This window comes from Tachypleus tridentatus, chromosome 1 (assembly GCF_004210375.1).
Source record: "Tachypleus tridentatus isolate NWPU-2018 chromosome 1, ASM421037v1, whole genome shotgun sequence".
NCBI lineage: Eukaryota > Metazoa > Arthropoda > Merostomata > Xiphosura > Limulidae > Tachypleus > Tachypleus tridentatus.
This window is the reverse complement of record NC_134825.1, coordinates 15,159,105-15,303,283: the sequence shown is the minus strand read 5'-3', so window position 1 is coordinate 15,303,283 and position 144,179 is coordinate 15,159,105. Positions and strand designations below refer to the sequence as shown.

Here is a 144,179-nt window from a genome sequence, read left to right as displayed (position 1 = left end):
TAGTACTTAGAAACACCAAAGGGTTAGTAAATAAGATTCTGATGCATTACATAGTACTTAGAAACACCAAAGGGTTTGTAAATAAGATTCTTATGCATTACATAGTACTTAGAAACACCAAAGGGTTAGTAACTAAGATTCTTATGCATTACATAGTACTTAGAAACACCAAAGGGTTAGTAAATAAGATTCTTATGCATTACATAGTACTTAGAAACACCAAAGGGTTAGTAAATAAGATTCTTATGCATTACATAGTACTTAGAAACACCAATGGGTTAGTAAATAAGATGCTTATGCATTACATAGTACTTAGAAACACCAAAGGGTTAGTAAATAAGATTCTTATGCATTACATAGTACTTAGAAACACCAAGGGTTAGTAAATAAGATTCTTATGCATTACATAGTACTTAGAAATACCAAAGGGTTAGTAAATAAGATTCTTATGCATTACATAGTACTTAGAAGAATTAAAAGGGTTAGTAAATAAGATTCTTATGCATTACATAGTACTTAGAAACACCAAAGGGTTAGTAAATGAGATTCTTATGCATTACATAGTACTTAGAAACACCAAAGGGTTAGTAAATAAGATGCTTATGCATTACATAGTACTTAGAAGCACCAATGGGTTGGTAAATAAGATTCTTATGCATTACATAGTACTTAGAAGCACCAAAGGGTTAGTAAATAAGATTCTTATGCATTACATAGTACTTAGAAACACCAAAGGGTTAGTAAATAAGATTCTTATGCATTACATAGTACTTAGAAACACCAAAGGGTTAGTACATAAGATTCTTATGCATTACATAGTACTTAGAAACACCAAAGGGTTAGTAAATAAGATGCTTATGCATTACATAGTACTTAGAAGCATCAAAGGGTTAGTAAATAAGATTCTTATGCATTACATAGTACTTAGAAGCACCAAAGGGTTAGTAAATAAGATTCTTATGCATTACATAGTACTTAGAAGCACCATAGTAAATCTGAGAGTACGTCAGCCAGGCTAGAACTGTGGAGCCCGGGACTGGTGATTACTACTTCGTGTATAAAGAGGTGAGTTTATCAGGTTGTGTGAATAGAAAACCAAGGACTGGTAGATACTATTCTTGATATAAAGAGTTGAGACTATCAGGATATGTGAACAGAAAACCCATAATTCTAGGTACAAGTAATTGAGATTATTAGCGTTTGTGAATAGAAACCTAGGACTGGTACAAACTGGGTACAAAGAGTCGATATTATCAGGATGTATGAACAGGATACTCAGGACTAATAGTGACTGCTCTGAGTATATAGAGTCGACATTTTCAAAATGTGTGAACAGAAAGCCCAGGATTGGTAGAGACTACTCTTGGTATAAAGAGCTGAGATTATCAGTGTGTGTGAACAGGAAACCTGTGACTGGTAGAAACGACTTTGGGTATAAAGATTCGGGATTATAAGGTTGTCTGAATAGAGAACCCAGAACTGCTAGGGATTACTCTGGGTATAAAGAGCTGAGATTATCAGTGTGTGTGAACAGGAAACCTATGACTGGTAGAAACGACTTTGGGTATAAAGATTCGGGATTACAAGGTTGTCCGAATAGAGAACCCAGAACTGCTAGGGACTACTCTGGGTATAAAGAACTGAGATTATCAGGTTGTATGAATAGAAAACCCATGAGTGGTAGTGGCTACTATAAGTATAAATAGGTGAGAGTATCAAATCATGTGAACAGAAGACCCATAACTGGTTGCAACTAGTATTCTTGGCATAGAGAAAGATAATATTATAGATATTGGTCTCACCATAAACAGGACTGAAAAAAAAACTATTGGTTTGACGTGAGACCCGAAGATTATTAAGGTATGAAAATATCGAACTTAGGACTGGTAGTTTATTATTGGTCAGAACATAATTCAAGAATACTCTTCCAAAATAAGGATGATATATCCAATTTTGTGAATGACTATTAGATTTGATATAAAAGAGAGAGGGCTATCAGGATGTGTATACGGACTGGGAGTAACTACAAGTTAGTATATATATATATAAAAGAGTGTTTGGAAGTAAGAATATTAAACCCATAACTGAAAAGGACTAGTGATATGATATAAGGAACGAATGATATCACTAAGTAAGAACATTAAACCCATTTACAACTGGTCGCAAATCATAAGAATAAAATTGAAAAAGAGTGGATTCTTATCTATAAGAAGATTAATATCAAAGCATTATTTGTATCTGTAGCTGTCGTACTCATCCTTCTAATGCCCCCTAGTGGCAAAGTGGTATGTCTGCAGAGTAATGCTACTAGAAACTGGGTTTCGATACTTGTGGTGGACAGAGTATGGATAGCTTTTTATGTAAATTTTGTGCATAGTAACAAAACAAACAAACAAATGCTTCTAATGCACTGCAAGTTTACACTAATGCCATTGTAGTTCCATACTTTTATGACACTACTCCATATATAACAAAGGAAATATGACACTACGCTAGATATGACAAAAGAATTATGATTCTAGGTGTGGTGAATGAATTCTGATTCTACGTGTAACAAAGTAATTGTAGTGCTAGATCTAACAAACGATTTATGATTGTGAGTTTGAAAAATATTTATAACAGTAGATGTTACAAAAGAATCATAACTTTAAATATAACAAAGAAACTACGAATATAAATATGACAATGGTGTTGGGATACTAAGTGTGTTAAAGGCACTATGACTCCAGATGTGACTAAGGAAATATGACTAGATGTGGCAAAGGAACTATGAATCTGGATATGATGAAATAATTGTGACTCTAAATATGACAAAGAAACTAGATGTAATGAAGGTATCACGACACTGGATATAACAAAGGAATCATAATACTAGATATGGTAAAAGAATCATGACACTACATATAAAAAAGAATCATAACATTAAATAAGACAAAGGTAATATGACTGGACATAACGATGGAATCATGACACTAGACATGACAAAGGAATCGTCATCCGCTGGGACAGCGGTAGTTTTACGGATTTACAACTCTAAAATCAAGGGTTCGTTTCCTCTAGGTGCACACAGCAGATAACTCGATGTATCTTTGCTATAAGAAAAATATAAAGACAAAGGAATCATGACACTAAATATTAACAAGAAACAATGACTGTAAATATGACAAAGGTATCATGACACAATGTGTGATAAAGTATTCATGACTAGATATAACAAAGAAATAAAAACTCAAGATATAACAAGGGAATCACGAATCTAGATATAAGAAGTGAATCATGACACTAGTATATGGTCTACGCAGTTCATTCTCGCACCGTGATGACTGCGAAAAGTGTTATTGAATCCTGGTACTCAAAGTGCTAATGGCAATGATACTGTTAATGTTACTGATACAACACTACAACCATAACACTAACCAACAATGCCATCACAGAAATTTCTTTATTTGTTGCATCATTGTTTGTAGCCTCGATATTCTAATCAAACAATGTCATCATAGAAATTTCTTTATTTGTTGCATCATTGTTTGTAGCCTCGATATTCTAATCAAACAATGTCATCACAGAAATTTCTTTATTTGTTGCATCATTGTTTGTAGCCTCGATATTTTAATCAAACAATGTCAGCACAGAAATTTCTTTATTTGTTGCATCATTGTTTGTAGCCTCGATATTCTAATCAAACAATGTCATAATAGAAATTGCTTCATAGATTGTAACATCGTTTGCAAAAAAATTATTTAATAGTTAAATCACAAATAAAACTCTTCGGTTTCACAAATAAGTTGTTCAAATAGTGAGTTGTTGAAGACAGTGTAAGGTTCAGTATATGGAAGAAACTTCTCAAAGTTTATGTAGAAGAAGGACCACGCAGATTGCTTCTGTAAGAAACATTATGTAGAAGAAGGACCACGCAGATTGCTTCTGTAAGAAACATTATGTAGAAGAAGGACCACGCAGATTGCTTCTGTAAGAAACATTATGTAAAAGAAGGACCACGCAGATTGCTTCTGTAAGAAACATTATGTGGAAGAAAGACCACGCAGATTGCTTCTGTAAGAAACATTATGTAGAAGAAGGACCACGCAGTTTGCTTCTGTAAGAAACATTATGTAGAAGAAGGACCACGCAGTTTGCTTCTGTAAGAAACATTATGTGGAAGAAGGACCACGCAGATTGCTTCTGTAAGAAACATTATGTAGAAGAAGGACCACGCAGTTTGCTTCTGTAAGTATCATTATGTAGAAGAAGGGCCACGGAGCTGGTTGTGTAAGAATCACTATGTAGAAGAAGGGCCACGGAGCTGGTTGTGTAAGAATCATTATGTAGAAGAAGGACCACGCAGATTGCTTCTGCAAGAAACATTATGTAGAAGAAGGATCACGCGGAACAAACAGTTTTCTGTATGAACATCTTAATTCCTGTGATCGCACTTTTGAAAACTCTATTTCAACTAGTAGAATGTGCTGAGTATGATAACCTACTTTTACAGAGTTGAATTAGAAAAAAGAAAAAAATCTGTTGGATGACCAAACTTGTGACTATTTATCCATTTGGATACATTTTAGAGTTAAGAAAGGATGTAAGGTTTCCGAGCTTGTTAACACTGAACAACAATCTTTTTGAAAAGTTTTGCTTCCTGAAAAGTTTTTGCTGATTGTGATAGGTACCTGGTAGGTATGCACAAATATAGTTTTGGTTTTGCTTCATCACGTAGGAAGTCTGAGAAATAGACAGTTAACAGTTTATAGGCAATAATGTATTTAACTGCGTTTATGTTTCTAATACGCTATTAAGTTCAACATAATTAAAAGTGTTTTGCTCCTGATTTTCGTTTGTATTCAATATCCGGTGCCTCACGTTGCAGTGTCCAACAGTAGTCAGCAAGCATTGACGAATTCCAGTTGCCCTGATATCATTTTTCCATTGCAGCAATGTCCTGGTGAAAACTGCAGATTTCGATGAAACGGTATGTGATGGGCAAATTTGGATGTGACTTTCGTGATCAGTAGTGAAAAACATATAAGGAACACCAAACAGTGTTCAAGAAGCAAAAACATTGTTGTGCTGTGTAATTTCATCACGATAAAAAAATTCTTAGAGAAATTTCTTCTTATTTATCAATTAATCTGTTTTTGTTCGCTTTTTTTTCATTGCATAACCTTTCAGACCAATTTTATGTTTCATTACGTAACCTGTTGAACAAAAATTGACTTTATTCAAACCGATATGAGTTTAAATTCCACGGTTCTGACAATCGGTTTTACTTTTATTTATTACGTTTCACTTGCCACCAATCTTTCACTTAAAAACGAAACATCTAACAAAAGTGAAAAATAATTACTCTTCATTGCTACGTTTGTTGAAAGAATCATAGAAGTGTCTAATCGGGATAAATTCCAACAGTAGTTACCTTCTCTAACCTGTAACATTAAATTTCCAACAGTAAATTACACCATACAACATTATGTTTAATAGTGATGGAAGCTAAAATACCATAAACAGGGCCAAACTGCAAAACACTCTTTCTTCAGACTGTTGTTCTCCTGTGGGGACAATGATAAATATTCAGAATTGGAATCCAATAATCAAACCTTTGAGTCCTCTCGGTGGGCACAACAAGTAACTCAATGTGGCTTTATTATAAAAAAAAACGAAACAAAAATCATATACTCTTCAGATTATGTGAATGTCTTATGTTCACACTCGCACTCAATAAATCATTACTAAAAACATTAATATGGTACAAAATGAACCTATACTCATCAGACTGTGAATGTCTTATGTTTACATTACCACTCAATACATCATTACTAGAAACATTAATATAGTACAAAATGAACCTATACTCTTCAGACTGTGAATGTCTTAGGTTTACATTACCACTCAATACATTATTACTAGAAACGTTAATATTGTACAAAATGAACCTATACTATTCAAATTGTGAATTCTTACGCTTACATTACCACTCAATACATCACTCTAGAAACGTTAATATTGTACAAAATGAACCTATACTCTTCAGACTGTGAATGTCTTATGTTTACATTACCACTCAATACATCACACTAGAAACATTAATATTGTTCAAAATGAACCTATACTCTTCAGACTGTGAATGTCTTATGTTTACATTACCACTCAATACATCACACTAGAAACATTAATATTGTTCAAAATGAACCTATACTCTTCAGACTGTGAATGTCTTAGGTTTACATTACCACTCAATACATTATTACTAGAAACGTTAATATTGTACAAAATGAACGTATACTCTTCAGACTGTGAATGTCTTAGGTTTACATTACCACTCAATACATTATTACTAGAAACGTTAATATTGTACAAAATGAACCTATACTCTTCAGACTGTGAATGTCTTATGTTTACATTACCACTCAATACATCACACTAGAAACATTAATATTGTTCAAAATGAACCTATGCTCTTCAGACTGTGAATGTCTTAGGTTTACATTACCACTCAATACATTATTACTAGAAACGTTAATATTGTACAAAATGAACCTATACTCTTCAGACTGTGAATGTCTTAGGTTTACATTACCACTCAATACATCACACTAGAAACGTTAATATTGTACAAAATGAACCTATACTTTTCAGACTGTGAATGTCTTAGGTTTACATTACCACTCAATACATCACACTAGAAACATTAATATTGTACAAAATGAACCTATACTCTTCAGACTGTGAATGTCTTATGTTTACATTACCACTCAATACATTATTACTAGAAACGTTAATATTGTACAAAATGAACCTATACTCTTCAGACTGTGAATGTCTTATGTTTACATTACCACTCAATACATTATTACTAGAAACGTTAATATTGTACAAAATGAACCTATACTCTTCAGACTGTGAATGTCTTATGTTTACATTACCACTCAATACATTATTACTAGAAACGTTAATATTGTACAAAATGAACCTATACTCTTCAGACTGTGAATGTCTTATGTTTACATTACCACTCAATACATCACACTATAAACATTAATATTGTACAAAATGAACCTATACTCTTCAGACTGTGAATGTCTTATGTTTACATTACCACTCAATACATCACACTATAAACATTAATATTGTACAAAATGAACCTATACTCTTCAGACTGTGAATGTCTTATGTTTACATTACCACTCAATACATTATTACTAGAAACGTTAATATTGTACAAAATGAACCTATACTCTTCAGACTGTGAATGTCTTATGTTTACATTACCACTCAATACATCACTCTAGAAACATTAATATTGTACAAAATGAACCTATACTCTTCAGACTGTGAATGTCTTATGTTTACATTACCACTCAATACATCACACTAGAAACATTAATATTGTACAAAATGAACCTATACTCTTCAGACTGTGAATGTCTTATGTTTACATTACCACTCAATACATTATTACTAGAAACGTTAATATTGTACAAAATGAACCTGTACTCTTCAGACTGTGAATGTCTTATGTTTACATTACCACTCAATACATCACTCTAGAAACATTAATATTGTACAAAATGAACCTATACTCTTCAGACTGTGAATGTCTTATGTTTACATTACCACTCAATACATTATTACTAGAAACGTTAATATTGTACAAAATGAACCTATACTCTTCAGACTGTGAATGTCTTATGTTTACATTACCACTCAATACATCACACTAGAAACATTAATATTGTACAAAATGAACCTATACTCTTCAGACTGTGAATGTCTTATGTTTACATTACCACTCAATACATTATTACTAGAAACGTTAATATTGTACAAAATGAACCTATACTCTTCAGACTGTGAATGTCTTAGGTTTACATTACCACTCAATACATTATTACTAGAAACGTTAATATTGTACAAAATGAACCTATACTCTTCAGACTGTGAATGTCTTATGTTTACATTACCACTCAATACATCACACTAGAAACATTAATATTGTACAAAATGAACCTATACTCTTCAGACTGTGAATGTCTTATGTTTACATTACCACTCAATACATCACTCTAGAAACGTTAATATTGTACAAAATGAACCTATACTCTTCAGACTGTGAATGTCTTATGTTTACATTACCACTCAATACATCACACTAGAAACATTAATATTGTACAAAATGAATCTATGCTCTTCAGACTGTGAATGTCTTAGGTTTACATTACCACTCAATACATCGTTACTAGAAACATTAATATTGTTCAAAATGAACCTATACTCTTCAGACTGTGAATGTCTTAGGTTTACATTACCACTCAATACATTATTACTAGAAACGTTAATATTGTACAAAATGAACGTATACTCTTCAGACTGTGAATGTCTTATGTTTTTATTCCCATTCAATACGTCATCACTAAAAATATTATTATAGTAAAACATCAATTAACCTGTGAAGTAAAGAAAACAATTTTTAATCAATCATTGAGTCGTTTAACATCAACTGGGGTTAATAAATAAAAATATCATATAGAGATTAGTTATACAATTGTTTGAGGGGATAGACGAAGTTACTAACAATATATTATTTTTTTATAAAAAAAATTCCTCTGGTACCTTCATACTTCGTCAAATATTTAGAAAAGAATATTTTAAATCTTTACATATAAAAATGTAACACAAGCAGATAAATCAGCCGATAAATTTGTTTTCATTTGCAAAAAAAAAAAAAAAAAAAAATCTATGCTGTTAAACTTTCTGAGAAACTATGTTACAATCTTAAAATCTAACAACCAGCAAGTAATTCTGTTTATATTTAAAGTTAAAGTCAGTGTAAATAACATTAAAAAACAAAATAATAATAGAACCCACAGTTTATACAACTATCGACATAAGTATAATAGTGCTGTCTGTGAAATTGCTTCGCAAAGCGTGGATGGATCTTCACCAACATTGGTATGAAGGTTCATCAGGTCCATACGAGAGTACATATGCAGATTTTTAGTTTTGTTGTTTTTATTATAATTTTTTGTGGTTTTTACTCTTACCTCACCGTCTGTGGATGAATATTTATCAAATTTAACAGGAAGGTTTATCTCCATATGGAGATACATACAAACTTATGGTTTCACATTTTGCGTTTTTCAGTTTTATTACCTTTTTAACCTTTTTTTTTGCTTTTTTTTAAATTTAGCATATCACATAAGCAGTTGTTCATGTCCTAAAATAACCTTTTAGTAATTATTTATTAACCATGAATTTAAGAAACTTCCTTCTAGACGACGAGTACTCCACCTAGTTAAAAATAATGTAATTCCCAAATTACTCTGGGTTCCTAAACTTTATAGGCTACCCTATAAATACATATCATAGCTACAGGCAGAAAATCTATTTCTAAAGATAAGTAAAGGTATTAAGTTCATGAAATATTTGACAAAATATTTTAGAACTTCAAAAGGACAGGTATTAATTCACACATAATTATTGAAACAAAAATAAAGTGATATCTGTTACTTAAGTAGTGAGAAACTTAAGATTGTTATTAATACGTTTTGCAATAACCTATTTAAATTAATGGTTTGCATAGATGGAACTAAATGTTTCCTTTATAACACTTATAAAAATTATCACTGTTTTATGTTTAATGAGTTCATAGAAACCATAGCAAGACATTTAAACAGACATAGGCTATAGTAAGAGCTTGTAACATCAATCAGCAAGCAACAGATTTGTTTCATTTTTAACTTGAATATCATTACAGCTCATAACTTTTCAAAAAATATTACCATGAGTCTTTACAAGTTTGCAATCATGTGACCAACATAGCAGTATTAAGCTTACCAAGTTTCTACAACTATAAATGAATCAAAGTACCTCGACTTAAGTAACTCGATTACTAATCATACATTTTCTTTCAACGTTTGCAATAAATCAGAAGATTTTAACCGTAAAAATATAGCTAATTAAATTTGTTTTTTTATTAAGGATCTACTTTTAAAGATAAGAATGCAATGTTTTATCAACTAGGTATCTTATGAGGTTAAGCCAGCATAGAAGACTTAAGTTGGTCTTAAATACATCTATTAAGCTTACAATGCAAAACGATCTCTGTGATAAAACTATAATAAAAAACAATAGTATAAATTAAAAGTAAGTACATTTTATATAATTTATAGTATAATCAATACCGTAAACTAGAGGAACAATAAACAATACAACTTACTAAGAGAACACACATTTATCTGTTACATTTCATCAGGTTTACTGGAATCTGTTGTCATTTAAAATATTTTAGAGATAGCTCAAATACTAACACATAAATTCTTAGTTACAAGCTTTTTTCAACGTATTACAGATCGCTTTTTTGTGGTAAGAATAATTTATTTTTAACTAAAATATAAAACAACAACATTACACGTTTCAATCATTCTTCAATAAAGATATTAAGTAAATTTATTACTAAGTGTATTATATATAACTTTCTTTATCGTTGTCTTTCATTATCTTACCTAAATCTAGAGATTCTGCTTCTCAGTTATCTCTTTTAGTCACTTCTAACAAAAGTTACGTTGAATCAATTATTTTGTACACTATGGTTGCTGATTCAATTTAAATAACATTATTAACATGCTCAATACAAAATATAAATAGTTCTTTCATTCTAGAAATATGTACCCCAATATAAGCCTAAGCATTTAACCTTTCACACTCATTTTTTCAGCCAACTCCGTCAAAGATTGTGTTAGCTCACACGTTAACCACGGTGTGATCTTAGATTCTACATAGATAATATAGCCAATTCCATCAAAAGCTACATTGGTCACACGTTTACCACGGTGTGCTCTTTGATTCTACATAGATAATACAACCAACTCCATCAAAAGTTACAGTGGTCACAGCTAGTCATCACCTCCCACTGCCAAATCTTGGGCTACTCATCAACCAACGAATAGTGGGAGTAACTATCATATTATAACAACCCCACGGCCGAAAGGGCGAATATGTTTGACGTGACGTGGATTCGAACCCTCAAACCTCAGATTATGAGTCGAACGCTTTAACCCACCTGGCCGAGATAAGATAAACTGAATAATTAGGAAATATTACATATCAAAGTACTGATTTTTTAAAAACACACACACACGAAACTTCACTAGATTTAATTTGTTCAGATATTTCTGTGGTCTAAGCTGTCACACTTAAACAGATATATAAAATGGTAGAATCTCTTTTGTCCCATTTGTTGGAAAAAGTGTGAATTACAAGCTAATGCCCATATACAATTTAGGTCAGTGATGGCGAACCTATGGCACGCGAAAACATTTTGCTGGCAGGCGTCATGTAGTGTCGTCTCTTGATTCTTTAAACCACAACGCTAACTTATGACAAATAAATATATATATATAATGATTATTATTATTGCCAAATGCAGCAGCAAATTATTTTTTTCCAACCTGAGAGCAGTGGTTTGGTTTGATTTGAATTTCGCGCAAAGCTACATGAGGGCAATCTGTGCTAGCCGTCTCTAATTTTGCATTGTAAGACTAGAGGGAATGCAGCCAGTCATTTCCACCCACTGCCAACTCTTGGGCTACTCTTTTACTAACGAATAGTGGGATTTACTATCACATTATAACGTTTCCATGACTGAAAGGGCGAGCAACTTTGGTGGGACGAGAATTCAAACCCGTGACCCTCGGATTCCGAGTCGAGTGCCTTAACCACTTGACCAAGCCGGGCTCTGGGAGCAGTGAGAAATGTCCGAAGGAGACGTCTCATACCCTTTTGGCGCCAGCTTTGCGGTTGGGGAAACATGCGTCATCGGATGACACGTTTTGAATTCCTCGCGGACCTTGTGTACATATCAGTATTTGAGTAAAAATACAAATAAACTGTTGGTATTGGCTTCGCTCTGCTTATATTTTTATTGTTTCAGAGTGAATACTGGATATTTAGTGGTAATAACGGTAAGCATGCATTTATGCTTTCGCAGTTAATATATGAATTGTATTGTTAAAATTATGTTACTTGGCATGGCATGCGTATATTTTTGATCAGTTAGTTAATTATAGATTTATTTTTATATCAATGATAATAAGTTAATTGGTAAGATATTTTTAAATTGTATTTACCCTTTTCAGTTTGTTAGAATGTCAGCTCAACCAGCAAAGAAACAGAAACGTTTTAATGGAATGAGCAGCTGCAGAGATGTTCAAGAATCTTGTATTGAAAGATTTGTCATGATCAAAAAGGGTGATAAAGTATTATGTATCTTATGTTCCAAGACAGCGATGCGCAGGACTTCTTCTGTAAAGCGTCATTATGAAACTGTTCATAAATGGTTTTGTAATAAGAGTGAGCAAGAACAAAAAGAACACATTTCTCGAGAAGTCAGCAACAACGACATGCAGTCAAATGTTTTGATAAAATTTGTTTCAGTTAGTTCCAACTTAGTTGCTGCTAGTTTTGATATTTCAAAGATTATTGCTCAACGTGGAAACCACTTAGTGATGTGAAGTGTATTAAAGAATCATGAATAGAATGTGTTCCTTCTTTTTTTTTTGGCAGTTTTCCAGGTAAATGGAGAAATATCCAGCATACTAAGAAATTACCAGTGAGTTGAAACACAGTGAAAGGTAGTATACTAAAGATGGAAACAAACATAGCAGAACAGTTAACATAAAATATTGGTTCATGTAAATTCCTTTCTATTTGTCTTGATAAGAGCACTGATGTTACACCATCAGCTAGGCTAGCCATTATTGCTTGATTTTGTAGGTGAGAAATCTGCGAAGAACTGGTTAACTTGGAAATGTTACCTGAACATACCACAAGGACTTAAATATGTAAGGAAGTAGTAAACGAATTATCCAATCAACAAGTTGATCTTTCACAAGTAGTTTCTACGCAAACTGATGGTGCACCGAGCATGATTGGTAAAGAAGCAGGTTTTGTAAATCTGTTTGCAAGATATGTTGGACATCCACTGGAAGGCTTTCATTGTATTACACATGAGGAGGTTCTGTGTGCAAAAGCTGGCCTTAAAGAGATTTAAAAAGTGATGGAAATTGTAACCAAGGTGATCAATTTTACTTCTACACATGCTTTAAAAAAGACAATATCAGAATTTACTGAGAGAGACGAATTCGGTGTATAGAGGACTACTCATGTCGTCGTCGTCGTGGCGATCCCTCGAGGTCGAAGATGATGGTCCCCACGTTTATACATGGGTCCTGAGATGGCTAATGAAGCCAATCCTCGCTGCACAGGTCTTCTGGCAGTAAGGGCAGGTCAGTTCAGCGGGAAGGAGAGGTTTCAGTAGTAGCTGGCGTTGTTTCCTCTTCTCTCGCTTCTCTTGAGAGTGTTGTCTTCTTGATGACTCAAAGAATTTTGCTCCTTGATGAATAAGGGATCTCCAGGAAAAACTTGTTAAACTTGGAAGACGCCTGTGCGTGAGTTGATTTAACATGTGAATGATGTTACACACCAACAAACACACGGTCCTTGACAGTCAACAAGTTGAATCCAATGGCAAGAAAACCAAGACGATTGGAACTTAATGAACTGCTGACTACTTATGTACGACAATGTTCGTTAGATAAGTACAGGTTTTGTCCTTAAACAATTTGTTGAGTGTTTGGATGAAATTCTTCTGTTTCTGATAAATGAAAATTCTTCCTGTCAAGAATTATCTGATGTGTGAATTTGTAAACCGATGTATTTTACAGATGTTTCCTCACATTTAAATGACTTAAACATCAAATCCTAAGGATCTGGCAAAATATTTGATGCTATGTTTGATAATATAAAAGCTTTAGAAATCAAACTGAAAATTTTTGAACGTAATGTTTACAATAGCACTTTTAGATTTTTTTCCAAACCTAAAGAACACACATGACAGATCTTAAAATTTATGAGAAAATATACATTCAGAGCTTGCAAATACAATTTTCAAGAATCATTATTTCAATTTTTAAACAATTTTCTTTAAGATTTAATAAGTTCAGGTTATTCAAAGAAACTTCAAAATTCATAAAAGATGCAGACAGTGTAACGTCAGACAAATTGAATTTCAAAATGTTGTAGTGGATTGACTTAGGTAATTTTAAGACGCAATTAACTGATTTACAAAACAGCTCAATTTGGAGGCAAAAAATTGTCGACTTAAGAGCTGAACTAGAAAATACTGAAAGATATCAATTAGTGACTGGAATAACACGGAAAATTGAAGAAAATGAAGTTCTGGAATTCTGTTCCTGAAACTTTTGACTGTCTGAAAAATGTCACAATGGCAGTATTAACAGTACTTTTATCAACATATTTATGCGAATCGTTATTTTCAGTGATGAAAATGTAAAGTGTAAATATGTGAATAAACCTGTTGATATCTAGCTCTCAAAACAACCAAATACAAGCCTGATATAAAATATGTTATCGTTGGTGCAGCGGCAAAAGTCTCACTGAGAGTAAAATATGCTTATTTTCCTTCCCTTGTTTTTTTATTTTTTTATGTTACATAATACGAACCAAAGCTTATCATTTCACAAAATGCTTTCTGTTAATAGTAAAACAATGAATAAAAGTAAACAAGAGGACACCTTTTTCCTTAAAAAAGTCCATTATTATTGTTACTAATTCATTAATTTATTTCTTGTGAATTACTATAGTTATTGATAACATGTAACTCCTAAAGTTGTTTCATTTAAAATAATGCAGAATAATTATAAACGATAATCTGCTGCTAAACATTACCATGGACATACGAGAAAACATTTGATTATACCCAGTTTACGCACGTACTCTGAAAAAGATTCACAATTTCTGGATTAGGTTGTTTCTTTCATGCTGTTAACGGGAACTATAATTAGTGCTATTAGCATATTTATATACTTTAATTCTAAATCGAAATAAAATGTAAATAACGAATTACGAAGTTTTAAGAAATGTATTTAGTGTTAGCATAATGATTTTAATTTTATGCAACAACATGTTATGGTACCCACAATAAAAACATTTACGTTTATGTATACTTTCTGTAAAGGTTTGGCCTGAATGAAGTTAACGACGAAGGTTTCAAGCCATTTCTGTTAGTGATTAGAAAAAAATGTATCAACTGTCATTTCACCCAGTGGATTGCCTATCGCTACGCCATCTATTAGTTCAACTTAGTTGTTTTTGAATAGGAAATGTGAATTTTCGGTTGTAAAGTTCAGCATATTTTTAATTTGAGCTGCTAAAAGGCTACTCAGCGAACCTTACTATGAAAAATTTCAGATTTACAAATATCTATGGTTTCATATAAAGGTATATTGGTAAAGATAGAGATATTGTCAAATTTAGTCATAAATAGGCTTACCATAATTTCCAAGCCTCAAACAGGGACAGTTTTCAATTTTTATTATAGGTACCAGTGTTGGTATAATAAAAAAGTGCTTTCATAACCTGACTTCCCTTAAGCTTTAATGCTGCCACAAAAAAGGGATACTGGTAGTTTATATTTAACATTTATTTAAATTCAGCAAGACAAGGAACATCAAAATTTCATAAGTTTTTCACTGAACACTTTTTTGTGACTATTCATATTTTTCACTTGAATGAAATTTCTTCAAAAAATATTTATTAGTTTTTATTTTTTCAAAGAACTCACTGCAACGCAAGTCAATATTAAGTTAACAATACAACAGTCCTTTTACTGCTGATTCATTCATTATACCTCTTTCTTGAGACCAAATGCTATTCGTCACTGAAAATACTCTTTCAACAAGGGCAGAAGTGCATGGTAAAGAACAAATGTACTCCATAACTTGTCTGAGATTAGGCACAAAGATTCTTTTGTCTTTGAAGTGGTTGAAAATTTCTACCCCTTTCTCTTCACAACCTGTTTTTTTTTTCTGCTTTCCCCTCGTCACATTTTGATGACCACAATGATTTAACAAGAACAACTTCATCAACATTGATTACAACATTTCCAAGCGTTTCATTAATTTTTTCAGCAGCTTCTTCTATGTCAGGCCACACAAAAACACTGTTTTTTATCTAAACAAAGTATTCCACACCACTAAAACTGCTTTCTCACAGCTCAATATGAGACAGACAGCAATAATAAAAACTGATAAATTCCTTCCTAATCAAGTCTACCTGGCATCCTCCCTCTTCCTATAGCACACTGAGTTTTTTTGCACCAAGGGGAATAAAGTTATTATCTCATCTTTCTTTCAGGTTGATTTTCAGCTTATTAAGTTCTACAACAATATCACTTGCAGTTGCTTTTGTTTTCCTCATGGCCAAAATCACTTTGTTTAACAAGCCTAGTTCTCCATGAACAAACCATAGATACATTTCTCCATATTTACTCACAAAAAATATTTTTATCAACAATGGACACTGTTCTTGATAACAAAAATATGACTTCAGTCCTTCATAAATCTGGAGAATTCTCTCAACAGCTGGTAACAAAAACAGAAATCGCGTATTTCCTTATTGCAGAACCTTCTTGTGTTCAATTTCTACAAACTCACAGAATTCTTTTAGGTGTGTAACACGTACAGTGTAAATATAGAAATACTTGTAAATTTTGACCACCATGCTTTCCACTTCAATAAGAAGGATATCAACTGCAGTTTGGAGACAGTTATGTATAATATGAGCACAACAACCAACACCCACAATATTTCTGCCAAGTTCTTTCTTCACTCGACTATATACATTGTTTATTCCCTTTCTCTTTATACCTCCAAAATTTGTATTACAGTTGTCACCACAACAAGCAACACTTTTTTTTTGATAAATTATGTTTGTTTGTTTTTTTTAAAGTGGACATCAAGCAATTAGTCAAAATTCCTCATGGCACTCCAGGAACCGACTGAAAGTCTAAACGTTTTACTTTCACTTCCTTTTACTAGCTTTTGACATTATGACTGAGATTAATTTCTAAAATAAAAGTACGAAAATAATACTGCATGTACCGTATGACTAATACAAGAAATACTGTAATAAATAAATAAAGTACAAACACTTGCTCAAAGAAAGCTTTGCATATGCTGCAGCTCGCCGTTTGTGCAGCTGCTGTTGCGCGTTTATCTCAAATACCAGCCCACTGATGAATCATTATGCTTCTACAGGTACCGTATCAGCTGTCTATGGATTTCGTCTGATGTAATACCTTTGAAAATTAGCATGATGCAGCACTATGGCTCCCTGTATCCATCAAATAATAAAATGAAAACTTAAAAATTACTTTTTGTCAACACCGAGTCTGTGCAGATTTTAAAATTTTCCGTTTAACCTTTTGGAGTTTATGTCTTTTCATCAAAAACCGGGACGTTCCGAGACAATTCAGTGTTAACCAGATCAAATTAGTAAACCGGACGGGACACCTGGACAGACCCCTTAAACCGGGACATATGATAAGCCTAGCCACAAAGTATGTTTGTTTGTTTTAAGGGGGACCAGATGACTGAATTCGTGTGCAATCTAGAAAAAAATCAGGAGTGGTGAATTCTTTGGTAGTAAATGTGCTTAAGGCTAAGATATTTGGTCAGAGACGTGCTTTCTTGATGAACTTTAGGAAACCATCTAAAATACTATGGTTGGGCAAAACGGGATCCTGTAGCGTGTAATGAGGCAGCGGTATTGGTGTTTTTTAAGTTTTATCAAGTATCTTTGGATTTTTTTTCCATCATGTTAGATGGTAATTGATAAAGTGTTTTTATTAAGGAGTTTATATTTGGTAGAGTTGTCAAGAATCACCCGCATTTTACTCAAGTAGTCACTTTTGTTAAGAATAACAAAGACATTGCCTTTGTCTGGCCGTGTAACAAATAGATGGCTTAGCGATTGACTACCCGTTGGGTCCAATGTAAGCTGGTGTATTTCTTTCGCATCACGATTAGAAATTGTTCGTTCCCTGTCCCGCTGCTTTCAGACCTATGTTTTAGATAACGTAGGTAGACGACACTTTTATTATTTTTCACAATAAGGATCACTGCTCTAAATCTTAAAAACAGTTATTTTGGAAACTTGTCGCAGAACTACTTCTGTTAATAAAGGCAAGATGTTAGAGAATCAACAATGAAAGGTTTATATTGATACATGTATTAATAAAAACAATATATTGTAAAACCAATAATATTAACAGTTCCTATGGAATATATCTCAAAACTACATATATACCAATAAAATAGCCTGCGTATGTGTCAGTCAGCGCCGTAACTCCAAGAGAAAACACCTAAGAGAAATTCAACTTTTCACGCATACTTAGAGATTTTTTGTTTTTTGTTTATTTTTTCGCACAAAGCTACTTAAGGGCTATCTGTGCTAGCCGTCCCTAATTTAGTAGTGTAAGACTAGAGGAAAGACAGCTAGTCATCACCACCCACCGCCAACTCTTGGGCTACTCTTTAACCAACGAATAGTGGGATTGACCGTAACATTATAACGCCCCTAGGGCTGAAAGGGCGAGCATGTTTGGCGCGACGGGGATGCAAACCCGTGACCCTCAGATTACGAGTCGCACGCCTTAACACGCTTGGCTATGACGGGCCCATACTGAGAGAATCCTGAAAGTGTGCACCGAGGTATTATTTTTTCTTCAAAAGTTTCAACCAATTTGTAGTCTATAATTTTGCCCTGTAACCTATAAGTCATAAAAAGAAAAAATTATAGGCTGTCATTTTTTGCTTAGTACAACTCATTAGGTTTTATAATAACAAGTTTGAAAAAAACTAAACACTGATAAAAGTGTTAGAATTCATATTTTTGGCGGAAGTGATTATTTTTAAATATTCATTCGTTTGTACTTTTAATTTTTAAGTTATTATTTGTAAGTTTATTACAAATAAATTTTTACTAATCATTGGGACAAAAATGGTTTCTTTTTTATTATAGGGACCTCAGATTCTGCAATTATCACACAGTGCACAGATATTTCCTGATCAAAGCATATCAGAACTGTTCAAAACTAATCTCACATTCATGTTTCTCAATATTCACTTTTTTCAATATCAAATACCTGCACATTATGTTTTGTAGAGAAACTTCCAACAGTGAGGCTAATTTCAAAGTTCCTGATACTTAAACTTTATTTCTTCTTATTGTTAACATAAATCAATCATTTCTCTTCATCTCCGGATGTGATTTCTCTGCAATTTATTTTGCACTATATTTCATAATTAAAAGATTTTGACCAGATCACTCAGTAAGTTATGGTGGTAACGACCCTATTGGTGGAAATGACTTAGAAAGTATTTTAAACAACAACTATTGTAATTATTGAGTGATGTAAGCTTAATATAACACAATGTTTTGGTACAACAATGGACATATTTGCTCATTCTGCAAAATGAACTATAACTATTAAGTACATTATTTTTTATCTCAAAGCAAACTATTTATCATCCATAAAGTTCTTAAGGTTTCTCTTTAAATTCATATAAACTTACTCCCCCTTGTGGTAGAATAAAAAGATAAAGGAAACAAGGCATTAAATAAGTAACTAGAATTGAATTGGAACTCGGAAGAAAGTAGGAATCTCATAGAGTTTATCAAATTATTATTGAAGTGTCATTTCAAGGCTTTTTCTACTGGTGCATCCTTAAAAACGTCACATATCTGGAAACTTGATTTAGTTAAATAGGTTATGGTGAATCCCTATGAAATGCATTAATTATAAACTTTAAAAAGTTCTGCAACATAAGCAGAATAATATAATGTAGAAATATCAGAGACTAAATAAATCAGAAAAAGTGCTCTTGGTACATTTATAATATGATGGCATTCATGCGATTCCTTTGGCCTCGTGGTGATGAGTTCAGTCGCAGTGTACGAGGTACTAGCTTATAATAAACAAAATAAATACATCTGCTCGCTCGTTCCGTATACTGAGGAATGGGTCTGATCAAATAAACCAGTGAATGGGCGTGAGCTTCTCAATCTACAGTACTGTGTGATAAAATCTGAAAAGTGTGAATGTTATAGGGTGTGCCAATATGAGGTGAGCCTCGTGGGAAGCTTCATTATTTAGGCTAGAAGACAAGCTACACTCTTTTCAAGGAATTTATAACACATATTGAAAATTTAATAATTTAATAAGTGGTGCAGTATTATGGTGCACATCCACACTGACGATATACTTACAGAATATCAACAAAAATGAATGAAAGAGGCATACAATCATGCCACCTTGCATGAAACAGTGCATGCATAAGTGGAATTTCTTTAGTTGAAAGTGTAGGAATGGGCATGGTGTAATAAAACTTCCTCTTTACAACCTCAGAAGTGAGTGTGTTCAACTTTCATCTATCTATCTATATAACTAATGTACAAAATCCTTCATACATTGGTTTTATCACTAAAGTATAAAGTTACAATTTAATAGACAGCACGTACAGCACACCAGAGAAATTGTCGGAAAGATCCAAAGTAAGCTCTGTTGGTTGGTGGATGTTATAGCAGTCATCAGGTTGCTGACCTTCATGTACCTGTTGTGGTGTTGGCCTGAATGATAAGTGCTTCTAATAATGCTGTATAACAGTAGCATACAGATATTTCTGTAACAAGTAACCAAGCACACAACATATAAAGTTGACCATTCTTCCTTTCTATTAATAGTATGTATGGGAGTACATTTCCAACTGTATTAGCATTGGGAAGCCCTGCTGGCTTACTGAAAACCCCATTAATTGTACCATAGTTATTGAAGTATATGGTACAGTGGAAGCTATAAAGTGACATACCAATGCAAGTTTGATGCTTTGGGACTTTATGGGCTCTAAAAGCTGCTTCAGAGAAGCTGGGACCACAATTTTACTTGCTAGTGCAGCCGGCCTGTTTCTTTGTTCCAGCATGTGACTTAATGTGACCAACTCAAAACTCTGAAACTGTCTCTATGGGAAATGAGTTTCCTGTAGTCCCGTGTAGAGCCACGTGAGTTCATTTCTAATCTTCCAACAAATTTGTCGATGGACATCACATTAAGATTTTTGAGAGACGTGTTATAAAATGCTTTCCAATATGATCTCTTAGATAGTCTGCATAATTTTAAAATTTCGATTTTGATCCTCGTCTTCAAGCTTTGAACTCAGCTTTATTGATCACTTGGTTCTCTACAGATTCGAGAAAAAGAATACTTGTATTACAAACATTAACTTACTTTCTCTGACCAGTGAACAAATTAAATTTTGCTCAATGTTCCCTGACAGCATTGGTTAGCTCTTCAGTTTTAGTTGACATAATAATTGGTCTACAAAGGATATCCCAGTTTCAACTGCCTTAACCCAGACTTAATGTACAATAATTAAATACCTTTTCAGGGAGAATACATCATTTATCACTATAGTAAAGAGCTGAAGCAACTAGAACAAGAATAATTTTAGGAACCACATGCTGCTAACATAACAAAGTAAAAACTAAATAATCAATACATTTGAAAATGAATGTGTTACTACAGGAAGTTGGAGACTACATAACAACTATATATCATAGTACAGCACTTCATCATTGCATTTTGTAGTGTTTTCAGCTAACAGACATACAGCCATGTGAAAAAGGTAGGACACGCAATGAAAGCCTGTGTATTTTTGTAACATTTTTGGATATATAGATATTTAATCTAAATTTTAACAATACTGAGAGATTATAGGAATATAACTAAACAATCAAAACTGAAGAAAATATTTTTCAAGATCTTCTCTAAATGTAATTCTACAAAAATGCATATTCTGAGGAAAAGGATAGGACACCCCCACATTTATTCCCACTTAAAATGGCTCAACTCACACACAGGTGTATCACACCAGGTGCACATGATTAGAAGATTGTTACACAGCATTTCGAATGAGGCTTGCCCTATTTAAACCTCAGACATTTAGTTTGGTGTGCTCCTGACTGTTGAAGTGAGAGTGAGCACTATGGTGAGAGCAAAAGAGCTGTCTGAGGTCTTCAGAAAAAAAATTGTAGGAGCTTATGAGTCTGGTAAGGGATTTAAAAAGATCCCAAAATATTTTGAAATCAGTCATTCCACTGTCCGGAAAATAGTCAACAAGTATAAAGGGCTTTCAAAACAACTGCCAACATATCCAGGTCTGGTCGTCCAAGCAAGTTTACCCGAGAGCAGACCGCAAGATGCTAAAAGACGTCTCCAAACAGCCTAACATGTCATCACGGAACCTACAGCAGGCTCTGGCTACTGTTGATGTGAAAGTGCATGTCTCTATAATCAGAAAGAGACTGCACAAGTTTAACTTGCATGGGAGGTGTGCAAGGAAGAAATCTTTGCTCTCTAAGAGAAACATCAAGGCCAGACTAAAGTTTCCTAGAGAGAATGTAGATAAAGATCAGGACTTTCGGAATAATGTTCTTTGGACAGATGAGTCCAAAATTGAATTATTTGGACACCAGAACAGAGGACATGTTTGGCGTTAACCAAATACAGCATTCCAGGAAAAGAACCTCATACCAACTGTGAAGCACGGAGGTGGAAGTGTCATGGTTTGAGGCTGCTTTGTTGCAGCAGGATCTGGACAGCTCCCAATCATAGAATCCACCATGAATTCTACTGTGTATCAGAGGGTGCTTGAGGATCATGTGAGACCATCTGTACGAAAATTAAAGCTGAAGCAGGACTGGACCCTGCAACACGACAATGACCCAAAACATACCAGTAAATCCACTAAGGACTAGCTGAAAACTAAGAAATGGAGAGTCCTTGAATGGCCGAGTCAAAGTCCAGATCTTAATCCCATTGAGATGCCATGGGTTGACTTGAAACGGGCTGTACATGCAAGTACCCCTCAAACATCTCACAGCTGAAAGAATTCTGCATTGAGAGGTTGGGCAAACTTTCTTCAGACCGATGTCAGAAACTGGTAGATGGCTACAAGAAGCGTCTCACTGCAGTTATTTCAGCCAAAGGGGGTAACACTAACTATTAGGGGGTAGGGTGTCCTAACATTTTCCTCAGTTAGAATATGCATTTTTGTAGAATTACATTTACAGAAGATCTTGAAAAATTTTTTCTTCAGTTTTAATTGTTTGGTTATATTTCTATAATCTCTCAGTACTGTTAAAATTGAGATTAAATATCTATATATCCAAAAATGTTACACAAATACACAGGCTTTCACAGGGTGTCCTAACTTTTTGACATGACTGTAGTTTAAAACATTGTAAATCTCTCTCATAGTGCGTTGTAATGTTAGGACTGATCCAGGGAACCTTGAGATGTTTAGGTCACTAACTTCTGCCATAACCTTTCTCCTGTGCCCTATGCTTCTGCAAAAGGGTGAAACAACTTCAGTTTGTTTTAGGGTCACCTGTGATTGTCATTCAGACATCCTTTACCCTCTTAGTTTTGAGGACGGATCAGTCTTACTATTATTGGTGAAAACTCTGGATTCAGGCGAGTGCTTTTCCTGCTGCGACTGTGTTAACGGGATAGACAAAAGCACTTTGTGTTTTGTTCCTTCTTTTAATAACATAGGAAATTTTCAACAGCTGTTAATTGTGCAAGTATGAGAAATTTTCGCATAACACACTGCAAAGATTATTATTAAGCTATTTTTCTTTTAATTATCTATTGTTATGTGTTCTTCATCTGAAGTAACACTTCTCATCTTCTCAATGTGAATATAGTTGTAAAAATAACCGTTGTACTTGAAGTTAAATAGTAGTCTTTTCTTCTAGCAGTTGGATGATAGTTTGATATTATGACCTCTCTTAGATTTCATTTGTGATGAATAATCAATCCTGTTGATGTTCCTAGTTGTTCTGAATAAGTCTGACGTTAATGAGCTAAGTAAATAACGTGACATTTATTCAATCTGAAACAGGATCTCAACATAACATGATTTCATTTCAATTAGTCAGTCTACAAAATCATGGGATGAATTCAAACTAAACTTTTCATTCATTAGAACTGTTGGTTCTGATAAACAAAGAACGTTTTGAATGTGTTTTTTTGAATAAATATTGTTTATTGTTATTTCATATTTATGTTCAGTTTATCTTTAGTTCTCATGAGCTAAGTCAGCTAGAGAACAGAGTTATTTTATGAATCCAATCCTCTCACTCTTAGGGAAAATTAATGTTATCTGAAAATACCACACCGTTATAGCTTCCTGTTGGACTAGAATGTTAACACGAAAAAAGAAGCATATTGAAAATAACTTTTGCAATAATAATCCTGATGATAGCATCAAACTTTGTATTTATTAATTAGTTTGAGGTATTCATGTACACTGATATACGACCAAAAATTAATATATGCAAAACAGGCTATAACTTGATGAGGTAGTGGTGTATCTGGAGCAACAGACGAAAGTTCTGCAAAATGACGACAAAACAATAGTGATAACAGGTGGAAAACAGGTGAGGTCTCTTATTCGTTATGAAATAAATAAAAATGTTTGAAACTGAAATTTTAGAGTGGATACAAAGAGATATCTAGTTGGTTTGTTTCTTGCATTCAGCAATTCAGTTTCTAGATGTTTTATACTGGAATTGACTTCCTCATATACATTTGTTGTAGTTTTTCCGATCTTATTATGATTATTAACTTTCTTTACTTCCCTGGCCTTTTTGCTCTCATTTAGAAAATTTTAAAATGCCGATATACTTTATTATAATAACACACTCTTAAGTTTTCTCTTATTCTATTTCTTTCTAATAGTACCGTTTTTTGACATTGTAACACAATCGCCAGGTGGTAGTAAGCTATAATACAAAAGTACCAAGGAGTGGTGCCAGGGAGGGGATATTTGAAAGTTGGGGACGTGTCGTAAGTTATCGTAGAAGTATTATATGAGGTGAGTATAGTGTTTTTTACGCATAACTAGCGATTGGGCAGAGCGGGTATTTTTGAGATATCTTTATGTGTTTTTCAACATTTCTATACATTACATTTAATGGTTAAATTTGTGTTTTAATGAACGTTATATGTTTATTTATTGCATTGTAGAAGAAGTACTAGTATTAATAACAGCAATATTTAAATACAGTTTTAAATTTAATATTCAGTAATTTCACCTTGAAAGTTTAAGTAAATAAACAAACTTGGAATGAATATGTGGAGATATAATTAAATGAAAAATTTAATTGAAAAATACTAGTTAATTGTTGCGTCTTGTTTTAAAAGGTTATATTTTGTTGAATATGGAAAGTTTGTAATCTGATTTTAATTCTTTTCTTGTGTAATTTAAGTGACAGAAATTTGTATATATAATTAAATGTTAATGACAACGCTAAAACATTTGTCGTAAGATGCTTAGCTTTGAAAATCTCAGCAAAGAGTTTGGTGTTATACTATATAAAATTTTTAATTTTAATAGAATTACTGGTGATTTGGTAGATCTGAGACCTGAGAAATTACGTGCGACAGGTTACCAAGCAAGGAGATAGGAACTGCTAATACCGTAGGATATAGAAGAGATGAGTGGCGTTTGATAATTGAGTTGTTTTTTTATGGTGAGAATGTACTCTCATTGAATTTAATGATGCTATATTTTGAATAATTAATACCTTATATAAATCGTTTTATTGTGAATATGACATAGTGTACAAATTTTGAAGTTAGAATGAATTAGTACAAGTGTTGTTCAATTTTTTTTTGTACATTATTTTTCATTATTTCTCATGAAATTGATTCCCCCACAATAAACGTGTAATGTGCTGTCCTCCACTATTACTAATGTCAGCTCATTCCACAAGTCATTCATGCTGTTATGAAAAGAAAATTGTTTTAACTATATCTTTAATCCATCCATATAACATAATATTTGCATCTCAGAAATCATTCTAGTTGTCCTCATTTGAACCATTTTCAGTATGTTCGTATCAAATCTTACATCAGCACTTCACACAGTATTCCAAGTGAGATGTAACTGCAGTGGTTTGAATAGATTGTTTGTAATTAAGCACAAAGCTACAAAATGAGCGCCCTCCGCTTGTACAGCGGTATGTCTCCGGATTTGCAATGCTAAAATCAGGGGTTCGATTCGGTGGGCTGAGAAATTGTCCTCCAAGTTGGGGGTTGTGCAGTAGGCTAACTACCTGCTCACTTAAAAACCAGCCTGTTACAGAAACCGCAGAGTTTGCGGCCCTCTGTTCCTTAAGGAATTCAGGGGCTTAATTATTATTATTATTACAAAATGAGCTATCTGTACTTGAATAGATAAAGAAATACTTTTTTGATATATATTCACATACACCCTAAAATTTGACTTTGCTCCTAGCAACAGAACACTGTTTTTTATGGCTTGAGTGACCTATTCACCACTACATCACAATCCTTGTCTTAGTCACTACTTGGCTCCCAATACGCATTAAACTGTGGGATTCAAGTTTTTCATAACCTAAGTATGTTATCTTGCAACTTATGATAATTAAATTCACTGACCAATTGTTTGTTTAATTTTCAAATTGATCCAAGCCATTCTATGGTACCTCAATATTGTAAATGCAAATAGAAAAAAGCAAAGGCACTACCACTTACCCATGATATAGTCTACTAGTAACATATAGTAATATATCTAATTCTGAACTTGCATTATTGACATGTGAACTGCTCTGTTTTATTATAAAACAAACAAGATTCATTCTGAAGTCTGAGTTGAACCTTATGTTTGTTTTCTCAAACTTAAAGTTAATAAATGTTACATTCTCTTGTATACTGTTTTATCACAGTACTTGATACATACATTTTGAGTAAATAGCACACCAAGATTTAACTCTGGGGGTAGCACTAAGTAGGTCACTTGGACTGAATGCTAGACAAGAAAAACTGGTTTGATTTATAAGATAAGTTCTGTAGAAAAAGGAACTTTTTGGATATGATGGTTTATACATTGGTTGTTTGTAAATGCTATTTATTCAACTGTAAGGCAACTTTTAACTAGGATCTGACAGTTGACAGAGCCAGAATAATGAAGAAAAATTAAAATTTTAAAAGGTATAGTGTGAAAACAAGGTACATCCATGGAAGATAAAATGTTATTTTACCTGCAACATCAGCACTGATCTGGGAGATATGTATCTCTGTTATGTGGTGTGAAGCTGGTGTTTGTGCTGTAAGTTGTTGAAGTTTTGTGTTATTTGGATCTAACACTGCAACAACTTCAGCTTTACTCTTATTAACAAAGTCACCATTAGAATATGGGGATTTAGCATGAGCAATATTCCATGATATAACAAAACTAGCTTCATTCGTTTTATCAAGTTTCTTACTGAACATTGTCAGCAGTGTCTGCTGGCTATTTAATGATGATTTTAACACTGTTAACTTTTTTTTTTATAATTCTGATATAGGTGGATAATCAGTCAAAAAGTTTGATTTGTTTTATAGTGGTGTTTCAAGTTACTGGCTTTGTAATGACTGAGTAACATGTTGCAGATAAGACACAACAGTGAATGCAAAATCTTTCTCCCACTCTCGCTTAAAATTTGTGTTTTCATCATCTTACTTTCGCTTCTTACAATTTGATGATGCCATCTTCCTTCATAAAGTTTTCACAGACACATCTAAAAATAAAAGTGAAAAGAAACAATAAACTCCAACACAACCAATCTCTACAGTGCCCAGTAACTGCTAACTTCACTTCTTATAATGTAACCACAATCACACAATTGCAAGCCATGCTCACTAAAACCAACATTTTCAGTACTGGCTTGTATGATTACTGATTCTCCATTACAATTTCTCTGTAATCCTTGCTGATTCAAAATTTCTTTAATCCCTCACTCAAATCTAGCAATAAAATTAGGATTTACATTCTTAAATATATTTACTCACCATAACATTAAAGTTCTGATTTAATCCAGTGGACTCTGTCTATACCCAGTAAATAATTATAAAACATTTTTTTTATTTACCTTTTATATTAATTGTGATGCAAAAAGGAACTTGGCCAACATATTTCCGTGAGCTGCATATCATACGTCAAAGAGCCATATGTGGCTTGCGAGCTGCAGTTTGGCCACCCCTGCTCTTTATCCACTAATAAAAACACAAATGGATTCAATCTCTATGCTGGATATAACTTGCACCTTGCATATAAAGCCACTCTTCCAACTCCTTCTTTAGTGCTCTATTCTTATTATAGAGCCTGTAACTCTGTATTTCACAGACATTTCTGTATCAAAATTTACATTTCATTGTTTCAGTTATTCCCATTATACTAACTCTTGGTGTGGATTCCTGTACGTGGCAAGGGGACCTCCCAAGGAAGGTTCTGTTCCTTCAGTTTACTTCCTGTGGGATCTAAACATACACCAATGTGTTTGCCATGCATGGCAACCCATGAAGGGGAGGAGAGGATCCTGGTGGTTGAGGGGTCCAACCCTAACACACCAATTTGGGCTTAAATTCCTGTAGACAGGCAGCCTTGGGGTGGCCCCCTTGGGTCAATTGGCTGGTCCACTCGGACTAGGGTCAACCAAGTACCAGTATTGGATGTTCTCAACAAGTGTTGTGGACATTGTATCTGATGTTGGTGTTTGGGTATAGTGCTCATAAAACCCTGGCATTACTGCATTGTCCTTGTTTGACATTGTAGTGCATCCCTTCTTAGGCCTCCATGGTGGGTGGGGTCAGAGGACACCAAAATTTCCCTTTCTTTATTATGGATACTCCAATTAAAAATCTTAATAAAATAGTGAAAAAAGTCTACAGGTAAAATACCACATCTTGAAGATTCTGAGCAGCAATCCTCACCATCTGTACCACCTGTTGTACCTTATTTTTTTATACCGCATTTACTTTCAGACAAACCTTTAGGGCAAATAGGCAAATATCTCCAGTTTTCATTCAGAAGGGACTAGAGGGACTTGCTGGCTCTCCCAAGTCAGTAAAGAAGCTTTGATCTGGTGACATATTGGTGGTAACAACCACATCTCAACACAGTGTACTCTTGCTTTCAAAGGCAATTGGGGATATACCTATTGAGGTTACACCTCATGCTACTTTGAATTTATCATGAGGGGTTGATTTTGAGAGGGATTTGAAGAACATCCCAGAGTCACAGATTCTCGTAGGTTTCTCCACTCAAGGAGTTTCCACATTTAGGGGTATATCCACTCGCAAAGATGGAATTATGGTGCCGACCAATGTCCTTATTCTCACATTTATGTCACCATGTCCACCTGCCATCATCAAGGCAGGTTATCTTAATTGCAGAGTATGGCTATACATTCCAAACCCTCCCCTATGTTTCCAGTGTCAACAGTTCGGTCACTTGAAGACTTCATGTCATGGTTCCTTGATGTGTACTCGTTTCAGTGGCAAGAACCATGATGCCTACAAGTGTGAAACAGACCCTCATTGCATGAATTTCAATGGCTCTCACCCATCCTACTTTCGTTCTTGCCCTAAATGGTTGGAAGAAAATGAGGTGCAGCATTTGAAAACATTTCATAATATTACTTATCCTGAGGCTCAAAAATTGCTGTCCACCACCTCATCTTGGACGTATGCTGCTGCACTTCGTTCCATAAATACAGTGGAAGTGCAACAGATCTCTCTGTGCCTCCAGAAGAATCATTCTCCAAACAAATGAAAAGCCTTTAGACCTGCATGGTTGAAAAAGTTGATTAATCAATTTCAACGCCTATCTCTGTCCCTTACATACGTTCCAACAAATCACAAGATTTGCATCCTTTGGTTCCAGGTGCAAGCATTTCCTTGGATACATCTTCTTCTCTCACCCTGAAATGCAAAACAATCATTTGTTCATGTCCTCAGTCACTGGAATCCCCTTCCAACAGCAAAGACCTGCCCAATCTACCCAGGGCAGGATTCATGGAGGTTGATAGATCTCCCTTAAATAAGGACAGTAAGGAAAAAAAGACGTGGTCGTAAACAGAAGGGTTCTCCACCAAATTTGCCTACATGCAAATAAAAATGGCCACCCTGATACAATGGAACTAAGGAGGTTTACATTCTAATCTGGACGACATTAAAACACTGATTGCTTCCTTCCATCCTGTATGTCTTTCCTTACAGGAAACATTTCTGACACCTGCTGATACAGTCGCCGTTTAGCGGTTTTCTTTGTTCAGAAATGATGGGCTGTGTGATGGGCGAGTGCATGGAGGGGTAACACTGTTGGTTAATCAGCATGTGCTCACCTTGTCTTTGCCACTTGACACACCCTTAGAGGCTGTAGCCATCTGTGTTTCCTTGGGTCATACCTTCACTGTTTTTTCTCTCTGCCTATTGCCTGGAGAAACATATGATCAATCAGATCTTGATGCTCTCATTGAACAGTTGCTGTCTCCCTTTTTCATCCTGGAGGACTTTAATGGATGTAATCCCCTCTGGGGAAGTACTGATATTGATGGAGGAGATTGCTGTGTAGAGAGTATCTTCTTTGATCACAACCTTTCTCTTTTCAATACTAGTTTTATATTTATTTTCATGCACCTAGTCAGTCTTTTACTGCTATTAATCTCAGTTTGCTTCCCTTCATTATTCTCCCATTTTTCATGGAGGATTGACAATAACCCATGAGGCATTGATCATTTTACTATAATCTTGAGAAAGACTGGCTGTGGTCGATGCCATACAACTTACGTGCCTTGGTGGAAGCTGGATCAGGTAAACTGTCCCTCTTTCATTGCTCTTGCAGAACTTGATCCTGCCATCAGTAGGTGACTGTGTGGCAGCAGTAACTGACTTTATTATATAAGTAGATGCTCAATGTATTCCTAAAACCTCGACATATTTTCTACTATATCCTCGTCCATGGTGGAATCCTGTCTGCCACAGGGCATGGAAGGCTCAAAAATGGGCCTGGGATACTTTCCTTAGATATCCCACACCCTTGAACCACATTGGTTTCCAGTGGGCCTGTGTACATGCTCGGTGGGTAAGACATCAAAGCCAGAAGGAATCTTGGATTAAGTTTACAACCAGCATCTCTTCTACCACTGGTTCCATAGTCACATGGGACAAGATTTGAAAGGTCATTGGGCAATTTAATTCTGTCCCCCTTTCGATATTGCTCTCTGGTGGCCAGGAAGTAGCTGATAGCCTGAAGTGGACTATATCAAATGGCTTTAACTTTCTCTTTATCTCTACTCCTCGATGTGGATTCCTGTACGTGGTGAGGGGACCTCCCAGAGAAGGTTCTGTTCTTACAGTTTACCTCCTCTGGGATCTGAACATCCACCTGCATGTTTGCTGTGTGTGGTAACTCGTGAAGGGGAAGAGAGAATCCTGGTGGTTGAGGGGTCCAACTCCAACACACCACTTTGGTCTTGAATTCCTGTAAATGGGCAGTCTTGGGGTGGCCCCCCAGGATCAATTGGCCAGTCTATTTGGGCCAGGGTCAACTGAGTACCAGCATAGGACGTCCAAAATGAGTCTTGTGGACATTTTATCTGACACTGGTGTTTGGGTATAGTACCTGCAAAACCCTGGTGTTGTTGCAGTGCTTTTAAGATACCGTAGTGCATTCCCTTGTAGGGCTCCATGGTTGGTGGGGTCAATGGGCACCGAAACATTTTCTATTTATAAAAGATACTTCTAAAACAAATAAAATAACACAACTTGAAACCATCGAGAAAAACTCAACTACTGGAAAACGACCACACATTGATGAATCTCTACAGCCTGACTCGCCATTTGAATCTGTCCCGAGATTCCTAATTTTGCATTCCTTAAGTGACAAACCTCTAGGGCAGATGTCCCCCATTTTTTATTCAGAAAGACATAGAAGGGCTTGCTGGCTCCTCTAAATCGGTAAAAAAGCTACGTTTGGGAGACTTCATCACAGCATTTCAAATTCCTAGTGACATCAAAGGCCTTTGGGGACATACCTATTGAAGTTACTCCTAATTCCACTTTGAATACTTCCAGAGGAGTCATAGTTGAAAGAGATTTAAGGACTGTCCTCAAATCAGAAAACCTCACAGGTCTTACCAGCCAAGGTGTGTCACAGCAGTACACTGAATATTCACTTGAAAAGATGGAATTCTGGAGCCAACAAATGTTCTAATACTAACATTAACAGTACCACGTCCTCCCAGCACAATAAAAGCAGGATATCTGAATTGTAAGGTGTGACCTGATATTCAAAATCCTGCACGATGTTTCCATTGTTAATGATTTGGTCATTCAAAACAATTTTGCCGTGGTTCCTTGACCTGTGCCTGTTGTGGTGGTAAAGACCATAATGCCACAAAATGCCAACTTGAACCACATTGTATAAACTGTAATGGTACGCATCCTTCTTATTTTACCTCTTGCTCTAAATGGGTAGAAGAAAAAGAAGTACAACTTCTCAAGACAGTTGACAATCTCACTTATACAGAGGCTCGAAAATTATTACCTATTCTGTCCAGAACTTGTGCTGCTGTAACCCATTCTACTACTACAGTAGGAATCCAAACAGACCTTACCCTATCCCCTACACAATCTCCACCAGCAAATCTTAATGAAACACTTCCCAAAATCAAGACAGTTCACGAATCAGTCTCTCCTTCCATCTCTGTCCTGACCACACCTTCCAGTCATTGCCAAACTTTACCTTCTTCAAGTCAAGATGTTTCCATGGGTTCTTCTTCTCTTGATACCCCAAAAATTAAACAAATCACTCGTCAGCACCATCAATCATTATTACGTGTACCGATAAATTCAGACCTGACTATTCAAGCTAAAGTAGGATCCATAGAGGGTGATAGACCCACATACAATAAAGAAAAAAAAAATGCAGTCGTAAACAGAAGGAGTGTTTTCTGTGTTCTCCTCTGAAATAATTGCACATAGCCACACTAATCCAATGGAACTGTTGAGGTTTCCAATCAAATGCGACCGACATCAAAAATCTGATTGACTTTTATCATCCCATATGTCTTTCTTTGCAGGAAACATTTCTGCAGCCTCCAGACACAGTTACTATCTGACACTATACGTTATACCGGAATGACAGGGTATGTGTAGGATGGGGACATGGAATTGCATTGCTGGTTGATCAGTATATGCCCACCTGGTCCCTGTCATTGACCACAACCTTGGAGGCTGTACCCATCTGCATCTCCTTGGATTGTACCTTGTACCATCACTATTTGCTCTTTATACCTTACACCTGAAATGCATTATAATCAATCAGACCTTGATACCCTCATTGAGCAACTGCCAATCCCTTTTTAAATCTTGGGAGATTTCAGTGGGCATAATTCCCTCTGGGGTGGCTCCCGTATTGATGTGAGAGGGCATGCCATAGAGCATATGCTCCTGAACCACAATGTGGCTCTATTCAATACTGGCTCTTACACATATTTTCATGCACCCAGTCAGTCATTTACAGCTATAAATCTTTGTCTGTTCCCCTTTGCAACTCACTCACTTTTCCTGGGAGGTTAACATCAATCCATGAGGTAGTGATAATTTCCCATCATCTTACGAGTGATTGGCTGTGATCAGTACCACCCGACCCATGTACCTCTGTGGAAGTTGATCCAGGCCAACTGGCCTCGGAACTTGATCCTACCATCTTATGTAAAATCCATAGATGATTGTATAGCAGCAGTAACCAACAATGTTATACAAGCTGCTACTCGATGCACCTATAAAACCTCGGCATGTTCCCCATGGCATCCCAACCCTTGGTGGAATTCTGCCTGTTGTATAACACAAAAAACTCGGAAACTTGCTTGGGATAAATTTCGAAGATACCCCACGCTCTCAAACTGCATTGCATTTCAACAAGCCCATGCACACGCTCAGCAATTTAGAAGGTATCTTGGATTAAATACACCTCCAGCATTTTTTCAACCACCAGCACAAAAGTTATATGGGATAAGATCTGGAGGGTGATTGGAAGATATACTTCTGCCCCTCCTCTCTATGTTAATATCCAATAGCCATGAAGTTGCAGATGCACAGAGCATTGCCAATACTCTTGGGGACTTCTTCTCTCATGTACCTAACTCTTCGAACTTATCCCCTTTTTTTTTAACCATTAAAATGCAGGTGGAGCATCTGCCTCTTTCCTTTTCAACTAACCATTCCTGTGACTACAATTGCCCTCTTACACTGATGGAACTCAGACTTGCAATTCATCGGTCTAACAATACATCAGTCAGACCTGATAATATACATTGAGATGTTATGCCACCTTTCCTGGAATTCTCTTACTATTCTCCTGTCTTTATTTGTATATGGCAGGAAAATGTCTATCCAGATGTTTGGTGACAAGCTATCATACTCCCTATTCTGAAACCTGGGAAGGATCCAACAATTCCTTTAAATTACCATTCAATTACTTTCACAAGTTGTCTCAGTAAGATCTTAAAGAGGATAATCAGTGCCTGCCTCGTTTGGTTTCTTGAATCAAATAACCTCCTCTCACCTGCTCAGTGTGAGTTTTGAAGACAATGATCTATGATAGACCACTTAATTTGCTTTGAAACATCAAGCAGAGAAGGCTTTTTGAGGTGACAACATCTTGTTACTGTTTTTTTTTAATTTAAAAAAAACTTATGATACAACATGGAGGTATGGCATCTTACGAGACCTTCGCTCGTATGGATTGCTTGGCAACTTTCCTCTTTTCATCATGGAATTCTTAATGAAGTGCAGATTCTAAGTCTGTGTGGGCTCAACACTTTCTCATTTTTTCCTATAGGAACTTGAAGTTCCTCAGGGCTGTATTCTGAGTGTCATATTTTTCATTATAAAGATTAATGCCATCAGTGAACAGCTACAGTTTCAAACGGTCTTTTTGTTGATGACTTTCATATCTCATGTCAGTCATCAATTGAGGTTTATTGAACAGCAGCTACAAACTGCAATCACTCAGATACTGAAGTGGACCATGGCAAATGGTTTTAAACTTTCACTCTCTAAAACCGTTTGTATACATTTCTGTCACAAACAGGGAATCCACCTGGATCTAGCACTCCATCTTGATGTTGCACTTCCTGTCTTCCCTGAGGCAAAGTTTACAATCAAATATAAGAATATTTGATTGTAAATTAAATTTTATATCACATATCAAGCAACTTTGTATCAAATGTCTAACAGCATTGAACATTCTCTGTGTCTTCTCTTCTACTTTTTGTGGAGCAGATCGATACTCAATGCTCTCTTACTTTAAAGAGGGCATTGAATTTTTGGAAAACGTTCAGAGGAGGGCAACTAGAATGGTGCCCAGAATGGAGGGATTGTTGCATGAGGATAGGTTAAGATAGATAAACTTTTGAAAAAAGTAGAGCTAGAGGGCATTTGATTAAGGTATTTAAGATTGTGAAGAGAATTGGTAATGTTAATGTGTCTTTTGCTTAATAATGAGAATGGTAGAGATAAGAACATAAATATATTCTTTGTCAGAGTTGGAGACATCTTCATCTTCAAAAGCTTCATTTGTCCAACATTGTTGGCCTTTGGAACAGGTTCTTTTCAAATGTGGTAGATGCAGTATTTGAATGGAAAAAAAACTTTGAATTTTCTATTTAATTTACTGGATAGATTCATTGTTTCCTTGACTGCTTTGTTATATGTAATGTGTGAAATATTTTTAGCCCATTTAGTAGAAAACATCTGACCAAAAAATAGTGCCATATGTGTTGTATCTGAAAAGTATCTCATTACTCTGAGTACAAAAACGTCTGTTCTTGCACGTAATATTAGTAAATCCTATAACCCTATTCAGTACAAAATTTGACTGAAAAGCAGTACCATGTTTAAACTAAGTTTCAAGAAACTTACATAAGACTAGACTGTGCAGACAATTGGATGATTGCTCAAAATTTAACCACTTGTGGAAGAAATTCCCACTGGAGTATAGTTAGGTGAGTTGATGTGATTGACTGCCTTTAATCAGTGATTATATTAAGTAGTGTCACATGAACTAATTAATTGTAATTAGTGTTTCAATTGTTACTGTTTTCAGTTATTATAACATAGAATTAATGAACATCTTGATTAAATCTATTTTTGTCAGGTAATCAAGTAATGAAAAGTTGTTTCTGTTTATTACTAGTGTTTGAATTTTTTTGGAATCGATTCCCATTGTTGCCAAATTTGCTTGTCCTAATTTTGTTGTGGCAAAGTTAGGATGGCTAACAGCTTCTGTAACTAATTGTGAACAGCTGACTAGAGGGTAGGCTAGGGGCTGACAGTACTTGGTGTTTTTATAGTTTGAAGAAGTTAATGGAGTTGCTGAGAAACTGATCATAAACTTGCACAGTTCTTTCCATGACTGATTTTGTTTGTTTCAAACTGATCTTTCTCAGTTACTGAAGTGAAGATCATTACTGTTGATCCAGAAATCATCTTAATGAATTTCATATTTTATCCCTTGTGTTAGCAATGGTAAAAAAATCTTAGAATTTAGTTATTTTGTTTTGTTCAGTTGCTGTTTTGATTATTTTTTTATTCATCATAGGGACTATGTAATAAACTGTGATATGGAAAATAAGGAAAAACATCCGCAAATGCTGGTTGGAAAATATATTCAAGTTACAGGTGTTGTTGCTGCATATTGGTGAGTTAGTATTACAAATAATAGTTTTTATTTGTATTGTTATAATAAATTAATTTTTAAATAATTTAGTCCAATTTAACATTTTTTTTTGTAAAAGCAGAGGTTAGGAGTTTCATTGTTCAAATTTTATGGCAAGATTTAATTCTACTGTAAGATCTTAAGTGTAATTATCTTATCATACATCGAGTTTTTCTGGCAGTTTTACTTCTAGAAAATTCTTCATGCTGTGCCCTTTTTTTCCAGTTTTTATGTTCTTCTATAATAGAACATTTCAAGGATATTCCTTTAGCATTTTTATAATTCTGTGAATGTTGTACAAAAATGTCTCCTTAAAGTTTCTAAAGCCATCTTGTTATTTGGCCAGCTACATTCATCAACCATTTAAGTGTTACTTGTTTTTTCTGATGTATATACTTTAGTCCATTAAAGAAGTGATAGTAATAACTCGTATCTCAAATGATAGTTAGTAGCTTGTTCACAGTTATACAATACATCTTTTATTAGTATTCATTGTCTTGCTATGGTAAACAATTTCATATTTTTTCAAATGTTGTACTTATGACAAAACTGTTCCCATAGAAAAATTACTGATATTTTTATATATTAGGAGTGGATTTTCAAGAACTGTGTATACCAACATAGGAGTAGTGGATAATTCATTAAGTGTTTTGGAGTGTTTGTTTGATTTTTCCATAACTTTTGTTTAGCAGATGAGCCCCAGTAGATAGTAATTTTACAAAATAGTAATGGTAGTAGCTCAGATAAAAAAATTATCTTACTTCATAAAAGTTGTGTGGTAGTGTGTAATTCTGAATACATTCAGTTGTGGTTGGTTTTGTAGATCCTCCCTAATCATGTGTCCCAAGAAATTCACCTGTTGACCAACAGTTTACACTTGTTGGGATTTAGATTAAAATTCTCTTTTGAAAACCATTTTAAAAATTTTCTTATTCCACTGTAAGTATTTATCAAAAGCCATCTTATGTGTGATATCATCAATGTAAACCATAGAAAATTCTATACATTATATTGTAACAAAATCCGTTTCTACAGTAAATGATTGTTTTATCAACTTGCACTTACCAGTGACTTTTATTCAGGTCCAATGCTAAAAACAAGTTTGACCTGAATTAAACATCTGAACTAGTCTAGCTGTGACTTTGTTGATATCTTGTATGACATCTCCACCTTCTGGTAGTCAATACAAAATCTTGTAGGTCTGTCATTCTTCACTAGATGGTGGTGCCCAAGGAGATTAACACATGATATTGTTACTGCCTCTTCCTTTGTGGTTTCTATATCTTTGGAGCCTCAGCTTATTTATTAAATGAGAATCATCTGACCAGTGTACGTATTGAAGAAGGTATCTTGTCATTCTCTGAATAAGTCCTGTAATCTTTGGTGTTCCAGTGTAAAGATTTTACAGCTCTTGTATGTCATCAACAGTTTTCACATGTTGCTGTTTCTTTCAGAATTAGCTGAGATTTTATGATTTGTTGTGTATGGATAAGCTGTGAAGTCACATGGTATTGCAGAAGGAAGTTCTGTATTTGATGTAGTCCAGGAACTGGCAAGAAGACATCTATTTCTTACAGAGGCAATAATTTGTAAGGCAGAAACCATCTTACAGTGAAGTAGAAGAATTTTAAAATTAGCTTATACTTTAGGAGACTGTAGATATTTGTACATGAAAGGTCTAGGTAAAGTTGACAAATTTGAAGTGTGCAATCCTGTGGCAAAAATATTTTTTAGAAGAGTAGATGGATGTACATGAAGTAATACTGTGTTTGATACGAACAAGACGTCATAAAATGTATAGAACAGTATTGAAGTGTCAAGGCTGATTCTATTACGATCAATGGTACTGTTACCATATTTCCAGTTGGAATTATAACTTTAGGGTGGCTAGTGTCATAAAGTGACCTTCCAAAATTTTGTTGGGAAGTTAAAGATGCTTCCATTTCTTAGGCTTGTATAACTTGGTGGTACAACATAGCAATGAATCTTTAAAGTGTATTAAGCTAGTACATAGTGCACGAAAAAATGTTCATTCTTTCAAATTCAGTGTAGAAGAACCGATAGTTGGGTAATGTTGCATGCTTATCATGTTATTGCAGCATGTAAAATGCAGAAGATCATTCTGGAATCTTCAGTTACTGATGTTGTACTCTGTGCTGTCTACCTTTACCAAGAAGATGAAAAATTTTTGATTTTATAAGTGTTCTTTGTGTGAAGTTAAACAATTTGCATGTGAACTTGTAATTTGTGTGGGTGTAGAGCTTGTTCATATTCTACCAACTTTTCTTGACATGAACAATATGATAATTTCAGCAGAATACTCTTGCTGCTATTGGATGCTGTTCATTTTGCAGATGTGTAGTAATGGATAGCTACAAAAACATCTAGAACTGAAAATGTCTTGTGATCATTATAATATGTTACTACTAGCATAATGTGAACTTCATTTACTTTTGTGTATATCTGTTGAATTGTTTCATCTTATCTACTCTAATTGTAGTAAGTATTTTGGGTAATGCTACACTGTATTATACTCTTCAAGAACTTTAATTCAACAGTTAACCATGTAACTTATTTTTTGTGTATATATGGTTACTATAGTAATGGTTGTAAGATGGACACACTGATAAAGTTTCTGACTACTGGGACATCATGGGATCAGTTTTTCTAATTACTTTATCACTTGTTAACAAAACCAACAAAAGTATTTCTGGTGCTTGTTTCCAATTAGGACATGCATCTGGCTCTCTGACTATATTACATATGGCAGTTTTATGACAAAGTAATAATATTTGTTAGATACTTGTTAGATTTATATCTATTTGAACACTATATTCCCTGTGGCATAGCAGTGTTTCTCATATACTTTGAAATTGCACTTGGGATTTGTATATGGTTTCAAGACTTTTAGATATATGTGCCTTTTTGAAGTTTAATGCAAGTATTATGATAGTTTACATAGCAGGAATGTTAAATTTTGTTGTTTTTGGAAGCAACAGTTTGTTGCAAGTTTATTACAAACTGTTTGTGAATAATTTGTTGTATAGTTTAATAGCTGTGAATTAGTGATTTTTATATTTATTGCATTGTGTTAATAGAACTTTCTGAGTTCTTGTTTTAATTGAATATTATTGCATTATAATTTCTAGTGGCATATGTGGAACATTCTAGCCCTTTTGTTGGAGTATAAATACATTTTATAAATTTAGTTGAATGGTTACACTTAGATTGTGGGATTGTGAGTTTTAGCCATAAAAATAGTCTAGTGGTGAGTTGTAAGGTGAAATTATCAGACTGTATAATTATAACAGTAGTGAATAATAACTTGTGAAATTTTATTCTGAAGAACTGAATCAACCTTTGTCAACTTTGAAAGAGTAAGAATTATTTAAAGCTCTGGATACGACTGTGAGAACTAAGTGTTACAAACACTTGTGTGTATTTTGACTAGTGGATTGTGTGCTGTTTGTTAAAATTTATTGCCAACAAGTTAAACATTTAATATAAAGAATTTGGCCTATACATAAAACCTGACAATTATTTTATAACATAGTAAAAAATCTTGAAGTTAAACAAACTGGTAACTGTTTCTGTGACTATATAGCATAATTAATGATGTTTGTTTTGTTTAGTATTTGAAATTCCAACCGGGACTTGTATCTCGCTTCATGACTATATTTTATATGTCGTAGGTCATAATGTGTGTTGGATACTTGAAATACTACCTGGGATTTGTATCTGGCTCCATGACTATATTGCATATGGCAGAGGATATAGTCTTTGAGTTTGGAAATTTGCCTTAGTTTCCTACTTGCTTCTATTAAAGCTGTTTGAATTTAGGTTTAGTTTAACAAAACGTTTGTAAAATGTAAATAGCAGGAATAAACAATAATGAAATAAAATTACATTAATTTAAGGGAAAGCTATCAGGAAAAATGCACTCCATCATGTAAAGTTGCATTTCTTCAATGAATTTTTTTTTTAATTTTTTTATTTAATCCATGCAATATTTTCACATTCATTGGTCATAATGAAAGGAATATAAATGGATCATGCATTCCTGATCAGCAAAGTTAAATTTCTTGGGGTATTTGGTAATGGAATATTTCATTCCCCATGTAGTACTAGGTTTAAAATTGTAATCACAAAGGACTTTTTTTTTAAACATGATACTATCAGTTAGTGTTATGTATGAACTTAAATGAGCTCTATTTTTATTGGTGTTATTTGATTCTGCCATTAATTCCTTTTTATTACATTATCTTACTTTTCATTCATTTTATTTCTTTATACTCTGATTTTGTTACATCAAGGTACTATGCTCTTGGTTTAAATTGCCAATGAAATGCTTAGTCTTGAGTAGATATTACCCAGAACTTTATATTGATTAACATCTCACGTATGTTACATTTACATTTCTCCGAGTGTGAATGCTAGTTAGGCTTAACTGGTTTGTGAACTGAACCTCTATGAGGAGTATTGTGTACTTTATGTGATTTAAGCACTGATTAACACAATATAAGCAATATTTAAAGCCTCGGAATAATTTATATCTCTATCTATTTGTAGGTTTAAGAAGGTCATCACATTTTTTTTTTATTTTTTTTTCTTACAGGGTGATTTCTATGTCCTTTGTGTTTCTAAATAGATACTTGCTGAGTGGCTCAGAATTTAAGGTAAGCCATACTTTGCTCCTTTTAATCACTGGTAAAATTTCTGTTCTCTAACTGAAATATGTATTTATGTAGTTTAAAACCAATATTTAAAACAGACATTAATGTATCACCAGTTTAACATTTTACGTCAATAGCTAATTTTCAGACTTAATAACAGTAAAGATTTGTGTTTTAGGCATAAGTAAAATTTTAAAATTGGAATTAGTTACTTAAAGAATGCTAATGGCAAGTTTATTGTTGGAAATTGTGCTGACAGTTTTTTAAATGTTTTTATTGGATTTGCAGATAATGTTTGCACCATTCCTACCCTTACCACTCTTTAACGAATGTGGAAATTAAACTGCATAGACATTCATCCCTTGAAAGCAAATACAAAACAAATAAAGCTTCAGAACCAGATATTTTTTTTCTCTATGGTTTTAGATGAGATCAAAGATCAAACTTCCTTTTTTCAATCTTGAAGCATCAGTAGTAAATAAGTGCCTGAGAGTTGCAGAGCTCCTAATGTTACACCAACTTTTGTAGAAGTGTGGGGGGGGGGGGGGGGGGGGAACTAGTAAGGTCTGTAGTTTCCATAATAAACCACTTAGTTTCATGTCTGTAGGGTGAAAAATTTAGTGTGATTTAAAAGTAGTTTTACAAAATAATTTGAAATATCGTATCACAAAAGAAATATGACATGGATTCACTGTAGAGATATCTTGTCTTACCAATGTGTTAACTTGATTAGAGGATATCACTTGTACTTTCGACTCTGGATATATTGTGGAGTTTGTATTCATAGATTTTCAGAATGCTTTGTTGGTTTGTGACCAAGTAGATTAACTAAGAAAATCATATTGGAAAGGGTTGGGAAATGACTAGTTAATAGAATTGTAAGGTGGTTGGAAAGAAGAAAACAAAGAGGGGTATTATTAATAGTTTGTTTAGGAATCTTCACTTGCAATCTGCAGGTTTTAGGTTCAAATCCCCATCACTAAATATGCTTGCCCTTTCAGCCCTGGAGGCTTTATAATATGATAGTCAATCCTACTATTCATTGGTAAAAGAGTAGCCCAAGAGTTGGGAGTGGATGGTGGACAGCCCTTGGGTAGCTTTGCTTGAAATTCTAAGAACAACTTAATGCACTCCAGTGAAACTGGACACTTATTATTAGTGAAATACCTCAATGGTCAGTGCTTAGGACTTCATTTTTGTTACTTATGTTACTTGTTCTGATAGTGTCATCATTAGTATATTGGTAAAGTTATATTTATGTAATGTTGGGGTATTACATAACATGGATCATTGAGTAAGTTACAGGAAAATTCAATTGGGTCATCATGATTTTGGATCAGACATTTAATATAGAATTTATATACTCATTCTATAGTGAAACTGATGAAATGATATTGAAATCATAGTGAATAATTCACTAAAGCCGTCTAAACAGTATTCAATTACTAGTTGTAAAGCTAATAGAAATTTAGGTTGCATTTATTTACAAATCAGAAAAAAATTGTAATGTTTTTACATGAATCACTAGTTAGACCTTTGAGAATATACTGTTAGAGTTGTAATTTCCTTATTAAAAACAAAGCATGTTGATATATTGGAAAGGGTTCAGAGGATAACTACTAGGATTATTCTGTAAATGAAATGGTTACCTTACAGGAATAACTAAACATCACTTAGCTTATTATCTTTTAAGTAAAGTGTGGTTTTATTGAAGAATGCCCAGGAGATTGATAAGGAAACGGTTTCTGACATCTTTTTGCTACATTCTGAAAATGATAGAACAAGAGAACACAAGATTTTGAAAAGAAAGGCTAAGTTCCAATTTAGACATCTTTATTTTTCTAATGGATTGATTGGTTTATAGTATAATGTGGCAACAGTAGAGGCTGAAACATTACAAGAATTTATTTGGGAAGTTGATTTTCTGTAAAATAAAAAGTAAAAACTTGAACCCACTCTTTCTTAAACCATTTGATCCTTCATGGCTGTTTCACACCTAATTTTATGTAAATAATTTCATTCATGACTACAAAAAATTTTTAGCAATCACGTTAATAGCTCCTATGAATTTTTAGTTGGAGATGTTTAAATTATTAGTATAGATACAAGTTCAGTACCAGCTCCTACTCATTTCAGTATAATAATCTGAGCTGTATGTAATTACAATTTCAAGTTCCACAAATAAATGAGCCAAATAGCTTTTGTTGTCTCAAATATTAGCAAACATGCTGACATATTTACAATAAAACCAAGAAATTGAAAAATTTGTAACAAAACCTAGTTCTTTATTATAGCAGTTTATTAACAGAATGTAAATCAGTGATGTCGAGAAAATCCACTTGTAGAGAATTATATATGCAAAAACAGCTCGTTTGGGTTGTTTGCTCTTCTATGTAAAATATTTTCTCAACCCAAATGAGCCGTTTTTCCATATATAATAAAATGTAAAATGCAATGACTTACTGTCATTGGACAGGAAGAAAATTTTGCAAAGACCTGTCTTGCTTCTTTCTCTTGCTGTCTCAATGTATGGACATAATTGTTATACAATTTCTTTATTTACCTAATCTAATAACCACTGATCAAATTTAATAACATGCGTGATAAATTCTTTGTTTGGGAAATGGTAGTTATTAGCCTGTGGGTTTTTTTCTTTTGAGTACATTGAAATTGAGTGAATCTAAAGGTTTTGTTTTGGTGTACTATCACATTTGTTGCATTTTTTTTTTTTTTTAGAGGATCTGATTAAGCATTTCTCTGTCATTAGATTATTTAACTAATATGATTTCAGTGCTGTCTCAGACTTCATCATCCAAAATTTAACATATTTTAAATTCTTTGGCTTTTCACCAGCAACTGGTTAATGCTTTTTTGTTAACTCCATTTTTTGGTTTTTTATATGGAACTTCTCTCCTCTCATAAGATTAGCCATTCTTGTTCATTGCTGTCTTCTATATGCAAACTTTTGTTTATGCATGCTACGAACTGGAATCATTTTGATTCCACTGCATCTCTTGTAAGTCCTCATGTTGCCTCTCTACCAGTAAGAACATAACACACTTAAGTGATGCATGTGACTCCCTCTTTGCACTTCTACTGAATTGTCACTTCTCTTTTGGCAGATAGTGTTTTTTGTTATTTTTTACTGTTTTATGTTTATACTTAGCATACTTGCAAAGTGTTCATCATTTATTATAACTTCCAAGTTTTCTAGAGTTTGGAAATTGCTGTCATTTATCTCAGCTGTGACAAATTTGCCATTATATATTTTAATATCATTCTTTGTGTAAGTTAAATTTATATTTAAAAATGCACGTAACTTGTACTTTTGTGTGTGTATTGCAAATTTTCCACTAAATTTATAGAAGATTCTTGAGTGTAAGAATCAAACTATAATTGTGATTAATGCTTATTAATTGGGAAACTACAGATATTTGACTATGAACATGTATAGGTTTTCAACATTACAAACTGTTTAACTTCAGCAGATTAACATTGGTTGTTAGTATTTTTATAAAGATGTTGTATAACTTTGGCTGTGAAAGACTCATGATCAGTGAAGAGCTTGCTTGTGAATTATGCCTATATCAACTTAGAATTAATTTGTTTGTTGTGAACCTTTTATAAGATATTAAGGAATTTCTGGATCAGGTAGAAGACTCAATATTATCTGTATGTTTGTGAAACTTTTGTATATAAATTGTAATAACTGCTATTATAAATTGTGATATTTGTATGTTAAAATATATTTATATTGAGAAAGAAAACTTTTTATATCAGTGTTGTTGGCAAACATCTCTACATTTTATTAACTTCCAAATTTAAATTGCAGTTTAACTTGGTTTCTGGCTATTTGAAATTGTAACATGTAACTTAATAAATTGGAGGCTCATTCAAGATAAATTACAATACATAACGCAGCTTATTTCAGTTCCATTTTGAAGCTGCTGCTGCTTTGTGGTTCATACCTTTGACTAACACTATCTCATAGGCCACAAGTGCAGGCAATCTGGAATTAATTTTTATCAGTGTTTTTTCTCCACGAGATTGAATGTTAAAGTCGGCCTTTTTATTTGGTTCTTGCCCACAATTCTTCTGTAGATGCCAACTCTGTTTATTTGGATTGAGATCTTGATAGCCCTTTTCCACCACCAGATTTCAACTGTATGATTCTTTGTTTCCAATGCAGAAAGTCTGTTCTTACATTCCTTCTTGATTAGTCATCCTCTCTGATTGCCTACCATTTAATCTGGGATATTCATGTAATCTTTTATTCCCTCACTTTATCTTTGTTTGCTTCACTTTCTTTGTTTCATGTGCCATCTTCTTTCAAGCATAGTTCCTTCTTATCTACCTCTATGTAAATTAGAAGTTGGATTTATTTCCTGTCATGTTTCTCATACTTTTTCCCACTCTCCGTCTCTTCTTCTTCATCTGGAGCTTTTATTCCTTCTCAAGACATCAGTAGCTAATGGAGTTAAGTTGTTTTGCCTCATTCCCTTCCTTTCATTCACTATTTTTATCCTCATCCCAATCCAGATTGACTCCTACGTAAGGTCTGTGTTCTCTGTTGGTCTGTTCCCCATATGACTTCTTTTCATGGTCAGCTTTTGATTCTAATTGCTTACTCTCCTTTGTTGTCTTCTTCTCAGACTTGGTTCCAGGTGTCTTCTCATCAGGTTCAACATCCTTACCTTTATCCTGACATCACATCTTTGTCAGCCATTAGGTGAACTCCAACATTAGGGCATGAGAACTACGCCTAATATGCATGTCTCTTCTTATTGATACCTTATTGAAGTTTCTTCCTTGTTGAGTTTTCTTCTACCACGTGTGACCATTTTTCACACTTCAAATGTATCTCAGAATGGCTGATGTGGGTATTTAACATTTTTACTCATAAGCAGAGAACAACATTTCGATCTTTCGAGGTCATTTTCAGATTAACAAAGAGTTTGAGACTGACTTACCTACCTTTCACTCCCTTTGTTTTTTCTGTCGGTAATTTGAATCTTATCCCTTACCTTCTAGTCTTTTTTCATTTGATCTGGAAAGTTTTCCTTCAAAGGTTACACTCTTTCGGTATATTATTCCTTTACTGTTATGTATGTTTAGCCTTTACTTGACCCTATCCCCTGAGACATTTTTTCTAGAAAATACTAAAATCTGGGTCATTGGATGTTTTCTTCATTCATCTACCCTTTCCTTTCTGTCCTGGAGAGTCATTATGACCCACATCATTTCAATTGTTATATATTCTATTATCTCATTCCTTGTTTGATTTCTACCCATGAGCATTTTCTGTAAGTAATTCAACACATTAATGTCACATTACTTTACACCACAGGGAAGTTTCATTTTTTCAGCTACGATTTTCAATGTCTCTGATTGTGAGTTCTTTATTCTCAGACTCCTTTTTCAACATTCATATATGTATATATAATTGGCATTACTTCACAATAAGCACTTACCCAAAATTCTCATCAAGAAGGTAACTATAAAGCTGTTAAGCCCATCTGGCTTAGCCCAGTGTCTGCTGTTTGGATGGTGTTTTATACAAGATTACTTTGTTCTTCTATATGTTATCTCAACTTGACAAAAACAAAACTCAATGGCACAAGGTGTGGTTTGCACTTGCTGTCTTTAATTCATCAACCCATTTCATTGTCTGTCAGTGTAGGATCTAATTTCTGATGACTGTGGTTCAGGAACCTCATTTAGGAAATAGAACTGGATTGTTACCTGGTAATGTAGAACAGGATTACCTGCTCAATTATAAATTGAGCCATTCCCTGTGCCTCGATCTAGCCAGATGATCTTGGGTTCACCTCAGGACAAAGTGCAAGATGCTGCTTCTTGCATCTGTTTCTTGCAATGCTTCACATATTACTCCAGTATAGAATGGCCTGATTTATAGTTCTTTAGCCGTGCTACACACTCGTGCTCAGGTGTCTGTTCGTGTGGCAATGAATAAATAAACAACCTGAAATTCTAACCACCTGAACCACATATTAATACATAGTTAAAGTTTCTCTTCCTTTTACCATACCATATTAGTTGGATAAAGAGATATGTAGTCTTCTACTGGGCAAATCTCCCACCTCATGGATGTCACATTTTCCCTTTCTGATACTTTTTTATTAATGAATACTAGCTCTTGATAGTGCAGAGAGGTGAATAGAATGTCTGGTTTAGCATTTCCTTCAATGAAAATATATTTGAGATTGATACCTCTTTGATACCACATCCCACCCTTTCTCCCCACTTGTAATGCAATCCATCAAGAATGACCGTGTATTCACGTGCCAGTGTTCATTTATGGATTATATGCGTTACCCTCCTATTGGTGGAGGGAAATGATCTAATGATTACATCGTAGGCTGATTCAGTACACATTGACGTATGTAGGGGTGCAAACTTAGTTTAAAGTTTGTGGCACAGACAAAAATTTGTATTAAAGTGTATGCAAGGTAATAATACTTTTGTGGTGAATACAGGTATTTATCTAAAATACATTTTCAGATAAGGAAAGTGTTAACTTAGAGCAAGTTGGTACAACTTGTGTAGGATTCTCCTTTTTGTTTTTTTCCATTATCAGTTTTATGTGATTTAATGCTTATCTGTACAATGCTCCATTTGATTTGCTTTTCAGATTTTAGAGTTGTAAAAATTTAAAGTAGTTTTAGAAGAAATATTTTGTTAACTTGTTTATAAAATATTTTCTTTGTGTTTCAGCTTGATGTTCCTGTTTTTGTGACATTTTACCAGTGTTTGGTAACAGTAGGTCTGTGTTTACTCCTAAGTGGGTTATCTCGTGTTATTCCATTCCCCAACATAAAAGTTAAACTTGCTATTATGAAAGAGGTACGTTTCTCAACAATATAAATCAATTATGTTACAGCAAGTTCACTGAAAGTGATTTTAAGTTGGTCAATGAAAGAATAATTTGTTCCTTTGTATTTTATTTCCTGTTGTTTTCCTGTATAATAATCTAATGATATGAAAAAAAGCAAGAACAAATATGATTATTGTAGTGGAACATGTAAACTTTCCAAGGTGAATATATCGAAAGTCCTGTTGCATGTAGTGGAATGTGTAAACCCTCCATTGTGCTTTTTTTCTATTGATTAATGCACTATCAGCAGGCCAATAATGAAACATTTTTATACCTTCCTGGTATTTTCAGTTATATTCAGGAAATTTTCATGTTGAAGAAAGTTTGCATGTAAGGAATAACAAACTTGCATTATGAGAAATAAATATGATCAGAAAGAATGTTTTTACACCTGTAAGTACTTCATGAATATGAAATAATAATAATAATGTAAGGAGATTACACAGACTTGATGTTTAAATACTTGTAATCATTCTTTTTTTATGTACTAAACACTTCCTTGTATCCAGTATTATAATCTTCCTACTTGTAGAGTGGTTGTTGTGAAGATTTTTGAAATTGGTTTAACAACATAAAAGATTGATAATTTCAGGTTTTCCCTCTGTCCATAGTGTTTGTGGGTATGATCACATTCAACAACTTATGCTTGAAGGACGTGGGAGTACCGTTTTATTATATTGGACGGTCATTAAGTACAGTATTTAATGTTGTGAGTTGATATGTTTCCTCAATTTATAGATGCTAATCTTGCTGCACATAAAATATGAACTCTGGTATATTATTCTTTTCTGGTTTTTTTCATTCATCTGTTTAAAAATTATGATCTGATAAAACTAATGGAATGTGTTATAATATTTATTTGTAATATTTGTTTGTAATTTCCTAAATCAAATATTTTTCTCGAGTTACTCTACTTTTGAAAGTTTGGTTTGTGTGTGTGTTTCCTATAGAATTATAAGAACTATTCACTATTCTTTTCATCATGTTACTTTGTCTTAAGGTGTTTTTCTTACGAAATGTCTTACTATCTCGTTCTCAATAAAATTTACCATTTAATAATAAAGTTGAACTATGTAAGCACATTTTGTCTCCAGTAAACATTTAGCTTTATGATGTACTGTTTTTCTGATTTGGAAACTACTTGTCAAGTTAAACATAATCATAAATGATTATTACAAAATAAATTGTTAAATGTTTGAAAGAAATTATTTCATATTATGAACCTTTCATGTATGGAGTAGTGTGTCTCTTTTCAAATAATTTAAATAGTTGAAAGCTGTATATCTGTAGAATTGTAACAAATATTATTTCTTTTTTTCTCTTCAGATTTTCACGTACTACATGTTGCAAGTGAAAACTTCACCAAAAGCAGTCATCTGTTGTATTGTTATTGTTAGCGGGTTTTGTATTGGGGTTGATCAAGAAAACAGTGCAGGTACTGTACAACAATTTTGATACAAAATTAGTTTTTGTTTTCAAAAATTCAAGCTGAGTTTTATTTTCAGTGCAACTTTTTTGTTCTTAGATCAGTGAACAATAAAGCCATTTTAAAAAAGAAAACTTGTAATCAGAGGGTTGCGGGTTCCAATCCCTATCACTGAACATGTTTGCCCTTTCAGCTATGGGAGTGTTGTAGTCACTTTCTTTAGTAAGAGAAAGTTAGGTGGGTAGTGCTGACTAGCTAGATCAGGGGTCACCAAACTTTTTTCACAGGGGGCTAGATTACTTGGAGAATGAGAAGCTCGGGCTGCACGATCGTTATGTTCAATACTCATAAGCTAGAAAGAAAGCTTTCTGTAAAAGACTTAACACTAAGTTTAGGATGCCACATTAGCCATGTGGGAGTAGCATGCAATACACACACACAATAAAAAAAAAAAAAGAAATAAACCAAAATTTTTATTTACCAAAAGGTTACGAAAGAAGGTGACATTAACAAAAACAGTTGTCACATTGTGCGTAGTGAGTACATATCTGAATTTTACTAAGCTGCAAAAAAGTTAGTGAGATTTATTAAATTGGCATTTGGCTTTCAAAATATCTTCAATGTTTGGTTTTGAATTGCTGCATCCAATCATTGGAATTGCTTTCAAATGTTCATCAGTCAACTTTGATCGATGTACCAACTTCACATACTTCATTTTTTGAAAATGTTTGTTCACAGACATAAGTTGTTCCGAACACTGATGCCATACCAGATGCGAACTGCTTTAGCTTTGGAAAATCATCTTCAGGTATGCAGCTGTAAAATTCAATAAGTTGTCCCTCTCTGTGTTTTGCTTTCAACAAGTCATTTCCTTGCAAATCGATGACCTCCAGCTGAAGTTCCACTGGCACGTCATCAATGACACAATCAAAAGGATTCTGAAAAAGGAGAATGTCACTTTCGATTCTGTCGAGATCCAAATATCTCTCTAAAAGTGCTTATTTAAATCGCCAATAATCTTTTTCTGAAACTCTAGGTTGACATCTTCTGTGATTCCAGCATGAAACTGATTGAAACACTGAAAATGAGAGAAGTTTCCTTCTTCTAAATGTGCTTCTAACAATGACAGCTTTCTCCAAAATCCTTTAATGATTCTATAGAGATCACAGACAAGGTTATTCTTTTCCTGAAGTTTCAAGTTCAATTTATTTATGTGGGATGTGATGTCAGCCAAAACTTACAACTTTGACAACCAGGTTGGATCCGACAGAAGTGGATCGGCTCTATATTTCTCGTTAAGAAATATCTCTTTCTCTTCTCAGCTTATAAAAACGAGACAAGACTTCACCGCAATTAAGCCACCTCATTGCCATGTGATAAGGCAAGTCACAGAAATCCCGAATCAATTTCTTCAAGAAAAGCCTTGAATTGGTCATTGATTAAGTGCATGACCCCCAAATGAAGTTCACTGCAGAAATGACTGGTTTCAGTTTGCAAGAAATATCTAAGTATTTTCCACAAAGTGCTTGCTGATGTATGATGCAGTGTATGAACAGAGTGCTTGGGAGTTGATCTTCCAACTGTTTCCTGATCACCTCCACCAGACCCTTCTTTACTCCAGCCATGTTTTTTCCTCCAAATGTTACACCTCTAAGCTGATTCCATTGAGGGTTATAGTCTTGCAAAGTTTTATGCACTTCCATGAAAATGTCTTCTTCAGTTGTTTTTCCATGCATGCTGTAAACTGATGCCAACTCTTCCGTGATCTGAAAGTCCAAATTAACTCCACGAGTGAACACGAGAAGTTGTGATGTACTCGAGAGATCAGTAGACTCATCCAGTGCCAGAGAATGCCATAGGAAGTTTCTAGTTTTTTGGCGTATCTGTAATGCGATGTTTTCTCCAAGTTCTTCTGCTGTCCGTACAACTGAAGTTGCTGAAAGGCTGATACTTTGAAAGAAATTGGCTTTTTCAGGACACAGCTCATTTGCTGTTTCCATCATAAACTCTTTGAAGTTGCCATCAGTAAAAGGTTTTCCTCGCTCTGCCATCCTATGCACTTGTAACTTGTACAAGTGACAGATTTATTTTCAGCAAACTTTTTCATGAAGAGATTTTTTTGAGATTCAAAAACACGTTTCATGGATTCAAATTTCTCAGAACGGAACTTTCCTGAAAATTTTAAATATGTTTATAGATGTTTTGTTTCACAGTGACGTCGAAGATTGTACTCTTTTAAAACGGTAACACTTTTAGAGCATATCACACAAGTAGTTTTCTGGTTTTTTTGTTTCCACAAAGAAGTACTTTTCTCCCCATTCTTCATTGAAAGCATGACACTCAGAGTCCACTTTTCTTCTTTTAAAAGCAGCCATAACGATGGGTGAAAAAAAACAAAACAAAAACGGGATTTGAAAATGAAAATCACAGAATGCTGTGAGAAAAGTGTTTTACTGGTCCAAGAACGCACAAACAAAATTGAAATGTACATTTGCCATGGCACTTACCTAAGAATGAGTTATGAAAAGCGCATAACCCGACTACTAAGAGAAATGAGCTTGCTGAAGCGGTAACTCTAGGCCGCTGAATTTAAAAGATGAGTCGATAGGACGAGGGTTAAGTCTGTACTTGTTTTCGAATTCCTATTGCTTTCATAGATACGTGCCTCTATGAATAAACGGGCAGCAAGGACGAAAGAAGAATTTTCCTATTGGTTAAAAATGCGCGTGACAGCCTTGTTTCTTTTTATCATAACGTCTTGTGTTTGCCAGCTTAAGGCGACCATCGGTGTGATTTATTTTGATATGACAGTCAGACATTTGATGAAATGTCACTTTTTGTTTCCAAGCGGCTAGCTGTGGTGGGCCTGACAAAATGACCTCGAGGGCCATGGTTTGGTGACCCCTGAGCTAGATCATCACTACTAAATTAGGGATGGCTAGGATCGATAGTCCTTGATCAACCTTGTATAAAATTCAGAACAAACTAAATCATCTTCTTCATTTAAGATGTTTTCTCTTGACCTTCCACGTTAAATACTTGACTCTACTCAAGTATAAAAATGCTCTTTATACATATACATGTAATGGTTATCTAGTAATACATTCAATAACAGTTTTGAAACAGAAGAACTAAACTTCAATCATTTGGCATTGGAAAAATTGAGTTTAAGTGTTAAAACAGTAACAACTTACTCACCAAGAGTTGAAATGCATGTATCTAGCTTTGAATTGACTCTCTTGTTAAGTAAAAAACAAGCTTAAAACTTTAGATTCAAGTGTGTATATGTATTAATGTTGAAAAATCAGAAATGTGATTCCATAAAGGACAGAGGGAGGTAAATATTTAGTCAATAGTTGATGTTTTTTCATTCTGAGTGTTAATTTTATCTTTGGTATAATATTATTTTGTAAGGTTCAGCCCATTCCTCATAGAACTGGTATTTTTTATTGTTCAAATAAATATCGTGAGGGAGTGAACAATTGAAAACAAACTGTCTTTGAGCCACTAATGTCATGCATACTGATGTCCTACTCTACCATTTATAAGAGATGACCTTTTAAATTGTTCACTTTTATTGCATAAATTGATAGTGTAAAATGAAATGTAAATTTAATGTTCTATGATACATATCATTTCTATCAATATTCATGCATACTTCATGTTATGTTTACTACATATAAACATTCCTTCACGTAACTTGCATGTAAAACCTGGAAAGTAAGGTTTTATGTTTTTTGTAATGAATAACTTTCATGTATTTCATACATAATTTAACATGATTTATGTTCATATTACATTTCTCTTCTTTTAACAGGTAATGTATCTGTGATGGGGATCATATATGGAATCTTAGCCAGTATATGTGTATCTCTAAATTCTATTTATACCAAGAAGATTTTACCGAAGGTTGGTGGGAACATTTGGATCTTGACATTTTACAGCAATCTGAATGCTCTCTTCCTGTTCCTTCCAATAATTCTTTTTACAGGAGAGTTATCTGTACTTCTGAGATACAGACATCTCCTCAAACCTATGTTCTGGACTCTTATGAGTGTTGGTGGAGTTTTTGGTTTTGCAATAGGATATGTGACAGGACTACAAATCAAGGTAAAGGGATGGACAATAATATGCAGACTGAAATTGTAATTTGTAATTATACATGAATCTAAAAAATATGTATCAGTATAACTAAACATTTTAGTTTACAGAATAATTGCAATACTACAAGTTACATACTGGTAAATTAATTTTTAATTATACAAGACAGTCATAAAACTACAAAACTCAGCATTTATGTAGGCCTTGAAAATCATGGAAAATTTTGGAAACAAATTCTAGGGCCTGTAAAGGTTTGGAAAAATAAGAATTTACCTTAGGGTTTTGGAAAAGTAATAGAAAAATAACTTTCTCCTGTCAGTATTTTCCATAATTTGTTTATTTGATGATTATATTATATAACATCTGATGGAGATGATCTTCCAAGCTAGCCTTTCATGTTTTCTGTTGTAATAAGTATGTGTGCTTGTATGAATGTAACTTAAATTATTTCAACATTAGAGAGTTGAATGTGGTTACCAACATCTGAGCCTCTCCATTTGAACAGTTGTGTAATAATGATGCATCCAGTTGTTTTTTTCTGTCATTATTTTTGTGTTCTTTAATACTAACTTGAATGTTTATTTGCATAAAATATGCTGGTAAAATGTATATTTAACAGTACATGACTTCTGATTAAGGAGTACAAGAAATGGCTTATTTCAGATGCAAATTGCCAAGAAGCTTCTTGTAATGTGTGCTATAAAACGTTCAACATTGGTAGTATGGGTGTGAGTCTGTGGTGATTAACCATGTAAAGGGGGGGGAAAAAACGAGGCTAATGTGCAGCACAAATTGTACTTGTCAACAGCAGCCATTCTGATTATACACATTTTGATAGCCTGAGAACATCAACAATGAGGTATATTATTGAGACAAATCAATGTAACATTGTATTTCAACATGTAAATAAATATTTATTTTAAATTTAACATTATAGAGAAAGAGCTGAAATTCTTGATATTTAAATCTAATACAATTCAATAAAGCTGCATAAATTTGTAGTTAGTTTTTGGATGGTTCCCTTCTTTTCCTCTAGGTGTCAGCACCTCATTATACAATTTATTCATTACTCCAGGCAGACTAAATTAAAATGTATGAAAAGACGAATGGAAAGCTGCGGTTTTGTGGATTCTGAAGATCATTGTTAGGTGGCATATTTACAAAAGCTGTCAAAAACATGTTTTAAAAAGATGTTCACAGATTGTAAAATCACATCTAAGTTCTTTTGTGGAGAGGGAGAAAATGTGTATGTAGCTTGTTTTCAATTGACTCCATGTATCAAAGGTTTGGGAAGGATAACTTTCTTCTCTTGTACAATGAATCTTTATGAGTGGTTAAAACCAAAAGAATGGGCCTGATGTGTACTTTGACTTGGGAAAAAAAATTTTGATGACTAATTTCTTGATTCTGTTTCTTAGTCAAACTCTGTCTAATAACCTGTTAAACCATTTCTTACAGCTCACTAAAAGGTTTTAATTTTTATCATTTGCAAATAGGGATGGACAGTCCAGATGTTAAATGTCATTCCATGAGATATTGGAATCAGTGTTAAAACTTGCATATTTTGACCCATCTCAATCCAGCATTAGGTCTTGCGATCTCCATATTGTCCATGTGGTTTTTTGTAGTTCTGTCAGTGCTTCTGAGTGGGATTTGCAAACAAAGTAAATTGCTGTACTACCTTGCAAAGATTTTCCAGTCAGATGGGAAGACTTTGAGAAAAGTACTGGGGCTCATATGTATGTACTGAGATTTTGTCCTACCCAGTGGGTAGAGAATGCAGTTGTTACAGAAGAGCAGTTAAACTTATTCTGATCTTCCAAATGTACATCAAAACAGCTGAAGCCATATTAAATTCATACATGGTACCAAAAATTTAAGTATTAAGTACTGTGAATTCTGCAACAAATGATATCCTTTCCATAATATTTTATGTTTTGACATCTGAAAAACTCTAAATTTCTGATGACTTATCAAGCTTGACCACCTTGTACTGACTTTTGTCAGCTGTGATCTTGAATCTATGATCAGAAACCTTCTAAATTAAAACATGGCATTCTGTCTAGGAAAGAAACTATTTAATTTGTTGAGACATGATCTGAGTAATATGGGAAATATCAAATTGGCTACATAAGGCAATATCAATATTTGTGCAACCGAAAACATGAAAGTATTGAGTGCCATGGAGAAGGCACCTTTTAAGATATACAGTTGCTATTTGCAATGAGTGTTTGTCCCTTTTGATCTGTTTAATTAATATATTTTTAATAAACTGTACATTGAATTACTTGTTTACTCATAATGTTGCCTGTTTTTCTTGGATGATGTGATGGGGTAGTAAGGCTTGTTTTTTGGTGTGTACTGTCCACTCTAGCCAACTTGAAACATGACAACTTGACAGTACTTTAGTTATTACTAATTTACATATTGTTGCCATTTTGATTCTGTTTTTGTTAAATCAAAAGTTTTCTTTTTTCTCCCTTATCACTTTATAACCAGTAACTACCAGGTGTAAGCCTATGACCAAATGTCTTCAACTTGGTTTATGTTTTTGATTTTCAGATGAAAACATAGTTTCATGTTTTGTTTTATTTAAATATGCAAGTTGTATCTTTCAACAGTCTTCTGTAGTCTAGTCCTAAAGGTAAAAGAGGGAAGACTTTCATAATGTTGTTTTCTAAACTTGTTTTTTTCCAAAATAGCCAGTTTTTGCCCATTTCAATGTACTCAGCATGAATACTTTGCTCAAACAATCTATAAAAGAATAGTTCTCTAGTTATTTATGTTCACATTTTATAAATTGTTTTCTAACAGGTTACCTCTCCTCTCACCCACAACATCAGTGGTACTGCAAAGGCTTGTGCACAAACACTGCTTGCTGTAATATGGTTCCAAGAAGTTAAATCAACTCTCTGGTGGGTTAGCAATGCTGTTGTACTAGTTGGATCAAGTGCCTACACTCGTATTAAACAAGTAGAGATGCAGAAGGCATACGTGGCTGCATCAATTTACAAAGATGGGAAATCTGTTAAATCAACATTGGTTTAAGGGTTTTCTATTTTAAAATGAGATTACATGTCTGTTCAAAATCTCAAACTTTTAAGGTTATTCTAAACTCCATTACTCAGTATTTGCTTTAGCACAAAATATATTTTTTCTCGTTTTATTGAGTGTGCACAATATTTACTAATTAGATATTTTAAAATAGGTTAATTAATTTTTGAAAAATCAGTTAAATTTCTTTATGTAAACAAACATTATTTCGGTAATATCACTTGTTGAAATAAATTCAAATTTTAATTTATTATTTAAGTTAGTTTTACATAAGGTATGAAAATTTTCACCAAGCAGTAAAATTTTACCTTTTTCATATTTTTCAAATTCTTTTTTTCTGTATGCTTTGACATTAGATATGTCCCATAATTCTCTCCTTTATTAACATTAGATAAGATATCCTATAATTCTGTTCTTTATTCATTGACATGTAGATCAGAAGTTATTTAGTTTTCTCCTAGGTTTTTAAGAATATCTTTATAGAAGGGATGTTAAACATTTTTTAGGACTAAGTGCCAAAATGCTTGACAAATGTCAGAAAACTTCCAGTCTGTTGCATACTATTATTGTATGTTGACTATCACAAATTACATTATCTTTTGCTAGTACAATACAATTTTAATATTAGGTTGGAATTAGTCATTAAGAAAGTTATGAAAACAGCATTTGCTTTCATCATTAAGTCTATTTTTTAAATCAGATACACCACAAACTTTCAGAGGCATAGGTACATGAAAACATTGTTATATTTACCACCTAAAGTTTTTCAGTGTATCAAACATTACTGGTGTGCTGTTTAAAGCTTTAGTACATTTATTTTATCTTGGCAGTGGTTTTAGTTTCAAATCTCACAAGCTTAGTAGGGGATTGGGAAACAACAGGGGGTGCTCAGAAACTTTTGTTTCTCTTCACCTCCAACACAAGGTAAAAAAGATTTAAATCAACAAACTATACTTGTAAGCATCAGGATGGATAAGGTATTTAAGCTTAGTGAGGTGAGAATGGTTTTAAAACTAATTCTTAACATAATTACTCAGTAATACAAACAGTTGGAAAAAGCCATGAAGATCAGACTGGTCATGGAGACAGAATTTACCTTGATTTGTGCTTTGAGTAAGTAATTTCGATATTTTGGAAACTTGTTGGCTGCATGTGCCTTACTTACACAAGAAAAGTCGTTGAAAACAGACAGAGTAGGCTTTGGCAAAATGAGTAAGGAGAAACTTGCACAAAATTTTGATAAAATGTTTGTGTGCTACTCAGCAAAGTTATGAGTGAGTGTAAGGGAAGAATCTAGTGATTAGCCTAATGCTTAGAGTGAGATAAAGTCAAAAACTGATAACACAGTAGGAAAAGTTCAAAGTTAACATTCCATACATAATGAAATAATATTAAGATTGAAGCATAACAGATGCAGTCCTTCTCAGGGTCTGGGATTGGTTGATCCAATTGCTGAGAAATTCAATGTGCAAAAAAACAGGAGTTAAATATACCTTACCAGTGCCCTTACCTGAAAATAAGATAGTGTATTAGAACATATAAAACAATAGATAAAAGTATATATTGGATTAATGAAGAAGAATGGTTAAGAAGAGTGAGTACATTTTGAGGTGTTTGTTCAGGGGAAGGGGGGAATTTTTGATCTATTAGGCTCGGGTGGACATGATTTGTGTGAAATCTTGCATTTGTGCATTTCTAACTTGTATGTGTTTCTAGCAGCAAGAAGAGTGTTTGAAAAAGCACTCTTTAAGAAGGGGGCTTTGGCCATAGAGTGTAGGTATTCCAGGGAAGTGTAATTGGGGGAGTCTGCATGCTGATTTTAGCACGTTGTTTTGGAGGTTCTAAATGTGTTTGTATTGATACTTGATCATGTTGCAGATTACAGCATTGCTGTATTCAAATTGTAGATTTTAGTGATCATTTTAGCTGAGCTGCCTTTGTTAATGCCTTCAATGCATCTTAGATAATTTATTGTACAACTAGCTATCATAATAATTTATTTAAGTGTTTATGCCTAGATAAGTTGGAAGTAAAAGTTACATCTAGGAATTTAACAGTGTGTGAAGTTTCATGAAGTGTTGTTCAACCATAGTATAAGGTTTTTGCATTTCTTTTTGTATTTATTGATACTTTTACAAAATGTAGTTGCTTGCAATTTTTCAGGGTTGAAGGCAACATGCCATTTATTGCATTACTTAGCAACTGTGTTTAATGAAATTTGGATGATGGAAGTGGCTATATGTGGATTTCTGGCCATGTTTCATTAGCACATCATTAGCAAACTGGGAGGTGAGTGTGTGTGGAATGGTATGTTATTTACAAAATATTGCAGAGTGTTTGGATTAAAGTAAACTTTGTTGGACTCTAACACTTAACATGAACGGGAGGGACAATGTTTCATTAAGTTTGACTTTTGATGTATAGTTGCTAAGGAAGCTTAATAACCAGTGAATGATTTTGGTTAGAATGCTAACACTGTGATTTGAACTTTGGGTCATCATGCCAAAGTGACTCAAATGCTTGTGGAACATCTAGGAAGGTTGTGACTATTGTTTGCTTACTGTTAAATTCTTTCTAAACTGATTCAGTAGATCAAACTAGGCAATCGGTTGCTTTGAAGATTCTGCCTGCCTGCATTTTGATTGCTATTTAAAATTTTATCACAAGAAAAATTTAGTTGGTTGGTTATACACTCTTAAGTTTCTTAATGTTGATTAACCTAATGGGCCTATAATTTGTTAGGGTTACTTTGGTCATTGTCTTTCTTGAGGATAACTTTGGTGGTTGTGGATTTCCTGTTGTTGTCTGAGTTGTGTCCAGATATTAGTGACAGCTTATAGATTGCAACTAGGTGATTTAAGGTGAGGTCTTTGAACATGATGTTATTGATGCAGTCTTCACATGCTTTGCATTTGATTTTCTTTAGATTAAGCTTTGCATTTGATTTTCTTTAGATTAAGCTTTGCATTTGATTTTCTTCAGATTAAGTTTCATTTTAGAAAGATAAATGGTACAAGTGATTGTGGATTGTAACTGAGAATGTTGGGGTAAAAGTGATGGGGTTGTTGGATATATAGTTATTTAGGTTTGTTTGACTCAAACAAGATAAGTTTTGGTGTTACAAAGGTTGCTTTGAAATACTGGGGAAAATATCTTGTTTGCTTGTTATCTGTTGATGCAGTTATGTTATTGTACTTTATGAAAGTAATACTGTTATTGGATTGGTTGTTAGTTATAGGTTTGGATTTTTGCCAGAAATGCATTGAATTTTGGTGAGAATTATCTAGTGATTTGCAGAATCTATTACAGTTATCGTTTTGCTGATTTTGTATTAAATTTGTGATTTTATTGTTGCTTTTGTTGATTGGGTTTCAAGTTTGATGTTACAGGTTTGGATAAACTTTAAGTTGTCTTCTGATTATTATAAGCTGATGAATTTCTGGGGGTGAGTTTCTATGCATTAGTGTCTGGGTTATGGACTTTGCTGGGGATGGTTTCATTTATTGTTTCTTTCATGGCATTAGTTTGATGGCATAATTATAAATTACCATTTGACTATTGCCTCAGATTTTAAGGTAATTGATGAATAATATTGCTATTTAGTTTAGCCCATCAGCTTGAGTGTAGTCATAGAATTGTGATTGTGGGCCAGGAACATCTCTTGAGGTCTGTTGTTGTAAATTTATCTAGTGGTGTATGTCATAGGCAATTATTTTTACTTCCTTGAGAGAGATATCAAAGGGTATACTGTGGATCACCAAGTCCATACCAGGAAGACAGTTTCTAGCAACATGAATAGATAACTTAGTACCTTTTTGAAGGCTGTGATAGACTAGGGTTTTAAGATGGTAGCATATCCTTTGGACTCCCTCCCATGTGGAAGGTGTTGGAGGTGTGTGAAGATGGTTGTTGGAAATAATCGATGTGGTTCCTTCATAATTGTAGGTTGGCGAATATCAAGAGGTATACTTCCTTCCGCAGTAGCTAGTGTCATTTTGGAAACAACGTCTAGTGTGATGGAATCTGTTGGGTTAGACATTAAGGGAAGAGCTCTTGGATTAGTAATCAGGGTTGATAAATTTAAATTGACAAGTTGGGCTGGAAGAGGAATGGTGGTTTTCTTGTCATTACTGAACATAAGTGTTGTGGTTGTTTTGGCTGATGAGTTAGATCAGTGGTTCTTTACCTTGTTGGAGGTACTGAACCCCAGAAGTTTCGTACTTGCATTCACTGAACCCTTCGTAATTGGAAAAATAAAATGATTTTTTCAAATTCAAAACATATGTAGATATTTTATTAGTGCACAAAATGAACCATGTATCAGTTGCACACAGTATCACTGTATTCAAAGAAAAAAACATGAATTTCACATACACAAAAAAAAATATGAATATTTACTGTAAATCAATGTGACTTTTGTTGTTGCCTTTCAGAGACAAGTTCAGAAATGTGCAGTTTCACCTTGGCATGTGCCACTCTCGTATCACTTTGCAACAAAATCTGTTTGTTTTCTTCGTTTTTAGGTCTACCATCCTCAAAGGATTGCTCACAAAAATACATTGTAACAAATGGTATGAGTATCTCAAGGGCGTTCTTAGCAATAAGAGGGTATGCTACGATTTAGTGACACCAAAATGTTGAGAGCATTGTTCTGAAAAGTTGCTGTTGAACCTAGCTTTGCTGAAGTTCAATGATTTCGTCAAGGTATTCATCATTGACATCTACTGTCGCAACACGAAACGTGAATGGCTGTTTCACCCATGCTGGATATGACTCTCTGGGGGGGGGTGTGTGTGTGTGTGTGTGTGTTGACTTCCATCGAACCCCTGGGGTTTGATTGAACCCAGGTTAAGAACCACTGCAGTTAGATGGTGTTTAGTTCTCATCTTCACTTGATGAGGATAGGTCCAAGCATTCCTTATTGCTCAACAACTATCAGTCAGCAGCCTCGGCTAACAATTGAAATTGATTCTTAGTTGAGAGAGGTTCATCTGAGAATTGTGTGGCTGTATTTTGGGTCTTCATTATGTCACAAGTCTATGTTATTTGACTTCATGTGAGAGAGTTCTACAATCAGTGAGAAAGCAAGATTTGGATCTTGCAGATTGTAATTTTAACCAGCACTTGTTTTAACATGTAAAGTACATGAGACTTATTTTAAATGTTGATTGTCCTGATAACGACTGCTTTTGATCAAGATTTTGTTGAGGTTGGACATATGAGAAAATCCATCTATCCATTCAGTTCAGGATCTCAAAAAAAGATTAAGGTTTGGTAATCTCATCCTCAATATTTACATTTGGTGTAAATGTGGACAAACCTTGTCATTCCATTTCTTCAAATAAACGAATGTTTTTTTTTTCAAAATCATCTCAATGACTTTGAAGTTACGAAAAATATTTTATGGAATGGCTATGCAGACCCTATCAATATATTTCAATTCAAAGGCTACAATGTAATTGATCATGATGTAAATAGTTTTTTGTGAATTTTGTAGTTTAACATTTAACACCTTCAAGTGAGTACAGAAATCAATAAAAAAACATCAAACAAGTAAGTCACTATGTATCATTTAATTCCAGGAAGAATTGACTTTATCTTCCATAAACAGTCTTATTTCTTTGAGATATTTGACAAATTAGTTGAGCACATAGCCATAACTATGCAAACGGATACTGTCGTATATTAACAAACCACCATTCATCAAGTTAAGCTAGGAAGTGACTGAAGCTGCCTTTTATTTAATGCATGAGAAGCAATAAAGTTTACAATCTCTGTGGCAAATTTTAATTACATCTTCAAGGCATTGTAAGTCAGATTTTGCACACAGTGCTTCTTGATGTATAATGCAGTTCAATGGGATAACCAGTATGTTTTGTATATCATATTAGGAATCCAGCTTCTGTGCTAAGTGTGATCAGATTGCCATCAGCTATAAGAAACTATTCTGGAAAGATCTGCTTGAGGATTAGAAAACTGGGAAATGACAGCATTCTAACTATCTTTCACACTTGTAGTTCCAATCCAATCTGTCATTGCAATGGTTCAGGTTTTTAAATGCCACAGATTGGGAATGGAGCTTGAGAGGCAAATCAGGAGCATTCAGTCTCTTCAACTTCACACATGTTCAGAGGTTAGATGTATGTTAGGAAACAAGGGTGAGTCCTGGTTACTTTGGATGTGAAATCTGGGAGTCAGGAATTGCTGGCAAAAAAGCTTGGAGTCATTGCTTGTGGTGCAGCTACACTTTCTCTTGTGCTTCAGACTTCTGGTGGTGAAAACGATGGTTGAGCAGAGATTCAGGCTGAGGCAAATCAAGTATTAGGTGGGGAGGCAGTAAAGAGAAAGCAGTGAGAGAATGAAGAGAAAGGAAGGGAAAAACTTAGAGTAATAGAGTGGGAAGGAAGGTGAGTAAAGAGAAGAGAAGTGGGGAAGAAAGAGGTCCTTTTAGGGCCAAGGTGCTGGGGATCTATAATTCCAATAGCAAGAAATTTAGTTGTGGGAGAAACTGGAGTGCCCAGAGAAAAACCATTTTTACTGGATGGACACCAAATAATCTACCTGCCTCATGCTCAAACCTTAAATGTTAAAAGTTGTTACCACTTGTTAAATAAGGTAGTACTAATTGGTATGGTTAATGATCCGGTTTAATGGTGGTGTATATTTGGCCCAGGACTGAAGAGTGTCATCTGGTTGAGATGTTTGAGTATTTTTGTGTTTGGCTTTGGTGTATTAGCAATCTGCTAATTTAATGAATTGGTCTTGTATTGGTAGGAGATCAGTTAGTGTTTCAAGGTATGCTGGTGGGGTGTAGTTGGGCAGCCAAAAAGCAATCTTGGTTGTGTGGTTCTGGAGATTTTGTAGTAATGAGTATTGGTATTTGGACATGTTACATGTGGCTGCATTACTATATTCGAAAAGAGGTTTAATGAAAGATTGGTATATAGTGAGGATTTTTGATGAGCATCCCTTGTTAGGGCCACTGATATATTTTATGAAGAATATTCTATTACTTGCTTTATTAATGATGTTTTGGAAGTGTTGGATCCAGGTTAGGTTCTGAGAAAAGGTAAGACCAAGGAATTTGATGCTTTTGTGAAGTGAATATCATTGTTATTGAAGCTTAGTTTTCAGATTTTCCAGTACTTATTGACATTTCGGTGGAAGGCTATGGCTTGGGTCTTGGTGGGGTTCAAGGCGACATGCCACTTATGTCACAAATGGGTGACAGAATCTAGTGTTGTCTGGACCCTGTTAGGTGCTGTGTGGGGGCTACAGGAGGTGTTCCATATTACTGTATCTTCAGCATACTGGGAAATGAGGATATAATTGAGGGAAGGGTATGTCATTAATATAGATGCTGTATAGCACTGGGCTAAGCCTTGGGGCACACCAGCACTTAAACTGAATCGATTATAAGAGGAGCTATGAATTATCACTATGGCCATATGGTTAGAGATGAAACTGGAGAACCATCAGACTAGGCTTGGTGGGAGGTGTATGGCCTAGGTTTTGTATTGGACGCCATTGTGCCAGACTGAGTCAAATGCTTTTTGGACATACAAAAAGGTGGCAATATAGTTTTGTTTGCAGTTGAGCCCTTGGGAAATGGTTCAATGAGATGGACTAAATGATTGGTTGTTTCTTTTCCTTCTGTTTACATTTTGGTTGTTACTTATTAATTTGTTGCACTAGAGAAAATTGTTCATTCTGTTGGTGATGGCTATTTCCATTAGTTTACTGAGGGTATTTAGTAGACTGATTGGTTTGTAATTGCAAGGAGTAGTTAGATTTTGTTGTTTTTTTTGGTATAACCTTAATTACTGTAGATTTTCAAACATTTGGGTAATATTCTGAGAACAAGGAGAGGATAAATATAGGTGGTTGAAGTTTGCATCAGAGGTTTTTAAGAACTGCATTGTTGATGTTTTCTGGACCTGGTGCTTTATTTCTGATTTTCTTTGGGAGTAGCTTGACCTCGGTTCTGGTGAATGACCAAGTATAGAATGAGAAAGGCAGGTTATCATGATTTAGGGCAGGGTTTAAGCTAATAAATCGATTGCAGTTGTGGTGTGACGTGTCAAAGGTTCAGATGTTTGGGGTGACTAAGGTGTTTATGAAATGTTAAGCGAATGCATTGGATTTTTCCCTGGTCTGTGAATGTTGCTGTTTGACTGGGTTTTGGTTATGGATTTGACCTTATGCCAGAAAAGTGTGGGATTTTGGTAGGCATTTTTGATGGTGTTCCAGTTATATGCTTGGAGAGTTTTAATCCTGTTGATCAGGGTTTTGGTATTGGGGTAACAAGTGATAATGATTGGAGTTTTTCTGTGATTGTTTGATGTATCTCTGGATTGAGGTTCCACAAGTTGGGGTTGTTATTGCAGTTCTTAGTAGGTATTGTGTCATTAGTGCCCTGGTTAATGGCATTGGTTATTTGAATCACACAGCTTTCTTTCATTTTCATAAGAGGCTTCAGTCGATAGTGACGGTAATCGATTCTCAATGCACTGGCTTATGTGGATCTAGTCTACGTGCAAGTAATCATATAGTGGTGGTTGCACATCTATGCTAGAATTAAGTTTGGGGAAAATGTCTATGGAGATAGGGCAGTGGTTGCTCCTGACATCATTGAGGACTCGAAAGTTATGCAGTTGGTGTGACTGGCACATTGGGGCTATTTTGAGGTCTAGGATGTCTTCACTGCCATCATAGTGTGGCTTGATTGTTTTGTAGGAGTTTATGGAGAATGATGCCATTACTGTTGGTGGTTTGACATTTGAAGTCTGTGTGCTTGCTGTTGAGATTGCCTAAGATAATGGTGTTAAGGAATGTGTTGTAAATATGTTGCAGCATAGTTGTGTCAGGTTTAGTTTGGGATAATATGTAAATGGAGATTTGTTATAGGAGATTGGGTTATCTGTATTTGGCAAATGATTACTCCATTATGTGTGGAGAATGAGAGCTCAGGGAAAGAGGTTATGATGTCTTTGCAGTGCAGTATGGCAATACCTTGGCAGTCTTGACTAAGTGACTTGTGGTTTGTCTTGGAGCCTGGGATGTTAAAATTAGTTTTTTCCATAAGTAGTGTTTCGTTTATGCATAGCATATCAGTGTTAGTGGTCTTAATGAGTTGGAATATAGTTCTCATGTTTTTCCTGTGTAAGACCACCTCGAATGTTTGTAAGTACTACCATTATCTAAAAGAAAAAGGACTTGCTTGAGGTTTGGGTGTGCATGAGTTTCCTTTCACTGAATGCTCGTCTTCTTTCCAGCAGACTGCCAAGGGTTGTGAGGTTGACAACTCCATCAGTGTGGTAGTAGGCCTTGGCAGTTTTGCACACTAGGTGGGTGCCATGATCTTTGTTGAAGTATAAAGTGACGTTTGGTGTAAAAACAGTTTTTGGTGCATAGTTTAACAGTGTGTGAAATGGAACTTTGTCATTTCATAGAACCTATATATGGGCCTTGTTTACCATGTTCCTTGGTGGCTCACTGAATATATGATGCTATAAAGTAAACAAAACAGTTAGCCCATTCTTCTAAAACAAAATTTCCAAATCACTTAAGTTTTTGTGTATTTACATATTTGAAATAGTTGTTATTGTTATTCATGAAAATTATTAAATTTCAAGTGTTTTATTTGGAAACTTTTGAGACATCAACATTGCTGTTTGTTTTTTAAAGACTCAAAGAAAGAAACCTTGTTAGAAAGCTTTCATTATAAATTATAAGTTCATGAATAATGTTGTCCAAATTAAATTTAATTCTGAACAAGTATCACTTTTATTTTTATACCCATTTTTTATAAACAAGCTATAACTGTGATTTTTAAGGTGAATGTATTGTGTGTATTGTACAGCAATAAAGCTATTTTACTTTTAAGGTTCATGAGTAATGTTGTCTAATTTATATTTAACACTGAACAAGTGTCACTTTTATTTACACCCAGTTTATAAACAAGCTACAACTGATTTTTTAAGGTCAATGTATTGTGTGTATCATACAGCAATAAAGCTATTTTACTTTTAGGGTTCATTCAGTTTTAAGTGATCAAATTTGAGACCAGTACAATCAAAATTTAAGACAATTTCACTACGTTAAACTCCTTAACATCCGGTTGAGTAAACAGATATATGATATCCCTAATTCATCATAAAAATATTAACTTTGGCAATTTTGTTAAAATGCACATTTTTCTGCATAATATAACCATACTACTCAACCAAATATATCTTGCAGGAAAAATAGACAAATACATAGCAAATGGGTAAAAGCTACAAATAAATATTACCTGGAAGGAGCACTAAACTAGTAGTAAATACTGCTTCATATATCATTGGAATACATTAACTCTCTCCTAAGATGCTCGAAAATATATATTACTAAATCTGTATTAGTTTTTCTGTACAATCACAAAAATAAAGTATCTATGCCAGTACAAGTTCCCAAAACTTTGAGACATTTCTTCATCATTGTATTACTGTGGTTCATTCTCCCCTACGTAAAAGTAATTATCTATAAATTTATTACAGCTTTACTGCAAAAAAAAAAAAAACTAAACTAGCATAGCTTATGTTTATCTAGTCGAGACAGTTGCAGAGAATCAAGAAAGAATTAAACCATGGTTTTAAAACCGTACTTCAAACAACATATCTAGATGTCAATTTGATGGTAATTACCTATTTTCAGTCTTGTATAATAAGACGTGTAGTACGCATCGATTTACTCTTAAAAAGTAAATTATAATTTATAATATTATGGTTGTAAAACCTCTTGTAACATATCTTCCTTATACAGAAGAAGCTGCTTGTGTTACCTTGGACAAGAAAGGTTTTTAAAAGTTTATTTGTATAACATATTAAACTGGTAATGGTGAGGAACTTTGCATAAATTTACCCCAGTATTGTCACAAACTTAGAATCATTTCAGACAAATGTATTTCCCATGTTTTTATTTTGGGTTCCTCTATCTGAAACGCATTCAATTCAAAATCTGAGGGATGTGGCTTCGAATTCCCTTCACATCAACCATGTTCACCTTTTCAGCCATGGGGTTGTTATACTTTGATTGTCAATCCCACTATTCATTGGTAAAAGAGTAGCCCAAGAGTTGGCAGGGGGTGGTGATGACTAGATGCCTTCTCTCTAGTCTTACACGACTAAATTGGGGACAGGTTGTGCAGATTGCCCTTTTGTAGCTTTGCACGAATTTCCAAAAAAAAAAAAAGCCTTAAAGTACATTTTGATAAATATATCCCCAACTGATGTGGCAGGGATAAAGAAATTCATAGCATACACAATTTTAACACCATAATTTTACCTAGGAATGATAGTGATAATTGATAGATGTGCACTTTGTGAACATCCTCATAGCTTGAATTAAAAAGTGCAATGTTAATGAACTGTGGGCAATTAACTTTAATTAGTGCCTTCATTAGTGATAATTGGACAATTAGTAAAGATTTTTAAATTGAAAATGTTAATACATGGAAGAGTGTAATATCAATAAATGTTCTAAATTTCTTTACTGGTTTTAATGGTGAAGTGGAATGAAAACAAGCTAGGCTTTTAATTTTAATCACTTACTACAGGTTAATTACTAAGGGTCTTGAGACAAAATGAGTAATTTATGAGGAAAATGGGTTACACCTTCAACTTACACTACATTTGATTTTTGAAATGTTGGGGTTCTCTTTAAGGGGGCTTCCTGCTAGTACAGCAGTAAGTCTATAGACTTGCAACTCTGAAGCAAATTGAACCCCCGATTTTAGTGGGCTCAGTAAATAGCCTAATGTGGCTTTATTATAAGAAAAATGCACACAAACATTCTTTAAGGGTCAGCACTACCTTAATGTTGTTCCAGCCTTGGCAAACTGATGTTCTGAACATTTTAGTTTTTTGTTTTATATTTAACACTTAAAACATGGATCATGCTGATGTATACTACTGTATTTGACAGGAACATGATTAAGTTTCTGATTAACAGGGGGCATCCAGAAGTCATACATTTACCTGATTGTTGTAATTGTTTCTTTGTTCTTAGGTATGCTGCATCTTCAGTGATTCTATGATGATTTAGTATTCATAGCACTGTCACTCTTCACAAAGTTGTCAAGACATCACATCCACCATATAATATATGTGCATATAGACAGATATGAACAGTGTACTTCCAAGACCAACCTTGTTCCCAGTTTTATGTTGTCTGAGAAAGTAACAGTGTACACAAACAATGTATGTGCATGAAGACAGACACCAATGCTACAATTTGAAGAAAGCATCTAAGGTGAAATACTATATTGTAAAAATGAGTTATCCAATCACTAGTCTTTTTATAAGATTATTAGCCAACCAGATTTTCATTTTGACAGCTTTATGTTCTAGGTATTTTTTTATGCTTTACCATGAATCAGTCTCTTTGAAATATTTTGGGTATACTATTAAGTAATGATTCTTCTAAAGTATACTCATCTTTCCTGCTCAGTTTTGTTTTATAATGAAACTTCTGTAAAACATTGTGACCACCAGTAAATACATTGAGACAGCTGTTTCTGGCTTTCTGTCTGGCATGAAATCTTCCTTCCTGACATATTAAGTATCAAGTGCACTCTTTGTTTTAAACTGTCAATTTTTTTTAGTGTTCCAGTATCCTACCAACTGACAGCTTTGCAGGAACAATAATTACATGTGTGGGTACTTTTGCATGAGTGGTTCTGGAATGGAAAGGTCAAAGTTGAATAATTATTAATGAAGAAATGGTTGTTTTATACAACAGTTTCTGCCAAACAGTGGTCTAGCAATTTGGGTTTGGTAAACACTTATCATCTGCAGGACTTTGATTATGTCATCAGATTTTGTGATATTTTCAGGTTAACTAATATTTCTCTAACAGTGAATAAGATTGGTCTGCTGTATAACAGGGAGTTCAATCACGAAATATATATGTAAAAACGGCTCGTCTGGGCTGAGAAAATTTTTTACGCAGAGGAGTGAACAATGTTTCGACCTTCTTCGGTCATTGTCAGGTTCACAAAGAAAGAGAGAGGTAACTGACCGGAAGCTGACCACATGTTTGAAAGGGGTTGTGTAATGAGTGTCGGAATGTAGAGGGCGGGTTTAGATGTTGAAAATACAATTTTAGACATTCCCAGCAACCAATTAGCAATCCTCATAGAATTCACCACGATGAAGACAAACTTCATGTTCAACAACCACAACTATATACAAACAAATGGCCTAAGCATGGGCAACCCAGTATCACCTGTTCTAGCCAATATTTTTATGACACAAGTTGAAACACAAGCAATTAACACAGCATTACATCCACCACTATACTGGTACAGATATGTAGACGACACGATTGCGGGATTAACATCAACAGAACACACACTTAATTTTTTCAATCACATTAATGCTATACATCCCAACATCAACTTCACATGTGATAAAGAAGGAAGCAATCAAATATTTCTTAACCTCAAAATTACAAGAACTGATACACAATTTAAAACAGAAATCCACTGAAAAATCACCCACACTGGACTACACATTCCTTGGGACTAAGCACATGAAACAAAACAAAAACTCAACATATTAAGAAACCAAATAAACACAGCCATAAAACGACATTCACCAGATAAAATTAACGATGAATTAGACAAAATAAAACAATACTTCATCAACATCAATAAGTTTCTTCCACAAACCGTAGAAAACATTATATGCACACACCAAGACAGAAAGCAAAATCAACCAACAAAAGTAAATATATCTCACGAATCAAAAAATCACGAAACCATATACTGCTGCATACCATGTATTCCCAACATCAGCAGAAAAATAATCAACATTTGGCAAAAACTAGTAACAAAATATTACATTCCAGTTAATACCAAATTTATTCAAAAACCAGGCTCAAAACTGAGGTCTATACTATGTAAAAACTGCCACGACTTCTATATTGGAGAAACAAGTAGAAAAATGGAAACCAGATTCAAAGAACATAAAAAGTCACCTTCACACGTTTTCGAACACTGCAAGTCAAATAAACACAACATAACCATAGAAAACACTCAAATACTAAATAAAGAAACAAACATAAACAAATGCAAAATTAAAGAAGCCTTACTTATACAACAACTTAAACCCAAAATAAACCAATATAAAGGAACGCCTTTATACCTATATTAATATAAATAAAATTATATATTCAAACATCTAATACCGCCCTCTACATTCCGACACTCAGTTACACAACCCCTTCCAAACATGTGGTCAGCTTCCGGTCAGTTACCTCTCTCTTTCTTTGTGAACCTGACGATGACCGAAGAAGGTTGAAATGTTGTTCACTCCTCTACGTAAAAAATTTTCTCAACCCAAACGAGCCATTTTTACATATATATTTCTCTACAAGTGGGTTTTCTTGACATCACTGATTATTCAATCAGGAAATATTAAAAAGCAATTTGGCATATCTTTTAAACTAGTCAAATTTTTGCAAAGAAAAGGAGTGAATACACACAACGAAAACAATATTAATTTTTAACACAAGACAGAAACATTTTTTTTTAAACAATGGACTATTGTCTTTACTGGAGAAGCCTCTTGAAATCTATACAAATTGAAAATTTTAAAAATCTCTTGACAGCTACTGTGTTCAGTTAAGCTGTTCCATCCTGAACTTTGTTATATTTATAAAACTGTGACATTATACCAATCTTTCCCATTACAAAATAGTGAAGGTTGCGTATATTCCAGACATTGTGTATTCATATTCGGATACAGTTTTGGGGGTATTCACATTTGTATTTTAATACTTTGATAGAAGAAAGTAAGCACTCAAATTTACAATACTAATATTCTTATTAATTTAGAATACTAATATTCTTATTAATTTAGAATACTAATATTCTTACATCTACAGCAAATGAATTTATCTTTCAGTACAAGTTTCCCAATCTTTTTACTGGTAATAAAATATTATAGCATTGAATATCAGAGAAAACTATTGAACAGATGATGGGGAAAGACAGGCTCGACTGAAAGCTAGGAAAATTATGCTTTGCCTAAGAGATAACATTATAACGAGCGATTTACATTAAATTTCATATTTCTTGAAGAGATAGTAAATTAATTAGATAAGACAGGATGCTTAAAGAGAAAATGTGGCATTTCTTATGCTAGGAAAAATTTGAGTTTTTTAAAATACTGCCTTATAAAACTTAAGAGCATAGAATGTATATAACATTAAATTATGTATTATTATCTACAGTTTTATGCTCCACTAATTGGTATAACATGAACAAAAACAGTTTAATTAAAATTTGAATGTAACTTAGTAAAAGCATTGTGATATGTGCAGTGAAAGATGCCCATGGTGGGAGGGATAATACAAGGTCACCAGTATTCTTATGGCGATGTGCAATGTTAAAGTTGAACTCCTTAAGTTTTTAGAGGCATCTTGCTGTTAAGCCTTTTTGATTGCAAAAATTCACCTGCCATGTTAGTTCTGCATGACTGATGATAGGCAGTAACAGAAATGCCCCAGGGCTTGAACGAAACAGATCTTTCCGAGACACACAATATCTCCCTTCTGTAGCATTTATTGCCTTGATGTAGTAGGTGATTATATGCACATGTTCTGTCCTGTGTTATAGTACTTGCAACAACAGTACTCTCACTGATAAGTTATTGACATGTGTATTTAGACTAATTATGTCAAAGTAACTGACTTTAGGGCTAACTTTAGAAATTAGACCCAGCCAATAGGGCTAGGATTTCCATTAAATTTAAAGGGCGATGCATCCCCAATACTAGTAATATGCTATATAGTATTGCTCCTAGGCTTTCAATACATCTTAATCTAGGGCCAACAAGAAAAAGATTTATTTGGATATATTATAACCTTTGATTTCATAGATGTATGTACTTTATTGATAAAGTCGCCCTTTCATTGTGATTTAGGTAATATTTTTTAGTATCAATAACAACTTTTTCTCAAGCCAGACTTGATTCCATTTGCATTTTACTGTTAATATTTATATTATGGTTTAGTACATGCACTCAAGCATTTCACAGTTAATCTTTGCATCAGATGGCCAACCATACGTGTTCAAAAGTACAACAATAGCAGCACTTTGGGTTACCCATGAAACAGCTAATACTTCCAGTGTTTCTTTTCAGCAGTACAAATGCATTCATTGACAGAAACAGCAGACTAGCCAACAGGATGTACTTCTAGTTGTCATCTATGTTGTTTGGCACGTCTGAGAAGATCAGTTACCAAAAATATCCGAAATCCTAATAATTACATAAAATTTATGAAGTATGCATAGATTCTATCTCATTAATATCTATCACTTAAGCTAAACCTATTTACAACACTCCTCCCCCTCCAAAAACAAAGTATTCATCTGAAACATGCATATTTAACATGAAACTAAACTACACAACCATTAGAACGGCTTTTAAATATCATTCCACATACAATTCACAAATTCTGTGACATTGTGAAAAACAACAACTTCTGAAGCCTTAAGTATCCAACAGTTTTTATTAAATGTTACATTAGTTTCACCAGTTGTTGTGGTCTGCCATGAAGTTTTACGTCAATTCCAACAGTATTTATCATCATACTATTAAATGTTACATTAGTTTCACTAGTTGCTGTGGTCTGCCATGAAGTTTTTATTATCATATCTGTTGTATTATATTTGCTTCAAGTTTTGTGCTGTTTATTGTTTAACCCCAGCAGCTTTTATATTATAATATGAAGTGTCATTTTAGTTTCAATAATTATATATCACATGTAAGATTACTTTCAACATTTCAAGAGTTGAAAAATTTGACTGTGATGGTTAAAACATAGACAATACTGTTTCACAAGTTTATTAAACATAATGACATTGGGGTGTGACTAGTGAAAATCCAGAACATACACAAAGAAAAAATTATTTTATTCAGTCAGGCTTAATAAAGCAGGAAACAAATAGTATATTTTATAGAATATTCCATATTTTATAACTCAGTAAAAACATTATACTGGAATGATTCAAAACAACATGGACTAAACAGAGTGCTTTAAAAAACAGAAACTTAGGAGTTAATATTAAAAACTGAAGGCAGCTTTATATATCACAACATAGTCGCCATGGGTAGCATTCATACTCAACAAACACCCATTATAACTAGTTTAGTAGACTAGTTCTTTGTTTATCAAACTGAAAATAGAATACCATCAGTTTCTAAAACAATACACATAATTACAAAATATTCATAGTTAAGAATTTATTAACATAAATTTGATATAAATGGATAACTAGAAAACAAAATATTAGATGTTTTCCAAAGTCAATCAAGTTTTTTGTGAAAGGCTCTGTCCTTACTTTCTTCTACACCTATTTAATACTTACATTTTCATGTGATAAAACTGAACATTCTATTAGCATTGTTGGTATTACACTTGGTGGTGACACAGTAAATTCTAAACAAACCACACTCAGATAGATATATTAAAGAACAATGATGAAGATCTGGCATTATTAAGTAGTTTTTCTGGAAAAGTAGAAATTTTTTTGCATATTTTACATTTTAAGTAAAACCATCCTTATTTCTTGGATGAGTTGGAGTCTGAAATATAAATATTTCCTTGGTATCTAATACGACAAATCAAATATTAATTTTACAAGTTCAAATTCAAATATGTTGTTTAGTTCTTTCTGTCATTGCCCCTGATAAAAAAAACAAACACACACAATTCATCAAATAATGCCCTGTTTCAAAGGAACAAGATAAGAGATTGCTGCAGATTACAAGGTATGTTTATTCTTTGAGAATTTATTAAAGCCAAACATCAAGTAACAAAAGTTGTAGTTAATCTTTAAATCTACATTGTGTGAAATAATCATGTGTTATATCAAAATTTACTTTAACGATGGAAAAGAAAACGTTTCACGCACAACAATTATTTCCCTGTTTTAATTTTAGATATAGTTTAAGTTTAGTGGCCAAATAACTACCTTTCTTCTTTAATTTCACAGACATAGCTGTAGTTCACAGTTGTTCATGATGCAACTTCCTGTGGATTGGTTCTGAAACTAAAATCTAAATAAATCTTCAATCTTTTACCAACAAACACCAAGTGTCTAATATAAGATGATAATCATGCTTACTAATGAAAAAAACGCAGATATCTTGTACAAAACGTGAGCCTTTTCACTATGCTAAAAAAACAAAAATATCAGCCAATTTCTTTATTAATATTTAAGAACTTGAAAAAAACTTTAACACAAGTTTATGAACAACGTCAACTTATCAGTAAAACTACTTCTCATTTTTATTTTTACAGAATTATTTAACAAATATCTATTAAGTGAAATATGTTCCCTGTTCTTAATCTCTCCTAACACTTATAGAAGTTAACCTACTAAAACTCTATTCTGAAACCATCCTATATATAATTATCATCATTGTTGCTGCATTTAATTTGGTTGTACGTCAAAACAAGATTATTTGGTTTCAGTTTCCTTACAAAATCAGTTTTTCTTAAACAGAAATATTTTTCCTTGTTATGTTCTCTGTTGAATCCACATAAAAATGAGTATTACGAAGAATTGTCAATAATTAACTTCACGGGACCGAGACAAACTTCAGTAGATTAGCATGTACTGATGTTTGATGAATTGAGTTATTAAAATTATAATACCATCAAAATAGTAATATTCAAAAGATACACATTGTAGTACAATACACGTAAAAGATCACAGTATAACCCTTTACAGGTGCTTTACATGGTTCCTTTAATTGGCGATTAGAAACTGATCACGTTATAGTTTTATAGAACTACATGACATGCTAACCAATTGCTGAAGCTATCACCTCACTAACATTTGGGTCCATGCTACGAACAGCAAGATTCATAGTAACACCTTCGGAACTGCTTCCAAGAGCTAGCTTAGCTCGAACTAGGACATCATGACCTCCACGATAAACACCTGCTAAGAACAAAGTATGAGCATTCTTTCCTTCTGGGGCTTTGTCTGACTGCTCACATGGCTGCATTCCCACAAACTGGATAATATTCTTTATACTCTCTAAATAATTTAAAAGAAGCTTGCAGAATGAATCATCACAGATACTGAATAATACTGGTTTCTTACCTCTCCTAATTACAATAATCTGAACTGAAAACTTTCAGGTAAATATACCAAAAACTTAATTACATTAAACTGGTGTCTTTTTAAGAATAACTTCAAGTAATAACTACTTATCCTCCAATCATTACCAGTTAATGAAACCACGATCTCTTAGGTAAACATCACTAAAGTACATTTCTTTCATGTTAACAAAATGTAATAAAAAAGGTACAATAATGTGTTGTATGCAAACATGATAACTAAATACTCCTTCAAGATGTCCTTCAAAAAAAGTTGTATACAAATGGTGGGAAATTGTATAAAATATAGCTTAACACATCTTGTAAGAAAGTCATAAAGATAAAAAAAAATAGTGAGAGTAGAGTGTACTGATGTGGATATGGTAAACAACAAAACAAACTCAGTTAACTGGTTTTGTTAGGTTCAATATTTTGTTAACAGAGAAAGTCATATCAATCAAGTCGTAAGTAGCTTTCAAGAGGGTATCAACATTATACAGATCAAGCAGACTTGAATCATGTTCAGAAAAAGTTCATAAATCCAAATTAATAAAGACAAGTTTCCTGCCAAGTCCTTACATTTGATCTATAACTTCAAATATGAACCAGATCCAGTTCAATGGGAAACTGAATAGAATTCATTTCTAGTAAACTTCTTATTATTTATGAAAACAAGAACAAAACAGTGTTTAAAGTCCAGACAAGATACTGCTGAGAAATGCAATTTTCTATGTGTTTCATTCTCATAAGAACAGCTAATCAATTATACACACACTGCTACCAAGTATAATCTTATATTACTTGTTTAAGTTTCTAGATAAACCAACCTAAAATACCAGCTTTGTTAATCGTAATATCACACCTTAACAATTTAATGCTTTTATTTTACAAGACAGACTCAAGTCAATGAGGACAGTAGTGTGTAGTGACTAGATCTGTACAACTATTAATGAGGACAGTAGTGTGTAGTGACCAGATCTGTACAACTATTAATGAGGAGAGTAGTGTGTAGTGACTAGATCTGAACAACTATTAATGAGGACAGTAGTGTGTAGTGACTAGATCTGTACAACTATTAATGAGGACAGTAGTGTGTAGTGACCAGATCTGTACAACTATTAATGAGGACAGTAGTGTGTAGTGACCAGATCTGTACAACTATTAATGAGGACAGTAATGTGTAGTGACCAGATCTGTACAACTATTAATGAGGACAGTAATGTGTAGTGACCAGATCTGTACAACTATTAATGAGGACAGTAATGTGTAGTGACCAGATCTGTACAACTATTAATGAGGAGAGTAGTGTGTAGTGACTAGATCTGTACAACTATTAATGAGGAGAGTAGTGTGTAGTGACCAGATCTGTACAACTATTAATGAGGATAGTAGTGTGTAGTGACCAGATCTGTACAACTATTAATGAGGAGAGTAGTGTGTAGTGACCAGATCTGTACAACTATTAATGAGGAGAGTAGTGTGTAGTGACTAGATCTGTACAACTATTAATGAGGAGAGTAGTGTGTAGTGACCAGATCTGTACAACTATTAATGAGGACAGTAGTGTGTAGTGACCAGATCTGTACAACTATTAATGAGGACAGTAGTGTGTAGTGACCAGATCTGTACAACTATTAATGAGGACAGTAATGTGTAGTGACCAGATCTGTACAACTATTAATGAGGACAGTAATGTGTAGTGACCAGATCTGTACAACTATTAATGAGGACAGTAATGTGTAGTGACCAGATCTGTACAACTATTAATGAGGAGAGTAGTGTGTAGTGACTAGATCTGTACAACTATTAATGAGGAGAGTAGTGTGTAGTGACTAGATCTGTACAACTATTAATGAGGACAGTAATGTGTAGTGACCAGATCTGTACAACTATTAATGAGGACAGTAATGTGTAGTGACCAGATCTGTACAACTATTAATGAGGACAGTAATGTGTAGTGACTAGATCTGTACAACTATTAATGAGGAGAGTAGTGTGTAGTGACCAGATCTGTACAACTATTAATGAGAATAGTAGTGTGTAGTGACTAGATCTGTACAACTATTAATGAGGAGAGTAGTGTGTAGTGACTAGATCTGTACAACTATTAATGAGGAGAGTAGTGTGTAGTGACTAGATATGTACAACTATTAATGAGGAGAGTAGTGTGTAGTGACTAGATCTGTACAACTATTAATGAGGACATTAGTGTGTAGTGACTAGATATGTACAACTATCAATGAGGATAGTATTGTGTAGTGGCTAAACCTGTACAACTATCAATGAGGACAGTAGTGTGCAGTGACCAGATCTGTACAACTATTAATGAGGACAGCAGTGTCTAGTGGCTAGACTTGCACAACTCTCAATGAAAAAAGGTGTGTAATAGCTAGCTTTGCACAACTCTCAATGAGGACGACAGTGTGTATTGGCTTGTTTTACAAGAAAAATCAGATAAAAGTAGAGGTGAGTGTTGAAACAGTGAAGTGTCTTCATTGAAATGTTTCAAACATGAAAAACTGACACAGCTCAGTAAGTGAAATTACATGCATTGATTGGTAAGCTTACCTTCCATAGTTTTCATAGATGTCAAAGCAAAGGTGTCTTCCAGTTCATTATCAGGACCAAGTTCTTCCCATGCAGCTGCAAAGTTAGGCTTCACTGTTTTCTGTACGTGGTCTGTCACAGTGACTTCTAGGTCTTCAAGCTGTAGTAGTTTTTAAATGTTTTCTTACAAACATATTTACTCAGATATTCAATATCGGACAGAATTTTAACTTTAGAGCAAACATTAAATATAGTAGATACAAACTTCCAATGAGTACAGTTCTTTCAACTTAAATAACTACCTTGAATTTCAAAACATAAACGTCATAGCTTGGAAGTTTTTCAAAGGTTCAAACATCAAAGTAGAATAAAATATTCTTATCAGCTCACTAACCCTCACGTATAAATCAGCTGCATCGACTTGGGATACTGTAGGTAGCAAAAAATCAAAATTGCCATATATGAAAATACCAAATTTGACTTTACATTTCATAGTTGGATTTCATTTTTGTGCTGCAGCAATCACATCTTTTGATTTGGAATCCATGTCTTTACATACTTTATCCCCAGAAACTACCGATTTTACATCAGTACCTTTCTCTTACAAAACTAAAAAGTTGTCTAGTTTCTTGCTGAATTTCCTGCACACTTGAAAGATGATATATAATTACATTTTATCAGCAAGTGTTCCCACACAGTGAGAGCATGCAATTTATTAGATGAATTTTGAGCACTCTGATCAAACATTTTGATATTTTCTTAATGGCAGTTTGCAATCTCTTGTCCTACAATACATTTTTCTGTCATGATGTGGTTATCTTGCCATTTTGGTGGAAAGTCGAACAACATAACACAGTCTTCGCTGCTCGTGGATCTTTTTCATTTCTATCCTTTCTTCTGTTCAGTACCTTGAACAACAAGAGGTTTCTTCAATATTTTGTCATCCACTGAGTTACACCATCAGAAACGATTCAATGTTAGGTACCTATGCTCACAGAAATAATTCAACTGCAACCTCCATCCTCCTTGTTAACATCAATCTCATGTTACCTTCACTTTCCTCTTTGTCATCACCAGAAGAAAAAACACCACTTCACTTATCTCCTGCACAAATATCTTTACATATTGCTTGCCTGTATATTCTTCTTTCTTGCTAGACTTCTCTCAACAGATAAGCTGTTGTACTCGCCCTGATTATATTGTGGGCATTTTCTATACATTGGGTGTTTACTTTTCAAGATAATTTGTGATGAATTATTATAATACCCAGAGCATTCACAGGTTGTAAAATGACATTTGCACCATAATAATGCCATTTAAATGAAAAAAAAAAAAGCAGTGGACTTTTGTTAATAACTTGGAAAGAGAAAAGTGATCAACAACAAGTTTCAATTTTTACTTTTCTCAGCAATCATCAAACTTAACTCACTTTTACAGATCATAAGACCTAATTAATAACAACAAGTTCATGTGAATTTTAAATAATTCTGAATATTTCTGCATGTGACATATCCTAAAACCATCTTTAGCAATGAAGAAGACATGGCAAATTAAAACAAACTTAACATTAAGAACCTTATTCAGACACAAAGAAAAAATCTTGAAATAAAAGAAAGAAATGGCTAAAGTAAAGAGAAAACCAGCAGAAGCTAAATGAATCCTAAAGAGGAAAACTAAATCCTACAATATATTCATCTTCATAGCCTTCTTCATCTGCCTCCCCAATGTTTGGATCACAGTCCTTCACGAGATACTTCAAGGTATTGCTAAAAGTACCTGCAACTGTAAAACAGATACAACAAAATGAAACAGTTATTGCTATATAAGAATAATGATATAGCTATTAACAATTATTCTCATCTTTATAGTCACAATACACCAAATCATTATAACGGTTAACACTAGGAAAATTCCCATAAACAATAGTTACACCTAGATTTTACAGTACATCAAAATAGAAATCTTTAACAGAAATATGTGTATATTGCACTTGCAAGTATTAATTTACAAAACCAAAGTTTTTACTCTACTTTCCCAAGAATAAGGTATACAAATTATGAATATACACTAACAGTAACACAACCACATCCCACAGGTAGTGATATTAAGTGTATATGGAAACCTCTACTGTTCAAAGACAACATTTTAGAAAACTAAAATACTGTCCTATATAAGAGATAAACATGAACAAATATTGTACAATACAAAATTAATGTACAGTTAAAAATCCAGTTACACCACTCTTGTAAATTATGAAGTTTAAAATGCATTGATAACAATGTAGGTAAATTCCACTGGTAGGTAGTGAAGCCTAGTCATACACAAGTAACAATATAGGTACATTCCACTGGTAGATAGTGAAATTTACATATAAAAAGGTATCCTCAACACTTACCAGTGGAATGTACCAACATTCCTACTTATGTATGTTTAGACTTTACTACGTACCAGAGGAATGTATCTAATTTGTTACTGATGTATGTTACTTATGTATGTCTAGACTTCACTACCTACCAATGGAATGTACCAACATTCCTACTTATGTATGTTTAGACTTTACTACGTACCAGAGGAATGTATCTAATTTGTTACTGATGTATGTTACTTATGTATGTCTAGACTTCACTACCTACCAGTGGAATGTAGGTATGGAATGTACCTACCAACATTCCTACTTATGTATGTTTAGACTTTACTACGTACCAGAGGAATGTATCTAATTTGTTACTGATGTATGTTACTTATGTATGTCTAGACTTCACTACCTACCAATGGAATGTACTGACTTTGTTACTTATGTATGTCTAAATTTCATGATGATTAAAAACCCACTTGTTGTAAAAATGTATTCTCAAGACAGCTGGTATGGGTATTTGTTAACATGAAGATGACCTAAGAACGTTGAAATATTACACTTGCTGAGAACCTATCATCCTTCTAAAACATAATAAATCATGTCTTTTTTAAGAAACATATTTAAACATTGTCCCAGTAATAGATATTTTTAGACTTAATTTTTCCTACAATCTTCATTTTAAACATTTCACAAGGAAACAAGTATATCACAATTTTGAAAATTTGTTCCAAATTTAAGATATTCGTAGGTCATTTATCAAGATACAAGAATATGTGCTGTTCATCAGACACTAAGAGAGATACAAACTCCAGAATAGATCCTAACATAACACTTATGCTGCCAATCTCAAGTCACTTACCCATTATTGCATCATCTGGTAACCTGAGGCATGTATAGGTTGTACCTGTTACATTGTATGGAAGTTTGGAGCAAGGTACATTACAGACCAACTCAAACCCTTCTGAAGGCTCCACTTCAACTTGGACATTCTCGAGGATTTGATCATTCAGTGTATTAATACAGTTAAACTAGAAATATATCATAATTTAAAAAAAAATTACTTCCCATTCTTTATGTATTGTGTTCACAAATAAAATTCATTCTAGTCCTGATATCATATAGCTACATCATTAGATTTCAAACACTTCCAGAGAAATGATAATAGTGCTATAACTTACTAAACAATTTCTAGATATACTTATAAATCTTTCTTTGAGAGAATAACAAATAAAAACAGAAGCCTGTCAGAGGTATGCAAAGTAGAAGGGCTGCTGTACACATAATTAGAAGCTAGGACTTTGTATTGGCATTATAGCAGATATTGGCATTTATATAAATTATCATAAGCAGGGAATCATTTATATTTACAGAGTGATATAGCAAGTAGAAAAATACTACTTAAGCCATTAGAAGCAAGGAACTGTTTGTGATATTATATGTATAAGGACAGCCAGTTAAATCTGAGCCTAATTCCATTGTAACACAGTCTTTACTGCCTGATGAAGACTGTCTGCCTCCAACATTGAATAAAATAGAGGAATAGTTTCCCTTCAGTAGATGTTTCAATTATCTTTTATCTTAGTTAAATCACCAGAAACACAGAACTGCTTATAAAAGGAAAAATAAGTATGACAACAATGCAAGTCATCAGAAGCAGAGAACTGTTGGTAGTATGATAAGAAGTAAAACTACAAAAATCATTAGACACGTTAGTGATATAACAAAAAGAAGTGATATTTAAATCACTAAAAAGTGGTTTAACAAACTAATGAAAATGGCATTACAGGAATTATATTTGAGCCTAAATGTAGCAAAGATATTAGACTGACCATTAACAAGTGAAACAAATGAAATATTTTGATAACTTGAACTCTTTTCAATACAAACATCCTTTTCTATGTAGGTCATGAGATTTTAGTTACACTGAAAATTTAATCAAATATATAATATTAAAGTTTGATTTTTTATACAAGTTTTAAGCTATTAATTTTATAAACAAATATTGAAAAAATCCTAAATTTCACCCAAATATGTTACTTGTCACATTTGTTCTCTAGGCCTCTCCTCCCCTCAAATTTATTTACCATCTCTTCGAAAAGTATATAATGTGAATTACCAGTTATAGTATTTTTATTCCTGAGGCAAAGCATAATTTTTAAACCCTTTAATCTTATTTGGTTAGTAAACCATAAAATAAAAAATCGAATCCCACTTGTCACATCCTTACTTTCACAATGTTTTGCTAAAATCAATAGGGCAATGAGAAATAAACTTTTGCCAAGTGACATACAACTTATGTGGTAGGTTTATTAGTCAGACTTAGTTTAGAAAGCAATAAAATAATAAAATTTTGTAGAATCAAATGTGTACTGCTACAAGAATTATGTTATTAAGGGTAAACAAAAGTAGTGTCACACTACAATTTGATGTCATTCTAGAAAGAGAAAAGGGAAAATTTATTTCATAGACTTTTATGGTGATTACAAGGTTGGTCAATTTGACCAACCTCATACAGAGTAGATAAATTAACAGATAAAATATAAAGTTTCACTGAAAAGAAAAGTTTGAAAGTTATTTAGGAGGTTTAATATTATGCTAATTAAATATAATTTTCAGATGAAGAGAAGTATTTTTTAATTTTAACATGAAAATTATTTTGTACTTTGAGCATCCAACACACTGAAATTTTTAGTGAAAATACTTCATTAAATGTTCTGTTGTTGTTTTTTTTTTGTCTACAAGACTTAATACTTACCAAATATTACAAAATTTGGTGAAGATACACAGAATGTATTAGAATTTTAATATGGAAACTATAAAGGTTACAATGAATTCATAAACTTGGCCGATTTGACCAAGCATGTAAGAAGTGTTAATCATATGTAAGTACAGGAATATTGTGGCCAATTGATAACCCATTATCAGAAAAAATTAAAGAAAACACTGTGATTGACTAATAAGTCATCTTGTGAAAATGAGGGAATACTGTGACAAAGTGATAAGTCATTGTCACGTGAAAGTGAGGAAATAATATGATAAACTAATAAGTTATCGTCATATGAAAGTGAAGGAATACAGAAATGAAATGATAAGTCATTGTCATGTGAAAGTGAGATGAACAGTGTTTCATTTCTAACAAAGAGCTTCAAATTGTCTGTAAGTTTAATTCACCTAAAACTGTTAGCTGTGAATCTATAGAAAACTTACTGAAGGGGAACAAGTGTTTCAGGCAAAACAAAAATTGTGTATTTATCAATATGTACTGTTTTACATCAAGGTTCAAATAATTATATCATTCAAATTAAGAATACTTTCAATTTAAAACAATCTTCAAGTGTTTTTACAGGGTTTTTTTCAAGAGTTCCCTGGCAATTGTCAAATTTTGTTTTGGAAGTTTAGATAAAACTTGAAGATAAACAAGATTGTTTGTAATTTAAATTAGCCTTGTTAATTTGCAATGTCGTAATCATTTTCAGCCATCATGATATCATGTAAAACAGTACATGATGAATTATGGAATTAAAGATACATCCTTGTTACTCAAATGTCAGTTGTTTCCTAGCAAGAATATTATAATTCTATAAATATTAATAACTTAGTGACAAACACACGTAGCACAATGGATAGTGCATGCACCTTGTCACTGATGTTACAAAGACACTAGCTGGCATTGCTTCTAATTGAATGTATAGCCATTCCTTGAAATTACTTTCAATAGCACACTAATATTACTTTAAAATTTTCTTTCATTTTCCCAGACATTCTATGAAATATAAATCCAATGGAAATGTACAAACGATGGAGACATAATAGTAATAATTACGTTTATCCTGCCTGGTATGAATGAGACTTGTTTTCTCACACAAGTAAAGAACTTATACTTCGTTTAATGTTTTAATGTGGTCTGTTTATAAACAATGGGGCTGAGGTAGAAAAGGTAAATGTAACTTGAGTGTAAATAAATATTATTAAGTTTAAAAAATATCTATCACGTTCAGACTACATATTTCTAAGTTTACCTGAAGAACTATATGATTAGGAAATGTGTGTTTAATACAATGTACTACATATTCTGTTTCAGATTCTGTCAGTTCCACTGGCTGTGAGGATTTAAACAGAGGACCAAGACCAACTGCAGCCAATTCTGCTACTGAAGCCAGTTGTTCTAAAGAAAAGAAATTCACAAAAACATTGTTAAAAAGTACCATCATGTTGTTTTTACGCTCTCACAGTAAAACATTCTTTTGAATTTTAGTAAGACTGTTACAAACTTTCTAAATAATATGTGAAAAGAATTCATATATTTTGATACAATATTGGTATCATGCTGAATTTTCAAACTTTTGTAGTGAAGTAATTGTTTAAAAAAAACAAATGAAGAAGCATCCTTTCATCTTAGACTTTCTTTTTTTTATTATTATAGATCAAAATGTTCTATTTTGTATCTCCAGTCAGTTTTAATAACCACCAATGTTACTTCTGGTATGTTATTCTATCAACTGAAGTACAAACTTTATGCACAAACTGTATAAACACAGTACAACTTACAAACACTTACCTTTGAATAAAGCCCTTGTCTTTCAAAATGGCTGTATAATTACCACATGATACCACACTAATTTATAAAATGCTGGTGGAGAATGATCCTTTTAATTCTGATAATTATGGTTTGTTTTCAATAACTACTGCTTTCTGATGTACTGCTTGAATACTAAACCTACAGATTCTTATGTTTTATAATAGAATATTTCTATAGCTTATAAATCAACTTAACAAAAACAGTATCAGGAACAATAACATCATAAGAGATTATAAAAAAAATTCCCAAATCTCTAGTCAGTTAGGAAGTAATTCAAAACTTTGTCCTCAGGTTTTGATTATTGTGAGTGTGTCCTACTTCCCTATCCTGTAAGACAACTCATTTTCAGATAGCATTACTGTAAGTTATATTACAGAATGTCAAAGCTCAGAAATTTCCCTTTCTTATTTTTACTGATTTAGGCTGAGAATGATCTGAAGTTAAGACTCCATCTTTAAATTCAAGATAAAATAGCACTCAAAAGAATCTAACATTAAAATTAACACTCACAAGAATCTAACATTAAAGCTAGCACTCACAGGAACCTAGCTAACATTACTAGCAATCACAAAAACATGGTTAACATTAAAACTAACACAAGATCATGATTAATGATAAAACTATCGTTCAAGAAACATTACTAATACGTCAGTTGATAATTTTTTTATCAATAATTTCTAACTAAACAAACATTATCGTAAATGTTTCAGCTGCCAGTTTATTGCCATCTTCAGGTGTGTAAATGTAAGAAAGACTATTCATGTGGATAATCAGGACAAGAAGCAGAAGTGGTACTCTTAGTGGACTTGGCTGTGTCTGTCTAATACAGTTAACTCTGGCTCTAACTTGTTTTTTTTTTATCATCATTTTCTACTAACTTCACTTTAATTCTTAACTTGATGTAAGTGGAAAGCTATTCATATTTCTTCAAGTATGACAATGGACATACTGATCTCACATTTAATGCTTTCTTCTCTGACATGTAACACAACTACTGAGTTGTCAGTGTTGCATACTTATATGACATTCTTTCTATTTCTTATTCTAACTACTTTGTCACATTAACAAGGAATTTTAAAAATGACTTTTTTTCTTCTTCCCCACACAGATGTATCTTGAAAGGAGTTAGGGTTACCAGTTGGAAACTTAAATTTTATGGCTTTTAAAATCTAACCTAGTCTTCCACTTTCTATAGATTGTCTAGGTGTACTGTAGGTAAACATTCAAGTGAGATTAGGTGACTGTAATTTCTCTTTGTTACTTAACCATTTTGGTTTAGATTAATATTCAAAATACTACTTTTTAATGGATCGCTATTTTTCATTAGTGTTCTTATGATATAATTACCTTTTTTTTTTCCTTCTTTGCTGCAAATTTAATACAAAAAAAACAAGACAGTTTTCGAAACCCACAACACTTTAGATTCCAAGTAGCACATGGAAAGCCCTTCAAGATTCAGTAAAACAAAATATTTTAAGCAAGTTTGTAGCTAAATGTGCCACAGACAGAAAGTATGGGTCATAAGATGTTATGTGGTTTATGAATTTTAGGAAAATGGTATAAAATACTATGATGGAAGCCTGTTGGACAGAGTAAAGTAACAAGATTTTCTGATATAAGGTTCTTAAGTTACCTTAGATATGTTTGGATTTCTTCCTCACGTTGGATGTTAAGAGATAAGAAAAATCTAATCTGATGCTTTCCATGTGAACAATGGACTGAGAATATTAACAAAACAATAAGACTAGTCCAAGTGAGAATCCAAGAATAATAATGCTGCACCAGATGGTTGCATTATATACCAGAAAATAATATATACACTAAATACAATGTTAAGAATCATAGGTGTAAAAAAAGTTCATAAAGTACTTCATATTTACTTTGTTAAGGATACCAAATCTTAAAGTTAACAATGGCTGATAACAGTACTGAAAACATTTTAAATGGTTGTTAGTAAACAAAACACTAACCTTGGGTTCCTAAAATCCATGAACTAAATCTAAACACCTGAAGACTGCAGCAAATTAGCAACCAAAATGTAGCAATAATATAGTGTGTTAAAGTTAATAAAATGTTATAGGAGTTACATTATTAAAAATATATATAAAAACAACTTGGTTATGTAACAATAACCAAAATTAGACTACTTCTGTAAAAATTGCACAAAATATTCAGAAAGTTTAAAACCTGACCATATTATAAACACTTTTATTACCTGCAAAGATATCTTGTCGTGACTCAGCTAATTTTCCTTTTGTCCTCCCAACTTCAATAATATCTAGATTAAAATCACTCACATTAAAATAAATTCAGCTACTGCACAATAAAAAACAAACAAATGGGTCAAATTACTGCAATCTTCAATTTTTAAACCTTTGACAAGATGATTTTCACCAGAACCAGATGAATGTAGGTTAGCCAACTGACCATATAATTATTTTTCCTTTACAGTTATTTTAACCAGGTTTTTGTATCTTCACCCTTATCAAATTGGAAAGCAAAACCTAATATATTAACTTACTGTAGCTGTTAATAACAACAGGCTGAATCCTTGCTCACATACCCACACTTTTTTATTTTGCTGCTTAATATTAAAATTTGTCAAACATTGCTCAACCACACTGCTGATGTGTAAACTGAGAAAAGTGTTACAAAGAAATTACTAAACTTCTTTCACTTACAAGCCAATAAAAAAATTGCATATAAATAAAAACTTCCATCACTCCGTTAGTGTATGCCTGTATGTTTACTTACGATATGCACCATGTCTCTCTTTAAGATACAACTCATTTTTTATGCTTTAAAACACTTTACAATATACAAGTTAAAAATTAATAAACAGTCCTGTATTAAACCTTAACACCATTATACATAAACAGTCCTGTATTAAACCTTAACACCATTATACATAAACAGTCCTGTATTAAACCTTAACACCATTATACATAAACAGTCCTGTATTGAACCTTAACACCATTATACATAAACAGTCCTGTATTAAGCCTTAACACCATTACACATAAACAGTCCTGTATTAAACCTTAACACCATTATACATAAACAGTCCTGTATTAAACCTTAACACCATTATACATAAATAGTCCTGTATTAAACCTTAACACCATTATACATAAACAGTCCTGTATTAAACCTTAACACCATTACACATAAACAGTCCTGTATTAAACCTTAACACCATTACACATAAACAGTCCTGTATTAAACCTTAACACCATTACACATAAACAGTCCTGTATTAAACCTTAACACCATTACACATAAACAGTCCTGTATTAAACCTTAACGCCATTACACATAAACAGTCCTGTATTAAACCTTAACACCATTACACATAAACAGTCCTGTATTAAACCTTAACACCATTATACATAAACAGTCCTGCATTAAACCTTAACACCATTATACATAAACAGTACTGTATTAAACCTTAACACCATTATACATAAACAGTCCTGTATTAAACCTTAACACCATTATACATAAACAGTCCTGTATTAAACCTTAACACCATTATACATAAACAGTCCTGCATTAAACCTTAACACCAATATACATAAACAGTCCTGTATTAAACCTTAACACCATTACACATAAACAGTCCTGTATTAAACCTTAACACCATTACACATAAACAGTCCTGTATTAAACCTTAACACCATTATACATAAACAGTCCTGTATTAAACCTTAAACCATTATACATAAACAGTCCTGTATTAAACCTTAACACCATTATACATAAACAGTCCTGTATTAAACCTTAACACCATTACACATAAACAGTCCTGTATTAAACCTTAACACCATTACACATAAACAGTCCTGTATTAAACCTTAACACCATTATACATAAACAGTCCTGCATTAAACCTTAACACCATTATACATAAACAGTCCTGTATTAAACCTTAACACCATTATACATAAACAGTCCTGTATTAAACCTTAACACCATTATACATAAACAGTCCTGTATTAAACCTTAACACCATTAGACATAAACAGTCCTGTATTAAACCTTAACACCATTATACATTTTGCTTGGCTCAAGCTCAACAAGCTAAACTTTGGTCTGTTGACACATTTTCAATGTTTCAGGCATCTCAATGACTTACTGTTACATAATTGTTTTCTTCACACTTAGAGTTTAGAGACAACATTAATAACAATATTTCTTCATTTAAAGACACTGACCTAATTTTATGACAATACAAGATAGTGAAAAAGTTCTTCCTTTAAAACTTAGTTCATAAAGGTTAATTAAAAGTGACACCATTTATAACAACCTGAAAACTACACACAGCATAAATCCAGGGTGAGTAAAAATAACTCAGTGTCACCAAAATAGGCCACAAAAAATATTATCTTCCAAATATAAGAAAGAATAGTCCCCCAGTGGGACAGCAGTAAGTTCTGAACTTACTAAAATCAGGGGTTTCATTCCCCTCAGTGAACACAGCACATAGCCCAAAATGGCTCTGCTGTAAGAAAACACACAAAGTAGGATTTACAATGCTAAAATCAGGAATTCACTTCTCCTCAGTGGACTCAGCAGATAGCCCGATGTAGCTTTCCTATACGAAAACATACACGCATACAAGTAGGAATAAACAGAAACTTATATAGATCTAAAAATACATAAAACAATACAATTTCCCCCCAGTGGACTCAACACATAGCCCAATTTGGCTTTCCTATAAGAAAACATACATACACGTACTAGTAGGAATAAACAGAAACTTATATAGATCTAAAAATACATAAAACAATACAATTTCCCCCCAGTGGACTCAACACATAGCTCAATTTGGCTTTCCTATAAGAAAACATACATACACATACAAGTAGGAACAAACAGAAACTTATATAGATCTAAAAATGTATGAAACAATACTATTTAAAAAAAAGGAAAAAAATCCCATAAGACTTAATTCTCCATTGTTTAAATGGTGGAACATCAATCATACTTATTACTGTACCTGATTTCTTTTCTTCACTGATAAACTGAGTAGAGAGAGGTACTGTCTTGATATCAAATGGTGCTTCTGATGGTTCTAATGTGTAGTGATGAAGAGCTTTTTCTAAGCCCACTAGAGACACCTGTAAACCTGTATATGAATGCAAAAAATATAGCTGTTTAGATCATTTCTTTATTTGATATTATACTGCACCTGTTTATACAATATCTTAATTCTAACTTGCTGTGTCAAACTAGTTATACAACTAAACTGTCTGGGTTGGGTGTTTTTCAGAACATTAGTATATTATGAGGCATAATAGTTCAGTTTCAACAACCTAAGCTTAAAATTAAAAATCTTATAACACTGACCAAAACTTGACTTTACTAAATCTATAAATTAAAACTTTGATTTTGCAACTAAATAACAATATGTTAACAATATCATGGCTGAGTAACTGTATTAAACTTCAGGCCTTGAAATTCAAACCATGTTTAATCTTGGAACTGTGAATAATTTGTTAAAGCTGTCAAAATTAATACACAGGCCTAGATATTTAAATTTCAAAGTTATTTTAGTTTTAATAGTGGAATTTTCAAACTACTATTCATTATTTTTCTATCATGTAATGATTTTTTTACAAGTTGAAAAGAAAAAAAAAGACTTACTTAAATCAAATTATTATTTTTTTTGTCACAATGAACATTTTTTATTATTAAATGTGTCACCTAAAATACAAACAAACTGAAGAAAATGGAAGAACATTGATGCCAAATGAATATCCACCTTCATTTATCCTGATTTTTGTTGCAAACTCAACATTGTTTAGTTTGAAAATGATGTGTTGTACTGTGTCTAGAACATCTCGTTTCAATGACCACCAGTAATCAGCCATCTGTGTTGGTGTTCCACCATCCCTAATAACTCCTTTTCATTTCTCCAATGTCTTCACAAAATCATCACTCCTGTTCTTCTCTGACAGCACAGAGATTTTCAGGGAAATAGTCAATATGTGAATATAAAAATCAGCTTTCAATGTTATATCACAACCAACTCTTTGAATTTACTGAGCAATTTATCATAATTTGGGTTCTAGTTGTTTCCGAAAAATAACATCTTAAAAGCAATCCAAAGTCAATTTCCTAAACTGTGGCCCAATAAAAATCCCTTCTTTAATTTTCACTTCTGAAAGAGCCAAGATTTGTCCACACACATACTTGAAACAGTCATCTCTGTTTAAGGTCTTTATAAATTGCTTCATTAAACCCAGTTTTATGTGAAGTGGAGGTAAGAGGAATTTCACTGTGTCATCTCAACTTTCATGTTCAATGTTTTTAGATCCTAGTATCAGACTAACTCTATGTGATCATTACTTCTTTATCTAGTATTGATTTTGTGTTCTGTTATCCCAATCACACAAAAAACAAATAAGAAAAACATGGAAACTCTGCATAACCAGTTTGTCGATCCAACAACATATGCAAAACTTTTAATTCTTCACAAAGTAATCATTCATGTTCTTTGTATTTGGACCTTATTGAGAAGTTTGATATATTAGCACATTTTTTTCCAGTGATCCGAATGAGGAATAGCAACAGATGCATATATGTCACCACAATGAAGAACATCTTTTAGACTTCTTTTAGAGAAATCAATGAACAATCTCCACTAATTTGCTTCACTGACAGCAGCTCTTAGCATTGGTATTAATTCAGTAATATTTTCACAATAAACCAGTGAATCTTCTTGCAAAAAAAATATGGCATAAACTCTTTCTTATGATTTCTGCACCAGTCTGGACCCCAAAACCTATAAAGAATCCTTTGGACAACCCAGATCTTTACGAAACAAAAAAATTCTCCTTGTGCGAAAAGTTGTGGTTCACTAGACATTTCAAGTTTAAAAAAAAACCCTATTATTATTTCTATTAATGTCAAATTCAGAATCAGATGACACTGTAACAAAATTCTGGTGCATTCTGACCATGTAATATTACACTGTCTTTATGTGGTATTTAGGTTGTGATCATGTAATATTGCACTGTTGTCACATTGTCTTTCAGTTCTGATAATATAGTGTGGTAATGTTCTTACAGTTTTGCAGTTCGATCATGCAGCATTTTGTCTTTAGATGATCTTACACTTTTGATCATATAGCACTGAGCTGTTTTTATGTAGTCTTATGGTTCTGATTTATTATTGCAGTGTTATGTGGTCTCACAGTTGTGATAAAGTAATAATACACTGTGGTTATATGGACTTACAGTTTTGAGCAAGTAGTTTTGCATGACTGTTACATGGTCTTACAGTTTTGATCATGTAGTTTTGCACTACTGTTACATGGTCTTACAGTTTTGATCATGTAGTTTTGCACTACTGTTACATGGTCTTACAGTTCTGATCATGTACAGTACAATGTTGTTAGAACAATACAATTTGATCATCCAGTATTTTGTCGTTACATGGTTTTACAGTTTTGATCATGCAACATATTTTGTTCTAGTTAACCCTCTCCCTCCACACAGGATTGGTGAATTTGATTAACCATGTAAACTTTTTGTGCTTGTATAGTCTTTTCAGTATACTACTTACTTTTGATATAGCATGTATATCTTCACAAAATTTGGCATCCTTTAAGCTAACATTAAAAGTCTTTCACATACAACAAACTATGTTGTTGGTGGAGTATTTTCTAATAAACTAAAATAAAGATTTCTCTATTAATATACTGTGTGTTTGTTCTGAATATTATATAAGCAAAGAAATTTTCATGTTAAGATTAAAAATACTTTTTGTCATTTCAAAACTTCCAAATTTTATTTGTGTTATCTCTAAAACCTAAATACTTTTCAAATGTTTGCTTTCAGTAGTAGTTTATATTTTATCTGTTACTTTATCCTAAGTTTATAGAAGGTTGGTCAATGAAATGAAAGTAAATTACACTCCTTTTCTTTCTATTAGGTTGAGGAATAATTCGTGAGCGTTTTTAAATAATTTCATTCAAGCATTACATGCAAGACTATACAATACTTCAATGCATGAACACATTACACCCAAAACATTTATTATGATACTTTATTTCATGTAATACCTAGGTATATAGTATGCATTGTTTTAAACGAAATTGCAAGAAATTAAATGCGAAAAGCAGATGGTGTAGAAAATGCTTGATTTTGTCCACTTGACATTCCATTTAATGAGCTGAAAATGAAAGCAACAATTAAAGACATATGAAAATCAAACACACCATCTATTAGAGCAAAAAATTATCTACCAAATGACATGAAATATTTTGCGAAAGCGTTTCATTTATGAATATATTTTTTTAACTTGAAAAAACGCTCACGAATTATTCCTCAACCCAATAGAATGATTTCAAATGTAATGTGAAACAACATTCTTTTATTCTAAGCAGATTTAAACTTGTAACAGTACACATCTATTTATAATTACATTTTTTTGTCTTTTAAACTGTGTCTAACTAATATTCATGCCAATATACACTGTAAATAACTCGAGGAACATGGAACTCACATTACGCTACTGAATTACATAAGACTAATCTAAAGTGCTCACAAGTGTTACTTGTAAAATATTTTTTAATATTACTATTCATCTAATCTAGCCTCAACAAACCCAGAAATCACTACTTTTACATTTTAGTTACTTTTATAATAATAAATGAAGTACAAAGAAGAAAAACAAGAAATACAGTTCTAACCTGCTTATTCTTTTTTCTTGAAGACAATGACAGTTAATTGTACTTTTCATATACTAATGGTAGTAGTGCATTAAATAATTTTTATTTAATTAGATAATGTACCAACAAACAAAGATTAATAATATGCAAAAAAACAGACAATTTCCTTTAACAATCACAGTTTTCCTTTGTACCACAATAAACTAAATAATATACAGTTTGCACAAACTACCCACAACTAATTTCTAACATATTTCATCAATGACAATAAATTGCACAAAAATAATGTCACATGAAAGTACCACATGATTAACATTTTGACCTCAGGTAGTTTAAAGTTCTCATTTCACAGCCTTTCACAGAGTTACATTCATAATTTTAATAGAATTCCCCATTATCAATGTATATGAATAAATGGTATAAGAACATAGATAATAAATCAAAGTTTAGTATCATTTAAGTTCTTAATTTTATAAAAAAAATGTTTAAAAAAGTCTTACGTAAATTATTCATTATAATGCTCTCATTAGAGCTTGCAATAGTTATCTCTAATATTCAATACTAAATAATTTATAACTAATAGAAAGCTAAGGTTTTTCTCTATCACATGATGGATCACGTTACAATATTGTCTGTATAGAAGATTACTTATTTTCCTTTCAGTTCAAACTTTATTCTCACAATAAACATACTGACAAGCTCAGCTTAATATGTAATGGCTTTTGTCACACAGTTAGAAAGCCAGGAAATCTTTCATAGTCATGGAATATTGTTTCCTCTTTATATGTTATTATTTTGTGATCTAAAGTACACTACTTAATTAAATATCTAGTGTAGTAGTACAATTAGTATTAAAAAGTAAAGTATCACGAACAGTTAATGGCAAAAAAAACAACATACTTTATTTCTTACTTATCCTGTGTATTCTTCATTATTATAAAAGTATTTAAAATGTAAAAATTAAAAACCTTTTAGGTTTGATAAGGTAAAATAAATGATCATTTTTAATGAGGCAGTCTTGCAAGTTGTTTGTGCATTAAATAATTTGATACCATGATGCACATTTACCAGGAATACTAGTTAGACATGGCTCAAAGTGCAATATAATTTAAATATAAGTAGGTATATATCATTACAAACTTTAAGCTACTCAGGATAAACAGTTTTATTTAGTTTTCTGTTACACTCTGAAGTCATTCAAGAAAAAAAATACGATAAGTTTATAATTATTTCCTAATTTATATGGTGGTTATGAGCTCAGTCAAATCAACAGTCTTCACATAGGTTTAGGGTAACAAAAGCACAGAATAAAATATAAAGCTTTCCTGAAAATAAAACATGTGATATTAATTCAGTACATTTTAGAAGTTATAAAAATAGTAACTGAAAATTTCTAGATGGAGAAAAGTATTTTCAATCTTATCAAGAAAATTACTTTGTTCTCATAAGTACAGGTTTTCATTGAAAAATACCATTTTTATCACTTGATGAAGGTGAACATGTAATGTAATTCATAAATAAAGTTTTTATTGACACTGAAGTACTTTGTCCCCTTTTTCTCTTAGAGTTTATTAAGTTTTACCTATACATTTCACTGGGACTTTTCCAAAATAAAAAACAATTGAGAGTTTGGAACCCTTCGCTGTGGGATCCAAGCAAGAACCTTGTATAGCCTTACAGCTTTTATTATGTAACATCTCACTGCTGTTACATGGCTTTACAGTTTTGATTATGTAATACAGCACTGTTGTTTATCAGACTCACTGTTTTGTTATGTAACATTGCACTGTTGTTATATAGCTTTACAGTTTTGACTGTGTAATATTGCACTTTTGCTATGCAGACTAACTATTTTGATTATGTAATATTGTGCTGTTGTTATACAGATTTATTGTTTTGTTACATAATATTGCACTGTTTTTCGTGTTAGTGTTTTCAAGTATACACTGTTTTGATTGTTATAGAGTACTTTCTAAAGTTTAATAATTTACAAAATATTTTTTATTCAAGAAACTAAGAAAACACACCCATAAATTAATTATTAAAAATACTAGGCCTTATGCAATTACCTTGTTAAATAAAACAATAATCATCAAAAATTAGACATCTCTTCATTTTTTCCCACATACTGCTACAAATAATCAAGTAACATGTACATTAAAAACAACTGAATTTATCATTTAAACACTAATAAAGCTGACTAGAGAATGACCAAACTTACCATTTAAAATATATTGTGAGCTAAAAGCTCTTTGCTTTTGCATGAGAACTTTCAAGTAGTAGGTTGCCCTGTCTCTAACTTCATCATCTGTATCCAATAGGGATCGCTGCAGCAGCACCAAAATGTTAGGAAGAACATTTTCACAATGAGCCCCAAACTTGGCAAGAGAGCTCACAGCCGCTAGAAGCCAATTATAAAAACGAAGAAAATGTTTGGTATTTGAACTCATTATTATATTAGGCCTTTACTTAAGGAAAAGGTGCTGTTTTTTTTTTATGAGAATGTTATGCCCAACATTACCATATTTTCCTGGCTAGAAAAGATTAGTGAATAACATTCAACTATATTAAAGTGTCAATCTTAAAACCTGTCATATTATTTAGCAATGAAAAAACCTGTAGAATTTGTTTTTAAACAGAGGGTTAGATATATTATTTGTAATTTTAAAATTACCTGTTTGTCTACTATTTTTTAAAATAAGTTTGACACACTAATGCCAAAAAGATATTAATAAAAAGCTAAATTTTAAAACATAAATATTCTTGTTTATTAAAATTAAACATTAGGTTACAGCAAATATATCACCTGCAAACTTTGTCATAAACTTATATGAAACTGGCAAAAGATAATTATAGAGTTGTGAGCTATGCAGTAACCAGGCAACTCCAAAGTTAGAAAAATATCATGACATCAAAAAGAAGTAATCAGATAAGTGTCAAAAAATGTTTAAGTTTAGAAATATAATAATTTAAACCATTAATAACAGGCTATTTTATTCAATCCTAGAATTAAACTATGTCTAGAACTAAATTTAGGACCATTTTGAATTACTTTACTTCCATAAATTTTGGAACTACTAGCGACTGTCTGTGTTCTGATCTTTAATAGCACTACTAACACTATCATTTGATATCATATTTAAATTGAAGCAAAAAATATTTTTAGAAAATCTAAAATATTTAAACATTATATAAATATCAACTAACAGATAAATAAAACATTCTTACTATATAACACTACAGTCTGGATAAAAAAAACATTATAACATTTCTGAAAGCTACTTGAGAGGTCACATCACTTGAAACCTTACAATACTTTGCTAATTTAAATATAGCAAGAATGCAGTAAACTTTGTTTATTAATATCTAATAACGAACAATTAGTGAAGGTTAACTTCCCAGAAAAATAACAACATAAGACCATTCCAATATAGGAATATCAAACTACCCAATAGAAGGATATTAGAAAATATCTGACATGAGGATGAGAGAGAATATCCAACAGAAGAATGTGATACTATCTAACAGAAGGATGCGAGACCGTCCAACAGAAGGATGCGAGACCGTTCAACAGAAGGATGCGAGACCGTCCAAGAGAAGAATGTGAGACTGTCCAACAGAAGAATGTGAGACTATCTAATAGTAGAACGTGCGACTGTCCAACAGAAAGATCTGACACTATGTAACATAAGAATGTGAGACTGTAAAATAGAAGGATAAGTATATTCAGTGTAGAAAAATAGGGCAACTGAAGAGAAAGATATGAGAATATCCATCAGAAAGATGAGAAACTATTCAGTGTAAAAACATACGACCCTTAGCTTACAGTAATAAGACATTTCAGTGTGAAAATGCAAGATTTTTCATTTTAAGAAAAACATGAAACTGCTGAATTAAAGAAACTGAAACTATTCAATACAACAACAATAACACTATCCACATTTCATTAACCTCACATAGGTAACATTTCCAGAAACTATTTTTCTCTAAGAAATGCTAACAATCAGCTCAGATTCATGTTGCAAGAGCAGCATAAAATAAGCTCTCATTGTCTTAGCTAACTACATGACAGTATACACTTAAGAATTAGATGAGATTGATTATTCTACCCAGTACGGTAAATAATGTGTAGCATTTTATACTTTGCTGGATTAACAACATTTGCCGTTACTCTAAACTACAATTCTCACTGATCATAATATAAGCTTTGTGTTAATACACTTCTTCAGAAACATTACATGTATCATACCTGCTCTGACTGAGCTATTTTCTAAGACCAATCTGTTGTATATGAAACGAATATACTTTGATGGCAGTGATGTTCTAGGACCCTCTTTACCAAGCATGTGAAGGATGCGTACAGCCAAACTGGTGTGTTCACAATCTTCAATAAACTCACACAGGTATGCCAGACCTACAGGAGGAAAACAGTATAAAAAGTTTACGATAAACTTATACATGTGTGGCAGACCTACAGGAGAAAAACAGTGAAAAATTTATGGTAAACTTACACAGGTGCTCTAAACTTACTGCTAGTAAAGCTCTAATTTCTTATATTTACAGCATAAAAAGTATACAGATATATATGAAATTGGGAAAGATAGAAAAACTATTTTATCAACAACACTAATCTTATTTCAATACATCATTCAGTTCTCTTAGCTCATGATGGTAGATTTTATGTTGTTTATGTCAAAGTTAATAAGGCTATCTGTCATTCTACCTAATACAAACTTCTGATCAGAAAAGACAATTAGCCAGCAGTAACCACTGCCAACTCTCTTCATACTATTCACCAACTTATAATGAGTTTGATCATCTTATCAAAATGTTTCCACAGCTGAAAAGGTTAGCATGTTCTGGGGCAAATTTTACATATTATGGTAGAACATACAACCCTGATAAAATTTTTTTTTGACAGGGTCTACCTCAGATTCACTTGTATTGAAACTGTAAAACTAACTGCTGGTTGGCCCAAATCTATGTATTTAAAAGAACAGTGTGCATTAGTCAGTCTGCATGTTTGTTCATACCTCATCAACTTGAAGCCAAATGTTCCTATTGGCTAATTTTTCAGATACTATTACATTTGTATGCATGAAAAAGTGAATTACAGTTGAAATGCATTGTTCTACATGAATACAATCCTATAATGTTTATAAGATTAACTTTAAAGACAGTTATATCAGTAACATAAACACACAAAGAAACACATTAAGTTAAATCTTTACCTTCACATCTCATGATAAATTTCAACAGGCACATAAAAATCAACATTTAGATGAGTTAACCTGCTATATAATCTATGTCACTTACTATTAATAGTAACTGTCACAAATTAATGAATTTTTGATAAGCTAACAGACTGTAAAAGATGAAATAACTAAAGGTTTCACATGGTATTCATATGCAATTAAGACAAACATAAAACAAGAAATTTACAGTCATATGATGAGAACAGATTTTTACACTTCTTGATAACATAATTCACTACCTTATAATTATGATATGTTCTCAACTATCTCAATATAGGTGACTAAAAATTGGCCTGCCATTTGCTAATACTTTAAGGGAGAGTTTGTTTGTTTGTTGTTACGCACAAAACTACACAATGGCTGATCAATGCTGTGCCCAGGAAAAATAATCTAATTTTAGCAGGGTGAACTTTCAGACTTACCACCAAGTCACTGGGTGGCATTAGGAGAGAAAAACAAACAAAAGAAGAGTTATGAAAGAAGTGAAGTAGTGAAGGCAGTTCGTTTTTACACTTTTTGACAGCATAATTTTAAAAATTCACTATCTTATAACAGTTTTATAAAACTACATTATCAGGAGTTCAATAAAGCATGAAATGCACAGGTGTATCCCTAGTTTTGTAAATAAAATCATTCTTCAGCATCGCTTAAAACTCATAAGCTACAGTAATTTATCATTAGACTGTATCTTGTGATGTGCCTTTGATGTCATGAAATAATCTGGCCACAGTAAAAGTGAAACAACTGTGCAAAAATTATGTATTCTCAAGACAGCTAGCAGGGGGTAGTAATAAAATTTTAATTAAAATAAAGTTTTAATACCCACATCAGCTACCACCTGTCTTAAGAATACATTTGTTACTTCAAGTGGGTTTATTGTCATCATGTGTACAAATCAATTACAATAACAGCAAAAAAGAAAAAAATAATTTTTGTTTGTTTGTTTTTTGAATTTTGCGCAAAGCCACTCGAGGGCTATCTGTGCTAGTCGTCCCTAATTTAGCAGCGTAAGACTAGAGGGAAGGCAGCTAGTCATCACCACCCACTGCCAACACTTGGTCTACTCTTTTACCAATGAATAGTGAGATTGACCGTCACATTATAACGCCCCCATAGCTGAAAGGGCGAGCATGTTTGGTGCGACTGGGATTCGAATCCGCGACCCTCAGATTATGAGTCGAATGCCTTAACACACTTGGCCATGCCAGGCCTAAGAATTTTTTGAAACAAAATTAAAATTGAGAAAATAGATAACACATTAAGCATAATGTAACAATATATTTTAAAACATATTTTACTGAGGTATTGCTATTTAATCTAATAAAACTATAGACATGAATAAGTGACAAAAAAATAAAGTTTTCAAAATTAATCTACCAGAACAATAGATTACTTCCTTGATAAAAACCTTGTACTAAATATCACATACAGATGCTTTAAATGTTCAAGCCCTAACATGCTGCTACTACTCAATTTTGTTTTAAAGACTCTTCAAAAATTATGAATATCTTTTGTTCTTTATTTGTTTCTATTTTTTCAATATTGATTTTTGATTTTGAATGCCCAAAACAACTTTTCACTCAGTTTGTACAGTCTGTATGCCCTAGACATACCAGAACTCTCGATAATTAAGTTTATGATTTTCAATTTTTATTGCTTTATATAGAAACTTGGGTTCAAACTTCCTAAAATCTAAATATTTTGAAATCGAATATTTAAAGATGGCAGTGAATGTATTTAATGGGAAATACATTTTCCAATCAGATTTTATGTAAGAAATACTTTTTAGATTTTCCTTTAACTATGTTGTGTGACAAGTCTATGCTCTAAATTCTTCACAGTTTTCCAATTTCTAAAATAGGCTGTTACAATTTCCAAACAATCAGAAAGATAAACTATACATAATTATAAACAATATATTCTAAAGTGTAAGTCCTTATTTTCTCTAGCTTTTAAATTATCAATAAACCTGACCAATTAGCCAGAGTAACCCCTTCTCTCAGGCTTTCCATATTATTTTGTTAATCAACTTTATGAAGCTGAAAGACATTTAAAAGCAATAGAAAGGGAAGACTATTTTTCTCAGGCTTAGAAGCATCCTTTGAATTTGAAAGTATACCAAAATAAGAGCTTGATATGTGTTGAATAAAGCTTCAAACTAAACAATAACATTTTTTACCCTATTTACTGCTTACTTAACAAGCCACATTAATTGTAGTAGTTTTCACACATTTATATTTTACTGACTAACAGTTTTCTATGTTCTAAAATGTACATTTGAAAGTTACACGAAATGTTTTTAGAGAATTACAAATGGTGAAAAAAATGAGGCTTAATGAAGACAAACATGCTAAGACAAGCAAACCTACAGCTAACAAATTAATTACTAAATACATGCACACCCAAAGCTTATACAATTCATTAACTCACATTTAATGGATAAGTCAAAGAATGCATGTCATGACATTGCACTTTTAAAATTTCATTAAACAACTTTATTAGCATTGTAAGTCAACAAAATTGACATTAACATAATTTATTATTCAAATATTGATGTTATTTATCTATTATTGTCTTAATTTTCAAAAAATATTTAGAAGAAAATGCTAAATTTGCCTTTTTTTCTGTGTCATGTGGCATATCTTCTTGTCTTATATATCGGTTTATATTTCATCATCGCTACAATACAACATATACTGAGGTTAACAAATTAGAAACTCAAACTTCAAATACTAAGAAACTAGAATATAAAATGAGAACCTTCCACCATTTTGATTTGCTGAGATGTCAACATATTTTGTAAACCTGCAGGTAGCTTTGGCTGCTACAACATTTTTGGTTTGTTTCTGTTAACCCTCTTGCCATGAGCATTTCACTGCACATCACAATTTTTTAGTTAGTTCCATTTAATTCTTTAATTAAACTACCTTTTGTTTATCTTATGCCAATCAGAATGGCACAAAAATCATTGCTAATAATCCATACTTTAATATGTATTAGTTTTAAGTATGTATGAATTATATATGGCAATAATAAAATCCAATCATGAATTTTCCATATTTTATGAAATGTGTTTTTCTTGGCATTCCCTCCTTCTGTAATATATTTACCAGCCTTCTAATAAATATGACATTTGAAATAAATTATTCACTATAATATTATCATTACTCTGATAAAGAATAATTTTTTTAGCCTTAAATCTTGTTTGGTTACAGAGCTATCAAATAGAAAATCAGACCCCTCTTGCCACACCCACCTGTTGTATCTTTTATTTCTGGATTTGTAAATAGTTCACTTACATTTAACCTTTTGTTTACAGCCTATGTAAATCTGTTCACCACCCCATACACAAGGAATCACACATTTTTTCAGCAAGCCACTGAAAATGTTTCACATAAAATGCTTGCATCATAAGATGTCAACTGTAGTTGAAGAGCTAATACTATATTATTTATAACCAACAGAAAGCCACAGATTAGATTCGTCAAATTATGTATTATGTTACATTGCTTTCTTCACAGAGAACGGTCAACTTCTCTTCCGGTACAAGCTTCATTCCCACAGCAAATATATAGACTATCTTAGATGAATCTGTAAGTGGTATTTTCACACAGTTAGAAAGCCAGAAAAACTGTGATAGTTTTGGGATATTTTCAGCTTTGTGCTTATCTTGTTTAGTGCATAACTTAACTGAATAAAATTTATTTTATGCACTACTACTATTACTGTAAAAAAAGGTTCACTTAAGTGTGATCGCAAGTACTTTATTTCTTATTTTTCACATATACTTTTTATTTATTATTATAAAAGTAGCTATAATGTAAAAATAGGAAACTCCTCAGATTAGTTATAATTAGATTAGATAAAATAAATAATAATAAGTTTTAACGAGGCATGCAAGCAAGCAGTTTAGAGTAGCATGTAAATAATGTAATTCAACAGTGTTTAGTGTGCTGCATGCTGCCCAATTGATTTACAATTTATAACAGCACAAACAATGGTTATATACAGTTCAAAAAACAATAAAATTTAAGTATAAATAGATGTACATTATCATGAGTTTAAGGCTACTTAGGATAAATAAATGTTGTTTTATGTTACAAATTGAAGTCATTTTAGAAAAAAGATAATTTAGATTAATATTGATTTTTGATGGTTACAAGGTTGGCCAATTTGATTATTTTCACCTACTAAACTATCAATGTGAAACTCAGACTCGGCATCGATTTCAGAATCTGATAACAACAAATCATCACTAGCTAATATTTCAGCCAAAATTGACATAGCTGTGTGCTTATGATGTCTGTTTGATGCCATAATTTTAGCAGAAAAAACTGCTAAACTACACCACCAATATCTAGCCACATAACCAAAACACCTGGTAAATACCACAGATTAGCTATAAAAAAAATAATTGCTCAGACAGGATAAAAACGTCCTCCCCATTTCACAAATGGTCAAACGACAAAGTTGAATCGTCTTCTTCGGGACTCAGTTAACTTGTCTCCCTCATTTAAGGGGTCAATTAAAAAAAAATCGACTTTTTTGTATACAAAAGCCTTATACCATTTACTTAAAGCTTACAAAATTTCTTGAAGGTACACAAACATATAAAAAGTTATAGTATAGAAACTGATGGCCAATTTGGGGTCATAAACTCTGTTGAATCAAAGCCAGTAGTGAGAAGCTTAGCAGTAAACACAGACAATCTGTAGTTAATATACTTTATTAATACAAAGAGTAGATAAACCTGCTGTGCTGTAGGTCATTAATAAAAATGTCATGCAAACCTGCAGCCTGTACAGTTCATTAACTCTCTGTATATGGGTTCAGTTAACTTGGTTAGCCATGAAACTATAAATACCATAATCATAAATATATTTTAATTGTATTTTCACAAAATTTAGCAAGTGTTTAATAACACTTCATGCTGTATGCTAAAAATTAGATTTAATAATAAAGAATTTTTGACAAACGTTTTTCTAGATATTTATGAGTCACTTTGAATTAAGGGAGATTTTTATATTAAGAATAAAAATATTTCTTTACATCTTGGTTTTCATGTTTAAATTTTATAATCTCTAAAACTCCATAATGAATATCAAAATGTTTTCAGTAAAAATCTTATACTTTTTTCTACCCCAACATTAGATGTAGTCAAATCATCTGTGGTAAAAGCTGAAAATAGGAAACAAAAATACTTCTATCATTTATCTCGAATGATTGCATATCGTAACAAAAATTAAAATTACTTAACTTATACTTATTATTTAGTTATCATTTTAGTTTTACTGGTTTATTGTTCTCTTCATCTTGTCTGACTACTGCAACAAGAAATATGCCATTCAGTTGGAATGTACATTTTACAGTAAACAAAGTTTCAGGTTGTCATACAACATCTGGCAATGTATATTTCTTGTGCAAGGAGTTATTGTGTTCTATATATATATATCAAGACTTACTTATAAAATAACAGATATTACTGTAAACATACAATAGAATATCTTCATGCTGTTCACAAAATGGCCTTTCTATTGGTTATAAACATGAGGCATTGACAGGTAGCTGTGAAGAGATTCTGTGGTAGATCAATACACTGCTGGCCAAAATCTTAAGACCGATGAACATGAAGAAAAAATATATATTTTGCATTGTTAGACTCAACTACTTATTTGAGTAGAGCCTCGAAAAATGAAAATAAAAAACCTTTTCAGCATTTAATAGGGAAAATGTGAACACTATGAAATTAGCCAAAATACTATCTGGTCAAAAGTTTAAGACCATACCAAAAAGAAGTCCTAAACAAGGTAGGAAATGCCCAACAAGAGGTCTCAGTAGTGAGTTGCATGGCCATCATAGTGAATAACTTCAAATATTCGTTTTGGCATGGTCGATATAAGCGTTTGCAGAAGGCTGGCTGGAATGTTATTCCAAATGATGAAGATGGCTTCACAAAGATCATGCACTGTTTGGAATTGACTTCCATTTCTATAGACTTCCCTTGCCATCCACCCCAAAACATTTTCAATGGGGTTTAATTCAGGCAAACACGCTGGATGGTCCAAAAGAATCACGTTATTCCCCATGAAAAAGTACTTGTGGGCACTGTGGAATGCAGCGTTGTGCTGCTGAAAGATCCAGTCATTTCCACACAAGCAAGGGCCTTCAGTCAATAAGATGGCTATCTCCAACATGCCAATGTAGCCAGCTGCTGTTTGATGCCTCTGTATAACCTGAAGCTCCATGGAACCTCCTCCATTGTGTCGTGTAGAAAATGTCTCCGGTGTGGTATCCTTATCATGCGAGTAACGTTGGAAGCCATCTGGACAATCCAGGTTAAATTTTTTCTCATCAGAGAACAAAACCTTCTTCCACTTTTCTATGTCCCATGTTTGGTGCTTCTCAGCAAAGTTTAACCAAGCTATTTCATGGTGTGGAAGGAAGCTTGACCTTTGACGATGTTTAAGGTTTTTAAAGCCTTTCTCTTGTAGATCTTGAGCTGCATTCTGCATCCATTAGGGCCTTAAACACCCATACTTCAATCCAATCCTCACCCAATTCGAGAGGATTAATAACTGTGATAGCTAAATTCTTAGCTAATGCAATCTATAAAGCAGAAGAATTGTGCATTACAAAAACTTCCCATATATTTTATTCAGCTGAGATGAAGAAAAATATTCTTAATCTTAACATGAAAATACTTTTGCACAAGAACCAGTAAAAAAAAAAAAAAAAAGATATATTCACAGACCAATCTTCAGGAGAAAAAAAACCTTCCTTAAAAAATCTGATTTCCCATCTACAAAAGACTTGTAATGTTTACTAAAAGCCTGTCACATTTTGTGAGCATATACATATGTATAATTTATATTAGAAGTTATGGTATGGAAAGTATAACAAGTTCATAGTGGATAAAAGCCTGTGTGAAGTGAGTTAATATTTGCTATCAGTTCAGTTGAATCAACCAGTTTAATTTTAACTACTGGTTCTATTGACCATTTTACTGACCAGCTTCTTTGGCTTCCTGATTATCTTCAAGGATGTACATGATGGTATCAACAATTGTTTTCTTGTACTCAAAACCTCCCTCTTCTCTTAGCATTGATGATAAAAAGTTCATCATGACACTGTGTTTATGTGGAAACTTCTGACAGAGGGACCTAATAAAAGAAAATTAGGACACTAACTACCCGAATGTTCTCAAATACATTTTGATACTAAAAGTATCATACCTTTTTATTCATATCTTCATCACATTTTCAATTGTTACTTGTTTGTAAAAATAATGTCTTATTCTAGAAAATCTCACTCTCTCAAAATAAACACTCCCTTAAAGAATCACTGAGCTATGCCACTGAATATGACTAAACATTTCTTAGCAGCCTAAACCACTACTGTTTAATAAGATACACTAACTTTATAAAAATTTCAGATCAATAGATTCAACCCTGACTAAATCTTATATAATGGCTAAATCATAACTATTTTACAAGATACTATCTTTATAAAACATTAATATCAACAGATTTAACCCTGACTAGACCTTACCTAACAGCCTGAACCACCACTGTTTTAAACTCATCAGATATTTCTGACATGAAGCCAGAGATCTGTTTCATCAATCTTTCAACACTACTTTCACTACCAGTATTCAACAGGGTTGTGATTGCAAGTGTTGCTATACTTCGGTTAACATCAGTTATAAGGTTCTCAAGATCCGTGTTGCAAGCTGTAACTGCTGCAGGATGAGACATGGCCACCTGGTGACCAATAAAATTCACACAGCATTAACTTTCAAATAATGTAAAAACAACAACAACAACAAAACAAAGCAAAGATTATGTGCTTTATTTTTAATACCATACAACATACTTAAGAAGTCAATTGTCAATATTCAGTACAGCTTAAAAGTAATTAAACATTAGTTATTTTCAATTTACAATAACAGCAAAAACTAGACCTATAAAAAGAGCATCAGAGTGAAGCTGAAACCCAACTTGGAATATCACACTGTAGAAAAAGTCCACAAGATGTGCAGATAATTTGCAAGGGACATTGCAAAAAGTTAAAACACACATCTGTTATTAGCTACTCTCCAGAACACGAGAACTGTTGACACAAGTACACGTTTAACAACATGCCCCCACAACAAATCTGATTGTGGGAGCCTAGCAAACAAAAATGTATAATCAAATTATATTATTTGACAAATAACACTATGTAGCACAATTTTTACTTTTTCTTGTTCCTGGGTAGAAAGTGTTGTTTCCCAATTGTTCATGCCTAAAATAAGTGGAAAAAAGACCTATTCCTCTCTTCAAACTTTGCTTTTGTGACCTGGGAGTGTATAATGAAAACACGAGAGACTATATTTGGGGGCTGATACGTGAAAGTGATTTACTTTACAGTCACAAATCTCAAAAAACTTACTTCTAAACATTTTTGTATAACTTTAATATAAATACATGTAAATCTTGATTCATATGTTGATGTATTCAGACCTTATGCAAATGAAAATGTGCAAATTTGCCCATTTTTACACAGAAAATAGGTTAATTTCTAAATATCATTATCCAGGTCACAAAAGCAAAGTTGAAGGGAATACTGGCCATTTTCTGTACTTTTACAACATATGCAATTAAGAAATAACATATACTATTCAGGAACAAATTTTGTGTCACATAGTGTAATCAAAGTTCCTCTTTTAAGTATTCACAGCTTCCATTCATATCACACTTTTTATGAACTTGTTTTTCACAGATGTAACTACTGTTCCACTACTTATTTCTACAAACATTACTAATTTTTTCAATAAGCATACTACTTTTTTCAAATCTTTTAATTTTATTAGGTCATTTATTTATTCTTACAATTATGTAACTGTTTGTATTTAATTGTAATATGAGTAAGTCAGTATATACAATGCTCTCTTTCTTATTAATCTCTGTGTGTGTGTACCTCACACTTCACTCTTTGTATAAGGGTCTAGCTATATTTTTTTTTGCTAATTTTAAACATTCTTTTTATTTTGTAATTTTAACAACTAAGCCTTATGACAAGCATACACTCAAAATGTAGGAAATAAGTTTTTTTATAAATGTATGTTTTAACTTTTTAGAATATCTCTTTACAGTAGTTTACTATATACTTTTATTTGACCTCTATGGTTTCCACTCATTGCCCATCTGAGCATTAAACATGCTTGATACAGTCTTTTATACCACATTCAAATGCCTTTGACAAATTCTCCACCATTTTCAATCTACCCTTTATCTAGGTACTGTACACAAGCACTTCATTCAGAAAATGCAATCCCTTTCTCGAGATATAAACTAATTGTTAGCAGGGAAGTGAGGTGGGAGTGTGTCAGAGAAGGTAAGTATTACTGGAAATACACTGTCAGTTTAGGAAAATGTTAATTTCTAAACATAACACATGTATGTATGTTGACAAAATTGCTAGAATCCCAGAATGAGAAGATGAAGAGACCAATGCAGGCATAATCCATACAGAAAGTAAATGCATCGAACAGGAGTGTACCAAAGCTAAAAATAAATTAGAAGTAATCATTAGTATAGGTCAGCCCAAACTAGACAATAGATGTTGCATAACTTGGGGTTGGAATTAAGGGGTCGTAGTCCCTATATTCCATGTTGGTGGCTAGGGTCATTGGACCATAATGTTACACACACACACACACTTTTCATTGTACCTCAACCTGTAGCCATAAAGTGATGCATTTCACACCACCAGAATCACAATATGAAAGTAAGAAACACCAATATGGACACACATTCTCTTTCACATGAAGAAGTCCACAAGGCAACATCTAATGTTCAGAATAATGTTTACACTGTACTCAACCAAAGGAACAAAACTCACTCATTTGGTTTAGAATCATGAATATTCATACTCACTCCCCAACCAAGTGAGCAAAGGGTATTTCATTTGACCCTGGAATTATGAAGAAAATATGTAACCTGTGATCTAGGAGTGCCCAGGATGGGACCACTATGCATTCGAAAACACAAATAGATAACAGAGCTCCTTCCATGAACAATATATGAAGGTAACATTGATCAAAAAGAAGGGTCATGCACTTCCCAACAAGATAGCATAGTGTCAAATTACAAGTTGGCTTCCTTCAAGCTCGATCCTACTACTCCTGACATCTGGGAAACATCCAGTGACTAAGAGGACTTCCAACTTTGGCCTCAACTGATGGAGGAGAGTCAGTTTGCTTTAAAAAATGTAGTAAACCTTTCAGAGCACTGTCCCTCAAGATCCTACCCCTGTTCTATACTAGTGGAGCTTAAGAGTCCTAATTACCCTCAGTTTCCATTCATTGAGGTGGCATCTTGAGGGACAGTGCTCTGAAAAGTTCACTGCATTTTTAAAGCAAACTGAATGACTGCAATTTATTCAACTTGAATATTAGTAAGAATGGGTAGAATCCCCCTTAGTTTTGCTCATTAAAGTCCATGAGTGGCAGTCCATAATAATACAATAACATTCAGTAGGAGCTTAGATGGTCTTATGGAACACCACATCCTATTTTAATAGAGACTGTTGCAATCTGTAGTAATTACAGTGGAAGTGATTGTTGGTGTGGGATTAGAAAGCATGCCTACTTAGGCAACACCAGCTACAGAGTGGATTCCAGTGAGAAATGAAGGGACTCGAGAAATGAATATATGATTGAGGAAGATATTCACCTCTGGCTAAAGTGTAACAGATGTAGTCAGAATAACTACAGGGAGTAGTAAAAAACCCTCAGAAAAGGATATTGCCAGATCATATAAGTAATGAAATAAGAAAATATTGGGAAGAGTCCACATATCATCCAGCACAATGTCTTCCAAAAGTCAATTCAACCAGGTGGCTAATGACATAGAGATGATGAATCTGGTAAGATGTGGCACACAAATATTCTTCTGTCACAATAATCCATTATGAGCCATGCAGAATCAATTTCTGAAGTCATCTCATTATGGTACTGGGAGATAAGTTGTGGAAATTGAGGGATCCCAGTGAATGAAGAATTAATTTCTAGTATTTTGAAATGAGTTAATAGAGGTCACATAACACTTGAGGGCTCTGACAGGACATAATAAACTATCAGGATCAGAGAGGTCATAAAGGTGAGGAATGGGTGGCAAATGAATTGGTGAGAATTCCTTCAATAACTGTCAGTGTCTTTGGAAGAAAAAACATATCAGGATAAACCATGACAAACATGGAATGACATCCAATGCACGTGGATTGCAAAAACTCTGACCAATGACATTCACCAGCCAAAAGTAACAAAAAATACAATTTAAGCAAAAAGTAAAACAAAGAACACAAAGCTAAAGGCTCAAAAGTAGAATGAGACAATGCATGTAAAACAACTGCAGAATCCCAATTCAATAACTGAAAAGGTTGCTTGGACCAAAGAATACAAAAGGATTTAAGCTAACCATATAGTAATGGGGATTCAAAACCTTCAAGATGTTTGGAATACAGAAAACTTGTGAATTAGGATGTGTTGTATAAAAAGTCACTGTAGATGAAGCAAGACCCTTCTCAAATACCCATATCATAAAAAGGGATATAGTGGGTACTTTATGATGAAGAGAGTTTAAATTATGTTTAATACACCACTGATGATAAGTACACCATTTTCACTGATAAATGGCCAGAGGGTCTATGGAAAGATTTAAATACAGATAAATCTTACAAGTCAAACCCTTACATTAGGCAAAGGACAACATAACTTCCAAGCATGAAGATTGAGTTTCCAAACATGTGGATGTCTGAAAAAGGTGTGTAAGTGGAGTAGACCAATGTGTAAAAAAGGTGGAGGTAAAAACTGAAGAAGCAGAAACCACATTTGAGTTATGGGAGTGTGGAGATAAGCATCAGTAACATTAAATCTAATCATCCAGAGCCCTGATGTAAAGTGGCATCATAGAGTGAGCTGAGGCAGATCAATTACATACCAATCTCTTGTTTTCTTGGGTACAATGAATAAATGGAAATAAAATCGTGGAATAATGAGATTGATCCTCTCTACAACCCTTTTGACTAACAACTTTTGTATGGCCTGGGAACAATGCTCCACTCACCATGGATCTGCTGAAGGTGAAAAGGGCAACACACTGTGATGTAGACTGAAATACCTACCCATGGATCTCTGATGAAAGAACTCCAGATGTCCAGAAAGTGATGTAATCATGATCCCACTTCTCCCCAAACCACAGAACAATCACTTACACCTTCGTCATCAGTCTGTCCAAGATGAAAATTCTCAATAATGAGAATGGCAAGAAGCCAACAACAATATAGAAGAACGTAAACAGGTTCTATCAATTTCTGACTCTAATGCTCATGAGACTTCAGCAAACAACATAACTTCTGGAGGGCAGAAGACAATAAATGTACTTTCTAACAAAGCATCTCTACCTGATAAATCCCAACAACAAACCAGCAGAAGACTAAGGAAATAACTGAAGAAGACAAGCTGACTGATATAGATGTCAGCAAAATCCCCAATTCCTCTTCAAATTGCTGAGGAAAACATTGATAAGGTCCATCCAAATGTTAGATTGAAGATAAATACCCCAGGACACTGGTGAGAGTAAGATATATTAAAAAAAGCTGTGATCTGTTTAAAGTGATCAAAGGTTCCAATCTAGACTTGCACAAGTCCAAAATGGAGTCCTCCATTGAAAACCTAAATATACCTCCTCCTGGCAGTGATAAACCAAAATATGTTAATCCAATAAACATGAGGGTCAAGGCACATTATTTCATTGTGTAACTAAGTGGCAAATCTCTCAGCATGAAGAGCAGTATCAGGAGGAGGAGGAAGAATCATGTAGTCACTTGCTGTCCTTTCTGATAACAAGGAAGGAGTAGAGTCAAATGCAATATAACAGACCAACATAACCTCACAAACATAAGTAACGAACTAAAAAAAGGAGCTGGAGTTGGCTGATTAAAATTATTCTCTGTTGAGATTGACCTTGTCAAACAAGTAGCTTGAAAAAGCAAGTCTAAATTCTCACTAATCATCCCCTGGCCATTTACAAAAGCTGCCTCAGTATTCCTGGAAAGACAGCCCTGCTCAGCATGTCTCCATCTTGCAAAAGAACATATCACAGATACCTTCAATTGAGAGCAACTTCTCCCCTGGCTGTAAACAAACACCAGATTGTCGCGATGGAAGAGGAGAGATCCTGTCAACTTTCTTAGTAGAAATATTAACTTGGGAATTGATAGCCAATAGTATGTTGTTTTTTTAAACTGATTTGTACATATTAATGAAGATACAATCATAGAAAAGTCAACCATGTTCAAAGTCATAATGCAAACTGTGAATAATCACAGCACTCCTATTGACAGAAACCCATGTTTAATGCTTTGCCAAGACCAAATGATTACATTATCTAAATAAAATGCTTATATACAGAACCTAGATGGAGGGTGCATTGAAGTTGTTGGATAATTTTACTAGCTAAAAGAGTTTGGTAAATGCATTTGAGAAGAGTATTATAGACTGGACTAAGCATGTTCAAAGTTCAGATGGGCAAAGAGTGAAAACACTTGGAGCAACAGATGTATTGCCAGCAGAGGTACACATGTTCTAGAAAGAACTGCTTTGTTAAATGGACACACTCATTATTAATGATATTTTTGGCCATAATCTAAATATCTTACAAGGTTTAGCTAGCTTAGGGGATTTAAATTAATGCTGAATACATATAATAAGCTAACAACACAAAATTTTTGTAATAGTGCTATACCAATATTAAATACAATAAAAAATCATTTAAATATACATGCATTTAAATATTAAGCAGTATGATCAATACTATACCTTGATTAGGGAACAGAAAAACACTGGTTGTTAGCTAGAACTACTGTGACAGAAGTACATTTATTTGGACAAGTGTAACTTAAGTATAATATGCCAATTTATTCTCAGATTTGTTCTTGTACATATTTTGACCAAAGAAAACTTATTGAGCCACCCCCTTTGTCTAGTGTAATAAATTAGGGTTCATTTATTTACACAGTAAGATCTTATGATATAAATGGGCATTATCAATATTCATCAGATTTCTATAAATATAAGTCGCTTTTTTGTTCAATACCCATTTATAAATCTGGTTTAATATAGCAAGTTATACAACACAGTTTATATATATACACACACACTAATAAAACACTGGAAAAGTAGCTTACCTTGTTTAGTGTTCTGACGGCAGCAAATCGAAGTGTTGGCTTTGAAGAACTACAGAAAAGCTGCAGGACTGAGATGGAAGGTGCCAGTTCACGTGGCGTTGTTGACTTCAGGTTAACAATAGTGCGAGCTGCTTCGTATACAACCATTTCATTCTTGTGCCTTAGACAGCTTTCTATGAACTCAAATAAAGGACTGTTGGGCCTAAAAAAAGTAATAAATTAAATATAATGAAACCTGAAACTTAAAAAATGTTTTAACACATAACGGTCTAAATAATAAGTACCAGAACAAACAAAATAGAAGGAAGCTAAAACTAATTCATACATAACACTTAAATTAATATTTAGGAATAGCAAGAGACTTGTTGGTTTACTAAGGTTGTCCCATCCACAAATATACACATATATAACTCAAAACTAGTCTTCCTCATTCAAGCACTTGTCAAGCCTTTCCTTAAATTTACTGCATCCACAACATCCAAAGACAACCTATTCCAAAATCCAACTACTTTGTTAGAAAATAAAACTGAGCTGAAGATGACATTTTTCTTGCCTACCATTCTCATAATTAAGTACAAATACACAATTACAAATGATGCAACGATATTATCAGTACCATTAACAGCTTTAAACAGCTCAGTCTGAATCCCTTCAGCCTTTCATTTTCAAGAGAAAATTTCAGAGATCTTAACCAATCCTCACATAATAACATTTCCATCCCATGTTTTAACCCAGTGGCCATCCTTTGAATCATTTTCAACAACTGAAAATCTTTCCTACAGCAAGGAATTTAAAACTGAACACAATACTCCAAATGTAGCCGAGCCAGTGACCTATGAAATTAAATTATAACCTATTTAGATTTCATTCAAAACTTCTGTAGATACAACCTGAAATCCTATTTTCTTTCCCAGTAGGAATTACACACATCCTTGATTAACCGTTTTGCAATGGGTCAGGGGTCAAAGGCCATGTCATCACATTTGTTGACTTGAATTCTAAATGTTGTTGAACTACTATTTTATGAATTTAGGTGAGTAAGTCTGGAATCAAATTGTAGATTATAATTCAAACTTTAATATTATATATGAATTACTTTCTTAATTTAAATGTCATTAGTAAAAGAATACACCTAACTATAGATTTTTGTGAGTCACATGATATGTTGAATGCAACACTTTAAAATTTAGACATTTCTGATGTCAAAATGCAAAGTATATAGTTTTGTGCAAGTTAAGGACTCAAATTACTAATATTAGCAAGCTATGATATAAAATAAGAAACACTTATTTTTTTACTTTGCTGAAACATGGCTTATTTTTATTTTTGTACACAGTCCCTTGTATACTGTTACTACAATATGTATCATGTTAAAAACCATTCAACAGATTAGAATGTCTCCTGAGGGGTTTCCTTAACCATTTTAATCTGTGAAAAGACTACCATGTACTTTGGAACAAATTTAAAAAAAAGGTGGATTGTTGTTTGTATTTGATATGCTCAAAGTTTCATATTTTTTTAAGCCTAAATAAATCTTAGTTACTGAGCTTAATAAATTATAATGAAATTCTATGATATCAGTATAGTCATTTATGATTTTTTGATTATTCAAATATATATATATATATAAAACAAAAAACATTGTTTGATATCCTCCATGTGTAAATTTTAAAAGGTTTAGCAACTGAGTTCAAAGGTCATAGCAATAAGAGAATTGTTTGTTTTACTTCATTTAAGTGTTCTGTATTTAAAAAAAAATAAACTTAATTTATTTCTCAATAGTAATAATCTCTATACATATATAATGTACAATAATTGAAATGTGAATATGTATTACAAAATATTAGTCCACTAAAACACAGCCAAGACAAGGAAGACTAAAGGTCAGTTTTACATAATAAGATACATGAGTGCATGTCTACTACATCAATGTAAGTTATGTAATGTTAGCTATGCATGACTTGGAAGGTCAATGTAATAAAAAAATAATAATAATTGTGTATGTATATATATGGAGTTGTTGGACTTAAGCTACTTAGACTAAATATTTGTATTTTCATGTTATAATATGTAGTTATTCTAGTAAGAAAAAAGCGTAATTTATATTGATTTCCTGATTTTGTTTATGATGGTTACAAGGTTGGTCAAGTGACAGACTCCACGTAGTTAGGGTACAGAAAATAACATAAAATATAAAGTCTTAATGAAAACAAACGTTTGAAATGTATTTAGGAGGTTTTAGAAATTACACAAATAACAGTTGAGATTTTTGAAATGAAACTAGTTTTCATTAAATCGTAATATGAGATCACTTTGCACTCAGTCTAGTAATGAAACAGTCTCAATTTTAACAAACAAGTCTTTAGTAGAAATATTTCATTATAATATCAAATTTTTGTGTACAAAAACATTTTTAACCTTGACTACAAATCTATGTAATTTTGTGAAGACACACATGTACCATAAGTCATAGCACAAATATTTAACATGTACAAATGTGTGAATGAACTGGTATATATTGTACCCAGTCCATTGCAAAAGGATTAAAAGAGCCTAACCCTGATAACTTAATATAGCTTTGGCTCCAAGATATTTCTTTAAAGATCTCATTAATTTAAAAGCAGTTAAGCATCTCTCAACAGCCACTGCTTTCTAGTTTTAGTAAGTTACATTCAAAATTAATTTAACCACTTTATTTTAAAGGTATACTCATACATACATCATAAAATGTAGATAATATTTCATATTCTAATAGCATATAAGTCTTATATTTGTATTTTTATAAGGCAGTATTGAAAATATCTAGATAATTTTTACATTTGTTCTCCAAGTATCCTCTCTTCTCTGATTTATTTAACACATCTCCAAGAAGTGTGAAATTTAAAGTACATTACTTATTATTGTGTTTTCATCACTCTAACAAAATTTTCACCAAGATTGATAACAATGAATATTGAATAATATTTTAAAATACAATGTATGAAAGTTAGGAGTTTTATGTTATTTATCATAGCAGCTACTCCCGACATGTTTTAAATTTCCTAATCTGAACAAAGAACAGGTACCTCAACTTGTAAGATAATAAAATATCAGTGTTAATATATTTATAATGTAATAAATTTAAAAATTATTTAGGATAAACAAATGTAGTTTCATATTAAATTTTAAAGTAATTCAAGAAAGAAAAAAAGGGTAATTTAGATTTTATCTAGTGGTCACAAAGTCAGTCAAATTGACCAACCTGGTATGAAGTTCTGGTACAGAAAATAACAGATAAAATATAAAGTTTTATTTAAAAAAATTGTTTGAAGCCTGTTTAGGAGGTTTTAGAGATTATACACTAAATGAGTTGAGATTTTTGTGATGATAAAAAGTATTTGTAATCTGAATAAGAAAATCACACTGCACTCAGATCAGTATACAAAAATATTATCTATATACCCAGAAAAACCTATAGTAAGAATACTTCATTTACAAAATTTGATTTTTTTGCATACACAAAGCTTGTAATGTTAACTAAAAGCCTATCAACTTTCTTGAAAATACACATACTGTATTAAATGTTGCAGGATGAAAAATGTAAAAAGCATAAAATGATTATAAGGTTGGTCCCAGAAACTAACTAGAGTTTACGGAAATCAAAATAGAAAGTTAATCCGTGATGACAAGAAAACTCACTTGTAGAGAAAATTATACATGTATAAAACGGCTGGTATGGGTAGAGAAAGCTCTATGTAGAGGAGCAAACAACGTTTCGACCTTCTTCGATCTTCGTCAGGTTCACAAAGAAAGAAAGAGATAATTGACCAATAGCTGACCACGTGTTTAAAAGTGGTTGCGTAATTGAGTGTAGGAATGTAGAGGGCGTGCTTAGATGTTGGATTGTATTTATTAATAAAAGTATAAAGGTGTTCCTTTGTATTGGTTTATTTTGGGCTTGCATTGTTGTATACATATATTAATAAATATAATCCCACATCTAAGCATGCCCTCTACATTCCTACACTCAGTTACACAACCACTTTCAAACATGTGGTCAGCTATCGGTCAGTTACCTTTCTTTCTTTCTTTGTGAACATGACAATAACCAATGAAGGTCGAAACGTTGTTCGCTCCTCTACATAGTGCTTTCTCTATCCATACCAGCCGTTTTATACATACATATATGAAAGAGAAAGTTATTAGTGGTAAATGAAAGTAACCATGAGCAAATAGCTTCAAACAAAGACATTATTATCTGATGACATTATTTGAAAAAAAAAAAAGGAATAATACCTTGCATCGTCATCTCTAATTAGTTTGTTTGCAATTCGAATCTGAAAGAAATTAAAGTGTCAGGATTAAGTAAATTAACAAATGTTTAACACAATCACTTCAAATTTCAATAACAAGATAAAACTAAAATGTTTACTCAAGACTTTAAAAAAAAAGCAAGAAATCTGAATAAAAGTTATGCCCACACATGTAGATGCACAACTATGAATGCATTTCAGTCCAAGAAGAGAAAAACATCGAAACTCACCAACATACAAATAGCATATGGAGATTTTAAGACGGAACGAGCATATTTGGTCACCAACTTTGATACAGCAAGACGATCACACTTACGAAGGTGGTATAAGAGACCAAGTGCATGATACTTTAAAAAAGAAAAGAAAGAAAACAGAACTGGAAGTACTTACAGATATATTAATTTTACAATTAAATATTTCTATTAATGGTTTTAATGTCAGTCATAATTCTTCAATTAATATTTACCATAATGATATAGTTTTAACACCAAACAAACTACAGTTTAAACTCAAATCTGACTGAAACTGAAAATACATTTATTTTTTTGTGACCAATTACTGTAGTATCTCTTGACAGTTTGTGTATTTGTATGTAATAACTCACCTGTACCATAACATCATCTGTATTAACAGCTTCCTGAGTTTCATTAACCCATCTCTTCACCACGTCATAGTTCACTTTCATCAGGTGCTGGAAACAGTTTTTAAGAATTAAAGTGTTTGTTTAAAACAAAACATTTTTATATAAAACTACTTAGAATTGAAATTAATTGTAGAAAGTTAAGAAATACTTTAAGATATTTCAAAATTACAAATTTTTGTTTCATTAAAATTCTGGCAATTTCTTCTGCCACTTTACTTGTACGTTGACTGAAACTTCTTAAGAACAGCTAATACAATTCTCAAATGAATAACAAAGAAAACAAGGGTTATCAAATTAAGTTTAACAAACCAAAGAAAACAAATTAACCCATAACTTTTTAGAGCAGTGTACTGTAAATTATAGTTTTGACAAGTTACAACTGCTGTTATTAAATAGCATAGTATACTGTACATTGTAGTTTTGACAAATTACAACTATTGCTGCTAACTAATATAGTGTACAGTATGTCATAGGTTTGAAAAATTCGACTACTGTTATTAAAAAAATGTAGTATGCTGTAAATTGTAGTTTTGACAAGTTACAATTATTGTTGTTAACTAATGTAGTGTAGTGTATGTAATAGTTTTGAAAAGTTACAACTACTGTTATTAAATAATGTATAATACTGTAAATTGTAGTTTTGACAAAAGGGTGACACAAACCTTACCAGGGAGAAAATCAGTACAGCACCTAACAAAGAGTAACAAGTAAACCTTTCCAGAGAGGAAACCAGTACAGCACCTAACACAGAGTGACAAGCAAACCTTACCAAGGAAGAAACCAGTATAGCACCTAACAAAGAGTGACAAGCAAACCTCACCAGTGAGAAAACCAGTGCAGCACCTAACAAAGAGTGGCAAGTAAACTTTACCAAGGAAGAAACCAGTGCAGCACTTGATACAGAATGATTCCTGTCCACAATTGCTTGTTTCATGTATCTTTCTATGGCTTGCAACATTCCACTCTGCAATAGAAAAAATAATGTTATTTAACTCATAAAACTACTTAAACAAAGAAAATGTCTACACACTTTGCACAATTTTTTAAAACAAAGTATGGAAATGTGTTTCTCTTGAAATTTTATACTGAGTTCAACTCTTGAATGTAGGTGAGATATCAGTGACAGTGCTTCTAAACACTGCTCTAAACTATTATAAAATACAAACTGTGAACTTAATGAATAATGTACGAGAGCTGAAGATACAGTAATAAAAATGATTTTTTTCAATTTACTTTCATAATTTTTTTGAATTTATGTTGAGTAACTCTGGTGCCATAAATTATGATAGAAAACACAAGATTTTTATTACACATTTATATTCCAATAATATTTTCACACAGAGAACACTATTTCAACACTGTACTGAAATTTATGAAACCAATACCACAAACAATAAATTTAATATTACTTCCAGGTAATCTTGTTTCTAGCTATTAAAGTAATATTTAAACACAATGATAAGCTTTATGGAACCTTATCTCTAGCAGGTAAAATATTTAAAACTATTAAAAGTTTTAGATATATATTAATTTTATTTTCAGAGTTCTGCTAACCAGTATCTAATTGAAAATTAAAAATACTTACATCTGTAATTTTACAAAGAGCACGGACTGCAGCAGCCCTATATTGGTTCTCCTAGAAACCAGAAAAACATTTAGGAAGCTGTGTTCCTTTGTATCACTATTTACATGCAAATACTTCTTTGAAAATTTAATAAAACTGAATCTGATAGCAGGTTCATATTAATATACAAATAATAGGGTATTTCTTTTTCTAAAACTTTCTTTGCAATTAATCTTTACAGGGTGATGTGCATCCTAAAAATTTGTAAATAGGCAGTTTAAATCAACACTATACAATAATTATGAACTTAATATAAAACAAGCATCAAGAAATTATTTAGCAAAATATACTGCTAATCCCATTCATTATCTTGAAAATTATAATGGATAATGGCTGTGGTAACAGCTCCCAAATGCATTGAGGATATCCCACCTATCAAACAAAATCCAAACACTGATGTTTAACTAGCCAGTAACCACGGAAGATCAGTTAACCCTTTCACAACAGGCTTGGTATAATATATACAAGTCTGTCTATGTATTTGCACACTTCATGTATTTGCATTATAACTTTTGACACAGCATGTGTATATTCACAAAATTTGAAGACTTTTAGTAAAGGTTACAAATATTTTATAAACAAAAGATCAGATTTTTAAATGAAATATTTCCACTAAAGACTTGTTTGTGAAACTATTGAGACTGTTTCATTACTAGACTAAGTGCAAAGTGATCTCATATTACGATTTAATGAAAACTAGTTTCATTTCAAAAATCTCAACTGTTATTTGTGTAATTTCTAAAACCTCCTAAATACATTTCAAATGTTTGTTTTGAGTAAGACTTTATACTTTATGTTATTTTCTATACCCTAACTACGTGGAGTCTGTCACTTGACCAACCTCGTAACCATCATAAACAAAATCAGGAAATCAACATAAATTATGCTTTTTTCTTACTAGAATAACTACATATTATAACATGAAAATACAAATATTTAGTCTAAGTAGCTTAAGTCCAACAACTCCATATATATACATACACAATTATTATTATTTTTTTATTACATTGACCTTCCAAGTCATGCCTAGCTAACATTACATAACTTACATTGATGTAGTAGGCATGCACTCATGTATCTTATTATGTAAAACTGACCTTTAGTCTTCCTTGTCTTGGCTGTGTTTTAGTGGACTAATATTTTGTAATACATATTCACATTTCAATTATTATACATTATATATGTATAGAGATTATTACTGTTTAGAAATAAATTAAGTTTATTTTTTTTTAAATATAGAACACTTAAATGAAGACGTAAAACAAACAATCATCTCTTCATGCTGTGATCTTTGTACTCGGCCGTTGCTGGACATAGCTGGGCTAAGCCTTTCAAAATTTTGCATGTAGAGGATATCAAATCAAACAAATTTTTTTTCAGGTTTTATATATATTTACACTTGAATACCCAAAACTCCTAAATAACTACACTGGTACCATAGAATTCCACTCTAATGTTTTAAGGATAGTAATTAAGATTTTTTTTGATTTTATACAATATGAAACTTTGAGCAGACTAAAGATACAATCTACCACTTCTAAAACATGGAACAAAAGAAGGTGAAAGTCTTCAATGGCATGGCCTTTGAATCCTGACCTGTTACTAGAAGGTTAATGATATGGAGTTGAGTACTCATGCCCACAACATCTCACCTCTTACTTCCTTTCACTGTCTGCAGCTTGTTGTGAAAAGACATTTACCCTTAAAAGTTAAGATAGTTCTTAAATGAAAATAAAAACACCTTACTATTTCTACTACATGAAACTCCCAACCTGTAACTTTACAAAAGAAGTAAAATAATGAAAGATCTTAAAGAGAAGTACAATCTTAATAGTTCAAATGTAGTTTATTCACAATCTTCTCCTTTTCTCTTCAAAATTTATTCAAGTATAACACGAGAAAACTGAAACAATCCCAGCTATATAAATGTAATAATACTGTTATATGCCCATGTAACTAAGTGTGAGGATGAATCTTAAACAAATGGCATGGAAGTTCATGAGGTCCATGTGGAGGTACATATGTATCTTCGGTTTTACATTTTGCAGTTTAATGGGTAGTTTTTTTATCACTACCCTACCTGCTGTCAATGGATCTTCACCAAATTTGGTATGGAGGTTTGTGGGTAGATACATATATATTTTCAGTTTTGCATTTTGCAGTTTTTATGGTCAGATTTGCAACTTTTACAACTACATATAAGGAAGCAACTTTTTATTTTCTAAGATAAACTTTCATTAATTCATCAATTTACATAATTTCTTTTCTGAAGGGACTCTACTTAATACCCAATAATATTATAATTATAATTTTAGCTTCTTAAAAGTAACTAAAAATGCTAGTAACAAAAATGTATTTTTTATTTTCACATTTGTCATAAAACAACGTAAAAATTTTCTCAATTGTCAGTACTTGTATCCATTATTTTATTTTATTTTTGATTTGGGAGTATGAACAATGTAAAAAATAAAGGTGTTTTATTATTTTATGTCTTTTGTATGAGTGAAGATTGGGAATTGCATACATGAGAAATATTAGGCAGGTTTCATTTTTATTTTAAAAATTACATAAGATCTTTCAAGGGCAGCAGCTTTCTCACAACTGGCTGTAAACAATGAAAGACAGCATTAGTTAAGAAATTGTGGGTGTAAGCTCTCAACTCTGTAACTTAACTCTCTCAGTATGGGCTCACCATGTGACTTCTTTGTATTCATTCAAAGTCTTTATAGATTTAGTTCTTCTACCTTTCAATATTATGTGTGTATATTCAAAATATTTGGCACTCTTTCAGTTAACATTACAAGTGTTTCAAGTACAAACCTTCAAATGTTCAGTGAAGTAGTTTTAATACACTAATATAAAGATTTGTTCATAAATATATTGAATATTTGTTTTGAATAGTCCATGATCAAAGTGGTTTTTATGTGAAAATTAAAAACTTTTCCTAGGCAAATTCAGGATCTTTGAAAATACTGCCTTATAAAATTAAAAACTTAAAACTTACATACTATTAAAATATAGGTCATTAGCTAAGATATTATGTTATAGAAATTGATAAAATATAAACAAAAAGTAGTTTAATAATATTCTGAATGTAAAACACTCACATTTTGTGTCATGCACAGTTAAAGACACCAATGGTGAAGGGGTTAATCAATTTTCCAATGTTGCTGATTGGTTTAACATCAGCATTTGGATATGGCCAGATAGATGGGATACCCCTAATGCACTTGGGAGCTATTACCATAGGCATTATCCATTACAACTTTTAAGGTGATTAGATGTTTTTAAGAAATTCACTTTTGATCAGCAAAACTTAGCTAGTATGATATAGGTGCACATTCCCATTACACCACAGTTTGAAAATAAAAATGGGAAGTTAAAACTATTAAAATTTACAAAAAAAATTACCTTTCCTGTCATATCCTTGGTTAAGCTATAAAAATGAGTAAATATATACATAAATGAAAATTCAACAAATGAGAATGATGCTTTAAAATTTAACTTCATGTAATGCCTATGAGAGACATTACAAAAGTGCAATTAATGACAAAAATTACTAAAATCATGTAACAAATTTTATACATATTATAAATTTGCTCAATACTGAACTGTTATTGAAAAATCAACCTTATAATAACCCTTCCATGAAAGTATCCATTAGAGTAATTATACATGGTTTTTAATAATGTGTGTATATCTTTACAAAATTTTGCAAGTTATTGGTAAACATTACAAGACTTTTATGCACAAAATATCATGCTTTTAAATTATGTTTTAAGATTTTCAAATTAAAGATTTTCTTATAAACCCTTTTCTTTCAGGTTATTGACTATCCAACATGCAAAGTAATTTTGATTTTCAGATTAAAAATATTTTTATACAGTAGAAACAGTTAAAAATTTCACATGTGAAAGTTTTATAATCTCCAGATAATTACAACTTTTTAAAAAAAATAAGCTCAATGAAAAATTAAAAAATAAATATAAATGATGCTTTTATCATTCTACTAGTTCTAGAATGACTACAAATTATAACATAAAAACATAACTATTTAGTCTAACATATTTATATATATCTATTTATTTCAGCTGTGTCTGATTAACAATACAGAAGTTACAATGATGCTGCATGCATGTTATTGTATCCAATAATGTAAAACTGACCTTTATAAAGTGACCTGTCTTGGCTGTGTTTTAGTGGGCTAATATTTTGTAAACTACAGTCACATTTCAGTTATTATACATTGTGTATGCACATACATTATTACCATTTATAAATAAGTTCTTAAACCTATTTTTCTTAAAACACAGAGTAGTAAATAAATAAGTATAGCAAACAGTTATATCTTCTAGTTATGAACTTTGTACTCATTTGTTGCTTGTCCTAGGTTGCTGAGCCTTATCAAAAGTCACAAATATGTGAAAGGAAATCATTTTCAGTTTTATGTATATTTTTTGAAATAATAAAATCATAAATTACTACACCCATACCATAGAATTCCACTATAGTTTATAAAAGTTCATAACTGACCTCTATTTGGGTATAAAAAATATGAAATTGGGGTCAGTTAAGTTTCATCTTTTTTTCTTTTTTTTTTTAGTTTGGTGGCTAAGCAATTAAATTATTCTGAGAAAGCCACCAGGGGACATTTTGAGCTTTAGGTTGAATATTCACATGTCATATACAGGTGTAAGTGTATATAAACATATCTTTCCAACAACTGAAAGAACTGGGTGAGCCACTGCATTTGATTCAGTTTATAAATCAACACCTCACCAAACAGAACAAAATAGGAGGTTCGTATTTGATATTCTAGTTTGTAAATACAGGTAATTTTAGTTCCTAGGTCATAAGAAACTACAGACATTGCATTTGGACATTACAAATATCTACTTTGAACCAATACTGCATTCAGTATACCACATAATGCACTAAAATCAATATTTAGTCATTTATTTTTAATATTTACTTTGACATTAATAAGTTAAATAATACATAACGCTAATTATAATCTACAGTTTGATAAACTTATTGACATACATTCATAAAATACTAGTTTAATAAAATTTTTATATGGAATCATTAAATGCAATGAAATGACCATTGACCTATGACCCATATGGCAAAGATCAACAGGTCAGTGTATTGGCCTTTGCTTTATCCGATTTAAATTAATGGTACTGGATAGGAAAGGAATCTTGTTAAGTTAATAAAGTACATGAATGACACTGAACTCTTGGATATTTCTGCATGTAACAAGAATGTAAAGACATTACAACTTGACTTGGACAACACAGTATGCACTTGAAGGAAAACCAGGCATCCTTCTACCCATTGAGATTGTCCCATCTACTAATGTTAAAACCATCAACTCAGCCACAATCATCTATATAATTATTACGCCTTCCCTTAAACTCCCTTAAAGCTTTTGTGAACACTAAATCTGAAAGCAGCCCATTCAAAAGGTTAACCCAACTTAATTAAGATATGACAGAGCACAAGGCCGCAATGTGTTTTGCAATCTGACTACAAGACTTGAAGTCCTGTGGTCATCATTTTATCATCCTGCAGTTTGAGTAAAACACAAAATGTTAGATTTTGCTGTACTACGAGTACTGTCCTACTATTTCACTCTACACTTGACCAGTAACAATTTGTATAAATTTATCTCAGATGCACATTAAACTATTGAAGCCATTCAGTTAGTTTTCATTGGTCACAAAGAGCTTTTAGGATCATGGAAATTTTTACTTATAGATGGTAATATTGATGTTATGTTGCTCAACTACATTAAATCTACAATACTCTAAGCTGACAACTTGTATCTGGTAAGTGCTGTATACTCTTAATACTTCTTTGATGTTACTTTCATTAACAGTATTTATAATAATGTTTAATGATGTTACATTAATTAACAGTATTAACAGTAATGTTTAATAAATTCAGTTTTAGTACTTTTTATTGTTATACTTTCATTATAAGAACTTCTGAGAGAAAGACAGATTGTATTTTTAGCTTTTATATAAATACATTTTTGGAACCAAATGAAATACTTTAAGCTGGTGGAGATTTATCAGATATTATTGGGTTTACATCTGAGGAAGCAATGTATTTATTTGTAAAACAGTAGTTCAATAAAATTTTGAATGCATGTTTACAAGCACAATGATATGGCTTTTGACCTGTGACCACAGGAAGACCCATAGGGATATGGTTAAATCCTTTAACTACTGAATTCAGTAAAATATGTCCTCCAACATTTTTCTATATTCAAGATGTATACCTGCTCGTGACAATGATGACATCCTCAGCAACTTTGGACAGCTCTTTAATGCCAAGGTATACAAGTCTCCGCAAGACTGGATCTTTTGACTGAAACAACTTAGTCATGGCAAAGAAAGTTTCTGTAGCTTCAGTAGTACCAAGCTGCTCTCCCTAAATATAATAACAAACTGATTACAAGACGAGACTATATAGCATGGAAAGCCGCTTAAAATAAAATAAATTATTCTGAAAATATAAATATTTGATATTTCAAAACAGCTACATGAAATTACTTAATTTTTTGCAAAGAAGGTTTTGTTAAATCTTCACCTATTATGCTTCTTATTTTTATATCACAAAGAAAAGAAAATTAACATGTATATTTTTAGCTTTCATCTTTTTGTCAGCCAGAAGAATTTAGATGTTTATGATAAACAGTGACTGGCTAGTTAAAACTAGGTTACAAATGTTTACCTTCAACAAACTATCATTACTTTCTCAAGTGACCTAGTTAAGAAGTTGCTTAGCAATCTTCACTACCTGATGTTTCATCTTTTATTTTTGCATGAACCCCTCCTTTATTTTTTTCAAAGCTAAAACAAAATTACATGCCACATAGTAACAACCAGATACAATAAAAGAAATACTAATTGTTGTATCAACATGATAAAGCACTTAAGCAATCACCATACCTGGTTGAGTAAATATAAAACTTTGGTCAAAATGTGTCCACACTTCCTTGGATTTACATGACTTTCATTGAAAATTCGAGCCTTAAAAATAATAAAAATATTTATTTACAACAACAGGTGGAGTTTGAAATCATACAAAATATACATGTGTAAACTGGAGCTTTTCTAAATATATCTGAGAAACCACCAAAATTTCTGTTTATCAGGAATTAACAGATACTAATACAATAGCCTGAATCTCTTCTGATAATGAGAGCATTTCTGTTTTAGTTTACATTAATATTTTCTTGAAACTTTTAAGATATAATTAAATATTTCCATTCCCAACATTAATCAGAGAGAGAAAAAAGTCTAACAAGTTGATTGATAACAAAGAGAATGTACTAATAATTAAAAATGTCCTGTATCTTGAGTTGAATAATAACTGGCAAAATACTTCTCAGTTTTGTACAAATTAATTTGAACAGTATTTCAAGTTAATTGAAAACCATCAGAGAATTAATAATAACAACTTATTTCACTAATGTTCCATTTATAATAATACTTTGTTCCACTAATGTTATGTTTCATATATTGAATAACAACTGTTTTACTAAGATTTTCAATATATTATAACAACTTATTTTAGTAATACCATGTTACTTTGAATTTAAGATGCACCCCACTTTTAATTCTATATACTTTTTAGTAGCTATAATTGGGAATTATAATTTATTAGACTTACAGGGAACACAGCAGTCTTACTTGTCAGAGAGGCGAACCTAAATGGTCACTTATTTGGGTGGAATGCACCACTTACAGAGAACACTACCCATATTAACATTTCCAGCAGCTTGGAGCAGGGAAAACAATGGTTCTCTCATGCTTGGCTAGAAGAATATATGAGAAGGAATGTGTTTGAAACAACACCAGAATGTTGCAAGGATCACTGTCATCAAGCATAATAATCTAGAATTGGATTGTCAATGAAGGACAATGCAATGGGCTAATATAACTAAAGGCAGCTCAAGTCAGGTGTAAAGGCAGGACTACACAATACTGTCTATTATTTTTATAAAAAGTGCAAAAATGATCATGTCAATTATAGAAGTATACTGCCATAGCACCTTTGCAAAACATTTCAAATCAACATTTGGCACTAAGCAAGGATGGATATATTTATAGCTTTCCATTCTGTCCCACTCAATGTAGATTTTGGGTACATGCTGCCCAGAATCAACACCAGCCAGATTCTAATGTCATCAAGTATAAAGAACGTGTAGTTCCTCATGTAACATTTGATCCAATGAGTCTTGCCTCTTGGCGTTCAGTTTGTTTTGAGAAAGTTGTAATATGTTGAAATGTGAAAATAAATCCTGGGGCACACATAAGGTGTCATGAAATGTATGGATGACATGGAGATGACAGAAAAACATAACAGGCAAAACTTAGCACGTTACAGTCTCTAGGTAGACTGGAGAAATGTGACTGAAAGGCAAAAAACTAGAGGCACTAAGAAATGCCCAATGATCTAAGCAATGGGAAACAAACATCTTACTTACTGTCTACAGGCCAGTCTGTAAAATCTCCTCCAACTGCCAAGGATTAGAAGAATTATATAATTATATTATGGCAAAAAATATTCATTACATATGTAGAAAAACAAAACATATATACTACCTCTTGAAGTACAGATGTCTTTTCTAGATTAGAATATGGACTCCCTCCACTAGCTGTAACAAAAAAGAGGAAAGATGTCCCTTATGAATCTGTAAGTTTCCTTTTACTGACATTCACTTAAACAAAGTTTTCAGAAGAATAAGGCTTGGTTGTTCATAAATATTGCACAGCAGAAATAACATTATTTATTACAATCATATATTCCTTAAAACAGCATAAAAAACTCACAGCATCAGAGTTAACTGGTTTTTCTTGTTTTAAGATAATGAGACATTTCATTTCTTTGAGCTCTGTCTCTTCTCCAAGTAACCTTACCTCTTCAAATAACCAGTATGATAAATAACTCAGCTAAATTTAGTGCCTCATATCCATATACCTATCTAAACTACACAACAATATCTGGTGTAGAAATTACAATTCTAAATGGTTTTATCATAGTTTTTAATCGATAAGCAAGTCTTACTTCCACATAGTATTTGTTTATGCTTGGTAGAAACTTAGGTTCTACAAACCAGAAACATTCATAGAGATAATTTCTCTTCACACTATTTGTGACTAAAAAATGAAATTAGAAAACTTCAATAAAAAACAAATCACATATAGATACACACACATACACACTCACACTTTCACATTCAAATTTGTATTTATTACTTCTAATTTCTGAATCCTTACTTTTATCTCTAGCATTCCAGAATACTCTATTACTTTGGAAGAGATTTTTTTGCCATACCAACATGTTTTGTTTTCCAATAAATTGACTATTTATAGAATCACTGTAAAACCTTAGTGCTAATAACGATTAATTATTTTATATAAAAGACATGCCTTAGTCCCTTGTATAACAGTGTAGAAAAATTGACAAAACCCATGAGTTGAGTTTAAAGATGACAGTGAAAATTTAAAACATGAGAAAAATTCTAAAGAAAACATACACCATAATAAAGTAGTTTTGACAAGAGAAAAATTCTAAAGAAAAAATACACCATAATAAAGTAGTTTTGACAAGAGAAAAATTCTAAAGAAAAAATACACCATAATAAAGTAGTTTTGACAAAAGAAAAATTCTAAAGAAAAAATACACCATAATAAAGTAGTTTTGACAAAAGAAAAATTCTAAAGAAAAAATACACCATAATAAAGTAGTTTTAAAGAAACGAATCAGTCTTTCTTGAAACACTACTGCTCGTGAGGTTTACTATACACAGAGAAAAGTCTAATTATAAGTGCATTTTACACCACAGCAGGCCACATTAATGTGTAAAGGTGGGAGTGTTGTTCAAAGCTTGTGGCATGCACAAAATCTTCTGAATACATGTGCAAGGTAAGTCAGATTTTAAGTGCCACCTGGGTGTATGAAATATGAGATAACAGTTGTAGCAGCATGGGTAGCTGTGTTAGCAGGAGCAGCAGTGAGATAATAAAACTTGCATAAATGTAGTAGTAGTGGAGTGAGGACAGCAAAACTAGCAGGGCACATCAAAGAATATGAATATCAATCAGGATGTAACAGTCATCACACTTTTTTATTTGGCTAATAATGAACATTTATACTTTTTCATGCATGAGGAATATGGCCTGGACAATTTCCTAACCTGTACATCATCACTTTTAGTGAGTTCTTCTGGTACTGAAGTGTGATTTTTTGAAGTTCATTGATTAAGCCCTTTACTAGAGAGTCTATATTGTGGTTTCAACTTGAATATTGTAAAACAAGACAACCCTCTGTACCTCACCTGATCTGCAAAACTTGGTTTCACTGACTCACAGTCTGGATATTAACTACAGAACTCATTTTAGTAAGAGTTGGAGAAATACTAGTTAACTGAGCAATATGCAAAGATAATTAGATTTAAGATAACAAACTACTGTGATTTCTGGAATCTAGTCAAACAAGAGTAGCTACTAGTGGCTCAACGGCCTTTGTTTTTCTTATTTAAATTAATTATATTGATAGGGGAATAAATAGCAAAATCTGGTCAATTTAATACTAGCTGTATTAAAGTTGTAAAGTTTAAAGATTAACTTGGATCAAATAGAAAAATGAATAAATCCATAACAATAAAATGGAACACTTGTGGGTCAGTGTGTAACTGTTGTAACTCCAACATGAAAAAACCTAGAAACTTGAAATTTTGCACAGATACTAAGTGGACCCTGGGTGTATTACTTATCCATGTGCATGCATGTATGTGGATCTTTTAGTGATGTAAGCAAGCAAAAATCTACATAGAAAGGAACATGTGATCACTACAGCTTTAAGAGAAAAGAACCTAGAAACTTGAAATTAAGCATGTGTGTGTATCCATCAAGTCTCCAAGAAACAAAAAATAATTATTTTAGTTTTGTAGTTTATACACTTTAATTTATGCTTGCAGCACATACTCCAAACAACAATACTAAGTTATCCCATTGCTAAGCAACATGATAAAGAAGCTATTATTGGAATTCATTGTTACCAAAGCACACTAGTTATATAAGGAACCAATTCTATAAGTATAATAGTTATTATTATTATCATAATAGAGCATGTTTATATGTCTTTCTGTTATCTCTTTGGGAAAACAACCAATACTGTCTAACATGAAGCACTGCAACAGTAAAGAATTGTAATAGATTCTGATAAAATGTGAGAGAAAATTGAGACATCAAATGTAAATGTGAAATATTTAATGCAATGATGGAGTTATTCTGCAATAAACAAAACATGTTGTGAAGAAAGTACAGTAAATTAAGAATTGTTTCTGAATAATAAAAATGTTCAAAATATTTTTGACTATTATTCTATGCTATAGTAGGTTCTGAATACACACTGACATAGTCATCTAGAATATATCAATCAAATATCCCAAGCAAAGCCTCATACTTTTGTTAGAACTTAATAAATGATATTTATATCACATACGTGCAAGGTAACATATTGGTGTTATAAGTGGGATGCCATGTTTAACTCCTTTACTCTCTAAAAAATGTAGTTAAGGTGTTACATTGTCAAGAGAAATACATCTGTGTAGCAAATTATTTGTGGGTTGTTTTCTTATAGTAAAGCCACTTCAGGCTATCTGCCAAGTTCACCGAAGGGAATCATAGTTCTGATTTTATCATTGTAAATCTGTAGACTTACTGCTGTACCAGCATGGTACAGGAAGTTATTTTTCTAAGTAACCAAATCACACAACATCTGCTTGTGCTATTTTGTGTCTTAAAGCTCAATTTGGGCAATTGAAACAAAAGTATAAAAATCTGTAAATTTTGTACTACAGTATACTAAATACCTAACAGAGATAACCATATCCTTTGAAAAAACACTTAAAAACTGAAATTTTATCAAAAACTCAAAAAGACAAAATTATTGTGATCCATGTAAGTAATAGTATTTATCCAAAATATACTGCAAAATGAACAAGTTAATACAGACAAGATCCCACTCAAAAATGTGACTAAAGAAAAGGATCTTGGCACTCTGGATGAGTAGTTAATAAAGACATTGAAGTAGTGCTCTGTTACTAGTAGTAAATAGAATTTAAGGATGTATTAAGGGCATATTGGTTACAAGTCAAAATAATTAATATTCTATTAATATGAATCACTAGTTAGGCCTCATCTAAAAAACTGTGTGCAGTTTTGGCTTACTTATTGAAGAAAAGACAGACACGTTATCTTGTACAGACAAGTTATAAAAGGTGATTGTTACTGACATTTAAAGATCAGATATTAAGGGGTCAACAGGAAAAATACTTCTGATTTCTTTGTTGTATTCTGAAATAGGATAACTGGATACAAGTCTAAGATTTGGAGAAAATGAGTTAACCTATAGTTTTTTTCTAACTCTTTGAATGGGATGCCGAAGGTACAAGGTAAGAGTAGCACTTTACAAGTTTTACAAATAGATTCAATGAATTCCTAAAAAATAAATGGCTGGTTTTGATTTTTAATTGGCTTAAGGTGAGGGTGCAAGGACAGCCCTGAAAATACAAATTATCCCTTGTTCATATTTTGCATTATAAAATGTGAAATTATTAGAACAGTAAATATGTGACATCACTGTTAGATATAAAGCACATATAAGACCATAAACTTTCTGCAACAACAGCTAAATGACAACAAATAAAACACCTAAATTAAACAAATATGAGAAACCATTACACACAAGTTCAAAATTTCTTATATTAGGGATGAAATAGATACCAGATGTCACCTGCTCCAACCAAAAGGATTTATCCTTCCATGGTGGCTGGTAATCTTAATGTGCACATTGTTAGTTTCCAAATATAAATGTGCTAATATCACAATCTAATAATGGAGATAACACAGCATGTTTTAATAAAAAATATATAAATTGAAAACAAAGTGATCCATTTGTTCCTTCAGGGATGTCTGGGCAGATCTGTCACTGAGAAAGAAAAAATTTTAACTTAGCCCCAATTTTTTAAGAAAATCACCTATTTAGCTTTGTATCATAAATCAGTCATCCTGTTATATGAATAAAATTGACTTAACTGTACCTAACATGTCTTTTCTAAATTTAAAATTTGTTTCCTCTTATCCTATAAGGTGTTCAGTCATTAAGAAAGAGCCTTGTAAGATACTGGAATGGAAAATCACAACTATAAGAGTTGGGAAAATGTCAAGAAATTGTATTCTGGAATGCTTCAACGAAAGCAGACAGGTGTAATTACTGAGCAGGTCTAGTAAGGATGTTTGTGGGGTGATTAACCCCTTCATTACAGGTTCAGTGGAATCCACCCACCTCATAACCACAAAAGTGATTACATTCTGATTTTTGATAATGTATACACAAAATTTTGTAAATAACCATTACAAGGCTTTTGTACACAAAATATCAGGTTCCTGAATTATATACTGAGATTTTTAACTCAAGATTTTCTAAAAAAATTTTTTTCTTTCACAATGTTGACTATCCAACATGCAGAGTAATTTTTTGTTTTACTGTTAAAAATACTTTTATGCTTAAATTTTCTTTTTTAATTTCCCATGTGAAATCTTTATAACCTCCAGATTATATTTTTAAAGAAAAATCTTTATATTTTATCTGTTATTTTCACTATCTCAGGTATGTACATGTTAGGTATAGATATTGTTTTTGTACTTTAGCTTTCAATTATTGCACATTTCATTATTTCAATACTAAACAATTTTTTAATATATAGTTCGCGTTTGTGGTTACTTATTCACAAACCGGAATTTTCTGGACTTTGTATAGTTCTCTACTAAATAAATAAAGAATTTAAGAGATAATCAATTACGTATCTTAAAATTGTATACATAGTCCTTACCATTTTCTTCTTCTTTTTTATCTTTTTTTAAAACATACATGACGTAATTCTTCTCCAATTACAGAATACGAATATAGTTAAAATGGACTATTAAAACACATATGTCAAAAAATATATACTGTTTTTCAATTTTAAATTCGAATCAAGAATGTTTTGCCCAAATCTTCCACATTGCCTTCCCTAAACCTATAGTAATGTAAACAACATTCCATAGCGACAAGGCACCAAAAATACGGAAGATAAAACTCTCGTTATCAGGTTTCATGTAGTATATCCGAGATAAAACATGTAATTAATGTGAAGTATATTTAGAGGAAGCAAATATATTGATTGAAAATATTGTATTGTAAAGCAATATATATTTGTTTTAAGTAACATGGTATTACTTTCACTTTGGATATTTGTTAATTAATCCTAAAATTTATTACAACACATAACACGAAACAGAGTATTGTAAATTTATATATTTTCTCGTATGTTTTCCAGTGACTCAGCGGTATGTTTGCGGACTTACAACGACAAAAACCGGGTTTCGATACCCGTGGTGGGCAGAGCACAGATAGCCCATTGTGTAGCTTTGTGCTTAACTCAAAACTACATAAACAATTATTTTATACTAAAATATGTATCTGTTTGTCGTTTGTGTAATTTTCATATTACTGTTTACTTGGATGAATTAAGATTAATGGAAATATATTTAGATAAATATGTGTTTGGAGCTTTATTACTTGACCTATATTTTATTTTGGAAAGACAATACAATAAGATTCCACAAATTTTGTGTTACGCACTGTTTTGAAGATATTTAAGACTATGAACACACAGACAGTATTATCAGTATTATGCACATACTCTAAAATATCTGTTTTCGTACTGTTTCCAATAGGATAATATTTCTGTTCTCACACAACAGCTTTTCCTCTTCAGTGCAGCCCTCAATATGCGGAAATGGTTTTGTTCACCAATAACATAAAAACTTTACCCACCCCATATTTCAATATGGTTCAACTGCGTTGTAACATTCAAATAAGCATGCGCAAACCTTCACTAAAACACACTCCACTATCACAGCTGGTTTTCTCTTTAGTGTAAAATACAATCTTCAATTCGATATTAAACAGAAAAGAAGCACCGAAAATGTGAGGAGAGTAAAGTATGTATCGGAAATATATTTTCAGCATAAAAAAAATATTAACATCTGATATCAGATCTTACTAAAACTCACATAACAGCTAGAATCTCATTGGGAATACCACACGAAATTGTTGGAGGAAAAAGTGTATGACATACCTAGACGAGCACTCTTAGGAAAGTGTCCAAAAATGTGGTTGGAATGTGACTTCTCTTGTTAGAGGAACACACTAGTGAAAAAACGTACAAGGCAGGTATACTCTTCTCCCATTCTGAAAATATGGGTCCATAAAATGGGTGTAAAAATGAGGATAATATCTTTAACTGTAGATACGTTGACTAGTCCACCTTCTTTCCCATGACAGGGTGGAGAGAATCCTCGCCAACACAATACACCTAAACTGGTCCACCTCCTTTCCATATCAGATTTCCAAGAAATCAACCTACAGGAGATGTTATGACAGGGGTTTCTAAGCAGACTGGTATATTCTCTTGCTGGTTCAGCTCCTTTTAAAACAATACAATTTTTTTCACATGGATAAGCTAACTTTTCTGTTCGTTTTCCTTAGAGATTTGATCTTTAGGCAACTGCTACCTTAACTCACAAGATTTCGTATAACGCAGTAAAAAATTTACACCAATTGTAGTAGATCCTACTTTCCTATTTTCTATAATTTTTAGGTACGTCTATAGTTTTGCACCTGTTATACGTAATTCCTTTCCTCCTTATTACATAGGAAAGATGTATTTTGGAAATTTACGAGTTTTTAAACGAGACATTTTCTTTGTTTTTCAACATATATTTTTTGCATTTATGAACTTACAAGTTCATGTTATCATTTCTCTATCCATTGTTGGAGAAAAACTTCCTCACATAAGTCAAATTTTAACAGTGTTAAGATAAAGAATATTACATGTTGATAACTTGACAGCCACTTTTCATATATTAGTCAGCACCATTATGCAGGCCCAATGCTCATTCCCATATATTTTACTCTCCTTCGTCCCTTTGTTTTGAATGGAAAATTTAGAAATAGATTATGCTTATTCCATCTACTACTTATGTTTTGTGAACTTCCCTTCCCATTGAGGACAGTATTCGACTATCCACTTATTATGTGAACATAATTTTTCAGGTATATTCCATTCCGGCTTTTTTCTCTCTTTTTCATGACACTTCTCAATACCTTTTGCATCAATCTAATCTTGACGTGTTTCTTGTTTTTTGCCCTTTTCCTTATATTTGCATACATATCGTTTCTTTTTAAGCCAACTACGTTCCTATGATCATATAACTGGTCTTCGTGGCCTTACTGGTTCCTTCATTATGAGTTATAGTTATTCTTACTTACATTATCCGGATCACAAACTTTGGAATATCTTTGAATGTTTTGAAAGCTGACCTACTGAGTTCAGTTCAACTGTCTAGCATACGATCATCTTGCCTTTTCCTGATTTTTCTTTGTATACCTCCTTACATTTTATTCCTTCATTTCATATTTACGTCATGTAGATGCTAATTCCATTTGGATTTATTCTTGTTCCCTGCTATTTTCTGATGTGGTTTGTTCTACTCATTTTGTACTCTCTCTACTTACTTGGCTAATTTGTTATTGGGACTCATTGTTTCGTTGTTGGGATCTTTTGCTTCACCCTATGTCTGTGTAATGATATTTTGTGGGTGTTCTAGGTACTGTTGAACCTAAATAAGAATCTATGTGTCACCAATATTTTCTTACCACACTTGATTCTCAGAGTTTCAAACCCACCATTCCTCCACGGTACTTGACTCTGTTTCCGATAATCCCTTTTCACATCTATTGTTCTTACATATGGACTATCGCTTTAATTCTATTCTCCATTACTATCAATTATCAGCCTTTTCAGTTTTATTATCTTTAGAATCCCTTCTATATTCTTTAGCTGTAAAGAGGATTACCAATCCTTCTACAGGGTTTTACTTGTGTTTGCTGGAAAGACCAGGAATGTCGTTTAGATATTAACCTGTCCAGCGTTTTCGTTTGGAAATTTTCTCTTCCCTTCACTGGATCTATACTCATGGCCCCACTGAGGTCCATCTCAAATGCTTTATTTCATCTTCCCCTTACAGAGTCCTCCATATGTTTTTGTTTCATTGGTGCTATATTTTCATGTTTCAAACACTACATCAGTTCCTATTATTTCAGTCACGTGGTCAGACCCTTTGCTAGACATTTCCATTGACTTGGTCTGTGGTTTCATTATTACATGCAAAATAGGTTTCTGTTTTCATACTCATGGAAGAATTCATTCAGTCATACGTCCATTCTTCTGAGGGTTGTATATGGATGAATGGTCAAAATGTCAAATTCATCTTTACTTATACCTAATACCTTATCCATTTGGTGTTTTCTTCAGTTCCATCCTCAGCCATTCACAGCTTTCTCTTGTCCATTAATAAACTCTAGAACTATCTGTAACTAGCATATGAAACTCTTATACTTATCGAGAGTTTCTATCAGTTTTGGAGAGAATGGCATATAATTATAACTGTTTATCCTTTCATGTATTGCTCATATGTGATTTTCGAGAACCAGTGGGATTTCTCGAGGAATCCTTTGCTCCCATCAGTTTGCTTGTCTTCTATTATGCTCGAGAAACTTTTTTGTGGCTAGATCAATCCATTGCCATTATTATAGTTTCCTTACTTCTTTTACCAGTTGGCTACATCTCTGAACAACAATATCACCTTACGAATAGGGACCAGTATAAGGATTTATCTACATCAGTGTGCTCGACATTTGTTTTGTCCACCGAACATATTTGCATTTGTTAATTCTTCTGGTGGATTGTTTGATAATGATCCATTATGACAATTTCGTGGTGGTTTTGAAAATGAATCATAAAAAACCAGATCTCTAACTCTGTTTTTAAACACTCGACCATTGTTATTTAGCATCTGTCCAATGGAACTGCTATATATATTCTCTGAAACTCATAGCAGGTCTGTAACATTTGTATCATGTTCTGCCTATCAAATAGCCTTTTCACTCTCAAGTTTTCTGATGGGTATGCTTTATTTAAAATATTTACAACTTATTTCCTTCAAAAATAATGTCTCATGAGTGGAGCAGTATAGAAGAGGCTAGCAAATAGGGAGCTGATGTCGCTCTTCTGTTAGTATAAAGCTCTCACTGCACAATAACATCATCATCCAATAATATAAATCAGAGTAATTAAGTGAGTTTTGGTGAGAGTTGTCTAAAATCAAGTGTCATGCAAATAATCAAGACAGATGTTCACAGAAGATAGCACCTTTGTATGAAATAATAAATATCTATTGAAGGAAAATGTTAACTTCCCAAAGCCAGATCTCTTGCAAACTTCCAAGCAAAAAAAGAAAAGAATGGGGTTTCCCATCTTTATCTCAGGCACAATAGTTTCACGATGTGTTAAATACTTCCCTCTTTTTACCACATTTCTCAATCAGGCCGTTATTTCTTCCTTTCCTTTTAGGTTGATCCAATCATAATCTGTTTACTAGTCTGCCAAGCAATTTCTTTTTTGAGGGTTACGGTTATGATGGAAGTCCTTATATCCTTGAGTCACACTCATTTTCAAACCTGTCATTGAGTATGACACAATCAATGGAACCTTGCTGAGAGCTCCCTGAAATCCTCTATCCATTCCTGCACTCACATCATGTCAATTTCATATTTTAGCTCATAAAAGACAATACAATAGTATGCATGATTCTTTAACCTACATTATCTGAGGAGTATCTCGTTACATTATGAAAAATTATGGATTTCCAGGAAATATCAAGCGAAAGGTTTTTAGTCGAGATGGCAAGGAACATCAACTTTTTAGAGCTTTTTTTTTTCAGGATACTTTGGTTATTTACTTACTCTAGACGAAACAAGGTGGTCATAATACACACCAGCATTGAACCTTTTGTTTGGTACGTCAATACACAAGATGACACCCATTCAGATGTGTTTTGTATATAACCACTGTTCAAGACCCAATGATATTTTGCATATTTAGTTACGTGTTATGTTTCATGTGATTTGAATCTTATTGCAGAGTGAGTATCTCGTTCCAAGAAGATACTTTGCATAGTGTGTTCTTTCAGTTCCCAAGTATTCTTATGGTTATACGGTCAATGAAATATTCAACGTCTGTTTACGTTTCCCATCCATCTAAGTTAGAAAAGTCCCTCTTTTTTAGTCCCCACTACCACATCATTCGGCTCAGATGGTAAATTAATTCAATCAGGGTTGGAGTAAGTTACCTATATGCTTGCCTTTTTCCTTCCCAAGGTTTTATTCATCACTCATTCCACACCAGCATGCGTCCTTCTAACAGCACATTCATGGCCAGCTCAAACTAATATCCAGTCTTTATCCTTTTTTCAGGAAATACCTCCCTAAGTACTTTCTCTCCAACGATCTTTCATTCTTCAGACTCAGTGTCAAATGTATCATTCTGCTATTACCACTCTCTGACTTATAACGTGGTAATCACGTTAACTCAATACACCCCAATATCAAGTTCACCTGTGAACAGGAAAAAACTAGCCAAATAGCATTTCTTAACCTCAAGATCACTATAACTGATACACAATTCAAAACAAAAATTTTCAGAAAAATCACCCATACTGGATTATACATTCTATCGGACTCAGCATTTGAAACAAAACAACAACTCAACGTATTAAGAAACCAAATAAACACAGCCACAAAACTATGCTCACTCGATAAAATTAACGATGAAATCAACAAAATAAAACAACACTTCATTAAAATCAACAAATTTCCTCAAAAACCGTGGAAAAAAATTATACGCACACACCTAGACCAAGAATAAGTCCCAAGATACAACAAACTATAAAACCTTATGCTGCTTGCCACATAACGTATGTTCCCAACATCAGCGAAAAAATAACCAACAATTGGAAAAAAAACTTATGACAAAACACAACATTTCAGTAAACACCAAATTTATTCAAAAACCAGGTACAAAATTCAGGTCCATTCTATGAAAAAAACTACACTGACATAATTTATAAAATACAACGCAACAATTGCCACGATTTCTATATTGGAGAAACAAGCAGAAAAATAGAAACTAGATTTAAAGAACAAAAAAGCAACACCTTCACACGTTTTTGAACACTGCAAATTAAATAAACACAAAATAACCATAGAAAACACCCAGATACTAAGTAGGGAAACAAATATAAACAAACGCATAATCAAAGAAGCCCTACTTATACAGCAACTAAAACCTAAATTAAACCAATACCAAGGAACACCTTTATACCTATACTAATTAATAACCTAACATCCAACTGCAACGCCCCTACATACTCGTCCATACTCTCGTCCCTAAGACATGTGTTCGGCTATGGTCAGTTGTAAACTCTCTTTGTCAACCTGAAGATGACCTAGGAAGTTTTGCAACCCCTAAAGCAGCATGGACAAGAAGGACTTTCGTCTGATATTCCTCTACGACTTCAAACTTGGGCGAAAAGCTACCGAAACTACACCGAACATTAACCAGGCATTCGGCCATAAACCTGTTACTGAACCTACAATAAAACGTTGGTTCCAAAGGTTTCGACATGGGGTTGACAGTCTTGAAGATCACGAAGGTCGCGGAAGGAAGCCATTCTTAGATGAAACACATTGTATTTCAACACTCACAAAACACTTTTGAAACAAAATATTAGCACGAAGACTTGAAAACTAGTTTCTACATGTTCACGTGTTCTCTTCAATCTTGCGCATTTCCGTAGTTTTTATTATTAATAAGAAAGGTATTGATTCTATCATTTAAGGAAAATATCAATAATAAATTTAGAGTTGTGAATGGAAATAGAAACCTGATTTAAAATAATTGCAATTTTTGTTTTCAAATATTATTTTTTTCTGAGAAATTCCGAAACATAATTTACAATAATCTGTAAACAATATGATATTTAGAAAGCCCAACAAAAGTGTTTCGCTAACTTGACCATACAGTTTCTTAAAAATGTAAAACCTTTTCAACCATACTTCAGATCTAATGCTCAATTACCCCTACGTCATAGAGTTAAACCTCAAAATAAAACTGGGTTTCACGAATTGTGGTGGGCAAAGCACAGATAGTCCACGTGATTAACCCATATATAAACAAACAAAACTAACATGCCATCATTTTAAGAATGAGTATGTTTGAGAAAATATGGTTATTATGTCTGGTATTTCGACAGTTTATATAACACCATTAAAATTTGCACAGTTTATATAAACATATCTGGAGTCTAACGAACAGAAGTACATCTTGATGTCCATGGTTCATCCCACTCGCTATGTTAATTGTTTATTCTAGTAAAATATATACTTCTAATGAGACAATGAGAATTAGAGGTTACGTTAGGTTTTAAAACATGTACTCTGACCCCTTTCAAGGCCACGTTCATGTTCGGTAATCAAAGTGATTATTTAGTATGTAGATTATTCTTTGTCTTTATTCGTTTTGAGATAAATTTCTCTACATCGCGATCAGTTTTGGGTCACTTGGTACATATTGGTACACAATATTACTTTTCTCAGAGAGTGTTGCACATGGTACATATTGGTACACAATATTACTTTTCTCAGAGAGTGTTGCACTTGGTACATATTGGTACACAATATTACTTTTCTCAGAGAGCGTTGCACATGGTACATATTGGTACACAATATTACTTTTCTCAGAGAGTGTTGCACATGGTACATATTGGTACACAATATTACTTTTCTCAGAGAGCGTTGCACATGGTACATATTGGTACACAATATTACTTTTCTCAGAGAGTGTTGCACTTGGTACATATTGGTACACAATATTACTTTTCTCAGAGAGCGTTGCACATGGTACATATTGGTACACAATATTACTTTTCTCAGAGAGTGTTGCACATGGTACATATTGGTACACAATATTACTTTTCTCAGAGAGTGTTGCACATGGTACATATTGGTACACAATATTACTTTTCTCAGAGAGCGTTGCACATGTAGAAACACTTTTCAGTGATCTAATAGTTGCAAAATAATGATACGATGTTATCTAAGCGGTAGGTGACTGTAATTAATATATATTTCTAATATATATGTTAAAGAGGTGTTTTCGACTACTTCCATCATGTATGTAGTGTCTGTTTAATTTAAAAAATATATTTAGGTTAATATTTCGTGTAGGATTCTGTTATGCAGTTGCTGTAGGTTTTCATATTTATGTCGAAAACTTGATAATGTGGACCCGGGTACTTTGTAAACTATTGTAAATAGTGCATTTTGTATTGTTTTTAATTTTCTTATGCATGTTGGTGCTGTACTTATCACGCTAGGCATGCATGATCTATTACTGGAGAAATGTGTCCTCTATATTTTAACCATGTTTTTGGCGTATGTGCCGCTGTTTTAGCCAGTTAGGCTACTAGCCTAGTTAGTCCGTTGCCAAACTTTGGTTTTCATAATATTGTGTTTGACTGTCGGACTTAGTGTCTTTTTATACTAACTCATCATTTTCTATCTTACAGATAGTTCGACAGCCAGCGAATAATACCGCACAGTAGTTCCATTTCTCACACATAGAACCCCAGATTATAGTGTCATACAATGCCGTTTGCTATACATAGAAAGCGGGCGAAAGTGCATTCCTTTGGTTAAAACTGTCTATGATAGATTCGGTTAATCTAACTAAAAGGCCTGCAGTTTGTCTACATTTTCTGAACCCGTTCTGAACTTCCAGTGATTTTGACAAGATATCCCAAAATGTAGAGAGCCTATTACTTATTATTAGTTCATAATTTCTGCATTAACACCTGGTTAGATTGTTTGGTATATTGGTCGGTTTTCCTTCCTTATAAAACATTAATACATTAGCTTGCTTCCAGAGTTTAGTGGTAGGCTAAAAAGAACTGTTAGGTTTCAAACAGTCGCTGAGTAAAGTGTAGTCGAGGCAATCAAACGTTGTTAAGTTCCTTTGTGAGCCAATCAAAATTGAGGTAACTTATGAAGTGAATTCATGGTGTATTCATAGAATAGTTATTGGTAAAAATCAATTAGATTAACAAATTTTAATATGTAGAAAATCCAGTGCGTTTTGGTAACATAATATTCCATCAATAGCTTTTATGTTATGTTGCTTAACAACAGAAGTATGATCTATTATTTTTGTCAGTCTATGTTCTGAAAGTATAAAATAAAATGTACAGACAATAAAACTAGAAAACACTATTTGTTGATTTCTTAACTTAAGTGTCTCTGTTGATTAAAGAGATTTATTTTATATTACAAAACGTCGGTAATATAAAAGAAAACAGCTTAATTAAAAAACAATTTAAGTTTAAAATTGGATAGATTTTTTATTTTCATGATAAATTTTAAGCACGTGATTTCAAATTAACTGATCCGAACACTTCGTCTTTATTCTAGACTTGTGAGGTTTCACGTACCCTTGCATTCCCCTCAATAAAATCGTAATGGGCCGACAATAATCAAACTATTCTATCTGGATAAATACATTTCGTCTTTTACAACTCATCCTTTTCAATAGTTTATTCTACATCAGGAGTTTAAGTCCACATTGTTGTTCAGTGATGTTTGTGGGTGACATTACCTTAGATGGTTAATTAGAATTACTATTCTTCCAGAAGTTTACAATGAATTTGGTAAGAGCAACATTTTTTTCTCTATAATAATTACTAAATAAAATATTTCATTGTAGAAAATCATCAAACACGTATTAGGGCTATACGTGCTGATTTGTTTTAACGTAACGTGGTGTAATTTAACATCAGAAAGAATTGGTGTATTCTAGATATGACACTCTTGAGACCAATCATTTCGTAAACAGATGTATGATGCAGGAATATTATTAAGTTGAACGGTCATCAGGTAAAGCAAGACGTGGCGACATGAATTGTAACGACGTGGTGAGGCCAAATGATTGTTTTAATATAACTAATTCAAGCTCTGTATAAACACTCGTTTAGATATTAATAGCAGATCCATTTGATCATTCATTGCTCCATATTTTATCAATAACTTCTCTATCTCAACTTTCACACATTTTTATTTTTGAGTGTTTCTTGTCTTAGATATGTCTTTGTTATTTTACATCAGTTACC

General features: G+C 32.7%; 2 protein-coding genes across 6 annotated transcripts; one reads left to right on the top strand and one right to left on the bottom strand.

Moving 5' to 3' along the window:
- Positions 1-24,452: 24,452 nt before the first annotated feature.
- LOC143243234 (GDP-fucose transporter 1-like) lies at positions 24,453-69,130 on the top strand. Of its 2 annotated transcripts, XR_013024257.1 has the most exons (10): positions 24,453-24,791; positions 25,314-25,449; positions 36,369-36,467; positions 41,101-41,161; positions 47,894-48,022; positions 48,646-48,762; positions 49,380-49,488; positions 53,297-53,589; positions 56,395-58,923; positions 68,680-69,130. XR_013024257.1 is itself a non-coding variant. In XM_076487114.1 (9 exons), the coding sequence occupies exons 3-9, from the start codon at positions 36,391-36,393 to the stop codon at positions 56,626-56,628; spliced, it is 1,020 nt and encodes a 339-aa protein (XP_076343229.1). In that variant the 5' UTR covers positions 24,453-24,791; positions 25,314-25,449; positions 36,369-36,390; the 3' UTR covers positions 56,629-66,515. The 2 variants fall into 2 exon arrangements, 1 of the variants encoding a protein (XP_076343229.1); XM_076487114.1 differs by lacking the exon at positions 68,680-69,130 and having other exon boundaries at positions 56,395-66,515.
- Positions 69,131-73,569: 4,439 nt separating this feature from the next.
- LOC143243115 (coatomer subunit gamma-2-like) lies at positions 73,570-134,151 on the bottom strand. Of its 4 annotated transcripts, XM_076486919.1 has the most exons (22): positions 133,907-134,151; positions 128,610-128,662; positions 126,951-127,031; positions 126,278-126,429; positions 123,403-123,427; positions 119,953-120,003; positions 119,239-119,331; positions 118,329-118,415; positions 117,955-118,071; positions 117,708-117,748; positions 113,433-113,634; positions 106,752-106,963; positions 106,212-106,363; positions 98,198-98,362; positions 96,170-96,349; positions 90,271-90,399; positions 87,487-87,549; positions 84,712-84,857; positions 81,552-81,720; positions 80,021-80,118; positions 78,358-78,496; positions 73,570-75,727 (listed from the first exon to the last, which is right to left on the bottom strand). In XM_076486919.1, exons 1-22 carry the CDS (start codon positions 133,944-133,946, stop codon positions 75,489-75,491), a joined length of 2,634 nt encoding a protein of 877 aa, XP_076343034.1. In that variant the 5' UTR covers positions 133,947-134,151; the 3' UTR covers positions 73,570-75,488. The 4 variants fall into 4 exon arrangements, with proteins under 4 accessions (XP_076343034.1, XP_076343062.1, XP_076343101.1 ...); XM_076486947.1 differs by lacking the exon at positions 117,955-118,071 and having other exon boundaries at positions 133,907-134,137; XM_076486986.1 differs by lacking the exons at positions 119,239-119,331; positions 119,953-120,003 and having other exon boundaries at positions 133,907-134,137.
- Positions 134,152-144,179: the final 10,028 nt, after the last annotated feature.

Excerpts from the sequence above, each read along its gene's own strand:
- LOC143243234 (XM_076487114.1), top strand. The coding sequence starts at position 36,391 with ATGGAAAATAAGGAAAAACATCCGCAAATGCTGGTTGGAAAATATATT. Across the intron at positions 48,023-48,645 it reads AACTTGCTATTATGAAAGAG|GTTTTCCCTCTGTCCATAGT; the intron begins GTACGTTTCTCA and ends TGATAATTTCAG. Across the intron at positions 48,763-49,379 it reads TAAGTACAGTATTTAATGTT|ATTTTCACGTACTACATGTT; the intron begins GTGAGTTGATAT and ends TTTTCTCTTCAG.
- LOC143243115 (XM_076486919.1), bottom strand. The coding sequence starts at position 133,946 with ATGTATGTTTTAAAAAAAGATAAAAAAGAAGAAGAAAATG. Across the intron at positions 113,635-117,707 it reads ATTAGAGATGACGATGCAAG|GCCCAACAGTCCTTTATTTG; the intron begins GTATTATTCCTT and ends TACTTTTTTTAG. Across the intron at positions 81,721-84,711 it reads CTAATCATATAGTTCTTCAG|TTTAACTGTATTAATACACT; the intron begins GTAAACTTAGAA and ends ATATATTTCTAG.